The sequence below is a fragment of the Geotrypetes seraphini genome, chromosome 3 (genome assembly GCF_902459505.1).
Source record: "Geotrypetes seraphini chromosome 3, aGeoSer1.1, whole genome shotgun sequence".
Taxonomy (NCBI): Eukaryota; Metazoa; Chordata; class Amphibia; order Gymnophiona; family Dermophiidae; genus Geotrypetes; species Geotrypetes seraphini.
In genome coordinates, this window is record NC_047086.1 from 153,296,689 (window position 1) to 153,410,294 (window position 113,606).

General features: G+C 43.0%; 1 protein-coding gene across 1 annotated transcript; it reads left to right on the plus strand.

Annotated features, from left to right (window-relative positions):
- Positions 1-29,627: 29,627 nt before the first annotated feature.
- On the plus strand, positions 29,628-91,203 carry GPRC6A (G protein-coupled receptor class C group 6 member A). The gene is made up of 6 exons (XM_033938405.1): positions 29,628-29,827; positions 40,841-41,144; positions 48,396-49,217; positions 62,083-62,298; positions 67,588-67,711; positions 89,837-91,203. Exons 1-6 carry the CDS (start codon positions 29,628-29,630, stop codon positions 90,958-90,960), a joined length of 2,790 nt encoding a protein of 929 aa, XP_033794296.1. The 3' UTR covers positions 90,961-91,203.
- The last annotated feature ends 22,403 nt before the right edge of the window (positions 91,204-113,606 follow it).

Consider the following 113,606-nt stretch of genomic DNA (forward strand, 5'->3'; position numbering starts at 1 on the left):
TAGGGGTAGTACCATGACCTTGAGAAACATCAAATAGCACACATGTATCACAATACAAAGACACCAGGCGAGTGGGGTCTACAATAAGAGTCTAGTTGATAAGTGGACCCTCAACATCATCAATGCAGATTTCCGCCCACTTTTAAACTTCATCACCAGTAGGTTGGAAACAGAAAATACCCTCAAATGTTTGACATTTTCTGTACTTAACTCCTTCATGCAAACAAACATCAGGCAAAGGGGCTGCACTTGTTAAGTACAAAATACAGAAGAAAGAAACATAAGTGAGGGCAACACAAATATCATATATATATATATACTAACATAGGAAACTCATTTTTCTTTCAGGCACAACTTAGAAAACTTCAAACAGTTATACTCAAGACACTTGCTAAAGGCAGTGTGAACCACAGGCAGTCAATTAAACTCAAACACTTATAAAGAATTATATTCAGAACACCTGCTAAGTACAGTGGTAAATATTCAGAACTTTTGAGGTCTTAGAAAGCTTCAGCTGAAGATCCGTGTTGTAGTGGAACCAAGTTTCATGTCCGGACACCTTGACAACTGTAAGAGAAGAAATTATTACAGTAAAAGGACCTATCCACCTAAGTTTCAGGGGGTCTGACTTCCAAGTTTTAGCCATACTGTATTTACAGAGACATACCCATGAACTTGTGTAGCTATCGATAGTGGAGCTCTTAAAGGGCTTTAGCTAAAGACTGGACCTGACTCTGGAGGATATCTGATCCCAGAGTAGCAAAGGAACCAGGATCTGGGTTCACAATGGGTGGTGGCCGGCCGGACATGAGCTCAAATGGGGCTTAGATGGGATGCATCTAATCTGAAAAGAACAGAAGGCAGCAGGACAGGCCAGGACAGATTAGTTTCTTCAATTCATTTTGTGAGAAGGGTCTTAAGAGTTCTGTTTATTCTTTCGACCTGACCAGAGCTCTCAGGATAGTAAGCAGCATATAATTTCTATTCAATTTGGAGGGCCTGAGCAATTTGTTGGACAACATTGACAATGAAAGCAGGGCCATTGTCACTGCCTATAAAAACAGGGAGACCAAGGCACGGAATTATTCAGAAGGTGTTTGGTTACGTCTCTGGCGCGTTCAGTGCAAGTAAGGAAGGCTTTGACCCATCTAGTCAGGGTGTCTGTGAAGACTAGGAAGTGACTGAGGGAACGGGAAATGGGCATGTGGGTAAAATCTACAGACAGAACCTGCATCGGATATGTTCCAATAGGTTGGTATCCAAGAGGTGGCAGTCATCTGATTGGGAATTTTATTCTAGAACCAACAACACACTGTCGGACAATATTCCGGACTAGCTGATCAAGGTGATTGATAAAGAAATGTCTCTTGAGAGTCAATTTTCATAGCGGGTTCTCCAGAGTGTGCCAGATCATGGCATCTTTTGACAATCGTGAGGGCCAGGTGTTGAGGAATAACTATGAGGGTGTTGTGCTTGCGTTTGAAGTATCAGTGTGTGGGTCTGGATTGGCACTTGAATTGGTGCATTTTGTATCCACCCCCCTTTCAGGACAGACTGGCCCAAAATAATGCATGCCCAAGTCTGTTCCTGAGAAGCGTACTGGGGTGTAAGGGAATCCAGAAAAGGAATGATTGTATACAGAGGGGCCGAAAGAGGGGGCAGAGACTGGCAGCTCGGGCTGTGCGGTCGGCAAGGGCATTGCCACGAGAGACAAGGTCCATCACGCGTCTGTAAGCATGGCAGAGCATAACAGAAACACGTGAGGGTAGTTGTACGTGGATCAGGCGGCCGGAGGCTGTAATGAAACCTCGATATTTCCAGATGGCCCTACGGGAATGCAAGTTAAGGAAAGCATATTTGGAGTCAGTATATATATTTCAAGACTGAGAGGCAGAGTGGCGCAGGGCAGAAGTGAGGGCATAAAGCTCAGCTTCTTGGGCAGAAGGGCCAGAAGGCAGGGGCCTGAGTCAGAAGTTTTTGGAGGCAGCGAAAAGACGCTCCTGAAGTTGGGTCCAGACAAAAGGGGCTGAGTCAGCGCCTTTGGTGGAATCATACAGAGGACGAGCAATAGTAGAGAAATCAGGGATCCAGATGGGACAGTATCCTGCAATACTGAGAAAGGTGCTCAGAGCCTTGCAGTTATCAGGGACAGGGAGACTACAGACAGCCTAGACCTCGGTGTAGGAAGGGACCTGGTACCCTTGGAGATTTTAAAGCCAAGGTAGGTGACACGAGGAAGGCATACTTGAAATCAATGTAAATATGGCCACAGTGGTTTACAAAAGCTTAGAGAAGGTACAAAATAATTGAACTTAAGATGTGCACTAACACATAAGAATTGTTCTCAATCCCTATTCTATATCAGGTTCCTACCCCAAAGAGCTGACTTGTAAAAATTAAGTAAAATGCAGTTCTGGATCCACCCACTAAGCAGGGTAGTCTGACACAAGCACTCTCTAAAGCAGCAGTCCCTTCACTATCAGCTGACTGGCAAAAATATTTACTTCAATACAAAAGCATTCCTAAAAATTACATTGTTATACCTAAACTTACATTTTTTATATACAGAAATACAAAACAAAGATTGGAATATACAGTAAAACTTTGGATTGCAAATAACTTGGTTTGCAAGTGTTCTATAAGACAAGCAATGATTAAATTTTAACTTGCTATACCAGCAACGTCTTGCAATACACGTACATACAGTATAGAAGCATCACATTTTCACAAGTGAGCCAATGGTTCCTCTCTATATGACGCTGCAGGAATGCAGTGACTGTTCCAAACGAGCAAGGGCTTGCAATACAAGTATGTATATTTTTGTACACTAGTGCCCTGGAATACAAGCATACTTCTGGAACAAATTATGCTCCCAAACCAAGGTTTTACTGTACTCACAAGTTTAAACATTGTTCATTTTTATTTTTTTTTTGTTACAATCAACATGGGTCTCAGTAGAGACTTACTCCCCCTTCCTACAGAATTTCACAAAGGAGAGAGAGTTGCTTAAAGATCAAAGAGATCAAATTACAGATGTAGTCCTTTTCAGAACTTTTAAATTTAGACAAATAACTACTAAATTTGGACAAAGAACTTCTTTTTAGCATGGAATATAAGTTCCAGAAATCATATTTTTCATTTATAAGCATTTCTAAATATATATAAACATTTTATAACATAGCCAAAAACTTTAAATCTAAAACTACTTATCTGTTTCAGGAGAAACCGCATTTGAAGTGCTAAACACTTCATGGCCCTTATCAGCACAAAAGGAAAAGTACTCTCCTCTCATGCTGTGAACAACTGACAGTTTAAACTTCACTGAAACATTTGAACAGACAGAAGTCATAAAGAACCCGGGATATTGCAGGACTTGGGAATCAGATGAAGGGAAGAATTTGGCAAGGTCTGAAGCAAGGGCAGTGCTGAATAGAGAGGGGCTAATTTTAAAGCCCTGGGGTAGACGGGTCCAGGTTACTTAGGAGGTTTGTCCAGTGGAAGGGTTTTCCCATTGGAATGCAAAAATTGGCTGACTGGAAGAGGAACTGACAGCAAACGAATGCATAAAAACCTGACGAGTTATGTCCTCTTCCAGGGAGCCAAAGGGGGCCAGCCCACACCAAATATCGGCCATTCTAACTGGCACAGACAAATAAGGGTTGATTTGTTAAGTATAATCAAAGACAAATTCCTTTTTTAAAATTAGCTAACATATCAAGGGATCCCCACAGGTAGACAGACATCCCCCCATTGTGCAATGGAGGACAAAAACACTTCCCTGAATTCCTGGCCCCGCCCATCTCTGGACTAGGGAAACGCAGTACTAACAGGTCCACACTCGCTTCGTCCTCAAGGACGTCTCAGACACTCTCAAACACACAAAACACAACAGATTTCAGTTCAGTTACTCAACCAGAAAATAACAGTTCCTAGAATCCCTTTCCCACAACTTTTCAGCGACAGATCACGTGGCTTACTAGGCAGGAGACGAGAGACAGGATAGGGATGATCAATCCCCACTTACCAGATAGTGGCCACTCCAGGTACAGATACAGATACAGATACAGATTCTTGTACTTTAAACTGAGACTAGATAAGTCAGTTGAAGCGGTCCAACGTCCTGAGGTCTGCCAACCCCCCAAAAGGAAGGCAGCCGGCTAAGCAGACATATCAGCCGTAGGACCAGAAACAAGTGACCAATCGAGTAACCAGTGGTCAAGAGACCTTCAAGTCCCTGTTCGGGCGCCAAATGAAAGGTCACTTGGACACACAAAGTCAGAGGCGTGAAGAAAGTAAAAGAAATTTATTCACAGCATGCATGTTGGACCCCTGAGCTTCAAGCTGGCTCAGAAGTGCCGAAACCAGGAAGTTACAGAGATATTTATTCATTTTTCTGGCTATACAACTGAATTCTAGAAAAAGCTTTTCACGTGTTACTTTTCTTAACACTCATTGGTTCTAAGCTCACACTAGCAGGTCACTAGCAGGACACTTATCTAACTCTTGCAGGTAAATGTACAGAAGGGCAGGGTACATCATGGCTCAAACTCTTATCTATTCAGCTTACAATGTGGTAAGGTAGGGACATACATTTTAGGCAGATGCAGTCAATAGATTATACACTGTTTTCAGCTATGTAGGCCAGAGCAATATTTTAAACAACAGTTAACTATTTCATGACCCTACAGAACCACAAAAGACCAGAACCACTCAGGTTGTGCTTTGCAGGAACTGCTTGAGCTACAGTTTTAATTCCTGTTATGAGGAAGCTACTGGTATTTCAGTCTAACAGGCCTAATCTAACCTCAGCTGGGAAGTACCAATTCTAGATGGACACATTAAGAGGAAGGACAGTCCTTTTTTATTTATTTGGATCTTGGATAAAAATGTGTCTTGGATAAAAGTGAATTTGTTTTCTTCTACAAAATAACTGTTTTGCACCATTGCATTTTAGTGACAGATTGGAGCCTGTATTTTTTTTTCTTAAACATTTTTTTTTGGTCATAAATACATAGGACAGTTGAAGCTCTGGCTTTGGGAGCCCCCAACTTTATTGAAACAAACTTACCCCCTCTTTTACTAAGGTGTGTTATGCTTTTTAGCACATGGTAAATATTAGCACGCCCTAAACTCTAATGTGTGCATGTTATCCTATGGACGCGTTAGCGCACGTGTTGATTTAGCACGCGCTAAACGTGCACTAAAACATTTAGCGCACCTTAGTAAAAGAGGGCCTTAGTCAATTAAAATATACCTTGGCCTCCTTTTGCACCTATGGAACTACTTCTGTTGCTGCAGTGCTGATAGTGGAAGAAAAGGGGAAAAGCATAAACAGAGTTAAACATAGACAATAGCTCTACCTGCTGGACATATTTGAAAACATTTTTAGCAGCTGATTTAATGACAACGTTGGGCGTACTGTACACAGACTTCTTTTCTGCATCATGAGTGTGAATTTGAGCAAGGGTTATGTATTTGAGATATTGCCTTTCTGTGGTACAATCAAAGCCGTTTACATATTATATGAGGGGGTGGGGCAAGGGCTGCTCGTACTGAGTCAACTTGATTACTGTAACATCGCCTATTTAGCAATTTCTCAAAAGAATATGCAACGATTACAATTAATGCAAAATGCAGCGGTCAAACCGATTTTCGGGCACATGACACCTACCGACAGCTGCATTGGCTACCGATGGAGGCACGCGTAAAGTTTAAGTTTGCCTGTCTCTGCTTTAAAGTACTATACGGTCTAGCCCCTAAATACATAACTGACCTTTTCTCCTCAGCCAACAGACATAAGAGAAGCTCACATTTGAACTTCGTTTCTCCCCCAGTTAGAGGATGTAAACTCAAAAGACACCATCAACACCTTTTCTCACATCAAGCAGCATTATGGGGTAAAGATCTAGAACAATTGCTTACGCCTTCTACTTATGGGGAATTTAGGAAACACCTAAAAACATGTCTGTTCCTGAAGTATCTAGACAACTGTCCTGTACAACTCTTTCTCTTCAATAACGGTTCCCTTGAGCTGTTAACCACTATCTTTCACCTCTGTTAAGTTCAATCAATTTGTACCATCTTTTAATCTTTGTAAACCGCATAGAACTTCACGGTCCTGCGGTATATAAACTGTTATTATTATTATTACCCCCATATTTCCCCCTCTACCAAATCTCCCTCTCTTTATACCCCATTTTCCCTCTCCACCAAGTTCCTTTCACTCTCTCCCCATTTCCCCATCCACCAAGTCCATATCTCTCTCCCCATTTCCCCCTCCACCAAATCCATCTCTCTCTTTCTCACCTATATTTCCCCCTCTATCACGTCTCCCTCTCTCTCCCCATTTTCCTTCTCCACCAAGTCCATGTCTTTCTCTCCCCATTTTTCTCCCTCCACCGTCCATCTCTCTCTCTCCCCATTTCCCCCTCCACCAAGTCCCTCTCTGTTGCCATTTTCCCCCTCCACCAAGTCCATCTCTCTCCCCATTTCCCCCTTTCATGATGCCCATCTCCCCCTTTTCCCCCTCTACCATCTCTCCCTGACTGCCTTTTACCCAATTTGTCATCTCTACCTTTCCTGTCCCATGTGTCCTTTCCCAAGGCCATCTCTCCCTCTCCTGCCCCTTCCATCCTCCCCAAAGTCTGTCTCTCCTTATCCCCCTTGTACCCCTCTCTGCTATCTCTCTTTGTCCCCCCCTTCTAGCCCCTCTGTCCTCTTCATCCATCTCCCAAATCTGACATCTCTCCCTCCCTCTCTTACCCCATGCCTGAGTCTATCTTCCCCTCCTTGCCTCACTTGAGTCCAACATTTCTCCCTTCTCCCACTCCCTCCCCCAAGTCCAATATGAATCTTCAGGTGGTACTGTTGAGGCAGTGACATCTTGCCACTGGCCCTCTCTCCACTCCTCTTCCCAGTATCTAAGGCTTTCACCCTTCTCCTCACAATCGGCATTTTCCCATTCTACCTTCCCCTCCCCACCGTCACCGTAGCATCTACTCTTAGTTTTCTGTAAAAGTTGTCGGGTGGGGGTAGAAATTCCCTATCCTCAATCCCTGCATCTTCTCTCCACTGCAGCCCACCCCAGCAGAAACAGGAAGTAGTAAGAGAGGTCAGGCTTCAGTGGAGAGAAGATGCTGGGACCAGTATCAGAGAATCTCTAGCACCGCATGGCAACTTTTACAGAAAACTAAAGATAGTCATCGACCAAACTCCCCCTTAAAAGGTGAGGAGCCAACAGCACGCAGCCGTTCGGTGCGCAGCGAAGGTGAGCGGCAAAGGTGCTCGCCTTAGCAAGAGCGCCTTTGCGAAGGGCCTCAAGAAGGGCCAAGTCACTACACTTGAGGACACCAGAGAAGGACAGCAAGGTAAGGACGCGGCAGACTCACAAGAGCACACACAAATAAAGGTAAGGTAAGAACACCACACAAAAGCAAAAGTAAGGTAAGAACATCACACAAAAGCAAAAGACAGCAAGGTAAGGAGGCGACAGGCACAGTAGGTAAGGAAGAGGCAGGCACAGAAGAGAACACACACACAACCAAAAAGGTACCAGTACAATAATACTCCAAAAAGGCAGGACAATAATGGAAGCAGAGGAAACCCAGAGGACGAGCTTCCCAGTGTACTGCACGGACTGCCATATGTACGATTACCTCCCCTCGGGGAGGCAGTCGTATGTATGCGGTCGATGTCAGGAGCTGAAAAGCTTGAAGAAGGAAGTCAGTCGACTGACGTACAGGATTCAGGAACTGGAGGGACTTTACATCACAGAAGACCCATTCAGGACAGCTTTGAGAGAGAGGCACATCGAGGAACAAATCAGGGAACTCGAGGAGTTCATCAAGGAGGCCTACAGGAGGGTGGAAGAACAAGAACAAGAATGTCGTAGGAAGGATGAAGATACACCCACATGGAATGGAGGACAAGAGCAATCTGACTCCAAAGAAGAAGAAGCCCATAGAGGAATCCCGCAGGAAGAGGAAGCAAGTAAAGCACACCAAGGTCACAGATCTCCAACCAGAGCGCAAATTGAAAAAGGGAAAGTCTGCAATCCTAGTGGGAGACTCAATCCTAAGGCAAGTGGATAGCCACATAGCAGGAGGGAGAGAGGATCAGCTCGTGACCTGCCTCCCAGGAGCAAGAACAAAAGACATCGTTGACAAAATTAAAAGGAACCTAGAAGGAGCAGAGACGGAAGAGACTGCAGTGATGATCCACATTGGGACAAATGATGTCAGCAGGAGAGACTACAACAGGAACGCACTGATTGAACAGTTCAAGATTCTGGGAAGGAAGTTGAAGATGAGGACTCAGAAGATAGCGTTTTCAAAGATCCTTCCAGTAACGAGGGCAGACATGAAGAGGCAGACGGAACTACAATCAATAAATGCATGGATGAGGAGATAGTGTGAGGAAGAGGGGTTCCACTTCGTGAGAAACTGGGCAACGTTTTGGGGCAAGAACAAGCTTTTCAAGAGAGAAGGACTACACCTGAGTACAGCGGGAACTAGACTTCTAGCAAACAACGTCAGAAGAGGAATAGAGCAGGGTTTAAACTAAGAAGAAGGGGGAAGCCGACAGTCAACCAGGTGTCGATGATTCGGAAGAAGGTATCCCGAGAAGATACTGACTGGGAAAAATGTTTGGAAGACACAACGGGCAAACAACAGGAGTTGATGGAACAAGAGGATGATAGTGCAGCGCAGGGGGAAGACAAAATGGGCAATAAACATGAGTTGACAGGACAAGAAAAGGATGAGTTGACAGGACAAGAAAAGGATGATAAAAAGAACGTAGCACAGAAAAAGAAAATGAAGACAAGAAAATACCAGGATTTAAATTGCATGTATACTAATGCAAGGAGTCTAAGGAACAAAATGGGAGAATTAGAAGTCATGGCCAAAAAAGAGAACCTAGACATCATTGGGGTCTCTGAAACATGGTGGAATGAAGAAAACATATGGGACACAATACTACCGGGATACAAACTCTATCGCAAAGACAGGTCAGATCAGAAAGGAGGAGGAATAGCCCTATACATAAAGGATGACATACACTTGACCAGAGTAGACACAGCGGCGACGACCGACAAATTGGAATCACTATGGGTTAAAATACCAGTAAGAAATGGTCCCGAGATAAAGTTGGACCTGTACTATCGTCCACTAGGGCAAACCGAAGTAATCGATGAAGAAATGGAAGCCGAGATGAGGCAGGAATGCAAAAACGGTAACACCATTGTTATGGGAGACTTCAACTATCCAGGGATAGACTGGAGTCTTGGAAATTCAAAATGCGCTAGGGAAACCGGATTCCTGGAGGCTATACAAGACTGCTTCATGGAGCAGCTTGTCAGAGAACCGACGAGAGGAAATGCCACTCTGGACCTAATCCTCAATGGGCTAAGAGGACCTGCAAAGGAAGTGGAAGTAGTGGAACCGTTGGGAAACAGCGATCACAATATGATCAAGTTCAAAGTTAAAGTAGGAATATCAAAGTGGAAGAGAACCATAGCGACAACTTTTAACTTCAAGAAAGGAAACTACGAAGAAATGAGAGTAATGATAAGAAAGAAACTTAGAAACAGCTCAAAGAAATCGCAGACTGTGGAACAAGCCTGGTCTTTATTTAAGGACACGGTGAGCGAAGCGCAAAATCAGTATATCTCCAGATTTAGAAAAGGATGCAAAAAGAACCAAACAAAAGACCCAGCGTGGATAACTAAAGAAGTGAAGAAAGCGATAGGAGATAAGAAAAAATCATTCTGGATGTGGAAAAAGGACAAAACCGTGAGAACTGTAAAGAGCACAGGAAGCATCAAATAGAATGTCACAGAGTGGTTAGAAGAGCACAAAGAGAATATGAAGAGAGGCTAGCCAGGGAAGCACATAATTGCAAACTGTTCTTCAGATATGTTAAAGGGAAGCAGCCGGCAAGGGAGAGGTGGGACCGCTGGATGAGGGAGATAGGAAGGGAATGGTGAAGGAGGAAAAAGAAGTGGCGGATGCACTAAACATGTTCTTTTTGTCAGTATTTACAAGAGAGGACACATCCAACGTGCCGGAACCTGAACAAATCTTCAAAAGAGATCAAGCAGAAAAATTAACATCCATAGAGGTAAGCCTCGAAGATGTACTCAAGTAGATAGATTGATTAAAAACTGACAAATTTCCGGGCCCGGACGGAATCCAACCTAGGGTAGTGAAAGAACTAAAGGAGGAAATAGCGGAACTACTACAGCAGGTTTGTAATCTATCCCTGAAAACAGGCATGATCCCGGAGAACTGGAAGATAGCAAATGTTACACCCATCTTTAAAAAAGGATCGAGAGGTGACCTGGGGAACTACAGTTTGACTTCGGTTCTGGGGAAGATGGCGGAAGCACTGATAAAAGCATCGACGAGCATCTAGAAAGGAATAAACTGATGAAAACAAGCCAACATGGCTTCTGCAAGGGAAGATCGTGCCTAACAAACTTACTGCACTTCTTCGAAGGAATTAACAAACAAATGGACAAAGGGGCCCCCATAGACATCTTATACTTGGATTTCCAAAAAGCCTTTGATAAGGTACCCCATGAACGCCTACTACGGAAACTGAAGAACCATAAGGTGGAAGGAGATGTACATAGATGGATCAAAAATTGGTTGGCGGGTAGGAAGCAAAGGGTAGGAGTGAAGGGACACTACTCGGACTGGAGAAGGGTCACGAATGGTGTACCACAGGGGTCGGTACTCCGACCGCTGTTGTTCAATGTATTTATCAATGACCTAGAAACAGGGACGAAGTGTGAAGTTATAAAATTTGCAGATGACACAAAACTTTTTAGTGGGGTTAGGACTACAAAGGACTGTGAAGATCTACAAAGGGACTTGAACAAACTGGGAGAGTGGGCAAAAAAATGGCAGATGAATTTTAATGTAGAGAAATGTAAAGTTTTGCATGTAGAAAACAGAAACCCGATGTACAGCTATACAATGGGAGGGCTGGTAATGGGTGAAAGTAGCCTAGAGAAGGACTTGGGGGTACTGGTTGATAAAACAATGAAACCATCAGCATAGTGCACAGCGGCCTCAAAGAAGGCGAACAGAATGCTAGTTATTATCAAGAAAGGTATAACAACCAGAACTAAGGATGTTATCCTGCCATTGTATCGGGCGATGGTGCGCCCGCATCTGGAGTACTGCGTCCAGTACTGGTCTCTGTACCTAAAGAAGGATATGGCAATACTCGAGAGGGTGCAAAGGAGAGCGACACAACTGATAAAGGGTATGGAAAACCTTTCATATGCTGAAAGATTAGAGAGATTGGGGCTCTTCTCCCTGGAGAAACGTTGGCTTAGAAGGGATATGATAGAGACTTACAAAATCATGAAGGGCATAGAGAAAGTGGAGAGGGACAGATTCTTCAAACTTTCGAAAACTACAAGAACAAGAGGGCATTCGGAAAACTTAAGAGGGGACAGATTTAGAACAAATTCTAGGAAGTTCTTTTTCACCCAAAGGGTGGTGGACACCTGGAACGCGCTTCCAGAGGGTGTGATAGGACAGAGTACGGAATTGGGTTTCAAGAAGGGATTGGATGATTTTCTGAAGGAAAAGGGGATTAAAGGGTATAGATAGAGAACTACTATACAGGTCCTGGACCTGATGGGCTGCTGCATGAGCAGACTGCTGGGCGCGATGGACCTCTGGTCTGACCCAGCAGAGGCATTGCTTATGTTCTTATGTTCTTACAGAGGTGGTAACAGGGGTTGGAGGAGTAGAATGGGAAAATGCCAATTGTGGGGAAAAGGGTGAAAGCCTTAGATGCCAGGAAGGGGAGCGGCAGAGAGGGCCAGCAGCAAGATGCCGTTCTTTCAACAGTGCCGCCTGAGGCTGCCACCTTAGTTGACCTCATTATAGGGCCGCCCCTGATCTTATGTTTCATCATACAATGCTCGTCATGTTACTAAAACTAAACTAAACTAAACCTTAGGTTTGTATACCGCGCCATCTCCGCAAGTGCAGAGCTCGGCACGGTTTACAGAAGTTAAGAGGAAAGGAACTACAATGAAGGGATATAGGAGAGGGACTAAGAAGATAGAGAGGGACCGGGTGCTACAGAACGGGAGGTGATTAGATTTTTGAAAAGAGCCAAATTTTCAAGTGTTTGCGGAAGGATTGGAAGGATCTTGAATTTCTGAGCAGGGATGAGAGGTTGTTCCAGAGTTCTGTGGTTCTAAAGGGGAGGGATGTTCCAAGTTTTCCTGCGCGTGATATACCTTTTATAGAGGGGAAAGATAGTTTCAGTTTTTGGGAGGGTCTAGTGGGGTGTGGGTTTGAGGAGTTCCAAAAGAGTGGGATAATGGGAGGAAGGACGCCATGTAGGATCTTGAAGGCTAAGCAGGCACATTTATAGAGGACTCTGGAGTATACTGGGAGCCAGTGAAGCTTGGAGAGGAGTGGGGAGACGTGATCGAACTTGCCTTTTGCGAAAATAAGCTTTGTCATCTTTGTCATGTTATGTTTTACTGTTCTTTGTTATGTATGTAAACTTTTAACCCATTCTGAGCTCTCCTGAGAGAACAGGATATAAAACCAAATAAATAAATAAATAAATGAATGAATGAATAAATTAAAAAATGTTCCATCATCATCCTGATCTCATAATTAGCTCAAAACATCAGCAAAGGCTTGCTGAAACACAAAGACTTTAAATATTTTGGGGGGGAAATCTCAAGGCTCTTAATTTATCTTAATAAAGCTGGCCAAGAGTTCCACAACTCAGAAAAACCTAAACTTACCCCCTGTTTTACTAAGGTGCCCTATGCGTTTTAGTGCGCGCTAAATCTACACACGCACTAACCACTAATGTGTCCATAGACTAACAAGCACGTGTTAGCATTTAGCGTGTGGTTAGCGCACCTTAGTAAAAGGAGCCCTTAGTCTATACTGGTGACCAGGGAAAGTGAATGAGAACAGAGATGCTACACCCTATATCTTTGTTATGTATCAGAAAAGTCCTTCTTTGAAGCATGACAAAAATGATTACCTTCAACAACATGAATGAAAAACTGGTGCTACAGACAGTGTAATTCCCTTCATTTGTATGGTAGATTCTAAAGGTAAGTTTTGGGCAAATATTGCAGGCTCAAGTGAACATAAACAACTCTTGCTCTCCCACATTTATCGAAAGCGAGATATCCTAGTGCATGACTCACGAGCTGTAGTATGTGTTGTCCTTTCCAGCTAAATCCGGTTCATTCTTCCTGGCTGACCACTTAAAACAATCACCTGTGCAGAATGCAAAGTATTTTGAAAACAGTGAGGATGGGATTTTATATTGTGTCTCCTATCAACACAGATTTTGCATATGATAAATATGTTGATAATACTGCTCCTCAAACATTGTGAAAACCTTGTTGACTTTAAACTGCTACTTTAATCTTAAAATGTTGAGTCAGTCAATACAATCTTAAAATGTTGAGTCAGTCAATACAGTTCAAACTACACTTTTACACAGTAATTAGCAGGAGGAAATAGGTATATCATTTCTGCATATCATCCTGCAAGTCAATGATCTTTGTTAGTCTAGGACCATTTTCACTTGGTTTCTGCCACTTTTATAAAGTCAGCAGCAGTTAGGGTGGAAGTTATTGAGGTCCAGTAAAAATCATGCTTTACCAGACCTTGATTTATCACGGGATTCAGCAACCTACAGTATAACAGACCCACAAGCTTCTGATTCCTGTGGCGAATGAATAACCCTGCTTGTGAACCACCTTGCAAGCAGCATTATTTCAGAAACCCAGAAGCACTGGGTCTCAAAGCCACAGCTTGATGATTCCAGGTCAGAGCTTAAAGGAGCCATGGAGCCAGTTCCAGACCATCTCCATCCCCTGATCCAACTCTCAATCTCCCAGATCCACTTTCAACCCAACCCCCAAAAACCAGACCTCCCCATCCTAAGGCACCCCTCTCTATCATTGAAGGCCTATGTGTCCTGTATCTGATGGTTCAGGGTTCAAGGGTAGGAGTGATTCCCAGTTACTTCTGCCCTGCAATGCTGTCTCCTAAATGGCACCCCCCTCATGATAGTCTCATTCTATTATCTCTAGAGGGTCAACTTTCTAGAAAAGGAGTGGGAGATCTGGATTAGTGGGAGTGAGAGCTGGATGGGGAGATGGGAGTTGGATTGGGAGGATAAGATGAGGGTCTGTGCCCCTTTAAGTTCTGTGGCTGGGGTTATTTTACCATGATTATATAGCTATAATGAAATTTGTGGTATGCACCCTATGTTCATTGCAAGTCATGTTATAGTTTTTACATTGGAAAGAGCTGCTTTATATGCATTTCATTACTATTGTCACAGTCTGGAACTAGTTTATGGTCTTGGTCCTCTCTGAGGCAAGATATTCTCAATTTACTTTTTGATCCTCCTCCATCCTGGACCTCTCAGGAGTGATATTGTCCTTGTCTCCATGCCTCTAAACTAAGATCTGCCTGTCCTGGTCTTCACAGGATCCAGAGGGTCCTAAACAAACAGTACTATAAGAAAATATCATAGGCTTTGTGCATTCATTCCATCACCTTATTGTCCAACCTTATTGCTCTAATGGCCTTTGGATTTGTCCCCCAGGATCTCAGTCTCTCACTTTAAGTCCACTAATAAGACATACTTGACTGAAGAATATGCAAATTAGTCCCCTTGCAAATTCAGTCTGCAAGTTACCCTGTCATACAGGGCTTTGAGAAGTCTAAAGAAATACCTCTTTCAAAGGGATTCCAAGTTACTCTCATAGGGTGTCTTCAGGAGTTAATTGTCTACTTGCATACTTTCTTCCTGGCCCCATACTCTCCCTAGCTCTATAGAGAAATTCTCCTCCACTGTCTGGGTTTCCCAAATCATTTCCTTTTCCCCTTGGGTGGTTTTCCATAACTCAATCCCAGGGTCTTATCCTTTAAGGGCATTTTCTTAGGCTTCCCCTTAGACCCCTTGCTTCCTTGTGACACATACATCTGGATTGGGATGACATTTCCCAGTGGCTAAGAACCTTCCAGTGGTTCTTCTGGCTTAAGTGTGGCAACTGAGGAGGGCCCTTAGGAACTGCAGGGCTTCTTGGTAGTCTTCAACTAAAGGGTTGGATCTAACTTCCCCCATCCTAACCTTCATCACACTCTGTAACCCGCGGTGACCTAAATATTGCTTTGTTAATGCGAGACAAGCTGCATTAGTGCCCTTAGAATCACATTAAGGGGTTAATAACACAACTTAAAATCCTGATGCAACTTGACAACTCCCCCCTTTCTCTTTATTATATATTCAGGATTTTCCATTTGGGAGATGTCCCTATGTATCCCTGTTTCTCAGATACAACTTTTCATTTTTGACTGTAATTTCAAATCTATCAGCAGTCCTGATTTCTTCTGTCTTCTGTTTTGTGGCTTTTGTTCTCTTCTGTAAATAAACAAGCTTCTATTAGACAAGTCTCTTTCAACTGAAAGGAAGCTCCGGAATGAGAGGGCATAGGATGGTGATAGGCTCAGGAGTAATCTAGGGAAATACTTTTTTTTTACAGAAAGAGTGGTAGAAGCTTGGCATAGTCTCCTGGTAGAGGTGTCTGAATTCATTGAATTCATGAAAGTTTGGGACAGGCACGTGGGATTTCTTATGGAGAGGAGGAGAAAGTGGATGGCCATTTGGCCTTTATCTGCCATCATGTTTCAAAGTTTCCAGGAGTTCAAAAGCAAGTATGACAGCCAGATTTAAATGAATCTGTGAATCACTTTGCTATGTTTACACAAGTAACCAAAAAAATATGAAGTGCAGATGGCCATTGGACCTAAAGCAATGATGAGAATTTTATCAAAGACAAAATCTCTTTTTTTATTTTAATTCCAAAAACTCATGTTTCCAAAGACCTTCTCCTACTTTGAAGACATAGGAAACATATTTGAAAACAAAATTTAAGGGAGTCCAGTGGCTCAGCAGCAAATGCTGTATAGTTTTTAACGATCAAATCATATGAGGCACTAGGAAAAAGTCAAAAATAGCCAAATATGAAATAATACTTCTTTAGCCACAAATTCTTATTTCATATATCATATAGCAATTTTCTCACACCGAAGGTCCTCAGAACACCACACTAAAGCATTTAGATAATGTAGCTAGTGTGCTAACACTCCTCACTGGAACCTTTGAATCGGCGTGTGTTATTTTAAAATTTTTATATATCTTTTATAGCTTTGTTTTCTTTTAAAGTGACTGTACTTACACCTAAAACATTTGAATACTTTGATAATAATTTAAATAATTTCATTTAAAGTGAAACTTAGGGCTCCTTTTACTAAGCTGCGGTAGCGTTTTTAGTGCGCGCTGCAGATTAGCGCGGGCTAACCCCCGTGCTACGTGGAAAAACTAACGTCAGCTCAATGGAGGCATTAGTATCTAGCGCGTGCAGCATTGTAGCGTGTACTAAGCATGCGCTAAAACCACTAGCGCAGCTTAGTAAAAGGAGCCCTTAGCTTCAAAACATTATTGCATCAATCCCCTGGAGCAAATGACCAGTATGGAACATATAATAGGGCAAGAGCATCACGGTGACACTATAATTTAATATAGCTCATTTGCTGAGACTCTGGTAGCCGCCATTGTTCAAAATCTCCTACAGAGAAATTTGCCGTGTCTATAGTCATTATATCCCCCATGAGAAGATCTTTTGCTTGTTGATAATACGTGAAAAAGAAGACAAGAAGCAGACCATATGGAGAAAAGTTGGTTTTAATCAATGCTCTCAGGAGACAGTGACCAACGTGGTCACATTTCACCAACAAGGCTGCGTCAGGGGTATACAACCAACAGGTGACAAGCAACAGCTTCCACCAATGCTGGAAAAAAGATCCTATTACAACTGATAATCCTTGTTGACGAATAAGGCCACATTGGGCAGTATGTCCAGGGAGCATTAATTATAAACAACTTTTCTCCATATGGTCTGTTTCTTGTCTTCTTTTCCATGATGGATCTAGTAAACCGGCTGCCTTGTTGTTTCCTTTTGCTTATAGATAATATACATGATCATACTTAGGGGTCCTTATACTAAGGCACGCTAAAAATTAGCCCACATTAAATGCAAACGCGTGCTAACACGTCCATATAATATAATGGACGCGTTAGCACACGTTAGCATTTAATACATGCTAATTTTTAGCGCGCGCTAAGACACACTAGCATGCCTTAGTAAAAGGACCCCTTAGAGATTCATCTTCTATATCCTTGTGGCTTTCCCACCTAGAAATGGGCACCATGACATTCAATCCTATTTAACCAGTAAGAAATGACCCAGAGTTTTGCTTCTTCCCCAGCCCTCATGCCACACTCACACCCTCTTCCCCCTTCCTCCCCCCCCCCCCGTACCTCTTCAAATCTTAGCCAGTGCGAGCAGTTTTCTGGTCTGCTGCTTGTGCCGGCATTGGCTTTCTCTCTGACATCACTTCCTGGCCCCATGGCCTGTTAGTAATTTCAGAGGGGAGCCATGCCAGTGTGAGCAGCAGACCAGAGACAGCGCCTGGGGTGGTCCCTCCCCCCACCTCTCCACCTTACTATGCCACTGGGTGCTGAATAAATTTAGCATTTAAGTCTGATCACATAAATAGCTGTCCTATCTTTAACCGCTAATAACTTAATTGATCAGTACTGAATATCAGCTTAACCAGTTAACTTTCTAGCAGCCAAAAAAATAATAGATATGGCCTGGTATTGAACATTTGGGTTTAATACCAGTAGTGAAGAGCAAAAGTGTTGCCAGCTGAATATCAGGCCCAGAGACTAATCTATCTCCATTGAATTAAGTGTGCACCATAAAACCTTAATCACTGACTCTCGAGATACAGTATGCTTCTACATAGTGATTCCATGTCAAAAGTATTTAAAAAATTTGACAACAAAAATTGTTCCTGGTAAAACTTCAAGTTAAATGGAGTCTGCAATTATAGGAAAACAAGCTAAGGGGAAAGGGTCATAGATTTTTGTCAATACAAATAGAGAAATATTTCATTTATGCATGCATGTAAAAGCATTGCCCACCAAGTCACAAAGTTCATGGCAAGTACAGTAAAAATATACAATCAAATAAAACAAGCATCACACCAGAACAATAAGAAGGTCAGGGTCTTATATGAAAGACCTGCACAAGACCTTCAACTGTCACTTATAGAACAATAAATTATCAACCATTCAAATCTCAATTGGCTGTGAATTCCAAAGTGCAGGAACAATAAAGGATCAATACTGTAGCTGGGTGTTCCAAATGCTTCTTGGTGAGAGTGATTTCTGTAACATCATTTGAGTGCCCAGATTCCATAACAGAATAGACTGAAAGCCCTGAATACGTATACCTTAGAGCAGGGGTGCCCAACGCGTCGATCGCGATCGACCAGTAGCTCAGGAAGGCAACGCGAGTCGATCGTGGAGCCTATCCCGGGCTCTGTGATAGACTCGTGTTGCCGTCCTGATCTACGGGCCGATCAGCCTTCCTCTCCAGTTTTCTTTCTCCCTAGGGCCTTTTAGCTGGGCGATCCGCCCAGCTGTCATCTGCCGCTGCTGAACAAAAAACCGGGTCCTGCCTTCGCGGAAACAGAAAGTAGGCAGGACCCGGCAGGAAGAAGAACAAATGCTTGTCTCCCGCATTAGCCCGTAGCGAACGCTTGCTTCAGGGCTCTCAACATGTGCGCGCCGGCTTCCCTTCCCCCCCCCCCCCCCGGACATAACTTCCGGTTTCGGAGGGAAGAGAAGAGAAGCCGGCGCGCACATGTTGAGAGCCCTGAAGCAAGCGTTCGCTACGGGCTAATGCGGGAGACAAGCATTTGTTTTTCTTCCTGCCGGGTCCTGCCTACTTTCTGTTTCCGCGAAGGCAGGACCCGGCAGCATTTCCCCCATTAGGTTGATCGCGATCTTGGGCTGATCAGCCTTCCTCTTCCCGATGGCAGAATTGACGTCAGGGAGAGGAATGCTGGTTGGCCGAAGCAGGGAGAGCTTGGGGCCTGTTATTGGTGGCGTTTGGGTCCTGGTCTCCGATGGCAATGGCAGTGGCAGTGGCTTGGGGGAGGGCAGGGAGAAAGAAAGAAAAAGGGCAGGCAGGGAGACAGAAGGAAAGAAGAGAAACAGAAAAAAATGAAAGGGAGGCAGAGAGAAAGAAAGGGCAGGGAAGAGGAAGGAAAAGTTGGGGGGAAGAAATGAGGTCTGGAGGAGAAGAAGCATACAGGCTAAAAGAAGGGAAGAAAGATTGGATGCACAGTCAGAAGAAGAAAGTGCAACCAGAGACTCATGAAATCACCAGACAAGGTAGGGAAAATGATTTTATTTTAAATTTTGTGATCAAAATGTGTCTGAATTTATATCTGCTGTCTATATTTTACACTATGGTCCCCTTTTACTAAACCACAATAGAGGTTTTTAGCGCAGGGAGCCTAGGAGTGTCGAGAGCAGCGCTGGGCATTCAGCGCAGCTCCCTGCACTAAAAACTGCTAACGTGGTTTAGTAAAAAGGGAGGGGGTGGGTATTTGTCTACTTTTGTATGGTTGTTACTGAGGTGACAGTGCATAGAGTCATCTGCTTTGACCTCTTTGAAAACCCTGGAATAGGAATGATGATTAACATTTTCTATGCGTACAGTGTGCGTTGTGTTTTTTAAAAATTTTATTGTTGGTAGATCATTGTGACTTGGTCATTTAAAAAGTAGCTCGCAAGCCCAAAAAGTGTGGGCACCCCTGCCTTAGAGGAAAAGAGGGACAGGGGAGATTGATTCAGATGTTCAAATACTTGAAAGGTATTAACGTAGAAGAAAATCTTTTCCAGAGAAAGGAAAATCGTAAAACCAGAGTGCATAATTTGAGGTTGAGGGGTGGTAGACTCAAGAGCAATGTAAGGAAGTTCTTTACGGAGAGAGTGGTGAATGCCTGGAATGTGCTCCCGAGAGAGGTGGTGGAGAGGAAAACAGTGACGGAATTCAAAAAGCATAGGATGAACACAGAAGATCTAGAATCAGAAAAGTATAGTAAATATTGAAGAACTAAGGCCAGTACTGGGCAAACTTGCACGGTCTTTGTCTGTATATGGCCGTTTGGTGGAGGATGGGCTGGGGAGGACTTCAATGGCGGGGAGGATATAGATGGACTGGAGTGAGCTTTGACGGAGACTTCAGTAGTTGGAACCTAAGAACAGTACCGGGCAGAGCTTTGGATTCTTTCCCAGAAATAGCTAAGAAGAAGTAGAAAAAAACCAAAAAAATTTTAGATTGAATTAGGTTGAGCAGACTAGATGGACCATTCGGGTCTTTATCTGCCGTCATCTACTATGTTACTATGTAACTCTGCTTTGATGCATCTGACACTTATGTGCCTACAATCATATCACAAAACACTACAAACTTCAAATGGTACTTTATTTATAAAATATACACATATTAAAGACCATTTGTAAAAGATCAAAAATGAGCCCTGATTAGTAAATTCCCGATAAAAATCTCAACTTTTCATTAAATTTATTAATTGGACTGTTTAGATTGAATTGTGCTTAATTTAATACTAATAGGGACAAGCCTCAGACTTAGGAGTGTATGTTTCCCAAATTGGGATTACTCCAAGAGAGAAATAACATCACCGGCTGTTGCCCCACCTCTCTACCAATATAGATTAGTTTGATCAGTATTTAATTATCTTCTTATGAAACTTAAACTACATTATATTTTTTCTTACAATCCTTAAGAACTTATTAAATTAAACTACAAGATCCTATTTTGGTATGGAGTACACAAACACCATACTATGAACCAATCAGCAAGCCATTTTTGAAACTCAGAACCAACTCATGTCAGATCTTGTGCATTCATCTTGATCACACTCAATCAGAATTATCTCCTCCAAAATCCTTTTCCATTTCATTTCCTCATATTTCAATTTCATTCCATTCCATTTTTCCTCATGTTTCAGTTTCATTCCATTTCATTTACTCAATTTATATATTTTACATATTTTTCATTTCATCAACGAATAAAAATGTTAATAGTGCTTTTGATACTTAAAGTGCATAGTGTAAAGTGCTCAGTGAAATATTTTGAGTACTGTAAAAAAAAAACTATCTAAGTACTCAAAAGCTTACAAAAGTTCATTTCTTCAATTCAAAATCAGTTCATTTAAAGGCATTCAATTCATTTCCACTTCTGTGCCTCCGAAAACTCTTGCACAAATGAAACTGAGCTGTAGCCTTCATCACTAATTTAGTTAAGCTTGGGGTTCTTATCATGAATCTTTGGCATACTCACAGTTGCTCTATATATATATAAAAAAAGTGTTTGAAAAAAAGTGACTATGAATGAATGAAAATCCTATTTATATAATTGTATACGGAGTTTTTTTATAAACCCGTGATGATGTGTTGAGGGCTGGGTACTTGTGTAGTCCCAACCTCTCACAATTGAGGTTTATTTTTCTCCGTGTTATTGTTATTATTATTATTGTTTTGATTTTCTATATGTTCTAAGTGACGTCAATGCTTCTGTTGGATGCAGCTTGAATGAGTCCCTGCTAATAACTATATTTAACAATACGTAGAAAATCCACATATATCACTTATAGCCTTCAACATATTTTTCATCACTGTTTGTACATTTAAAAAAAATGTTAAATTCATTTAAACTTATGGCTTTTCCAATCAATGTTTCAGACACTTCTTCAATAATTCATTTTGAAAAAAGACGTTGAATTCATTTTGACTTATGACTTCCATTTGATCCAATCATTAATATATAGTTTTCCAGATACTTAGCTCGAGTAGCCCAAAGTCAAATCAGCGTCATTGCTTCTTATTAATATCCGACCAGGCTTTAGTTTTGTGGGGCAAACTTAAAGCACCCGCTGCTTCAGGGAAATGGCTTGAGCAACACTGAAATGAGAGCTTTAAATTAAAATCCATAACACTACAGACAATATAACATTGATACAAGCACTCGTTCTATGCAATTCCCTTATTCTATCTTCGTATCAGCCATAGAACTGACATACTTGTGGTAGCTTAAGGCCCTCTTTTACAAAGGCACGCTTTGCGTTTTAGCATGGGTTTAGCACACGCTAAATCAACGCATGTGCTAACCGCTAAAATATCCTTAGGATAATATGCACGCGTTAGCGTTTAGCGCACGGAAGTGCAGAACTTGCAACGTTCTCTAACTGAGCATGTACTACTACTACTACTACTATTTATTACTATCTAGCACTGAAAGGCTTATGCAGCACTGTACATTTTGGAACTGTGTGGAGCTAGATGCAGGGGGGTCAAATGTCAGTCCTCGAGTGCCGCAATCCAGTCGGGTTTTCAGGATTTCCCCAGTGAATACGCATGAGATCTATTAGCAGACAATGAAAGCAGTGCATGCAAATAGATCTCATGCGTATTCATTGGGGAAATCCTGAAAACCCGACTGGACCGTGGCTCTTGAGTCTTGACATTTGACACCCCTGAGCTAGAGGAACAATGGGACATATCTGGTGGGCCTGTCTGAAAAGTATCCATTTTTAGATTTTGTGGACTACAGGATTGAAAACACCTTGGGACCCTGGCATTTTTCTTTTGAATAGGGACAAGCCTGGATTCTGTAAGTGGTAATCCCATCTGGCTCGTCATCACTTCATGCTGCTAAATTTACTTTGGCTTTGGCTTGGAAGAGCTCAGGTGTTCCTATGTTTCTTAAATGGAAACTTAGATTGTATCACATGTATAAAATGGAAAAACTCATTGCCATTAGGCATAATACTCTTGCTGGCTGGCAGAAGATCTGGGGTCAGTTCACAATCAAAGCTTTTTATATACATACGTAAACTGTTTAGGTTTTTGTAAATGGTTTTAAAAAGTTTTAAATAAATATTGTAAAATAAAAGGGAGGAAGGGGTAACACAATATATATATAAGCCTGGGTGAAACAGGTCCTCAGTATTCACAACTTAATCAGATTCCACTATTTAGAGTTGAGAGCTTATAAAAACCCAACAGGGTAATAAAGGAGCAGTACTTATCTCCATTGCGTGAAATGTCCATAGTAAAAGTGTCTTTGTGGTCCGTGCTGGATATTAGGCTCTACAGAGCTCAATTACGGAGGGCAGGCCTCCGTCTCAGGAGCAAAGCACTGGATAGCAATACTTGACGGGGGTCATCACGTGTTTTCTTGATCTGCAGGATTGTCAGTGGGCGTCTCCACGCTGATGCGCCATCTTGCCAGAGTCAACTGGAGTTTCCCTCTTTCTCCCGGCGTCAAGTATTGCTATCCAGTGCATTGCTCCTGAGGAAGGAGGCCTGCCCTCTGTAACGGAGCTCTGTGGAGCCTAATGTCCAGCACGGACCACCAAGGCTCTTTTACTATGGACATTTCACGGCAATGGAGATAAGTACCGTATTTTCATGTAGATAACGCGCACCCGTGTAAAATGCGCACACGGGTATAGCGCGCGGAAAACACAAATCTATGTACAGAAATTTTTATATACCGCGCACACCCGTATACCGCGCATGCTGCCCGACTCTCCCATCGCCGCCCGACTCTCCTTTTGCCCGCCCCGACTCTCCTCTGGCCTCCCCGACTCTCCTTTCGCCCGCCCCGACTCTCCTCTCCCCCTTGAAGTCCTGTCCCCACCCTGAAAACCTGATCCCCCCCACCGACGTCTGATTCACCCCAACGCAGGACCGCTCGCACCCCCACCCCGAAGGACCGCTCGCACGCACTCCCGTCCTCTTGCCCCAGCCAACCGCGGCACCCCTGACACGATCGGGGCAAGAGGGAGCTCAAGCCCTCTTGCCCCAGCCAACCGCGGCACCCCCGACACGATCAGGGCAAGAGGGAGCTCAAGCCCTCTTGCCCCCCCCGACACAATCGCGGCAAAAGGGAGCCCAAGCCCTCTTGCCCCGCCGACTCCCCAACTCCCCGACAATATCGGGCCAGGAGGGAGCCCAAACCCTCCTGGCCACAGCGACCCCCTACCCCCACCCCGCACTACATTACGGGCAGGAGGGATCCCAGGCCCTCCTGCCCTCGACGCAAACCCCCCTCCCCCCAATGACCGCCCCCCCCAAGAACCTCCGACCGCCCCCCCAACCGACCCGCGACCCCCCTGGCCGACCCCCACGACACCCCCACCCGCCTTCCCCGTACCTTTGTGTAGTTGGCCGGACAGACGGGAGCCAAACCCGCCTGTCCGGCAGGCAGCCAACGACGGAATGAGGCCGGATTGGCCCATCCGTCCCAAAGCTCCGCCTACTGGTGGGGCCTAAGGCGCCTCGGCCAATCAGAATAGGCCCGGGAGCCTTAGGTCCCTCCTGGGGGCGGGGCCTGAGGCACATGGGCCCAACCCGACCATGTGCCCAAGGCCCCGCCCCCAGGAGGGACCTAAGGCTCCCGGGCCTATTCTGATTGGCTCAGGTGCCTTAGGCCCCACCAGTAGGCGGAGCTTTGGGACGGATGGGCCACTCCGGCCTCATTCCGTCGTTTGCTGCCTGCTGGACAGGCGGGTTTGGCTCCCGTCTGTCCGGCCAACTACATAAAGGTACGGGGAAGGCGGGTGGGGGTGTCGTGGGGGTCGGCCAGGGGGGTCGAGGGTCGGCGGGGGGGGGCGGTCGGAGGTTCTTGGGGGAGGGCGGGCGTTGGGGGGGAGGGGGGTATGCGTCGAGGGCAGGAGGGCCTGGGTTCCCTCCTGCCCGTAATGTAGTGCGGGGTGGGGGTAGGGGGTCGCCGTGGCCAGAAGGGTTTGGGCTCCCTCCTGGCCCGATATTGTCGGGGAGTTGGGGAGTCGGCGGGGCAAGAGGGCTTGGGCTCCCTTTTGCCCCGATCGTGTTGGGGGAGGCAAGAGGGCTTGAGCTCCCTCTTGCCCCGATCGTGTCGGGGGTGCCGCGGTTGGCTGGGGCAAGAGGGCTTGAGCTCCCTCTTGCCCCGATCGTGTCAGGGGTGCCGCGGTTGGCTGGGGCAAGAGGACGGGAGTGCGTGCGAGCGGTCCTTCAGGATGGGGGTGCGGGTGCGGGTGGGAGTGCGTGCGAGCGGTCCTTCAGGGTGGGGATGCGGGTGCGGGTGGGAGCGCGTGCGAGCGGTCCTTTGGGGTGGGGGTGCGGGTGCGTGCGAGCGGTCCTTCGGGGTGGGGGTGCGAGCGGTCCTGCGGGGGGGGGGGGGTGAATCGGACGTCGGGGGGGGAACTATGTAAAAAAAATTTTGTACAACGCGCTCACGCGTATACCGCGCAAGGTTATGCACGGTTTGTAAAAACACGTATAACGTGCGCGTTATATGCGTGAAAATACGGTACTGCTCCTTTTCTGATGTATTACTAATCTCTTCCCTTCTGTTTTATATGAAATAATTTTTTTTGTATATATTGTAGAGATTAAGGCATGATTCCACCTTAATTCCCCAGGTATATCAAATAAATGTGGTATATCAAGTAAAAGGAAATAAATAAAGAGATAAACCTAGATTTGAATAGATTGAGAGCTAGAAAGAGAAATCGGGGGGGGGGGGGGGTGTGAAGGAAGAAGATTAGAAAAGAGAGAGAAGACTGAATTAAAGAAGGAAAGTGAAAAACTTAAAAGTGGAAATAGAGGACCATGAGATGTGGGAGGCAAACTGGACCTGAAGTTGGAAGAAGAAGTATAAGAAAAGGAAAGAGGGAATTATAGGAGGAAGAGATATTTGAAAGTAGAACTTGTGAACAGAGAAGGAAGATAAATAAAGGGAAGCAGGAAGAGGAGAGGGGAAAAGAAGGCTATCCTAGATATAATGGAGGTATGGGCATGAGAGGAAGCAGGAAAGGAAACAGATTAGCAGGCTAAAAAAAGATGAGTTTACACACCTTTTTTCACAAGAACATAAGCATCGCCTCTGCCGAGTCAGACATAAGTCCATCGTGCCCAGCAGCCCGCTCCCGCGGCGGCCCTCCAAGTCAAAAACCTGTTAGTAATCTTTTACTTATAACATTTTGCCTTGTATAGTATCCCTCTAACCAAACCCGTCCAATCCCTTTTTGAACCCCAAAATCGTACTCTGCTCTACCACCTCCTCTGGAAGCGCGTTCCAGGTGTCCACCACCCTCTGAGTGAAGAAGAACTTCCTAGCATTTGTTCTGAATCTGTCTCCCTTTAATTTCCTTGAGTGCCCTCTTGTTATTGTTGCCCCCGCAAGTTTGAAGAATCTGTCCCTCTCTACCTTGTCTATACCCTTCATGATCTTGTAAGTTTCTATCATGTCCTCTCTAAGTCTCCGTTTTTCCAAGGAAAAAAGCCCCAGCCTCTCCAGCCTCTCAGCATATGAAAGGTTTTCCATGCCTTTTTTCATTTTTGTTGCTCTTCTCTGAACCCTCTCGAGTATCGCCATATCCTTCTTAAGGTACGGCGACCAGTATTGATGACATCATAGGGCTCCTTTAACTAAGGTGCGTTAGGGCCTTAATGCACGGAATAGCACGCGCTAAATTGCTCCGCGCGCCAGACCTTAACACCAGCACTGAGCTGGCGTTATTCTAGAAGCGTACCATATGGTTTAGGGCATGGTAATTTTGTGCGTGCGCTAAAAACGCTAGCACACCTTAGTAAAAGGAGCCCATAGTGTGAGCATGTGCAGTGTGCTTCCTCTACCCAAGCCAAGAGGTTGACGATATAATAATAATAATAACTTTATTTTTTCTATACCGCCATAATCTTGCGACTTCTAGGTGGTTCACAGTGAAGAGGGCTGTACAATCAGCGAATTACAGGGTGAAAATTAGGTAAGAAGTTACTGAACGGTCAGTGATTACAGGGTACAAATGGTTACAGAAATAATCTTAACAAATTACATCGAAACGGATGGAATGTCAGCGATTTACAGAATACAGAAGGTGAGGAAGACATCGAATTATCTGTGAAAAAACAGAAAAACGTTAGAGATGGTGAGTAGTATCAGCATGACGAGTAAGGTCTTAAAAAGGGGGGAGTTGACTGGCTAGGAAATAAATCTATTGAACAGAGCGGTCTTGATTTCTTTCCGAAAGGCGCCGTAGGTCAACCTGGCTTGATCAATGAAGTTGCCTAACCAGGTCTGCTGTCTGCCGGCTTGAAACTTAAAAGATCTATCCAGGAAGGTTCTGAATTTGCAACCTATGATCTTCGGGTAGGCAAAGAGGTTGCGATTTCTGGTTGGCCTTGTGGGGGTGTAAAGCTCGAAATGAGGTAATAGATAGTTTGGGGCCATTCTCACGGTTTTTTGGGGTATACCCACATAAATGATGTTGCAGTATCAAAGACTGCCCTGTTTATCAGAAAATTGGTAATGAGGATCAGGTGGGATAATGTGGGACACAAGTCCAAGTCCAAAATATGCAGGGTATCAGATGTATGTTTGTTTAACACAATGGAATGCTATTTTTATTTGACAATGGCAGCAAATAACTGTTCTAACCAGACGTGTTCCCTAAGTCTCAAATCTTGGCCAAAATGAGAACATAGTAACATCATTGTTGTCAGGGATTAGGACTTGTACACTGCTTTTTTGTAGTTATACAACCACACTCTCAGTGGTTTACATATATACAGATACTTATTTTGTATCTGGAACAATGGAGGATTAAGTGACTTGCCCCTATCCCACAACCACTAGGCTACTCCTTACCTCAGCTAATGAGAATTATGAATGCTAATTTTCTGGTAATGGGAACTGGATCCCATTACCATCCAGCCATCTGCACCTAAGAAATAGCTTGAAATTAAAATCCACAGCTTCCCAGTGAAGATTTTATATCAGTGCCAAAACAAATGTATTACCACTACCCCAGGTGAAAGCAATTCTGGTATTTTGGAGAAATATAGGGTGCCCACAAAAACACTCCTTGATTTTAAATGGTTACAAAAATCAAAACTTATTGGAATATGTTTATAAATAAGATGACAGCAAATACAAGTCCCCAAAAGCACGGTTAGCAAGATCTTACACAATTGCTTGCACTTTCACCCTTATAAGCTGCATTTGGTGCAGAAGTTAACCTTCAGACAATGCAACACGACAAAATGACCAGGTGTTCCTCAGGTGGCCCCCGAGATCACCGGACATTATTGTTTGTGACTTTTTCTTTGGGGGGTATGTGAAAGACAGTGCACGTACCTCCACTACCCGCAACTATGGATGATCTGCAAGAATGCATCACTGAAGCTATAAACGCGATCGCGTCGGACACGCTTTGGAGAGTCTGATCCGAGCTCGATTATTATTGCATCGATGTTTGCCAAGTCACAGGTGGGGTGCACATCAAGTGTATGTAATCAACAGATCAAAAGAACAATATTCAAAATCACAAATCTATAATCTCAAGTATAAACGCTGGAAAAAAAGCTCATAGCTTGCATCCTGCCATGAAGGTTTCATGTTGAGTTTGGAAATTCAAAGCTAAGTGATGCTTGCATTTTTTGAATTATAATCATATTTATCTATCTTAAACTTGAGTCACTGTAATGGGGTTTTTAGCCTATGATATAATTTTTTTGGGGGGGAGCTAATGAGCTATTTAGGCTCCCCTTCATAGCTCTGGAGCATTGATTGCCCCACAGTTTCTGAGGCATTTCCCCGATAAGAACATATCTATATATTTAATTGCACTGAATATACAGCACAAAAAGGGGGTTAAGCTATGAGCTTTTTTCCAGCGTTTATACTGGAGATTATAGATTTGTGATTTTGTAATCAACAGATACCATATGAAACTTTATGAGCTGATAAAACTGTAGCCTCAAAGGTGAAAGAATATTCCAATAAATTTTGGATTTATAACCATTTAAAATCAAGGAGTGTCTATGTGGGCACCCTGTATAAAACATAGAAACATGAAGGCAGATAAAGGCCAAATGGCCCATCTAGTCTGCCCATCCGCAGTAACCATTATCTCTTTCTCTCTCCGAGAGATCCCACATGCCTATCCCAGGCCCTTTTGGATTCAGACACAGTCTCTGTCTCCACCACCTCTTCTGGGAGACTGTTCCATGCATCTACCACCCTTTCTGTAAAAAAGTATTTCTTTGGATTACTACGGAGCCTATCACCTCTTAACTTCATCCTATGCCCTCTCATTGCAGAGATTCCTTTCAAATGGAAGAGACTCGACTCATGCGCATTTACATTATGCAGGTATTTAAATGTCTCTATCATATCTCTCCTCTCCTGCCTTTCCTCCAAAGTATACAGATTGAGATCTTTAAGACTGTCCCCATACGCTTTATGACGAAGACCACATACCATTTTAGTAGCCTTCCTCTGGAACGACTCCATCCTTTTTATATCTTTTTGAAGGTGTGGCCTCCATGCTGACAAAACAGGTAGCACTTTGTTGTTAAGTACCTGTTAAGAATTATGATCAGTTACTAAAGTGTGCCCCTGCCAATTACATAAGGGGTTGGCTGATCATCCTAGCAAAATCGCAGCAACATTGCGCATAGGTGCACCTGGCTGTTAGTAACAGCAAGGTGTGTCTGACTTTCACTTCAGCCTTTCTCCTTGTCCTGTGTTAGTAGGTGATACAAGGAACACTTTCCACTTGGCAGCTGGTAAAACTGACTTCACATGAAGTGCTGCAGCAGTGTGAAACAGAAGCATGGCCTTCGTTGCCTGTTTGCTCATTCCTTGCTTTGTGGTCGCTTCGGGTGTAGTGCAATCCTGTCGCACTCCTGACGATTTCATAGGAGTCAGTTCTCCCGGAGATATTGTTATCGGAGGCTTATTTGCCGTTCATGGAAAAATGGTGAGCTCAGGGCCAGGAACGCCACAGAGACCAGAAATTCCATACTGTGCTGGGTGAGTAATATGAAAATTAACAACTACAGTGCGTTATAGTGAGCTATAAGTCATATACAAACAACAGTTTCTATCATTAGGGGCTGGTGATTGATACACTTTATACTTGTTGGGCATGCACTGTATATAAATGTATTTGAATTGATTTTTTATTTTTTTTTGCTGAGAAACAAGTGTGACCTTTTTTCTTCACATTTTTTCAGTGGGTATGCTCTAAAACATTTTTAATTAAGAACGGGGAAAACAGTTCTTACTGAATTCAAGACCCATCCAATTCTAGGGAGTGTATTTATTTTAAAAAATTTATATGCCGTCTAAAGTCTAGGCACTGTACAAAACAACATACAAAATAAATAATGACAATACGACACAGACTCATAGACTCTCCTACGTCCTCCACTACGAACATACTCATTTCGTTCACATACATGCATCATCCTATAACTAAATCTTCATAAGTTTTAAAAAGTATTACAGAAGTACTGTATTTTTGTTCACAATAATACATTGACAAATAACTGTGGGCTCCTTTTACTAAGCTGTGATAGCGTTTTTAGCGCACGCAAAATTTTAAACCCGCGCAACGCAGCTAGAACTAACGCCAGCTCAATGCTGGCGCTAGCGTCTAGTGCGCGTGGCAATTTAGCGCGTGCTAAGCATGCGCTGAAACCGCTAGCGCAGCTTTGTAAAAGGAGCCCTGTGTCTTCAAAAGCATCTTAAAAGTATCCCTGGGTTTACCGGTACATAGTCGTAACTGACCTGTCAATGACTTCCAAAATTTTACCCCTACTATTAAAAACTGAGAATTCCCAACCCTACATTATCTCCATTTTTTACAAAACCGCAAACACGGTTTTTAGCGCAAGCTGGCACACTGAAGGGCAAATTTTATAAGAAGCGCCCAAAAGGTGGGCACCTAATTAGGCACTGTTCAGTGCAATTCAAGTAAAATCAGGTGCTGTTTAATGAATCACATTGAGCAGAACCTATTTTGGAGGCGCCCAAGGAATAGGCCAACTAAAAGTTAAGCACCTATCTGCAAGGCGCCAAACATGTAGCCATGCCCACGCCTAAAGTGCAGAGCACCTATTTTTTTTTTTAAGGCCGCCTAAATTTTTAGAGGCGCCTTCAGAATCACGCTTTCTTGATAGGCGCCTATGTTTCAATCAGTGCTGATTAAAAAGCTTAATTAGGCTTGTTATTCGATTTAGATAGGCGCCTATCTAGGTTGGCGCCTAACTTTAGGCACTGGTTACAGAAATTTGGTCTGAATGCTCTGCGCCGCTCCCGACCTTCATAGAGTTCCTAAGAGTGTTGGGAGCGGCGCAGAGCATTCAGTGCACCGGCATGCACTTAAAACCACTTCTGCAGTTTTGTAAAAAGAGGGGGGATATATTTGAAAAACAGGTGCAAGGTGAGGTGTGATTGAAAAATAAATTGAATGCTGCTGTCGAGTGCCATCCAATGGAAAGGCAAGAATCGTCAGTACAGGAAGCTGAACCACAAACTGCAAATGCTGAGTCTAGTGCACTGTGAGCTTTACAATTATCTTTGAATACATTTATTTCACATCTGCTTGATAAACATTTCCATGCTCACAACTGGGGCAATCCGATAAGCTGGCATCTCACTTTAGGCTCCCAAATGCCACATACAAAGCCCTAGATTCTATAAAGGTCACCCAACTTTGGGAACAATCCTAAGGTGCATGCATAACTAAATTAGTTAATGAGTTATTAATATTCAATAATTGGCTGCTAACAATCCATTGTTGGCGTTAATTGGTAACTGCCACAGGGGAGAATTCATGAATGGACACTAACCACATTAGCTGCCAAGACTCCATTCTAGAATACTAGTGTTATGTTATCATTGGCGCTCCCATGTTTAGACCAGCTCTCTTACACTATGCCAGTGATTCCCAAACTTTCTCGGGTCATGATGCTCCTAGGATACACATTCTCTCTTAGGTCTCCTCCCCTCCCCCAATGGCGGTGAGTCCTACCTTTATTGGTAGGGATGCCCATGCTTCACCAGCTGAAGAGATCTACTGTCCAAGCCCAAGCTCCATGCTGCCTGCGCAGCAAGCACTTAGGTGGCAAGTTTCAGCCACCAAATCAGCCATTCCCATGCATTCCCTCCTTCTCTTCCCCTTCTACCTAACTTCTGCCCTCCTCTCCTCCTTCCACCCAACCACTGTCCTCCTTCTTTCTCCACTTTCACCTAGCCTAAGCCCCTCTTCTTTCCCCTTCCCCTCCCATCCAGCCCCTCCACCTTCCACCCTCTCTTTCTCCCCTCTTCCATCCAGCCTAGGACCTTTTCTCTGTTCCCCCTCAAAGGGCCTCAATCCAGAGTCTGCCTCCTCCACACACACCCTTTGCCGCTGCTGCTTCTATCTAGACCAGCATCAGCAGCACAAAAAAAGCTGAAGCCACCAGAGGACCAGCCTCTTTATCTACCCAACTGCTGTTTGTGCCTCAGAACAGGAAATGATATCCAAGGGAAACAGGACTGTCATCTCTGCGGATAGAAAATCCAGCTACGCAGTGACTGTATCTTGTTTTGACACTGCTGCTGCTCATCTAGAAAAGTGAGGTGGGGGAAATATGCTATGACACTCCTGTGAGTTCACCACAGTGCTCCAGGGCACTGCAACCCACAGTTTGAGAACTGCTGAACTATGCACATTCATTTATCAATTCAATTTTTTATACTGTTCTCCCAGGGGAGCTCAGAATAGTTTACATAAGATGACCATACGTTCCGTTTTGAACGGGACTGTCCCTTTTTCAGATCCCCTGTCCTGTTGTCCCCATGCACAGCTTTGGGACACCGAAATGTCCCGTTTTGAGAGACGGCGGTCCGAAGCTGTGTGTGGGGACAATGGGACAGGCGCTCGTGGGAGAATGGGCTCTCTCCCAGGTTCCCAGCCCACTGGAGCAACAACCGCAAGAAAGGAAGGTCCAGGCGCCAGCCCAGAAGCCTTCTCCCCGACATCAATTCTGACATTGGAGAGGAAGTTCCGGGCCAGCCAATCGCTGTCTGGCTGGCCTGGAACTTCCTCTCTGATGTCAGAATTGACATCAGGGAGAAGGCTTCTGGGCCTGCGCCTGGACCTTCCTTTCTTGCAGTTGTTGCGGCGGTGGCAGGCAGGAAGCAGCAGCGGGCTGCAGCAACGGATCTGGTTGGGGGGAGCGTAAAATTAGTGGTAGAGATTTGAAGAAGGATGAAACTGTAAGTGCAGGCTTCGGAGGCCAGGCTTCAGAGGGAGGAAGGTAGACAGACAGGCAAGCTAGCTGGCTGGCTTTGGCGTGGCAGGGATGGAGGGAGGTAGGCTTGCTGACTGGCTTCGGGGGAAGGAAGTGGGACAAAGGCTGGAAGGTAGTGAGGGGGGACATAGGAAGGAGGGAGGAAGGAAGGAGAGAAAGAGGCAGAGAAAGGGGGGCAGGGTTGTAAGCAGATTAGAAAGGCTAGAGAGAGAAAGGCCTGTACCATAGGGGAAAGACAGGAGGCAGATGCAGGACTATGGGAGGTTCAGAAAGAGAGGGAGAGACCCTGAGGAAGAACAAGGAGATGCAAGATCATAATAGAGGAGGGAGACCTGGAACAAAGGTACAAAGGAGAACTGACACTGGATCTGGGGAGGGTAAACGAGGGAAAAGAGAGAGAGACCTGGACCCAAAAGGGATGGGGCTAAAGAAAGAAAATATTGGATACACAGTCAGAAGGAAGTGGAACCAGAGACTCATGAAATCACCAGACAACAAAGGTAGGAAAAATTATTTTATTTTCAATTTAGTGATCAAAATGTGTCAGTTTTGAGAACTTATATCTGCTGATTCCAGTGTTGTGAGTTTATGGGGTCCTTTTATTAAGGTACGCTAAAGATTAGCACGTGCTAAATGCTAATAAGATGCCCATAGGATACAATGGATATTAGCATTTAGTGCGTGCTAATCTTTAGCGTGCGCTAAATCAGTTAGCGCACCTTAATAAGAGGCGCTAAAACCCACACTATGTGTTAGTTAAGGAAGGGGTAAGTAAACAAAATAACCGAGCATAGGGAACTGAATTCTTCAAATGGTGACACAAGTAATTGTCTCTTCTCTCTATTTTCTCATCTCTGTTTTCTTCTCTTTTCTCTGTCACTGTTTCCCCCCATTATATCTTTCTCCTAATATTTTTTTATTTTCTTTTAATCTCATGTGTTGTAAACTTCCTTACTATGGTGTGATTGGCTGGATATCAGAGGCTGTCAACCCAGTCCTCTGGAAACATCTACCCCCTCTTTTACTAAGGTGCGCTAATCGGATTAGTGCACGCTAAATGCTAAAACGTCCATAGACTAACATGCATGCATTAGCGTTTAGCATGCGCTAAATCGATTAGCGTGCGCTAATTGATTAGCGCACCTTAGTAAAAGAGGGCCCTAGTCTTTCAGGTTTTCAGGATACACTCAGCCAATTTCTGTATCTAGCACTTAAAGTTGTGTGTGTGTACATTGACACACAAAGCCAATGTTGCATGCAGAATTTAATTGATTAATGGGCCTAATCGGAGCCGATAATTGCAATTGACACCTCATAATGGGTGCTAATTGAGCAGCCAGAAAAATGTTATATGACACATGATTTTCCATGTTTACACGTATGTTCATTTTTTGTTTTCTGGGAGGGGTTTGTTCCAGGATAAATGTCATCAAGGGTGTGTGATTTTTGGAAACAATGTGCTGTGTTCCTTAGAGAGCACACTTTGTGATAATGTGTGAATGCATGAAACACTGGGAAAAGAGCACACAATGTTATTGATGAACCAGAAAAACACAAAATGATGTATGTGAATATACAGTATGTGTGTGTGTTGGGGGGGGGTTCCTGCTTGTTTTCGTTTGTTGATTACATTCAAAAACATGGGAAATGACAGTCTACAAAATCCTGAGTGGAGTAGAACGGGTTCAAGTGAATCGATTTTTCACTCTGTCAAAAATGACAAAGACTAGGAGGCACTCGATGAAGTTACAGGGAAATACTTTTAAAACCAATAAGAGGAAATATTTTTTCACTCAGAGAATAGATAAGCTCTGGAACGCTTTGCCAGAGATTGTGATGAGAGAGGATAACGTAGCTGGTTTTAAGAAAGGTTTGGACAATTTCCTGGAGGAAAATTCCATAGTCTGTTATTGACAAAAGACATGAGGGAAGCCACTTTTGCCCTGGATCGGTACATCAGAGGTTCTTCAGTTAAACGTACATTGTGCAAAAGGACTATTTGATTCATTCCCCTTCCTTTGGAAGGAAGAGAGAACAAAATATTTAGGTATTTGGATTCAAAAAATGCTGGAAGATACAATGAGAGTAAATGAAAAATCTTTATTGCTGAAGGTCATAGAATTGTGTGAGCAATGGAACCCATTACATCTTTCTTGGTGGGGGAGAGTTAAAACTGTCAAGATGATGATTTTGCATGTAATTTGCTACCAAATGAGTATGTTGCCAGTTTATTTTCAAGGGTCCTTTTATAAGAAATTAAATAATATTCTTGCTAAATTTATTTGGCTGGGTAAAACTGCCAGAATAGCTTTAGTATCTTTACAAAAAACAATTATGGCAGGTGGGGTAAATTTCCCGAATTTTTATAGGTACCATCAGGCCTATATATTGCGTCAGGGTATGTATTGGATCTTTCCTGAGCTCATGGAACATCTCCCTGATTGGCTTTACTTAGAATGGCAACTTATGTCCCCATTAAGATTATGTCATATGGTGAGTATCAAATTGCCCAGAATTTATAAGGACAATAGTATCTTATTTGCTACATGGAGCACCTTAAAATTTATTAACAACTTAACAGAGATTCCAGTAGAAAAATCCATGTGTCAGTCCTTATGATTGAACTCCAAGATTCAAATTGGCGAGTCTAAGATCCTCTGGAAGCATTGGTTGCAGGCAGGTATACATACGTTAGATGATGTGATATCTAATGGGAAAATGCTTGATTTTTCATGACTGCAACAATCATTCAGTATTTCAAAATCTCAAATATATTTAGTGGTTGCAGTTGAAGCAAGCCGTTCAGAAGGGGTTCCCTGATTGGCAAAATCTAAAAAAATCTGTATAGTTTGCTGGGCCTATGCTTCCAGATAGATTTGCTGGGGCATCAGGCAGCCAAGTGGTATAAATTAATATCTGTCTATATGAATAAGAACCCAAAAACAAGTTTGAGAGATATTTGGAGCATTGAGATTAAGCAGCAGATTTCTGCTACTCAATGGCCACGGATTTGGTCTTGGAGGATGAGGTGTACAGCGTCAGCATCTATGAGACAAACCTGGTTTATTTTTGTTACATAGAAGTTTTTGGACCCCTGTTCATTTGCAAAAATTAGATAGTTCTAAGTCAAATAGATGCTGGCATTGTCATCTCGATATAGGGACACTGGATCATTTATTGTTCTATTGCCCTTTGATACTCAGTTTTTGAAGATCTATATGGGGGCATATTACTCTGATTCTGGAGACTGTGGTTCCGCTGTCATATGAAGCGGTATTATGTGGGACGCTGTTATGTCCTACATCTCCAGTAGACAGGCATAAAAATAGGTTATTGGGTATAATGACGGGGGTAGCCATCCAAATGATTATGAAAAACTGGAAGAATTGTGACCACTTAAATTTCACTTCGATATGCTTGTGTTATCGTTACGAGAAAATGATGTCTGAACAAAAAGGTGATATTAAGTGGTTTAATCTGACGTGAAGTCCATTGACCAATTTTATTGATTCTAATTGAATGGTTTTTTCCTTTACTTTTGGTTATACTTTTTACATCCAGGGAAGGGGAGTGGGTGGGAGGGAGAAGGATAAGGTATAGGGACTGGTTTATTTATGAGTTGTTAGTACTATTGTATGGGTATCTTGAATATATTGAAATCAGGGGGGAGGGGGTGAAAATTATTCAATGAATGAAGCCAACGGCACAGTGCGCAGCGGCCGCCAAGAGAGCGAATAGAATGCTAGGTATAAGCAAGAAGGGTATTACTACCAGAACGAAAGAAGTTATCCTGCTGTTGTATCGGGCAATGGTGCATCCGCATCTGGAATACTGCGGCCAATATTGGTCACCGTACCTTAAGAAGGATGTGGCGTTACTCGAGAAGGTTCAGAGGAGAGTAAAAGGGATGGTAAAAGGGATGGAAAACCTCTCATACGCTGAGAGATTGGGTCTCTTTTCCCTGGAGAAGAGGAGACTTAGAGGGGATATGATAGAGACTTACAAGATCATGAAGGGCATAGAGAGAGTAGAGAGGGACAGATTCTTCAAACTTTCAAAAAATAAAAGAACAATAGGGCATTCGGAAAAATTGAAAGGGGACAGATTCAGAATGAATGCTAGGAGGTTGTTCTTTACCCAACGTGTGGTGGACACCTGGAATGCGCTTCCAGAGGGCGTAATAGGGCAGAGTACAGTACTGGGGTTCGTGAAAGGATTGGACAATTTCCTGCTGGAAAAGGGGATAGAGGGGTATAGATAGAGGATTACTGCACAGGTCCTGGACCTGTTGGGCCGCCGCGTGAGCATACTGCTGGGCACGATGGATCTCAGGTCTGACCCAGCGGAGGCATTGCTTATGTTCTTATATTTCACTAATAGATATAAGTGCTGTTTTTTCAGGCAACTTGTTATGCAATTTTAGTATGCACTGTTTTTAGATTGAAAATGAATAAAGATATATATAAAAATAAAATAAAACAATAGGAGGAAATTTTTTTCACTCAGAGAATAGTTAAGCTATGGAATGCGTTGCCAGAGGATGTGATAAGAGCGGATAGCATAGCTGGTTTTAAGAAAGGTTTGGACAAGTTCCTGGAGGAAAAGTCCATAGTCTGTTATTGAGAAAGACATGGGAGAAGCCACTGCTTGCCCTGTATCGGTAGCATGGAATATTGCTACATCTTGGGTTTTGGCCAGGTACTAGTGACCTGGATTGGCCACTGTGAGAACAGACTACTGGGCTTGATGGACCATTGGTCTGACCCAGTAAGGCTATTCTTATGCTCTTATACCTAGCTGCCTTACAGAGCGGAGGTTCGCATATGTAGAGTCATTCAGGAGGCTGACTCATAGAGGTCATTTTTCATAATGGGAGGTAACTGGGGAGGGGTTGATTGTTGGGTGGGGATTGTTGGGTGGGGAGAGCTGACATATAGGTGGAAGTTTCTTATAGTCAGTGGCGTAGCGAGGGTGAGAGGTACCCGGAGTGATGCTACCCCTCTCCTGCGCTCTTCTCTGCCACCTCCCACTCGTTCCCTGCCCCCCTGCCACCTGCATGAGCCCCTTCTCTTCTCCCGTACCTCTTTAGCTTTTCCATCATGAGCAACATTACCAACTTGCTGCCCGCATCGACATCAGCTCTTCCTCTGATGTCACTTCCTAGATGCGGGACTCAGACGTGACATCAGAAGGAGAACCGACGCTGGCGCAAGCAGCGGGTTGGAGTTGTTGCTCATGCCAGCAAAGAGCAAAATGTGCCACATCCCCCCAAAACTCTTCAAGAAATGCAATTCAAACTTGCACCATAATATAACCTACATTTCGAATTTAGAGTACAGAATTACGTATTCGGCCATTAACCTTGAGCCAATCTCAACAACACTAGGGGTAAGTATCAATCATTAACTGTGTCCCATCAGCCTAAACTGCAACGGCTGCATCAATGGCCATTCAACATCAACATCATGGATTACAGAAAATTCAACTGAAGATGGTCTAAACCACACTAGAAAGTAACTCAGTCTACTATAAACTGTTAAATATGGTACATTTACCTTTGCTGCAAGTTGCACACAATGGCCTGGATCCTATAACGGCATCCTGATTGTAGGCAGTGGTAGACGTCCTACCATTGTCTAGCCAATCGGGACGCACGTTTTGTTTTTTTTTTTAAACCCTCCCTAGGTAGGCCGCCTACATTGGAGGCACCTCCAGAAGCCAAGCTCGCCTAAGGCTCGTGGGTGTGGTTTGGCCCGGAAGTAGCCTTAGGAAGTCCTAGGCAGCCGTACGCATCTCCCTAGGCCAGTGGGAGACGCATACAATGTAGGGACTGTCTCTTGCATATTTAATGTACAGTATTGTGTGCATCTGGTAATGCTATAGAAATGATAAATAGTAGTAGTAGTAGTATATGGTTGGGTTTGCCTGGAGCATGCACACAAAGGCTGCTTTTACCACAAAACTCTTCTGCACCTGTGCCAAGAACATTCTTCCCTTTTGCTTTTAATTTTACAGTGTACATATACTTTCAACCTACAGCCTGGCTGCCCTGGATAGGCCTTGCTATTGGAAGCTCAGCAGCATCAGGCCTGGTTAGTAGCTAGACGGGGGACTGCTGGGGAATACTGGCTGCTGCAGGGCCCTATATTGGGCAACAGCAACATAGTGAAACTGCACAGGAGGAGATGGTGAACCACTCCTGTACTCTGCCTTGACATATCACAGGGAGGATTCCTCACTGCGCAGGCAGCCATGGGTTGGTGGTCAACTCAAAGGCACACACACATATAATTTCAATATCATTTTCTTTCAGCAGTGGCATAACAAGGGTGAGAGGCACCCCATCTAAAGAATGACACAGGAACTCATTTTCCTGTCCCAGCGAGTTCTTTTCCTGTCCCTGCCCCATTCCTGCAAGAACTGTCCTCATCTGCACAAGCCTCAAACACTTTAAAATGTCCAAGGCTTGTGCAGTTAAGGCTGAGCTTACAGTGACAAAACTTGCAGAGACAAGACAGAGAAATTGAGTTCCTGCAGGGAAGGGGAAAGATTTGTGTCATTCTCTAACCCTCTCTCTGCCTCCCTGCTCCTTCTCTGCTCCTGACTTGCCGCGTGTGCGCCCTCCTTCCCTTCCCCTATAACCTCTCGTTGAAGTTGTTGATCATGGCAGTCAATAACATGCTCCTCATGACCCCATCAGCTCTCCCTCTGACATCACTTCCTATGCATGGCACCTGGAAGTGATGTCAGCGGGAGAGTGCCAACGGGGTCGCGACGAGCACATTGTTGACCGCCGCAAACAACAACTTCAACTAGAGGAAGGGGAGGGAAGGGGGGCATGCGTGTGGAGGGGAGGAATGGGAAGAGGCAGGGAGGCGGAGAGGAGGGGGGGCCCCACAACATGGCACCCGGGGCAGATCACCCTCTTCCCCCCCCCCCTTTACTACGCCACTGAATGGGAGAGCAATTTTCCTGTGCTGTTCTGGTGATATGGGGTGTTCACTGTTGGTTTACCAAAGAAGCTCTGAAAATCGGCCTGCTGGAATGGAAGCACCTCTGGATTTACAAAGAGACCTTTTTTTTTTTTTCTTTTTTTTTTTTAAATCAAAGAAGTCAAAACATGTAACTGTGGCCAGTGCTTTGAAAAAACAAAACATAAAAAGTAGTTTAAGGAGTGGAGGGGAAATGCAAATGCTGAACTGTGACTTTTAGATTATTTTAGGGCTCCTTTTACTAAAGTGCGCTAGCGTTTTTAGTGCACGCACAAAACACCAGCTCAATGCTGGCATTAAGGTCTAGCGCGCACAGCAATTTAGCACGTGCTATTCCGCGTGTTAAGGCCCTAACACACCTTTGTAAAAGGAGCCCCTAGTCATGTGTTGAACGGGAATTCCTGTTTTTCTAACTTTTCTAATAGGTTGTACTGAACTATAGATTGAATATTACCACTTGTGTCGCAACATGTTTTGATTTAAGACAAAGGAATAGTGGGCTGAACTTACCATGTGTTACCCAAAACAAAGACAAGTGCTGAGGTTATTAACCTCTTAATGGCAGCAGGTTTTCAGCTCCCAGTTAATGCACTTTTCAACTGAAAGCTGCCTATCCAAGTGCTAGAACTTTCTATGTCATCGTGCAGGAAACTACAGAATTTTGGAATTACATATTGCTTTCAATCAGGTGCATGCGCCTTTAAATCGATGAAATTCAGCACGTTTGATTTTTGCTCTCTTTCATTTAACAGATTTGAACTGCAAGGGTTTCTTCAGTCCATGTGCATGATCTATGCTGTTGAATCCATAAACAATTCTACACTGTTACAAGGAATTAAATTAGGTTTTGAGATATACGATACGTGTGCGGAGGTCACAGTGGCTTTGGCTGCAGCTATGCGATTTCTCTCCAAATTCAACACTTCTGAAAATTTTGTGGAATTCCGGTGTAACTACACGGACTACATTCCAAGGGTGAAGGCTGTGGTAGGAGGTAGTTACTCAGAAGAGACTATGGCAATTTCCAGGTTGCTGAATTTAGACCTCATACCACTGGTAAGATTTAGCATATTAGTGGGATTGCCTCGTTCCAAGGTGATTTAATTAAGTATTTAACTGATATAAGATCTTGAACTAAATATATGGTCGAGATGAATGTCAGTGAGTAAAATGGTGATGAATCTTGGTAAAGCAGGAAGCAAAACGTGTTGGCTTACTCCCTGTTTTTCATGACCATAAAAAGCTAAGTGTTAATTCATTAATGTTTTACTCTAGCTAAATATGCTGTTGAATATTGGATGAGATTTATGTGAACCAGTGAGAAGATGGCATGTGAAGCTTAAGACAATGAATATTATGAGTCCTGTATGGTGTCTCTGAGGTTCTCAAGTATGTTATAGAAATGTATGAACTTGAGGATATAGTGAAATTGATATACTTTTTTCCTCAAGAGAATAATATTTGGAGCCTGGTTGAATTAGTTACTCTGAATATATATCTTACTCTATCAGGTCAATCTGCAGACAGCCACTGGACCTCCAAGCCCATTTGCACAAAATGAAACCGAATACAGTGTTTCTCTTTGAAAACAATGCCAGCCAAAGGAACAGTGCTTTCTTCTCCCTGGATTTGTCACATTAACCCACAGGAAAGTGCAAGGGTGGCTTGGAAAATGATCAAAACCCAGCACCTGTTCTCCCTCCCTTAACATGACTCCATTCCTTCTTGGATGTGCAATATCCACATTTGGATTAGCATACTGAAGAGTGGGGGGGGGGGGGAGTAGAAGTATTTGTATGTGCCTTAGCATTATGATATATATGGTAATAAAAAAATAAAGCTTAGTAATGGCTGTACCCTCAGGAGGCCATAGGAACTTAGATCTGCAAGGTCTGAATCCCAATCCCACTTCATCCCCACCCCCAAAAGAATCACCTTTTGAGCTCCATTCTTCAGAGCTTCAACACTCAAGAGGTTTATAGGTCTAATTTGAGCCATGGGGGTGGGGGGAAATTATCAATGTGTGATAACACTCACCACTTATCATAACACAACAGCAAATGAACCCTCTGCCCTCTGCCGAGGCACTCGGTGACCACTTGAGAAAAAGCTCATTGACATGCACAACAAACTCCCTACACCCCTGAATCCTTTCAGCCAGGACTCACAAACTCCTACTATCTTCCATCAAAGCTTACTTACTGCCTGCAACATCCCATCCTCCCGGGAACTCTCGTAGAACAATTTGTTCTATGAAATCCTGCACATTGGCGCTTGATCCTATCCCTGCTGGCCTTCTCAAATGTTCTCTCACACTCCTTAATCCTTTTCTTCTCTCCATGATTACCTCTAGCTTAACTGCCGGCCATGTGCTTGCAAAATGGCAACCATTCACCCTAAAATCAAGGATTCTTCAATCACATCTATATGCACCAATTACCAACCTAAAACTAACCTCTTATTTGTGGCAAAAATAGCAGAGATTCTAGTTCACAACCAATTGCAAAACTATCTTGATAAATCCATGTTCTGCATTACAATCAAACAGGTTTTCGCCGTCACAGCACTGAAACTACTCTGTTAGATATCACAACTTACATCCACTATCACCTAGATCAATCTAAATCAGTTCTTCTTCTTAAACTAGATCTATCTACCGCCTTTGATCTAGACAATCATTCCATTTTACTCATCCAGCTTCAAGAAATTGGCCTTAGAGAAGCAGCTTTAAGTTGGTTCTCTTCCTACCTTGCTTATCGCTCTTATACTGTCACCTCCAGATATAAAACATCACGCCCATTCGCTCCCTCTTCAAGGCTCCATCTTGGCCCCCATTTTTTTCAATATCTACCTATCCCCTTTACTTACCATTCTCCAGGCTTCTGACTTCACAACATATATCTACGCAGATGATATTCAAATTCTGTGTACCCTAGATCCCACAGATCAAACTCACTTTACATCAATCAATCCTAAACTTCAACACTTATCAACATAGCTGGCTAACAATAGGTTACTACTCAATCCGGGCAAGTGCAAATCCCTACTTTTCAACAAGCATCACAACATTATCCTTTCCTCACTCATTCTTATTTGTAATCTACCAGTCCCCCAGGTTACCACTACCAAGGTACTCAGAGTCACCCTTGACCCCATTCTCTCATTCACACCTCAGATTTTAACTGTTATGCAAAAAGCCTTTCACAAACTATGCATGATTTGCAGTATTTACCACATCTTACTCTCTCCTGCTCTTAATGTACTCATTCACACGTTAAGTCATCAGTCACTAATGTAATTCTCTCTACAAAGGCGTTTGGGTAAAGGACCACAAATGGCTCCAGCTTATACAGAGCACTGCTATCAAGCTCATTATTGGACACATCACTCCTCTACTATAATCCTCACACTGGCTTTCCATATCACACTGCATTACATACAAACTATTATAGCTTGTCTTCAAAACTCGCAATGTATAGCTTGGCTGAAATACTCCTTTATCTTTACAGAAACCTGACAACCTAAACTTCTAGATCGCTCTGATCCTACAACCAGAATGGAATGATTGTTCATTCCTTCCAAGAAATCATTTCTGACACTACTTAAGAACATAAGAACATAAGAAGCGCCATCTCCGGATCAGACCTTCGGTCCATCAAGTCCGGCGATCCGCACACGCGGAGGCCCTGCTAGGTATTCACCTGGCTTATTTTATAGCCAACCATATCTTTATATGCCTCTCTCAAGGAGATATGCATCTAGTTTGCTTTTGAAGCCTAGGACTGTCGATTCCGCAATAATCTCCCCTGGGAGAGTATTCCAGATGTCAACCACTCTCTGTGTGAAGCAGAACTTCCTGACATTAGTCCTGAACTTGCCCCCCCTTAGCTTCATTTCATGTCCTCTTGTCCGTGTCAAATTGGACATTGTAAATAATCTTCTCTGCTCTATTTTGTCAATTCCTTTCAGTATTTTGAAGGTCTCGATCATATCCCCACGCAGTCTCCTTTTCTCAAGGGAGAACAATCCCAGTGTTTTAAGTCGATCCTCATATTCCAGTTTCTCCATACCCTTCACTAGTTTAGTTGCTCGTCTCTGCACCCTCTCCAGCAGTTTTATATCCTTCTTTAGGTAGGGAGACCAATGTTGGACGCAGTATTCCAAGTGGGGTCTGACCATTGCCCTATAAAGCGGCATTATAACTTTCTCCGATCTACTCGAGATTCCTTTCTTTATCATGCCCAACATTCTATTTGCCTTATTTGCCGCTGCCGCGCATTGTGCCGACGGCTTCAGGGTCCTATCTATCAGTACACCCAGATCCCTTTCTTGTTCACTTTTCCCCAGAGTTTGCAATTGTTTCTGTCCAGGCCCCATCACTGGAATCTACTCCCCTCTCATCTCAGACTATAGCCATCCCTTGTCAATTTCAAAGCCGATCTCAAGACATTTCTCTTTGCCGATGCATATAATATACCCCTCTCTCCTCTCTTTCTGTTACAGGGCAGAGTTCATCTGGATCAACTGAATATGGATGTCATATCTTGTGTTTTATACACACATATACACACTATCCTATAAATATTGTAGCTGGTTTTAATATGCTATAGCCATTAGCGTGGGTCTATGCTAATGTGTACCATGTAGTAAAACTATTGCCACTTATTGCAGTTTAGTAAGAGGACCTCCTGGAGCCCATTTAACATATTTTATTTAAAATTAATGTGTGAAATAAATCAGAGTCTGAAAATCTGGAAAAGAGTCCAAATGAACCAAAAGTGAAACAACATCTTTAGCCATGTGCATGCCCTTCCTGATGCAGTGCCTCTCTCCTTCCTTCCTTACCCTGAGTCCAGTACTTCTTTCCCTCTTCTTACCCCTCTCCTGCATCAGATCTCTCTCTCCTTGCCACCTCAACGTAGCAACTCTCTCCCTCCTTGCCCTGAATTAGGCATTTTTCTCTCTCCTTGCATTCCCCCCTCCCTTCCGCCGATGTAACAACTCTCTCCCTCCTTGCTCCCAGAGATGACCTAGTCTGCATTGGGACCCACTGTTTCTCCAAGTTTGAAAGAGGCCACGGTATCAGCATTGTACTGCCGCTGACTCTGGCTGACCCAGACACAGGAAGTTACTTCAGAGCTTGATATAACTTCCTGTTTCTGTGTCAGACTGAGCCTGAGGCCACATGGAGACACTGATGCTAAAACTGAAGCAGGTCCCAACACAGGACCAAGTAATTGCATTAATCGTGATTGCATTTTTAAAATTGACTTTAAAGACAGGCCCTTTTTTTTACTAAGCCACAGTAGAGGTTTCTACCGTGGCCCAGGGCACATAAAGCTTCAACACTGCTCCAACGCAATAGGAATTCTATGAGCATCAAAGCAGCATTGGAGCATTGTAGTGCTCTGGGCCACTTCTATCACAGATTAGTAAAAGGAGGGTTAGTGCACTAATCGTGTTATTAATGCGTTAAATCTTCAGCCCTAAATTTATTTATTTATTTTACACAAACAGACAAAGCAATATCCAACATATTTTGAAGCATTCTCCACATCCTCAGGGATTTGAATGCTAGAAATCTATAAAAAGATTAAGAATGATTATTTGATTATTTTAGCACATTTCATAAAGGAAATTCAAACTGTATTAGATTCATATGCATTGATCATACCAATTAAAGAAGAAGTTATTCTGTAAACTACCGCAAAAAAGGACCTATTGATTTTTAAATTGGATTTAGAGTAAACTTCTGGTATTCATGACTTTAATACTCTTTTCTAACAAATTGATGTAAAGTATGCCATTTTACTAATCTCTCTGGTAAACCTTCCTTGTGACACACAAGGAAGGTTTACCAGAAAGATTAGTAAAATGGCATACTTTACATCAATTTGAGGTGAATTCAATTGAGGTGTTTTGAAAACATACGAGTATAGGAACATTTTTCCCCCTCTTTTACTAAGGTGCGCTAATCGAATTAGCACATGCTAAATGCTAACGCGTCCATAGACTAACATGACGCATTAGCGTTTAGCGCGCGCTGATCGTTTAGCGCACCTTAGTAAAAGAGGGAGTTTCTGATTAAACAGAGAAACACAAACGGAGAAAATAATAGCAGAGAGAGACCACCTACATACCAACTACCAAGTGCCACAATCCCTTTCTGTCTCTCAGGGATTATCTGTGCTTGTCCCATGCTTTCTGAAATTCAGTAACAGTCTCTCTTTCTTCCACCATCCACTACCCTTTCTGAAATGAAGTATTTCTTTAGATTATTGCTGAGTCCATCCCATTTCACCTTTGACCATGCATATTTCAATTAAAAGTGGTCCATCTCCTGTTTACTAATGCTACAGTTATTTAAATGTCTCTATCATATCTCCCCTCTCCCACCTCTTCTCCAAAGTATACATACTGAGATCTTTTAGGCCGATATTCAAAGCAGTTTAATCGGGCAGAATAGACTCTTGCCTGCTTTAAATTACTTACCAATATTTTGTGGCACTAAAGCAAGTCATTACCCTGGGGGGGGGGGGGTGGAGAGTGTGGCACAGTGGTTAAAGCCACAGTCTCAGCACCCTGAGGTTGTGGGTTCAAACCCACACTGCCTATTGTGACCCTGAGTAAGTCAAACAGCCACTCTTACCCAAATGCCTCCCGCTAAATATCTTCCTCAAAGTAAATAAAGGCTTAACATAAGAACATAAGAAGCGCCATCTCCGGATCAGACCTTCGATCTATCAAGTCCAGCGATCCGCACATGCGGAGGCCCAGCCAGGTGTACACCTGGCGTAATTTTTAGTCACCCATATCCCTCTATGCCTCTAGTAAGGAGATGTGCATCTAGTTTGCTTTGAAATCCTAGAACGGTGGATTCCGCAATAACCACCATTCATTGCGTGAAGCAGAACTTCTTGATATTTGTCCTGGACTTGTCCCCCTTTAGCTTCATTCCGTGTCCTCTTGTCCATGTCAAATTGGGCATTGTAAATAATTTTTTTTCCTGCTCTATTTTGTCGATTCGTTTCATTATTTTGAAGGTCTCGATCATATCCCCTTGCAGTCTCCTTTTCTCAAGGGAGAACAATCCCAGTCTCTTAAGTCGTTCCTCGTGTTCCAGTATCTCCATACCTTTTACTAGCTTCGTTGCTCGTCTCTGCACCCTCTCCAGCAGTTTTATATCCTTCTTAAGGTTGGGAGACCAATGTTGGACACAATATTCCAAGTGTGGTCTGACCATTGCTCTATAAAGCGGCATTATAACCCTCTCCGAACTACTCGTGATTCCTTTCTTTATCATGCCTAACATTCTATTTGCTTTCTTTGCTGCCGCCACGCATTGTGCCGACGGTTTCAGGGTCCTATCTATCAGGTCCTTTTCTTGTTCGCTCTTACTCAGAGTTGCTCCTGACATTCTATACTCGTGTTCCTTGTTCTTTCTGCTTTGGGATGGATTCTGTAATAGGGTACCTAAAGAGATAGGCACCTATTCTGTGTCAGTCACACTTAGGCACCCATTACAAAATCGTGCTTAACTTCAACTTAGGTGCCTAGGTGCCTACAATATAGGCCAGGGTTTTAAAAGCTTATATTATAGGCGCCTAAATACTAGAGAATGACACGGGGACAAATTTTTCTCCATCCCCGCAGGAACTCAATTTCCCCATCCCATCCCCGTGAGTTTTGTCCCTGTCTCTGCCCCATTACTGTAAGCTCTGCCTTAACCACACCAGCCTTGAACACCTAGGATTTTAAAGTGTTTGAGGCTTGTGCAGATGAGGACAGAGCTTGTAAGAATGGGGCAGGGACAGGAAAAGAACTAGCGGGGACGGGACGGGAAAATGAGGTCCCGTGGGGATGGGGGAAAATTTGTACCTGTGTCATTCTCTACTATGTACTTTAGAGAATCACACCTAATGGTGCCTATGTCTTTCTCCTCCCTTAAACATGCCTACTTTGGGGTTAGGCACCATAAGAAAGGTGTCTATCTTATGTAACACCGTGCCTAAGAAGATAGGCACCTGTTACCCAATTATTATTATTATTTTTTTTCAATTATGAGCTTATCAAAGCTCATAATTGAAGCCAATATACTAATTAAGTTAGGTGTCTAACATAGGCACCTATTTAACATCTATCTTTAGTCATCTTTTATAGAATTTCCCTTTGTGATCATTGGCTTTTGGTTGCAATACACTTGTGCAATAATCATTACTGTTCTACATGATTTGGGATTGAAATGAGTTGAAGCCTTTTCAGATTCTGTATCCGGATTGTTTTTTTGGCTTTTTTTTTGCTTCCTAGGTCAGTCATTCAGCATCTGCAGAGATTCTAAGTAATAAAATTCGCTTTCCATCCTTTTTAAGAACTATACCCAACGATTCCTTTCAGACAAAGGCTATGGCCCAGCTGATCCATGGATTTGGCTGGAACTGGATTGGAATATTAGCCACAGATGATGACTATGGTCGTCTAGCTCTGGAGAGCTTTGGGAATCAAGCTATGGCATTCAATGTCTGCATTGCGTTTAGAGAAATTTTGCCATCCCATCTTTCTGACAGCACCATTAACACTAAAATAAATCAAGTGCTGAAGATCATCGTGAGGGAGTCGCGAGTCAATGTCATTGTTGCCTTTTTGAAGCCCTACCTGGTTATCAAACTGTTTGAGAAAGCACTTGTGAGGAAGATACAGAGAACCTGGATTGCAAGTGACTCTTGGTCTGCTTCAAGCAGGGTCAGCTCCATTCTAAATTTCAACAAGATTGGGAACGTGATTGGGTTTACATTTAAAAATGGAAATGCCTCTGCATTTCTAAACTTCTTAACAAATCTGGGCAAAAAACAATTCAGAAACAGCAAACTCTTAAAACAGTATGCAGCGATTTTAAGGGACTGTTCAGAGGACATCGATTTAAACCAGTGCATTGCAAATTATTCCAAAGAAAGCTGGATGTACAATACCTCAACGGACAACCAGACCCTCAGAACGGATTTCCTAGGTGATATTGTGCAACCAGGATTTGTACACAGTACGTACTTGGCAGTGAGTGCCATTGCATATGCTATTCGAAACCTGTGCAAGGACCGAAACTGCAAGGACCCAAATGCTTTTGCTCCTTGGGAGGTAATACTTTTATTTATACAACCACTGTCTGCAGTAAATTGAAAATTACACTCCTTGTTCTAAGTAGTTCCGTGCTTCTTTTTCACTACCTTTCTTATTGTTGTTCTCCTCCATGTATGAATGCAAACTTTCTGCTGAAATTTAATGCTAAGAAATGCATGGTCATGCTTTTGGGCTGCAAAAACCCGAGGGAAATTTACAGTTTAGAGGGTGAAGAACTTATGTACACGACAGAAGAGCGGGACTTGGGTGTGATTGTACGTGATGATCTTAAGGTGACCAAACAGGTTGAAAAGGTGACGGCAAAAGCTAGAAGGATGCTATGGTGCATAGGGAGAGGTATGGTCAGTAGTAACATAGTAGATGACGGCAGATAAAGACCCAAATGGTCCATCCAGTCTGCCCAACCTGATTCAATTTAAATTTTTAATTTTTTCTTCTTAGCTATTTCTGGGCAATAATCCAAAGCTTTATCCTGTACTGTGCTTGGGTTCCAACTGCCAAAATCTCTGTTAAGACTTACTCCAGCCCATCTACACCTTCCCAGCCATTGAAGCCCTCTCAGCCCATCCTCCACCAAACGACCATTTACAGACACAGACCGTGCAAGTCTGCCCAGTACTGGCCTTAGTTCAATATTTAATATTATTTTCTGATTCTAAATCCTCTGTGTTCATCCCACGCTTCTTTGAACTCAGTCACAGTTTTACTCTCCACCACCTCTCTCGGGAGCGCATTCCAGGCATCCACTACCCTCTCCGTAAAGTAGAATTTCCTAACATTTCCTTTGAATCTACCACCCCTCAACCTCAAATTATGTCCTCTGGTTTTACCATTTTCCTTTCTCTGAAAAAGATTTTGTTCTACGTTAATACCCTTCAAGTATTTGAACGTCTGAATCATATCTCCCCTGTCTCTCCTTTCCTCTAGGGTATACATATTCAGGGCTTCCAGTCTCTCCTCATACGTCTTCTGGCACAAGCCGCCTATCATTTTCGTCGCCCTCCTCTGGACCGCCTCAAGTCTTCTTACGTCCTTCGCCAGATACGGTCTCCAAAATTGAACTCAATACTCCAAGTGGGGGCCTTACCAATGACCTGTACAGGGGCATCAACACCTTCTTCCTTCTACTGACTATGCCTCTCTTTATATAGCCCAGCATCCTTCTGGCAGCAGCCACTGCCTTATCACACTGTTTTTTCACCTTTAGATCTTCGGACACTATCACCCCAAGGTCCCTCTCCCCGTCCGTGCATATCAACTTCTCTCCTCCCAGCATATACGGTTCCTTCCTATTATTAATCCCCAAATGCAATACTCTGCATTTCTTTGCATTGAATTTTAGTTGCCAGGCATTAGACCATTCCTCTAACTTTTGCAGATCCTTTTTCATATTTTCCACTCCCTCTTCGGTGTCTACTCTGTTACAAATCTTGGTATCATCTGCAAAAAGGCACACTTTTCCTTCTAACCCTTCAGCAATGTCACTCACAAACATATTGAACAGGATTGGCCCCAGCACCGATCCCTGAGGGACTCCACTACTCACCTTTCCTTCCTTCGAGCGACTTCCATTAACCACCACCCTCTGGCGTCTGTCCGACAGCCAGTTTCTGACCCAGTTCACCACTTTGGGTCCTAACTTCAGCCCTTCAAGTTTGTTCAACAGCCTCCTATGAGGAACTGTATCAAAGGCTTTGCTGAAATCCAAGTAAATTACATCTAGTATATGTCCTCGATCCAGCTCTCTGGTCACCCAATCAAAAAATTCAATCAGGTTCGTTTGGCCCGATTTACCTTTTGTAAAGCCATGTTGCCTCGGATCCTGTAACCCATTAGATTCAAGGAAGTACACTATCCTTTCTTTCAGCAAAACTTCCATTATTTTTCCAACATAAATAATGAAGTAAGAAAAAGGAAGTATTTATGCCCCTGTATAAGACTTTGTTGAGAACTCATTTAGAATATTGTGTACAATTCTGGAGGCCGCACCTTCAAAAAGATATAAAAAGGATTGAGTCTGTCCAGAGGAAGGCTACTAAAATGGTATGTGGTCTTCATCATAAGGCGTATGGGGACAGACTTAAAGATCTCAATCTGTATACTTTGGAGGAAAGGCGGGAAAGGTGAGATATGATAGAGACGTTTAAATACCTACATAATGTAAATGTGCATGAGTCGAGTCTCTTTCATTTGAAAGGAAGCTCTGCAATGAGAAGGCATAGGATGAAGTTAAGAGGTGATTGGCTCTGGAGTAATCTAAGGAAATATTTTGTTACAGAAAGGGTGGTAGATGCATGGAACAGTCTCCCAGAAGAGGTGGTGGAGACAGAGACTGTGTCTGAATCGAAAAGTGCCTGGGATAGGGATCTGTCAGAGAGAGAAAGAGTTAATGGTTACAGTGGATGAGCAGACTAGATGGGTCATTTTGCCTTTATCTGCCATCATGTTTCTATGTTTCTATAATTTCCACAGATGTGGAGAAGCAGAGGAGTGGCCTAGTGGTTGGTGCAATGGGGTCCTGGGTTTGATTCCCAATGCAGTTCCCTGTGACTCTGGGCAAGTCACTCAGCCCTCTGTTGCCCCAGCAAGTGCAAAATAAGTATCTGTATATAATATGTAAACTGCTTTGATTGTAACCACAGAAATATCACATACAATGCCCCATTCACAGAAAAACTGTCCAAAGTAATATGCTATATTGTGGTGAAATGTACATGAAATAATTGGGATTTGCATAGTATGTATGTATGTTTAATTTATTTGATGTACCGCTTTACTTTACAATAACTGTCAGATCAAGGTATTGTTACAAGATGTCTGGATTTACCCAGATATGTCCTCTTTTTGGAGGACTGTCTGGGTGTCCCTATGGATTTTTAAAAAGTAGCAGTTTGTCCAGGTTTTCAAGTTTGGGGCTGCGTTTGGAAGGCCTCTAAGCATGCGCAGGTGTGACACGATGACATCATATGCATGTGCTCATGTGTGTGACATCAATGCATCACATTTGCACATACTCGGAGGCCCTCCAGATGCGGTTCCAAGAAAAGGTTTGGGGGGCAGGGCCACGAGTCCGGATTTTAGCTTTACAAAATCTGGTAAGCCTAGATTTGCATCTTTGTTCTACTAATCAATGAAGCTTTCAGTGTGGTACAATACATAAGAACATAAGAAATGCCTCTGCTGGGTCAGACCCGAGGTCCATCGTGTGGCTCACGCGGTGGCCCAGCAGGTCTAGGACCTGTGCAGTAATCTTCTATCTATACCCCTCTATCCTCTTTTCCAGTAGGAATTTGTCTAATCCTTTCTTGAACCCCAGTACCGTACTCTGCCCAATCACGACCTCTGGAAGCGCATTCCAGGTGTCCACCACACGTTGGGTAAAAAAGAACTTCCTAGTATTTGTTTTGAATCTGTCTCCTATCAACTTTTCCGAGTGCCCTCTTGTTCTTTTATTATTCGAAAGTTTGAAGAATCTGTCCCTCTCTACTCTCTCTATGCCCTTCATGATCTTATAAGTCTCTATCATATCCCCTCTAAGTCTCCTCTTCTCCAGGGAAAAGAGACCCAGCTTCTCTAGTCTCTCTGCATATGACAGGTTTTCCATACCTTTTATCAGACGCGTCGCTCTCCTCTGAACCCTCTCGACTAACGCCATATCCTTCTTAAGGTACGGCGACCAATATTGGACGCAGTACTCCAAATGCGGGCGCACCATTGCCCGATACAACGGCAGAATAACCTCTTTCGTTCTGGCTGTAATACCCTTTTTGATTATACCAAGCATTCTATTCTCTCTCTTAGCGGCCGCTGCACACTGTGCCGTCGGCTTCATTGTCATGTCCACCAATACCCCCAAGTCCCTTTCCTGGGTACTCTTATTCAATAATATCCCTCCCATTGTATAGTTGTACCTCGAGTTTCTGCTCCCCACATGTAATACCTTACATTTCTCAATGTTGAACTTCTTCTGCCATCTCGTCGCCCAATCTTCTAGTTTGTTCAAGTCCCTTTGCAATTCTTCGCATTCCTCTGTAGTCCAAGCTCCATTAAATAGTTTAGTGTCGTCCGCAAATTTTATTATCTCGCACTTCGTCCCTGTTTCTAGATCATTTATGAAGATATTAAATAGTAGCGGCCCGAGCACCAAGCCCTGCGGGACACCACTCGTGACCCTCCTCCAGTCGGCGTAGTGGCCCTTCACTCTACCCTTTGTTTTCTACCCTCCAACCAGTTTCTGATCCATCTATGTACGTCTCCTTCCACCCCATGGTTCTTCAGTTTCCGGAGTAGACGTTCATGGGGCACCTTATCAAAGGCTTTTTGGAAATCTAGATATATGATGTCAATGGGGTCTCCTTTGTCTGATACAGATCTGAACAGGTAGAAAGTGCTAAAATAGCCTGATCCACTTCAAGTTGTATCTGATACACTTCAATTATGTGTTTTGCCAGATACACCTAAGAGCTACTACACAGTATCTCAATTTTTGTTTAATTCAGATATAAAATGTATTGAGACTTGTCAATAACTTTTAGGAAGGGCAATTACAAAAGTCATATGTCCTGGTAGATAGGCTGTGTGAAAAGTGTAGCCAATGTGTGAGTATAACTTGATTAATTGGCCTAATTGGTGCTGTTGAGGCTTATCCCGGACAATCTCAGACAGATAAACTGATTGAACCTTTAGCCCATAATATTACCAGGCTGGAGTCTGTTATTCCTTGAGCAAATTTCTTTAATAAAACTTAAACAAACTTACAGTTCAGAAGATCTTCAGGATTTCCTCTCACTCACAGAATCCACACTTCAACCAGCACCTCCTCTGGTCACTACAGCCAGAATGGCATCCAGGAGGACATCAACTTCAGGGGCCAGTCCACATGCCTAGAAGTCGTGCAGTGACCCTGCAGCCAATTCCACTCCCCCCCCCTACACACACACACACACCAGCCAATGGGTCCCTAACTGCCATGGAAGCATGACAACATGGAGAACATATGTTGCAGGGGCCATTCTTCAGGCCTGAAGATTGTGGGGTGCCCCTGCAGGCAGTGCTCCCTCAGTGATGTTGCTGCAGCTGAGGGTATTACTCGTACATGGGAACAGCCAGTAAGATGTTGCATTGAACTCTTGAGCTGTGACCATCAGTGCATGGCACAGCTGTTGGAGCAAAGGGAGCAGAAGCTTACACTGCAGGAAAGACTGTTTAAAATCATGGAGCAGCAGCTAGCAATTAGTAGACAGAATATGGAGCTGACCTGTGAAATGATGGGTATCATGCGTGGGCTTTCTTGCAAGGTGCAAACACTGTATACCCCACCACTTACCCAAGGAAGGGTAGGGGAGCCAGACTGCCTCCATGAAACCTCTAATTGACACATGCCCAGGGTCTTTGCCAAGGATTCCAGGGGTCAGCATGCCAAACCAGCATCAAGGGAGCACACATTGCCTCAGCAATTGGCAACGAGATCCCCCTGCAGTACTCAATATTTGCTGCAGCTACCTGGGAGGCAAACATGCATACAAGAGAAACACACTTACAAGGGAATTTTCATGTGCTTCACTCTGACCAGCATGGTGGACATGATGAAGACCATCCAGAAAGTACCTGCTAATCCTAGAAGGGGAAAGGAAAGGGAACGGGGTGGGGAAAGGACAAGATGCAATTGGAAGTGGTGAAAAAGAGTAGTGATGTGTTGGGAAGGGGGAAGGAAGAGCATAGGATTTTTGTGGGGTTCTTAAGGTACATGAAGGGGTAGAGGGGAGTGCTGGGGAGCATGTGATGGTGGAGGGGTCGTAGTAGATACATTAAGATGTTGAAAGGGAATACAAGATGGGCACAAAATTTTGAGGACAGTCATATGTTATACAGTAGATTGTTCATTGAAATTAAAAATTACCTTAATAGAATTGCTCTATGTATGTTCTCCGAACACCCCAAAAGATCAAAAAGGAGAAATGAACAATGTACAAGAATTACAGACTAGTAGCTTCAATTCCACTTCATGTCAAGCTATTAGAAAGCATGGCAACAAATAAAATCACAAAATACCCGGAACACCATAAACTACTACATGCCATACAATCGGGTTTCAGAAAACACAATAGCACTGAAATACTACTCAGTGCTCTGACATCTGAGATTAGAACATGCATGAGCACTGGACAAGTCCTTGTACTACAATTCGACTTAGTTAGTGCATTTGATGTGGTGGACAAGAGAGTTACGCAGGGACAGAAATCCCACCCGTCCCTGACAAAATCCCCTCCGTCCCCACGAGGAATCCCCTCCGTCCCCATAAAAATTACCTGTCCCCATAAAAAGCAGCAATTACTTCAGAAAGTTTTGATTTTTTTTAAGTCTTAGTTTATCTAAGCCAACAGTAAAATACAATCATTTTTTAACACCCCCTCCTCTCTATAAAAAAATATTTTTAGTAATAATCCATGAGTCACACAGCAAGGGTGCACCTAGGAAAAGGCAGCATCATCAACACTGCAGTGAGCATTAGAACATCAATATACCCATTGTTAAACTGAATCCAGATCAATCCTGCACAGTCAACGCTAAAAGAAAACAGTCCTTTTCATACATACAGAACACAACCTCCCTACCCCTCACACTGGCCTATTTTCTTCCTTGTCACCATCACCACACTCTCCCTACCCCTGATCCTGTCACCATCATCTCTTTACCCCCTTATGCCTGTTACTGTCACCAGATTCTCTCCCTTCCTCGTCACCCCATCAAGCCTGCCACTTCACTCTCCCTACCTCTCTCTGCCCAAGGTGGAAGGCTATCACCTTGGCTGGCCTATCTGCCACCTTATTCTCTAGCCACCTGTCATCCCTTGCTCATATCACCATTGCCTCATTCCACCATTGCTCTAGCCATGTTGTAAATGCAGCTAGTGCACTATGCTACATTACCACTGAGTGCGGTCATATGTGCCGTGCTGGGAGCATGTCTGGGGGATGGAGAGTAAGTGTGTTTTGCGCTGATTGGTTAGCACAGCTACGTTGCTGCATGCTAAGTGTGTGGTTAGCGTGTAAGCCATACTACCTAGAAAAAGTGTCGGTAAGTGCTCATGTGCTAATGGGGAAATTAATGTGTGACCATTATTGGGAAAAAAATGGAAAATGGGGCCATTTTACAACTGTGCTAAAAGAGGCCTAAGCACGTGGGAAAGTCCCATGCTGCGGATAGTGCTTTTAAGTGGGGAAGGGTATCCGCATGTAGCAACAGTCCCCTCCCTTCCACAGGTGCAGCACTACTCCAGCATCTCTCTCTCTCTTTGCTTCATTTCCAGTACCCCCCACCCCACCCCGCCCCAGGGTCCAGCACATCTTTCCCTTCCATTCAACTCCAGCCCCCTCTTGCAGGTCTGGCAGCTCTCTCCCTTCCCTTCAGTGCCATTTCTCTCCACTCCAAGGGGAGGAGTGACCTACTGGTTATAGCAGCTGTCTCAGAACCCTGAAGTTGTGAGTTTGATTCCCACTGCAACTCTTTGTGACACTGGGTAAGTCACGTAGCACTTCATTACCCCATGTAAACTGCTTTGATTGTGTAAACCACACAGAAAAAGCCGTACAGTATATCAAGTCCAATCCTCCAGCACCAGTCCCCTCCCCATGCCCTTCTCTCCATTTCCAGCCCCTCCCCCCTTCCACCCTGTAGTGCCTTCCAAAGGCAGAGCATGTTTTCTTGCTGTATGAGTGAAGTTGACTTTCAAACAACTGTAATCCACCTCCTGAAAAACCTTGGCATTCGCGACCACGTTACCCCTGCATTAGCTTCCATGCACTGGCTATCCATTCAAAAGTGCTGCGCCTTCAAAGTCCCTGATGCTCGCGTTCAAAACCTTCCATGAAACGATTCCACACTACATGACAACTAAACCACAAATCTACTTCCCAAAGCAACCACTGAGGTCCCAAGGAGAAAAACAACTGACCATATCTCCTGGCCACTCCCTCAAAACTGAAAAAGCCTGTAAACGCTCCTACTCATATTTCATACCCACAGTGGCGTACCAAGGGGGGGGGGGCGGGAGGGGCGGTCCGCCCCGGGTGCGAGCCCTGAGGGGGTGCTCCGGCGTCCGTTTCCCCCCCCCACCCCCCGACGTCTGGTTCTTCCTCTCTGGCCTCCCCGCACCATTAAGAGTACCGAAGCAGCCTGCAGCAAGATCGCGATGTCAGCGATCTTGCGCTGCTTCATGCTGTCCTCCGCCATGGTCCCGTCCCCTCCACTGACGTCAGAGGAGGGGGGCGGGTCCGCGGTGGAGGACAGCACAAGCAGCTCAAGATCGCTAACATCGCGATCTTGCTGCAGGCTGCTTCTACTCTAAATGGTGCGGGGAGGCCAGAGGGGAAGAACCGGACGTCTGGATGTGGGGTGGGAGGGGGGGGCGAGCGGTCCTTCGGTGTGGGGCGGGCAGGCAGGCCTTCAGGGGGAGATGCAGGCCTTAAAGGGGGGGGAACAAGCCTTCATGGGGGGAGACAGGCTTTTGGGGGGGACGACAGGCAGGCAGGCCTTCAAGGGGGGACAGGCAGGCAGGCCTTTAAGGGGGGGGACAGGGGGTGGGACAGGCCTTCAAGGGGGGGACAGGCCTTCAAGGAGGTGCAGGCCTTCGGGGGGGTGCAGGCCTTCTGGGGGGGTGCAGCCTTCGGGGGGGGTGCAGGCCTTCAAGGGGAGGGACAAGCCTTCAGGGGGAGATGCAGGCCTTAAAGGGGGGGGGACAAGCCTTCATGGAGGGAGACAGGCCTTCAAGGGGGGGACAGGCAGGCAGGCCTTCAAGGGGGTACAGGCAGGCAGGCCTTTAAGGGGGGGGACAGGGGGGGTGGGACAGGCCTTCAAGGGGGGGGGGACAGGCCTTCAAGGGGGTGCAGGCCTTCAAGGGGGGGGACAGGCCTTTGGGGGGGACCCTGGTATAGAAGTACACAGAGGGAAGGGGGTGTTCAAAAATGTGCATATGCCAGACTTCGGGGGGGGAAGAAATAATGGGTCTGAAAATAGAGGAGAGGGAGAGAGATGATGGACCATGGGATTTAGGGAGGGAAGGAACAGAAAGGGAGAGAAATTGGACACAAGGGATGGTTTGGAGGAGGGATAGAGATACTGGATAGGAGGGTAATTGGGAACAGAAAGGGAGAGATGGTGGGCCCTGGGGTGGTGGGGAAGGAGGGAGAGATGTTGGATGAAAGGGTAGTTAAGAAAAGGTGGATCTGTGGAGGGAGATGAAAAAAAGGAAAGATACCAGACTTCCTGGGGAGGGAAGGTAAATGGAAAGGGAGGACAGAGATGGCAGATGGATGGTTAGCATGAAGAAAGAAGGAGACCCTGGCAAGCAAGTTATCAGAAGACAACCAGAGCATGAAAAATAACCAGACAACAAAAGGTAGAAAAATTAATTTTATTTTCTGTTTTGTGATTACAATATGTCAGATTTGAAATGTGTATCCTGCCAGAGCTGGTGTTAGACCGCAAGCTAGGATTTAACAGAGAGAGGAAAAGTCCTTTTTGTTTCTTTATTTTATTTACACCACAGTGCCAGTGTGGTTAGGAGAAGCCAAAGGAGGTGAAAAAGCTATAAAACCCACCAGGATTTTTGAAAAAAATCACCCAACTAGGCAGAAAAATCGAATCGAAAAACTAATTAAATAGGCTGAATCGAAATTTTTCTTCCTGAATCGGGCAGTTTGCACTACTGTCTCAGACTTTAGGATCTGGGATTTGGGAGAGATGGCATCCTCAGTACTTTATAATGCAAGTGAAATGAGGATTTGGTCAGAATTTTGAAGAGTCTGCAGAAGAAAAATATTGTATAGGCCGGGGACATGAGACAGCAGGAAATGGGAACTTTTCTTCCTTCTATTTTTGTGAATGGAAAGGCTGAGGATGTCAGAGAGTTCAGTTAAAATATGTGCTTTATAAAAAAAATATAATAATGTGTTTTATAAAGTTTATAAGCATTGCTGGCCTAACCAGTGAGGTGTTCCTAGTGGTGGTGGTGGTGGTGGCAGTGTGTCAATGTGTTGAGAGGAAAAGGTGGTCTGGAAAATTCTCCTGAGCAAACTCCGGGCCCATTTCCACCCCCCAGTTAGTCCACTCCACTCAACTGGTTCACACACTGAGTGGGTCTTTGGGTATTGTGCCTAGGTAGTTGTTTTGGGATCTCTTCCAGTGGTTTGTCAGTATTTCCTTGTGGTCCAAGGAAGGAAACTTTGTTAACCTTAGCATTGACCTTTTGTAACAGTGCTGCTTGTGTGGCATTAGGCTATCTAGTGATCGAAAGAAAAAAAACAGACCTTTGCACATTTTTTCACTATAGGTGGGTGTATGAGGAGATTCACATTTCCTGCACAGCTAAGTCTGTGTGAAGTTCCCTTGTGTTGTATTTGACATCTAGCAAGGTCTCTGTTTGGAAGGAAAGATCTAAGCTTAAAAATGAAGTGGCCAGAAGTTATGGTAAAAGCAGATAGCTTAGCTGGTTTTAAGAAAGATTTGGACAAATTCCCGGAGGAAAAGTCCATAGTCTGTTATTAAGACATGGGGAAGTGTCTGCTTGCCCTGGATTGGTAGCATGGAATGTTGCTAATCTTTGGGTTTTGACCAGGTACTAGTGACCTGGATTGGCTACCATGAGAATGGGCTACTGGGCATGATGGACCATTGGTCTGACCCAGTTAGGCTATTCTTATGTTATGTTCTCATCTGTAGGGGCCTTTGGTTTCACTTCTTATTTTAATGTATTTTTTTTTTCTGGGAACTTATCAGTGTTTTTTATAATGGGAACAAAAATGGAAGAGAATTAATGTGTGAGGAATGGAGGGGGGGGGTAACTAATTTCTTCAGCTAAATAATTAAATCCACCTCAACCAGACATAGGAGAACTCGCACACCATTCACACACCCTCCAACCAAAAACGTCAAAAGAAAAAAACTGTTCGACAACCTCCTAACTCTCAACCCCCAACTCTACAACCTATTGACCTCGACCACAGACTACAAAACCTTCAAAAAAGAAATAAAATCCCTTCTATTCAAAAAACACATAAAACCGAACTAACACAATCAGAACTGTCCCAAGCATCACCTGCAACTACTCCATACGTACTTCTGATGTCATGACAATTCAGACATAATTTATGTTATGTTATGTTTGGAATAATGGTTACATATATGAGGTTCAATAAAATAATATTTTCACTCCCTGTTTCTATTCTGACCATTTATACCGTTTCATGGTTATTACAAAAAATATTTTTTACATGGAGGGTGGGTGGGGGGGTGTGTCAAAAAATGATGGGCCCCGGGTGCCACATACCCTAGGTACACCACTGCATACCCATCTCCCCATCTGTTAGAACACTAGATGGACTCTGGAGCTTCAGGAAGACTGTGAAAACCTTCCTCTTCACAAACCCAGCGCCTTAAGGACATGCACCCAGAAATGCCATTCAAAGTCAACGCACCTACGCCACCTACTCTCACCAGAGCTGCTTAGTGAATATGTTTTTTGTCATGTCTATATTGTAAATTATATTGTGGATGTACTTTGTAATCCATTCTGGGCTCCTTTGGGAGGACGGGCTAAATAATTGAGCAAATAAATAAATAAAAAGAATGCAGAAAGAGGCAGCTTGAGGAAAAGAGAATCATGACAAAGGCAAGGTATGAGGAAAGTCAGATCAAAACAGTTACCCATCCCATATAACATTTGAATTTTCTTCAACATCATCATCAATGTCGACTCTCAACAGAAATATGAATGCAACTGTTGCAAACAAGGTGCTTTCAGACATTTCCAGACATCTATGGCTTCTGTCCGAGCACCTAGCAGAACTTGCCTTTTTGGATGACAGAATCACACCAGAAACAAAGCTGGGGAGATCTTACATGACTTGTGGTACCGAGAGAGCGGATGCTGCAGGGCAGATAGAGAGAAGAGAGCTTGGATGACTGGGGTGAGGGAGGGAAGGGGGGGAGAGAGGAAATCTTGCATGGCGGGGGCAGAGGAAGAAGAGATGCTACATGGAAAGCACAGAAAGAGACAGGAGATTATGGATGGGAAGGTGAGAGGAGATGCTGCATAACTGGGGAGAGGGAAGAGAAATACAGAGGATATGCTGCATGGATGAGAGAAGAGAGAGAGAGAGACCAAACAGAAGATGCTGTATGCCTGGGGAGAAGAGAGAGACACAAAGAGAAGGTGCTGCATGTATGGGGTAAAGAAACAGAGACGCAGACAGGAGATGCTGTATGGCTGGGGGAAGAGAGAAACATGGATAAGAGATGTTGTGTGGCAGGGGGAAGAGATTAGGAAATAAGAGAAGCAGAATGGGAGGGCATGAGTGAGGGAAAGAGGTGGAAAGCAGTAAAAAAAAAACAAAAAAAACCAGTGTTTGAAAACTGGCCTATCTAGGTTACTGGATATCCACAGTAAATACATGAAAGGGTTACATGCATCACCTTTGTTATTTTCAAGCCTCTCATGTACATCGATGATGATGATGATGATGATGGATATCCTGAAAACCAGAATGCCTTGGGATTGGGTTGAGAAACACATGTTTAAATTATTGAATTGTATTTGATTCCAAGACAGGAGGCAGAACTTATGGGAGGTGGGGCAGGGATGGGGCAGGTGGGGGGGCATGGTGGTGAGGGGGCACAAAAACAAATGTTGGTCCAGGATGCCACACCCTCTTGATGCCCTGATGCTATCAAACCAAAAATAGCACTGACCATCACACGACACTGTTCTGTTATCACCCTGACTTCATACCTTCTATATTAATGACAGAATTGTTTTGAAAATAGGGTCCACTGCAAAGGTAATGCCTTTCATTTTCATTTGCAGTTACTCCAAGCGCTCAAGAAAGTGACCTTTATTGATGAAGGGAGAAGGATTAAGTTTAATTCAACTGGAGACATCAACATTGGATATAATGTGCTGGTATGGAAACAGACCCAGAACGGAGTGCTGAATATTACCACTGTGGCAGAATATAATTTGCAAAGTGAGGAATTTCTTTTCGTGGATGAGAAAGAAGAAGAGTATTTTTATGATTTTCAGGTACAGAACTTATAGCCAACGCGTCTTGCAAGCTAACTTATCACTTCTGGATTTTTGCTAGGACTTCTGGTTATAATACAAATATTAAGAGCATATGGACTATAGGTTATATTAGGGATGGACAGCCCAAACATGTTCATTTCATTTCCCATGTCATTGGCAGCACTGTGTGTTTTGTTTTGGTTAGCACTGGCATAGTAAGGGAGGAGGGGGTTGAGGGGGCATCCTGCCCTGGATGCCACCTTGGCGGAGGCATCAGCACAGGCACATCTCATCTTCCCCTGGTATCTCTTCAAACCTTTACCGGCTGCGAGCAGCATCTCTTACCTGCTGCTTGTGTTGGCTTCATCCCTCCCTGTGACATCACTTCCTGTTCGTGATATCAGAGGGAAGGAAAAGGGCCAGTGTGAACAGCGGGTAGGAGATGCTGCTCGAGGCCGGTGAAGATTTGAAGAGGTATGTGGGTAGGGTCATGAGAAAAGATGCATGGGGGGCACATGGTGCTGGGGGGAGGAGCCAAGGGGAGCATGGCATGATGATGCCAGGTGCCTCCTTCCTGTGTGCAAATATCTCTCGCTATGCCACTGTTGGTTAGTCTTCATTTGGGAGGTCATTTTTAGGAGTGCTAACCTTTTGAAATAGTGTACCCTATTTGTAAAGAATAGGCAGTGGTTGCAAAAAGAGTGCACTCTTTCAAAAAGAGTTCAAATTCTTTTCCAATGGTTTATACAAACATGATAGTTTGCGCATGTTTGTACTATCAGCAATGAGTGCACATTCTTTCTAAATGAGTACTATATTATACTATACTATACAGGTCTTATATCCCACAGTTTTTCAACAAGGTTTCAATGCAGCTAACAAAAGTCTTTGTACAGCATTTAACATTAGAAATAATGAATGAGGCAAGAGATCAGTAAAGGTAGATATACTGGTTAGGGGTCTTCTCATCTTATGTGGAGAAGAGATATGTCTTAAGTGGATGCAGAAGTAAGAGAAGACCTGTCGTAGAGATGTTGGGAGTTTGTTCCAACTGCACGGAGCTTGGAATTCGAAAGTGGACTTGAACATCTTTTTCTGGTGGATTTGTTGAGGAGACAGGAAGTGGAAGGGAGTTGAGGAAGGAGGAACTTTGTGGATCACGCATGCCATCTTGAACTGTATTCATTTCTTAATCAATAACCAATGTAGTTCTCTTAGAAGTGGGGTGGCCTTGTCCATTTTGTTGGCTCTGAGTATCAGTATGGCCGTTGTATTCTGAAGTATCTGTAATCTTTTGTGTTCCTTTTCTGTGGTACCAGTGTATAGAAAAAGTGGGCTCCTTTCATTAAGGTGCGCTAAAGGATTTAGCACACACTAAATGCTAAAAAGCCCATTTTATACTTATAGTACAGCATTTAGCATCCATCAATCACTAGCACACACAATCCATTAGCACATCTTGTAAAAGGACCCCAGTTTGCACTCCTTGCAAAGACAGCACACCATTATCAGTAAATGAAACAAACCACAGAATATTGTGTTTTCTTCTGCTTTCCTTTATTAGTTAATGACATGAGATATGTTTTTAATACTTCCTATGTAAATCAATGAACAGGATGGATCACCTAATTGTTACATATAATGTATGTTTAAAACAGAGGAGAAAAGACCTCAAAAAACATACATTATATGTAACAATTAGGTGATCCATCCTGTTCATTGATTTACATATCGTTTTTTTGGACACTCCATTACGTTTCCATTCAATATTTCAGTTAATACTTCCTATGTCACAGGAAATAACAGCCTATTCCTAGATTATGTGCCCCACACAAACCCTTCAACAGCTCCCCCCCCCCCCCCATTAGGGTTACCATATTTGTGAAGTGAAAAAAAGAGAACACATGACCTCACTCTCACTCAAACCAGCCCCATCTTTGCCCTACCTCAGTTCTGCCCCACCATGTCCTTACCCCAACCCCAGCCTCCCACCGGCCTTGCCCTTGCCCTGCCCTTCACCTTTTACCTCTTAGTCCCACTTGCCATCCTTTGTACTCTTTTAGTGTTTCTCTCTCCTTCCAAGTCACTTCCAAGTGGGTGATTTCTCGTTCTACCTGCATGTAATCTCCCCTCCGTGGGTGCTACTCTCTCTCTTCTTCCCTCCAACCTTCCCCTCCCCTCCTCCATAGCTACTTCTCTCTCTCTCTCTCTCAATCTACCCCACCCCCCACCCCAAAGGTGCTTCTCTGTCCCTTCCTTCAAATCCCCAGCCCACGAGTGCTTCTCTATCTCTCCTTCTCTTTCTTCTTTCTTTCCTCCCCCAGCAGGATCCAGTGGCATGGGCTCCCTGCCTCTCCAGCCCTGGCCCAGCCCAGAATCAAGTGCCTCTCCCTTGTTCCCCACCTACCTCCTCTGTCGAATATTTAATTTTCGGGCAGGCCGGCAGCATCAGCGAGGTGATCCTGCTGCTGTAAGCCTGCACCAGAAGCCTTCATTCTGCAGCGACTTCTTGTTCCCGCGTAGGCGGGACAGCTGCAGCTCCACTCCCTACTCCTTCCATGCCACATTCTTGCCCTCCCTTCCCACCCCGTACCTCTTAAAATCTTTGCCTGCATGAGCAGCTTCCCCAGCTGGCTTTTCCTCTGACGCCATCCAGAAGTAATTTCAGAGGAAGCCAGGCCGGTGTGAGCAGCCAGCTAGAGTAGTTGCTCGCGCTGGTGAAGATTTTAAAGAGGTACGAAGGGGGAGGGGAAGGGGCGGTGAAGGGAGTATGGCATCAGGGGGCGGAGAGGTTCTGGCACCCCCACCAAGATGGTGTTTGGAATAGTCCCCCCCCCCTTACTATGCCACCGCACATGAGGCAGCCCAGTTACCTCCTGCAGTTGGTGGTGAACCTGGATATTCAATGCTGGGGCCATATCCAGCCTTCAGTATTGAATTGCCGGGCTAAGTGCAGCCGCTGGATGGCTAAGGCATAGCAGCCAAAGATAGACCTGCTTTTTAGGAGGGTCTATCTGGCCACTAGATTTAGCAGATCTAATCTAATCTAATCTTCAGTTTATATACCGGATCATTTCCCGAAGGAACTCGACTCGGTTTACAATTAATTAAATATAAAATAACATAGTAATAGACCATATGGAGAGAGTGCTATTAGAATAACAATTCCTGAAACAGTACTATTTGTTAAGATTAAAATAGAAATTTATTTACAGTTTGTCAGCTGGTGATCTTAAAATCTATTGCGTAAACAGCCAAGTTTTTAAATCTTTCCGAAATTGCTGTAACTGACAGTCTTAAGGAATCTGGGAATTTGTTCCAGATCTCTACCAATTTAAATGCCATAGATTTACTAAGCTTCCCGGAACATTTAAGTCCTCTAGAGGATGGAAATGATAATTTATAAATTGTTGTAATCCTTGAGTGGCAAGATCTAATAGCATTCCAACATAGAGGAATTGAAGGATCGAATATTCCATAGAGGAATTTAAAAACGACACACGCGCACTTAAACTGTATCCTATGACGAACTGGAAGCCAGTGAAGCTTTCTCAATAATAGGGAAACATGGTCGTATTTTCTCTTTCCAAAGATAAGTTTAGCCGCTGTATTCTGTATCAGTTGAAGTCGGTCTAGACTACCCTGTTTGATACCCAAATAAATAGAGTTACAATAGTCCAATTGAGCAAGCATAGTGGACTGTACCAATAATGAGTAGTGTTCATGATAAAATAATGACCTAACTTTTCTCAGCATTTGCAAATTGAAGAAACATTTATTTGCCAAAGAGTTTATCTGGTCATTAAAAGTAAGAGAAGAATCCAGAATAATACCAAAGACTCTGGAAGTGAAATCAAGTTGTAATAAGATACCTGACTTCATTACAACATTAGCAGGGATAATTTCCAGTCTAGGCCCGATCCAAAGCAATTTCATTTGGATGGAATTTGCCCACCTCTGAAGCTTAGAGATGCAGTTGTCTATTCCTATAATCGCTAAGATCGTGACTAACTTCTAGTAGGATGAAAATATCATCCGCATAAGTAAATATAGTCGCAACAGATGAAAGGCAAAAATTTTTCAATGAGGTCATGTAGATGTTAAACAGAATTGGTGACAAAGGGGAGCCCTGTGGTGCCCCACATTTGGGTGTCCATGAAGATGAAATCTCACCCTCTACATCAGGGGTCTCAAAGTCCCTCCTTGGGGGCCGCAATCCAGTCGGGTTTTCAGGATTTCCCCAATGAATATGCATTGAAAGCAGTGCATGCACATAGATCTCATGCATATTCATTGGGGAAATCCTGAAAACCCGACTGGATTGCGGCCCTCAAGGAGGGACTTTGAGATCCCTGCTCTACACATACTTCATAGGAGCATTGCAAAAGAAATTTACTAAACCAATTAATATTTACTAAACCAATTAATATTTACTAAACCATTGAATATTGGCACTGAACCACTATGTTGTGCAGCATAGCCAGTTACCGGCCAATCTGCTGACTGGGATATTTAATGGGAGATGACCAGCTATTTCCCACTGAATATCAGCTGTTAGTCAGCTTAGTGGTATTTAACTGGCTGGGAGCCATTCCTGGCCAGGTAAATATGGCTAAATATTTGGGAGTGTGTGATTCCAAGTTTTCTAATATGTAATACTGGAAACAATAGGTTGCCAGATTTCCTCTATAAAAAAAGAGGACATCTGGCTCTGCCCCAGCTCCACCCCACTCCACCCCACATGAACCTCCCCGAGCTCAGGAACGCAACTGTACATGTGCAGATGTCAAAGCAATGACATCACGCACAAATGCACATGCGAATGACATCATCACATCGACATCTGCTCATGCACAGACATCCTCCAGATGTGGCCCTGAAGTCGAGGACTTCTGAAACCCGGATAAACTGCCGGGATTTGTAAATTCCGCCAGGCACCCAGACAGTCCTCTAAAAAGAGGACATGTCAGGGTTTTCCCGGATGTCTGGCACCCTAGGAAACTATTTTTTTATGGTGTGGAGACAACAATATTTTGCCTGTATTATTCCTTCCTTCTAAGCTCCTTCTGTCACAAATCCAGCTTGTTGAACCAGTATATGTTAAGTCATTCATGTTTTTCTATTGCAAAGCACATAACATCATAATTATACTCATGAGATAACAGTGGCTTCTCCATTTTAGCAATATTTTGCTCATTGCTTATACATAATGCTTAATTGGGAACAACACATCTTAGATAATTACAGGATAAGCAGATGTGTTGGCAGCAAGGAAGATAATCCTGTTTGTTTCCAATGATAATGTAGGAGATTCAGTCCAAGTGCTCCGATGAATGCCAACCAGGACAAATGAAGAAGACATCAACCAGTCCACACACATGCTGCTATGATTGCGTGATTTGCCCAGAAAACCATTACACTAATGAGACAGGTAGGCAAAGGAAAAATTTTTTATGTCCAGAATCTTTAGCAGAAAGGCTGCTCTGTTTTCTACACTTTTGTCAATGGTGATCAATAGGTGAAGTTCAGGAGTTAATAGGTTTAGTAAATTGACTTATCTTCCAATTACCCTGGTGGATTTCAAAGAAGCATGAGTTTTCTTTCACAATGAAAAAAGATAGCATATTGCAAGGTCTTTATAGCAGAAGAAGAGAAAGGACTTAGGTACTTGTTTTCTTTTCATTTGAGGAAGGTTCTAAGTTAGGAACTAGGGCCTCCGATGCTCTAAAATTGCCGTTAAAATCCTGTGGGTTACTGTGGTGTGGTAAATTGTTTAATTTGAAAATGATGATCGATGTTCAAACAACGTAAAATCTGGTAGCCCTAATTTTGGAGAAACAAAATTCTGAAGATGGCATATGTAGGATTGCTTGAAATATTTAAAATATGATATTATATTGAAAAAAGATGGACTGATGATGAGCTCTCATCAAAATCATATTCTGAGAAGTGCACCTCTGATGGCATGTGTGGTCAGAGTGAACTATCATTGATTGTGGTGTCAGTTTGTAATCAGGCATGTCCTCTTCTGATATTTCAAACTGCTGCTCTGTTAATGTCTCTTCTCCCCCCTCACACCCTTTCATCAGCTTTTCCTCTTCCATTTCCTGTTACTACTATTTATGATTTCTATAACAGGCTTTTGGTTGCTAGTTACTGCTACTTTCCTGATTAAAGCTCTAGACGTTAACTCAAATGAAGACCCAGAATGGGAAATTATTACGGATGGGCACCCACAAAGCTTTTCTTTCATCTTTTATTATGTTTGTAAATGAATATTGTTGAGAGCATACACTTGAGCACTTAGGGCCTGATTCTATACGTGGCGCAATTGTCAATCATCTGCTAGGCACCATTTATAGAATAGCACCTAGAGGCACCTAAGAGGTCTTAGGTGCTGGAAGGCGTTGAAACCTTAGGTGCACATCCATTTATGCCAGGGTTTTTTTGGCCTAATTGAGTGCCTAAATCAAACCTTGCTCAAAATCTGCCGATATCAGCCCCTAGCCATGCATACTTGTTGGTAGGCACCTGGGGGTAGACGCCTACCAGATAACTAATTTTTAAAATGATTTTAAATTGTTTTTAATGATGCTTTCAATTTTCTGCACCGATTAAGCCTAATTAGATAATTAAGTTAGGCACCTAGATTGGCTAGACATGTCGATCTAAGCACCTAACTTTAGGTATGTTTTATACAATCAGGGCCATAGTGCACACTCTTAACAGTAGATATTAGTTTCAAATGAGAACCTATCCTGGAGTGGCAAAATGACCTGTACAGGACAATAATGAAGCATGAAAGTTATACATATACCCCCCACCTCTTTTATCAAGCTACACCATCTAGAGTTACCATACATCCTATTTACCTGGACATGTCCGTTTTTTAGAGGGCATGTCCGGGCGTCCGGATGGCTTTTCAAAACCTGGCACTTTGTCCGGGTTCTAAAAACTCAGATTGCTTCGGAAGGGGCATCTGGACATGCATGGAAGCCCTCCCAACCGAAACAAGCAGGCTGAGGGGACGGGGCTAGAGGCAGGGCTAGGGGCGAGGCTGGGGCATGGCGTGGGCGTAACGGGTGGGGATGGGGTGTGCCTGGGCTAGCCTGTGGGGTGGGTCTATGGGTCCAGATTTTGCATCCGTAAAATCTGGTAATATTAGAGCCGTCCATTCTGTTCCTATGAGCGGTTCAGCATTTAGCTTGTGCTGCTCGACAGCGCAGCTTGATAAAAGGAGGGGGGGGAATAGTTTGCAAAATCTTCCACTTACATGGGTATATAATAATAATAATAATAACTTTATTCTTGTATACCACCATACCCAGTGAGTTCTAGGCGGTTCACATTAATTAGACATGGTTACATGCAGTTAAGTATTAATTGAACAGATTTACATTAATTAAACATAGTTACGTGCATAGTTACATGCGGTACACATAATTTAAACATAGTTACATGCAGTTAAGTATTAATTGAACAGTTTTACGTTGAGTTATATGCCAGCATTACACATGAAGAACCCCACGTGATGTCATTCATTTTGAAAAATTCCCAGTGTTAATGCCACAAAAAAAAAAAAAAATTATTTCCCATGGTCTTACAGTGTTTTTATAATAGCCTCTGCATTCAGAGAACCTTTTGTAAAATACACATCAAACTGTGGGCATCCAGATGGTTATGTGAACAATGTAAAATCTGGCACAGAAATTTAGGCAAACAAGCACAGGGAGGCTTTCGCCCTCAAGTTGTTACATTACTACAGTCAACATACAGATCAGCCACTGCTAAACTGTACTATCGCTTAGACCCAGTCAGACGCAGCATGGAAGTTTCATGATGGGAGTTTTAGGTTGGCAATCAGGAAACTGAATAGACCACAAAACAGTGTACCTGAATATTATCTGACTCAAACAGCGGTGCTAACTTAAAAAGATAACCACTCTCTTTAGGTTTAGAACTACAAAGTTAGCAGTCCTACTTAGAGAATTTGGCAGAACATTCTTTAAAGATAAATCGATAAGTAATTCTCTTGTCTTTAAATAGCAGCTGTTCTACTGAATATTGATCAATTGCTTTTAACTTGGGGAACTCTGATTTTGTGAGGCTTTTTTTTTAAGTAATCTTTTAACTCTAATGTATTTTTATTAGAAGTATTTGTCTGAGAGCCTTACTAAGTATCGAGGCTGGTCTAGAATATATATATAGATAGATAGATATAAATAAGTCATAGCTACTCACAGTATAGAAAATATATTATGACATTAAATTAGAATATTTATTTACAGTGTTTAAAACACATCCATTTGTGCCCTTGAGTGGAACTGTCTCCTAGCAACCATATAGTGAGGGACCCCCACAACCTTATAGTTTTCCTGGCATGATATAGGAGTGATTTGCCATGTATTTCTCCTGTGCAGTGTATTACTGCTGCCAGATCGTGCCCAGCATTAGGCCCAGTCACAAAGATCTGCGGCTCTACTTATTAAGCTATTCCTCAGCTACATAAAGATGCATGTTGTTGTTGTTATGTCAACTCAAAAAAACAAAACCCTGCAAACTAATATAGCCAATATTGTCTAAACAAATCGCGACCTTAGAATTACTTGGTTCTAACTGTACCGAAAGTCATTCTCAGGAATTTGAAGTGGAGGTTTGTGGGGCAATTTGGTGTTCAATGACATGGGTGGATTTATTTATTAATTTAACACCAGAACAGAGTTTCTCCACATACTACATGATGATAATATAAAGATGATGTCAGATAGAACCCAGAAGTCATTACTGAAAATTGTCACTTAGAACCCTGTAATTCTAAGGTCGAGAAATCTAAATAAAAGTTGGCTAACAGTCTTCGTCCCTTGAGGGGAATGTGAAGGATAGAAACCAAGCTGATGATGATGATGATTTTTTCTATTTTTTTCTTTATTATTTTTCATTTTGCCTTCTCCCTTGATGCTAATGTTAAAAAGGTATTTATTCGATATTTATATTACACTGGTTATAGTGGTTATATTGAAAAGGACTAAATGATGTATGGGGCAATTCTTATTTAGACTTATGTCTAGTGCTGGTCACCTATAAGTTATTGCCCGAGCCCATAATCCCTTGTTTACTTTCGAAGGGCTCATACTGATGTCCATTATTTAATAGATTGGTTTGGGTTTTTTTTTTTTTTTGTTTTTAATTCTTTATTCATTTACAAACTTACAATAAGTGTGACATTTGTTCAAACAAATTAACAATAAATACATCACTTAATAATCATCATTGGTACAAAACATAAACTCTTATCACCTCCCCCCTTCCCACCCTTTCCTACCATATAATCAAATATCTTATAGAATATGTAATAGTAAAATAACCCCCCTTCCCCCCTCACTATTGAACTTGTAAATTTAAGGGAAACAATTTCATCTAAACAGTAAAATATTTTGTTAATGGCTCCCACACATCTTGAAATTTCCTGAAACAACCCCGCTGAATTGCAATAAATCTCTCCATTTTATAAACATGACATAAAGAATTCCACCCAAAATTATAATTTAATCTACTCCAATCTTTCTAATTATACGTAATTTGTTGAATGGCAACACCAGTCATTATGAGTAATAATTTATTATTGTTTGTAGAAATCTGACTAGATTGGTTTCTATCCTTCACATTCCCCTCAAGGAACGAAGACTATTAGCAAACTTTTATTTAGAGTTGTTGTTATGTGCCATCAACTCATGCTCGAGTCCTAGCGACTTGATGAGCTGCAGATCTGAAAAAGAAATCGGTTTTGTGCTAGTCCGTAAAGGTCCTTCAGCGTCATTCTTATGGTTGTTTTCAACGTGTCCAGCCATCCAATTGCAGGTAGGGTTACCAGTTGTCCGGATTTCCCCAGACATGTTCTCCTTTTGAGAACATGTCTGGGGATCCGGACGGCTTTTCAAAACCCAGCACTTTGTCCGGGTTTTGCAAAGCTTCCCTCTGAAATTTTGTCAGACAAGAGGACATCCGCACATTCATGGATGCCCTCCTGCCCTGACCAGAGCAAGCAGCGAGAGCAGGGCTAGGGCGGGATTAGAGGCTAGACTGGGGCATAACGGGGCGGGGATGGGTAGGCCTGGGGGTGGGTCTAGGGGTGTGGATTTTACAAATGTAAAATCTGGAAACCCTACTTGCAGGTCACCCTCTTCGCCTGCTTCCTGTGATCTACCCAAACATGAAGTCCTTCTCCAGTGATCTATCTCTTCTGATGGTGTGACCAAAATAAGACAGTCGTAACATCATCATTTGGGCTTCAAGGGACATAGTCAGTTTGATCTCTTCCAGAAATGATTTGTTAGATCTTCTGGCAGTCAACGGCACACCTAAAATCCTTCTCCAGCACCAAAGCTCAAATGAGTCAATCTTCTTTCTGTTTTGTTTCTGTAGTGTCCAGCTTTCGCATCCATAACTGACCACTATGAAAATGAGTGCGTGGACAAGTCTGATCTTCATTTGGAGTGTTACCTCCTTGCCTTTGAATACTTTGTCGAGAATCTTCATTGAAGAGCAACCAAGTGCTATTCTGCGGAGTATTTCCTCCTTGCTAGTTGCTTCTTAGTTTACAAAATTGCCCAGGAGATTGAAATCCTTTACAACTTCTATTCTATCGCCTTCAAGCTCAAAATCTTCATCATTTTCCATGTTCATAATTTTTGTCTTGTTTATGTTCAGTTCTAATCCCATGTTATGATTTTTGGCTTTGACTTTTCTCAGCAGATACAGCATGTCTTCTTTGCTGCTAGTGATGAGCGGTGTTTTATTTGCATAGCGCAGGTTGTTTATATTTTGGCCATCAACTTTGAAATCGACACTCTCTTCTTCCAAATTTGCTTTTCTGAAGATGGTTTCATTGTACAGGTTGAATAGATGAGGTGACAAGATGCATCCTTGCCTGACACCATGTTTTATTGCTGTATTCAGTTCACACTGCAGCTTCTTGATTTTCATATATGCTCTCTGTCAGCTGAGTTATGTGTTTGGATATTCCCATTTGTACTAAAGTTCTCCTTAGTTTATTGTGATCCTCACAGTCAAAAGCTTTATTGTAGTTTTTGGTATTCTTTGTTCTTCTCCAATTTCCATCTAACATTGGCAATAAGGTCTCTTGTTCCTTGACCTTTTCTAAAACCAGCCTGAACTTCGGGTAGTTCTTGCTCAACGTATGATTGGAGTCTTTGTTGCATTATTTTAAGCAGGAAAAAAAAAAAAGACAAACTCATCTGCTTTCACTTCTACTGTATTGCAAATATAAGTGTAGTGTTCTGTATGACCACTAGAGGTCACCGCAGCACAGAAAAGAGAAAGATGAATTGACTAGTAGCTACCCAATTGCCAGAGGTAAAAGTAAAAGTGGTAAAGGAAAGCCATTAGTGGTCAGGTCTGAGAAAGAACTAAGGCCTAGATTCACTAAGCGTACCGATCGTGTCCCGATCACTGCGACCTTGACCCGATTCACTAACCTTCCTCCGTATCCGATCCGTACATGCAAATGAGGGGAAATGGCATGCAACGTAGGAAGGCAGCGATTCACTAAAAAGAAGAAGGAACACTGGCTGGACTGGCCAATCAAAAAAGAAGCGACTGCTGAGGACAAGTCGCTCATGTCCTTTCTGACTGTCCTGCTTTCTGCCGCCCTGAAATCTCAGTCCTGCAGCCCTGAAATAAAACATCTCTCTTGAGCAAAAGTGCCCTGCTCTCTGCCACCCTGCCTCTCTGCCGCCCTTCGAGCCCGTGATTTTAACCCGCGGGTTTAAAGCGTGTTCTAATCTGGCTGCAGCGTGCTCTGTTCTGTTAGCAAAGCGTGTTCTTTTCCAGCAAACACCCCCCCCCCCATCCCCCCATTTTGAACTCGCTTGTTGTGTGGAGAGCCAGCACATGCCCGGACCGCATCTACAGGCAAAGAAGATGGTCTGTGCATGCATCTGGATCGCTCTGCAGTGATCCATGGGGTTGCTGTGGGGCGTGCCTCCGATCGCTGCAATTTGCATGAGGACGCGTTGTGAATCGGTCGCCTGGGAAGACTCGGCCACGGATCGCCCACGGATCGGATCGCTTCACTTAGGTGAGTTTAGTGAATCCAGCCCTAAGAATTCAATCTGTCTCCTACCCTATCTGCTTAATCAGTCCTTTTGTAAATCCCTACTTGAGCAATATGCATAGATTCACCTTTGTCCTGTATATCTATCTTAATTAGATTGTAAGATCTTTCGAGTAGAGACCGTCTCTTGATTGTTTAATGTGTAGCACTGCGTGCATCTGATAGCGCTATAGCAATAATAAATAGCAGTAGTATGAAAAAGAGCCCTTCTGTTATGTAGGTTCCCGCTGGTGATTATCGCTCAGGCAGGCTGCTGTGGTGCTCAGTGATATAAATATTTCCAATTACTACACATTGCTGTTCAAAGAATTCCTCTATTAAACATAGAACCTGAGTTTGAGAATCCCCTATGGAATCGGGATTTATCCCGATTAAACTTAGATTTTACACTCAGGTGTCAGAAATCTGACCCATAGCGGGGCATTGTATCATCCCTTCTGAAACAATATTTACTTCTCTGTGCTGTAAATTTTCCTTATGTTGCTACATGGGTCTCTTAGCCTGTAAATCGCCTTGAACCTGTACAGGAAAAGTGTGATTAATAATTCCTGATTAGATTAGATTAGATCTACCCCAGAGGGGGAAGCTATCAGGGTATGATCAGCACTAGTAGCCCAACAGAGGGACTAGGCTAAGGGAATGTGAATGGCACTATAGTTACCAGGGTACAATCGGCACCAGTAGCCCAATGAGGGAGAAGGCTCCATGGGAGCAGTCAGCTAAGAGGGAGAGTAGCGACTTTCAGAGCTCCAAGGAGACTACAGTAGGAGCAGGCTCAGCCAGCCTGGTAGGACAGCAGCCACCTACCCCTGAGAGCTTCCACAAATGAGTGAGACCTAGGGGATTGGGTGAGGGTGGGTTGGAAAGGAGAGGAGAGGAGGAATTTAGGCACACAGCCACACTCACCTATGTGTCTAAACTGAGAAATTTGGGAGGAGCTGCAGTTACAGTGTTGGCAGTCAGAAATGGAAGAGGTGTAAAGATTCAAGAGACTAAATAAGGGAACAAAGGAGCCCAGGGAAGGACTGAGAGTGCTGGGCTAATCAGGGGCCCAGCAGAAGAAAGTGGCAGTGCTGAGGGAGGAGAAGAACCCTGGGGACACTGGGAAGAAGAAGGGACCAGGAGGCAGGACAATGAGAAGCCATGCTGCAGGAGTGAGGAAGAAGCAGGCTGACCGGAAGAGGAAACACAGACAAGCCTGGGCCAGAGCAGAGCTGCAAGCTGCAGGAGGAGGTAGGGTTGCCAGATTTTACAATTGTAAAATCCGGACACCCTAGGTTTGCCCCCAGGTCCACCCATCTCTGCCCCAGTCCCGCCCTAGCAATGCCCCCCCCTCCCCCTCCCCCACTGCCTGCTTTGGTTGGACAGGAAGCAATCCGTGCATGCACGTATATCACACGATGACGTTACACGTATGTGTGCATGAGCATGACATCATTACGTGACAGCCGCGCATGCTCGGATTGCCTCCTGCCTGATGCGATTGAAAGGAGGCTTTTAGAAACCCTTACAAAGTTTTGAAAAGCTGTCTGGACCCCCGGACATGCCCTCAAAAGGAGGACATGTCCGGGGAATTCCGGACATCTGGTAACCCGAGGAGGAGTGGAACTGCTGAGAGATTGACCAGTTACAGGGAGCTTCTTAGAAGAGATGAGCCCTAGGGGACACTGGAGAGGGAGAGCCTGGTTAGGAGCTGGAGAAGAGACCTGCATGAGAGTAGGAAAAGAGAGAGAGAGCTGCCTATAGAAAGATCTGCATTAGAGGGGGAGGACCTGGCCACAGAAGCCCCACACTTCAGGAGAGACAGAGCGTGAGATGCTGGGAGCAGAGAGAAGAGCCACATAAGGGATCCATGTGAGAAGGAGTAAAGAAGGCCCAAGTGAGCCCCAAACAGCCTCACCCCTCTCCCCAGAGAAATTTAACTGGCGGAGTGTGCCCCTGGAAACTGCATGTAACCCTACCCTCCAAGAACTGTACTGGAGCCTGAGACCTGTCTCAGAGTCTGCCTTTGGGGGCTAGTGGTAGTCAGTCAGTGATAACAGTAGGCCTAGGATGGGTGGGAAGAGTCTGCCTGAATGTGAGCACAGAAGCCATTGTTGTTGGGGAGGGATAGATAGCAAACCCCTGTTTGTTTTTTCTTTGCATCTAGTTAGCCCCCTTTTTTTTTTTTTTTTAGATTAGGGTTTTCTCTTATTGGTTTGTTTTCAACTAGCGTAGTAGGTGATTCAGAGTTCCTGAGCTGACGAGCTGACTAGAGGGCCAGTGAGAACGTGGATGCCAAGGATCATGGTACCCAACGCAAGCAGCTGCAACATTTCCAGATACTTTCTTAGACTGGTAAGTTGAGTTGAGTATACAAAGTAGTGGTAAGCGTGTCAAACCGATTGCAGATTATAGAAGTTAATCAGGCCATTGAACAGTTGCCAATTCAGAGGGGTAACCTGTAACATTCATTTGCCTCTGTAATTTACCCTATAGTATTAACATCTTGCATTATCTAATTTTACCGATTAGTACCTATTTAAAGAGCTTACCCTCTTTTCTCCCATTGCTATCTAATAAATCTTATAATTCCTCTTCTTGTTGAATCCCTTGGTTTTGTTGGAGTTATTTGGGAACCCTGCTAGGTACCGTTACACTTGCACCAACTTGTAACCCCATGTTGGTGCCCACAAGACTAAAATAGACCTGAGAGTTAAAAGGTTGAAAAGACTGAGTTAATGAATTTGGATATCTGAAATATAGGCTAATGCTGTTGGTTTAACTGCATATTGCTTAAGTGTGTGATCACTGAAACTATTGAAAGTGTTTGACAAAAGGTTTTATGACTAGGCTTATGTATATAGTTCAAATAAGTCTGTTTAGTTTATTAGCCAACCTTGTTTACAGAACTCGTTTTAGATTTTTCCTAAAGGGAGAAGAGGGTGAACCCACCCAATAATACTGTAGCAGTGAAGGAAGTGTTCAGAGACAAGAAGACTTCATTTAAGGAATGGAAAAGGCTTCAGCAAAGGAAGATCTTGCATAACGAACTTGCTACACTTCTTCAAGGGAGTAAACAGGCAGATAGACAAAGGTGACCCAGTCGACATTGTATATCTGGATTTTCAGAAGGCGTTAGACAAGGTTCCGCATAAATGACTAATTCGAAAAATTGCAAGCCATGGAATCGAGGGCGATATACTCATGTGGATTAAAAACTGGTTGGCAGATAGGAAACAGAGAGTGGGGGTAAATGGACAATACTCGGACTGGAAAAGCATCACAAGTGGAGTGCCACAGGTTTCGGTGCTCTTCAACATATTTATAACTGACCTGGAAATTGGTACGACGAGTGAGGTGATAAATTTGCAGATGATATGAAGTTATTCAAAGTAGTGAAGATGCAGGAGAATTGTGAAGACCTGCAACGCGACATAAACACACTCGAGAAATGGGCCACAACATGGCAAATGAGGTTTAACGTGGATAAGTGTAAGGTGATGCATGTCAGTAACAAAAATCTTATACACGAATACAGGATGTCCGGTGCAGTACTTGAAGAGACTCCCCAGGAAAAAGATTTGAAAGTACTGGTCGATAAGCCAACGAAGCAGTCCGCGCAATGTGCGGCGGCAGCGAAAAGGGCGAACAGAATGCTAGGAATGATTAAGAAGGGGATCACGAACAGATTGGAGAAGGTTAGCATGCCGCTTTACCGAGCCATGGTACGTCCTCACCTGGAATACTGCAACCAGCACTGGTCACCATACATAAAGAAGGACATAGTACTACTCGAAAGGGTCCAGAGAAGAGTGAAATTGTATATCTGGATTTTCAGAAGGCGTTTGACAAGGTTCCACATGAACAACATGCTTGGACCCATGCTCTTCAACATCTTTATAAACGATCTGGACATTGGTACGACGAGTGAGGTGATTAAATTTGCAGACGATACGAAGTTATTCAGAGTAGTAAAGAAACATGGGGATTACGAAGATCTGCAACGTGACATAATCAAGCTCTAGAACTGGGCATCGACATGGCAAATGAGGTTCAACATGGATAAGTGTAAAGTGATGTATGTCGGTAACGAAAATCTCATGCACGAATACAGGATGTCCGGGGCGGTAATTGGAGAGACCTCCCAGGAAAGAGATTTGGAAGTTCTGATTGACAAGTCGATGAAGCCATCCGCGCAATGCATGGTGGTTTGGAAAAGGGCAAACAGAATGCTAGGAATGATAAAGAAAGGGAACACAAACAGATTGGAGAAGGTTATCATACCACTGTATCGGACCATGGTGCGCTCTCACCTGGAGTACTGCGTCCAGCACTGGTCACCGTACATGAAGAAGGACACAGTACTACTCAAAAGGGTCCAGAGAAGAGCGACTAAAATGGTTAAAGGGCTGGAGGAGTTGCCGTACAGTGAGAGATTGGAGAAACTGGGCCTCTTCTCCCTTGAAAAGAGAAAACTGAGAGGGGACATGATCGAAACATTCAAGATAATGAAGGGAATAGACTTAGTAGATAAAGGCAGATTGTTCACCCTCTCCAAGGTAGGGAGAAGGAGAGGGCACTCCCTAAAGCTGAAAGGGGATAGATTCCGTACAAATGTAAGGAAGTTCTTCTTCATCCAGAGAGTGGTAGACAACTAGAACGCTCTTCCGAAGTCTGTTATAGGGGAAAACACCCTCCAGGGATTCAAGACAAATTAAGACAAGTTCCTGCTGAACCAGAATGTACGCAGGTAAGACTTGTCTCAGTTAGGGCACTGGTTTTTGACCTAAGGGCCGCTGCGTGAGCGGACTGCTGGGCACGATGGACCACTGGTCTGACCCAGCAATGGCATTTCTTATGTTCTTATGTTCTTTTCCCAGGTGGAAGCACTAAGCACTAACCATGTGAGGGACCAATGGAGGCTGCCTTCAGGGGACTCCAACCACATTGGGCCCCGGATTAGAGCTGCCAGATTCGCCTATTTGAATCAATTCAAATTGATTTGCTGTCCGCAAAAATTTGACTCTCCGATTCAGTGACCAACACCCCCACCCCCAACTCCCCGGTGAGACCTGACATACCTCCAGGCCCTCTAAAGCAGCAGCGGTGGTGGTGGACAGTTAACAGAGGCAGAGCTCTGATCGGGTGGGAGGGTGGGATGAAAAGCTGCTGCACAGGGGGATGGGTGGGAGGGAGGAAATATACTGCACATGGGTGGAGAGAGGAGAAAGGAAGAATTGTTGTGGTGGAGAAGAGGAAAGGAGAGATGAAAGGGAGAGTAGAAAGGGGTGAGAGGGATAAATCCTGCATATGGTGGAGGGAAGGGAGACATGCATGGAGAAGAGAGAGGGAGAAATGTTGGACATAGGGTGAAGGGCATGGAAAGATGGTGCATGGGGAGAAAGAAAGAAATGTTGCACATGATAATAGAGGGGAGAAAGGGAGAGATGCTGCATGGAAGGGAATAGAGTGGTTTGACCCAGGGCACAAGGCAGGGAGAGAGAGAAATGGTAGACAGTGAGAAAGAAATAAATGTTGGATATGGCAGTGAAAGGTAGAAAGAAATAATTTTATTTTCTATTTTGTGATTATAATATGTCAGATTTGAAATGTGTATGCTGCCTGAGTTAGTGTTAGACTGCGAGCATAAGCTAGGACCAGCGCTGGCGTGGGGATGGAGAGGGCAAAAGGGGGTAGGATGAGTGAAAAGGCTACAAAATAAACCCTCCAGGATGTTTGAACATAAACACCCAATTGGGCAGGAAAAGCAAATAAAATTGAAAAATTGATTCAATAGGCCAAATCGAATGGAATTGAAAGATTTTCCCTGAACCCAGAACCACCCTGAAGCAGGCGTTACAAAAAGTACTAGATGGAGGTTAGGGGATAATAGGCCCCCTACTTTTGTAGGCCCTCAGGCTCTACTGTCCCAATGCTCAGACAATGGAGAAGAGAGGCAAATCCACTCGTGCTGAACCCATAGCTGACTCTCGGTTTAACTACAATAAGTGACAGGGTTGTGAGGAGGAGAGTTAAATGTTTAAGTTCCACATCAGGGCTAGGAGGTAGTGTTTTATCTGCACATACACACAGGTCAAGAACCCTGCCTGCACACACAAGAAAAGGTACTGAAACAAATTTTAATTAGGTGTTATAGCACAGCAAAGAGCAACTGAACTATTTGCATTGACCTGATCTCATCTTATTTTGTACTTTTTACTTGTGTTATTTCAGTTTGGTGTTACCCACACTAAATGGCATAATAATACTTCTGCTTTACTCCGAAAACAGGCATATGTTTATCTATAAAAATGTGAAGTCGGGTTGGATTTGAAGTTTTCTAATTATTCTAACAAGTGATATGGCAGAATAAATTAATGTAGAATTTCTTTCATTATATGGTGCAAATGTTTATTGCTTCTTTTTCAAAATTTGCATAATCCTTAATTAAATAACAGATATAACAATAATTGTAGCAGCAAAATCATAGGCTGTAACTTGATTTGATAAACTGTAACATTGGCATTCTCATCATTCCTCACATGATCACTCTACTCTCTCTCTCATCCAAAATAACTGAATAGACACAGAACAGTATGTATGAGGGGGTGCGGAAAAGTTCTCAGCCCAACCAAGAAGAGAATGATGTGGACATGGTTCAATCAATGATCTGAAACGATGATAACAAAAACCATAGAATTTCGTTTCTGCAAATTGGCACCTAAAGAAATAAGATAACACTCATTTCAGCTCCAGTTACAAAATAACGCTCAGAATTTAGGAAGTTGTTTGGTTGGGCTGAGAACTTTTCAGCACCTCTTCATTAGACAGAGTATGAGCCTCCCATGAACCATGAATCATGAACCAAGTGCTAGCTTCAGTTTTTCGTTGGATTGCATACTTGTTTACAGCTATACATGCATAAATAAATGTCTGAACTCTGAATGCAGAGGAAATAAATGCAGTCTGTTTGGGAAACAAGAATAATTTATTGAGTGTTATTCATAGGGCTATTTATGTTAAAAGCCGAGCCCATCAGACATAAATAAACAATCCCATAGGCAGCGTCAACAAAAACCTCAGATTTTTTCTCTCAGTTTTCATTTTTTCTCTCAGTGTTGTAATTTGGAGAGGGGGGGGGGTGCATGATGACTAATCAAAATCAAGTCTGAACTTGCAAACAGGACCAGAGCAGAATCTAGGAAGTGAGCGCAGCTATTTCCAGGCAAACTGAAGTTCAGCTTCTAGGCATCACTCAGCTTCACCAACAGGTCTTCTTGTGATACTAGGGTGATTCACCAAGTGCGGCACCAGCAGGTCCGGAGGTGTCGGTATAGTTAAAAGTGTGTCTCAGGCTTGTGTTCTAGCTGTGGCTCATAATAATTTTTTTTTTTAATATACCATTCACATCCTCTGTAATAAAACCCATACCCGCGCATGCGCAGTTGAAATGGAGTGATCCCTGCTGTTGTGATTTGGGCTTCCTTGTTTCATTTGCAGCGTGTGGCGGCTTGCGGCGCGTGTGGCATGCGGTGGCTTACGGTGCATATGGCGGTGAGAGCAACGGCAGGAGGGTGTCCTTCGAAGTGCTGCAAGGTTGTCTGGCTGCTACTGCTGCACAGGGAAGTGGAGGGGGAGAGGGAAAAGGGGCTTCTTTGGGGGGAGGGGTGTGCTGGAGGGCAGGCAGCAATCTTGGTATGCTCAGGGGGGGGGGCAGAGAGAGATAGGCAGGGGGCCAGGGTGAGAGACAGACAGAAAGAAAGACAGACACAGGGCCAGGGAGAGACACAGACAGAAAGAATGATAAACAGACAGGGGGCCAGAGAGACAGACAGACAGACAAACAGCGGCCAAGGAGCGAGAAAGAAAGAAAGACAGACAGACACGTCTATTCTAGCACCCGTTAATGTAACGGGCTTAAAGACTAGTAAATTATATTAGTATAGTTGTATAATAGTTATGGGGGAAAAATCTCCAAAAGCACATGTCTAGGATGTGTGTACTAAAGGCATGTCTTATGTGCCCTTGTTGAAAGTTGCCGCTTGCACCTCCCCTCTATCCAATAGTGCATATATTGCGCTCCAATAAGGCACACCCATGATATGTGTGCCTATGGTGTAGCTTTTTCCTGGCACTTACACACATTTACGCCTCTTGCCTCCGCTTCATAGCTCCAGAAAGGGGAAGGGAGAAGCCAACAATCATTCCCTCCTTCTTCCACTGATCCTCACTGCAGCACCCCTCGCCTAGCGTGGTCCCGCTCACTGGATGCACCAGCTCCTCTTCGGCCCAATAAAAGGGCCATTGATGAAGAAAGGACGCTGGACCCAGCTCCAGGAAGGGGATGGAGGAAGCCAACCATCATTCCCTCCTTCTTCTACCTATCCTTGCTGCAGCACCCCCTCACTAGCATGGTCCCGCCCACCGGATGCACCAGCTCCTCTTTGGCCCAATAAAAGGGCCTATGACTAGGCGGGCTTTTCTGCCAGCGGGCCCCGCTGAATGACCACGGCCTTTTATGCGGCCCTTCATGAATGTGACCACAGAGCCATAAAAGCAGGTACAATTAAATTAACACCAAGCTAATTCCAGTCCTTAAGTCCAAAAGAGTGGATAAATCAAGATGAACTGGTTCTTGTTCTTGAGCGCACTACTCACAAACCTGTATCCCATTAAAGAAAGAGCTTCACACCATGCACAAGATCGCCTCTCAATCCTTGACCACTCAGCTTATGCCTGTACTTTGACAATTCCCACTGAAGTCAGCCCTCAACCATTGGCAACACCTCATACCCAGCGCTTGAAGTAATCATAGGCAACAGGAACAAGATGACTTTCCCATCTAGTTAGCATAACAGGAGGAAAGCTAGAACTTTGAAGCAAGTAAAGCTCCTTGCAGCAGAGACCCGCCCAGCCCCCAAAGAAGACTACAGACCAATAGAGTGCCAATACCTTAATGCAAGCTCTCTTTGCAACAAGACCCTAATTATAAATGATCTTGCAGCTAACAGCCAAGCCGACATAATCTGCAACACAGAAACATGGATTCCAGATGAAAACTCGCAAACCCTGATGGATCTATGTCCTCCAGGATACAAGATAAAATACTCACCAAGAACACACAAAAGAGGTGGAGGCCTCCTACTAATATATAAGTCATTTCTCACCATAAACATCCTTGATAAACAGGCAGACTCAGACCTGGCATACCTGATCTGCACCCAGAAGAATCACATGGAAGGTAAAGATGTAAGCCTGCTGCTACTATACCGGCCACCTGGCAGCTGGAACACAGTGGAGGACAAGCCCCTCAAATTGATCTCTCACTGTGCCACACTCATCCCTAACTTGGTGATGCTGGGAGACCTCAACCTCCACCAAAATCCGCACCTTCAAAGAACTACTTGAACAACTAAATATCCATAGTCCACCTCGAGTCCCTACACACAGAGATGACCACAGCCTTGACTTTATCACCTAATCATCCTATCTTTCGCTCTGCTCCTCTCCTATCTCTTCTTTGTGTAAGTCATCTTGAGCCTGCATAGGTATGTGCGACGCACAAATAGAAGATTAGATTAGATAATCCAGAGGATTAAACTTTCCATTAGTAGACCATATCATATGGGAACAGCTAATATGATCTACCTGAAACTGCCTAAAACATCTGTACACAAAGCTAATGAGACAAAGAACTGGCAGCAGAACTGGGGAAACTGGAAGGAACACAGAAAATGCCAAAGAGAATGTCATCGAGTGGTTAAGAGAGTGAAAAGGGAATATGAAGAGAGGCTAGCCAGGGAGGCAAAAAATTTCAAATCGTTCTTCAGATATGTTAAAGGGAAGCAACCGGCGAGGGAGGAAGTAGGATCGTTGGATGATTGAGACAGGAAGGGAGTAATAAAGGAGGAAAAAGAGGTAGCCGATAGGTTAAATAAGTTCTTCTCGTCAGTCTTCACAAGCGAGGACACATCCAATGTACCAGAACCCGATGAGATCTTCCATGGAGACCAAGAAGAAAAACTGTCGAAAATAGAGGTGAGCCATGAGGATGTCCTCCAACAGATAGATAGATTGAAAAATGACAAATCACCAGGCCCGGGGAAAACTGGAAGGAACACAGGAAATGCCAAAAAGAATGTCATCGAGTGGTTAAGAGAGCGAAAAGGGAATACGAAGAGAGGCTAGCCACGGAGGGTCACGAGCGGAGTTCCACAGGGGTCAATACTCGGACCGCTGCTGTTCAATGTATTTATTAATGACCTGGAAATGGGGACGAAGTGTGAAGTTATAAAATTTGCGGATGACACTAAACTCTGTAGCAGGGTTAGAACTGCGGAAGAATGCGAGGACCTACAAAGGGACCTGAACAGACTGCAGGAGTGGGCGAATAAATGGCAGATGAACTTCAATGTAGGGAAATGCAAGGTCATGCATATAGGGAAAAAGAACCCGATGTTCAGCTACCAAATGGGGGGATCAGTACTAGAGGGAAGTAACCTTGAAAGAGACATGGGTGTACTGGTGGACACAACAATGAAGTCAACGGCACAATGCGCAGCAACCTCGAAGAGGGCAAACAGAATGCTGGGTATTATTTAAAAGGGTATTACAACCAGAACGAAGGAAGTCATCATGCCGCTATACCGCGCGATGGTACGACCGCATCTGGAGTACTGTGTCCAATATTGGTCGCCGTACCTAAAGAAGGACATAGAGATACTTGAGAGGGTTCAGAGAAGAGCGACAAGAATGATAAAAGGTATGGAAAACCTTTCATATGGAGAGAGGCTGGAAAGGCTGGGGCTCTTTACCCTGGAGAAGCGAAGACTCAGAGGAGACATGATAGAGACTTACAAGATCATGAAGGGCATAGAGAAGGTAGAAAGGGACAGATTCTTCAGCCTATTGGGAACTACAAGAACAAGGGGGGCACTTGTAGAAATTGAAAGGGGACAGGTTTAGAACCAATGCTAGAAAATTTTTCTTCACTCAGAGGGTGGTGGACACCTGAAATGCACTACCGGAGGATGTGATAGGACAGAGTACATTAAGGGGATTTAAAGAGGGATTGGACAAGTTCCTGTAGGATACTGGGATTGAGGGATATAGACAGAGGTAGATATAGGATCATGAAAGGGTATAGATAGAAGAAAGATGGGGATTAAAGGGTTTTAGACAAAGAATCACTTACAGGTCATGAACCTGATGGGCCGCCGCAGGAGCGGACTGCTGGGCGAGATGGACCCCTGGTCTGACCCGGCAGAAGCAACTTCTTATGTTCTAATGATGAAGCGAGGCAAGATTCCAGCAGAGGAATTCTGGGAGAAAACCATGGACCATCTCTCCCCTGTGAGTAATAATGTGGATGAGGCCCTCGAATTCTGGCACTGCACAGTCACGACAACCTTAGACAAGATAGCACCTCTTAAGACCAAGGTCCCTAAGCAGAAAAATAGGCCACAGTTCTCAGACAGACTACTTACCTTAAGAACTGAAGCCAGGCAACTAGAAAGGGCCTCGAAGAAGAACCAGACGCAGGACCAACACATCCAATGGAGAAGAAAAATAAAACAATATCAACAGGCCACATCTGAGGCCAAAAAGGCATACTACGAGAACCTCATAAGTCAATCAGAAAACTCTACCTAAAGCCTCAAATCAACCGGACATAGCACAGCTGGCACACTACTTCCAGGAAAAAAACGGGACCATGAGGGAATCCTTCACACGCTCCTTAGAAGAAAGTGTCAGACAGGACCAATCATGCCACACTGCTAAGGAATAATCAATCACTATTATAGGACTTGTGCATATCACCACTCTCCTTTATCATTTAAAGAACGCCTCAGCCCCACCACTCCACCGCTGTATTAATTCTTGTTAGCAGGAAGAATTACGTGGCACTTCATCATTGGCCTTTAAAATTTTTTCATTTTTAGTATTGTGTTTTTATATCTTTATGTTTCACTTAATGATAAATAAATTTCTTTAAACAATTATCTGTGTACTTAGCTTTTCCATCAGCCAACGCCTGGGAGTCTGACCCGACATGGCATGTTTTGCACCCAAAGTGCTGTATCAAGGGTCTCCCGAGAGCGTGCGTGTCATCCGACTCTACATTATCCCATTGTCCCCAAAAAGCTCAGAACGGGTTAAAGGTTAAACATACATAATTTCAGTACAAGTTTTTATCCTAATCTAACACATACTAGGGGTCTAATGTTAATATTATACATAATATACAGTTTACCAGTTACAATTTTCCATAGTTATCTTTACAGTGTAAAGTTTTCAGTACAAGTTTTATCACAATTTTACCCACAGATAGTTTACATGTTAGATTTGGCATAGTTACAGAGCAAGATTTTACAATATAAATTTTCCTTAAGTGGCACATATTGGTTCTGGTACCAATATACATTTCTATGTAGTCAAGGGCAGGGGTTTAGATGAAGAGGTATATTTTTATTGCTTTTCTATAGCTGAAGAATCCTTCAAGGGATCTGATCTGCGGGAGCAGTCGATTCCAGTGGCTCGGTATGAAGTGGGAGTCAGACCGCCGGTTGGCAGTTTGTAGCTGAAGGGCTCAACTGGGGGATATTTTAAAGCATATTTCCGGGAGCGGAAGGACTAGTTCAGCACTACGGAGGAAGCTTAGCCGTCACATAGCCTGGCGCCATGTCATATAAGGATTTGAACACTAGCATCAGGCCCTTGAAGACACAACGTTTGACTACAGGCAGCCAGTGAGATGACACTAGAGCCTGGGAGACAGGGTCATGAGCTCTGAGGTGTTTTAGAAGCCTGATCACTGCATTTTGAACACGCTGGAGACATCATATATTCTTCGCCATTAGACCACTGAATAGTGCATTGCAATAATCCATGCGGGAGAGGGTTTTTTTTTACTGCAAAGTTTCGAGAATCTAACCCAAGCATTTCTAGATTGGTTGTGAGTTTGTGCAGAGAGTGGTGGGCCACTCTACTCAATTCCATCTAGTTTACCTATTTAGGTAGGTACCAGAACTAGACCTGGATATAACTGCCTCTCCTCCCCCACATTCCCCAAATTGATCTGGATTTCAGGATATAAACAGCAAATATTCCTCGGACACATTGTCCAGCATCTAAGCACTATGGATAAGTTGCATTGAGTACACTGGAAAACCATTGAGGGGTGAGGGAGTGGAGTGGAAAGTTGAGGACCATGTTGGAGAACCATCTGTGTGTCTCAGTCCAGGGAGAGGAATCAGGAAACCAAACATCCCTGTGCTCCATCTTTGCAAGTCATTTTTCAGTGATACAGGGTGGTTATTGAGAGATTGCAGAGACAGTCCCTGAATTTGTTTGCAGATGAGTTGATGATTACCCACGCATTGCCTGTTCAGGAAAAGATTAAAGACATATCTCTTCCCCCAGTTCACTCAGCTCTTCCCAGCCCTGTTTATCCCACAGATTGCCATCCTAAACTAACCTGGCAATATTAAACTCGCTTATCAATAACACTATATCACAAATGTAACTCATCTTGCTGTAAGCCGCAATGATTCCCTGTCAAAAATTGTGGGATATAAGAAGTTGTATTATTGTATTGGCTATTCTGCGCATGTGTCAATTGCTATTACTAGCGACTCAGCTCATGTAAATTTGGCAACCCTCCGCAAACCTCATTTGCATGCACGGTTCTTCGAAAATGACTTGGGTGAAATAGTTATATTTACAGCCGCGATAGCAGCCCATCAGATTTTACTGGTGATATTAGAGAATCTAGAAACATAGAAACATAGAAATTGACGGCAGAAAAGGGCCACAGCCCATCAAGTCTGCCCATACCAATGACCCACTCCCTGACTTTTACTCCCCTAGAGATCCCACATGGATATCCCATTTTCTCTTAAAATCTGACACGCTGTTGGCCTCAATCACCTGCTGAGGTAGCTCGTTCCAATGATCGACCACCCTTTCGGTGAAGAAATACTTCCTGGCATCACCATGAAATTTCCCTCCCCTGACTTTCAGCGAGTGCCCTCTGGTGACCGAGGGCCCTGTAAGACAGAAGATATCTTCTTTCACCTCTATATGTCCCGTAATATACTTAAAGGTCTCAATCATGTCTCCCCTCTCTCTTCGTTCCTCCAGTGAGTACATCCGCAGTTTTTTTAGCCTTTCTTCATACTTGAGATCCCTGAGCCCCAAGACCATCCTGCCCTAAGCTATGAGGAATATAACATCCCCTTTCTCTGTATGAGCATCATTCTCTCTCAGGCCTTGAGGACCACCATCAGGTAAGGTAATCAGGAAGACCTTGCATATTATCTCTCTTGTATCCAAATCTCTCTCATGCATACATTTATCCTGTAAACTTGACCCATTAGTGGTCTTCAAGAAAAAAAATGTAGAATAATTAGAGGTGATTAAATAGGGGCCCTTTTGCAAAGCTATGCTAAAAAGTGGCCTCTGCTGGTTTTAGCGTATGGGTTTCCTGCACACTAAAGCACTTTTTAGCACAGCTCTAAAAATGGTCAGTTTGTTTGTTTTTTTTCTATTAATGACCACATGCTCATTTTGAAATTAGCATGTGACTATTAGCACATGAGTCATTGCCGCCACCTATTTTATAGGCGGTATGGGCTACCATGCTAATTCTGCGCACATCAATGTCAACATGCTAACCAATTAGCACAGGGCATGCCTATTCTTCACCCCCAAACACAGCTCCACACTAAAAATTAAAAATCTGTTTTTAGAGTGTGGAAAGCACACACCAATTCCAAAAATACCATGGACGCCTGACCACATCCCGTGGTAGTACCTTTTTAACCTGAAGTAAGCACTCACTAGGGCTAACCACAGCTTAGTAAAAAGGACCCCTTAATTAGCCAGTATATATATATATATTTTTTTTTTTATTAGGATTTTAAATACCACCTATCAAGGTTATCTAAGCGGTTTTACAATCAGGTACTCAAGCATTTTCCCTCTCTGTCCTGGTGGGCTCACAATCTAGCTAATGTACCTGGGGCTATGGAGGACTGAGTGACTTGCCCAGGATCACAAGGAGCAGCGCGGGGTTTGAACCCACAACCCCAGGGTGCTGAGGCTGTAGATCCAACCACTGCGCCACACTGCTCCATGCGACCCTGGGCAAGTCACCTAATCCCCTCATTGTCCCAGGTACATTAGATAGATTGTGAGGGGGCAGAAAGGGAAAATGCTTGAGTACCTGAATGAATTCATGTAATCTGTTCTGAGCTCCTTGGGAGAATGGTATAGAAAATTGAATAAATAAATAAATTATATATATGTATACGTATATAAAACATTATGAATATGCAGATTTTATACCCAATAATCTAGAGTACTTTTGGTATTAATATGACTTAGCATACAACATTCTTTAAAAGTAATATTTTAAAAGTATGATTCTTTTATTTTTAGATATGGGGTATTGCCTGCTCTGTGACAACATAACTCACTGGTCTCCTGCAAACAGCTCCGAATGCTACAGAAAGGCTGTAGACTATTTCGACTGGGATGATGGGCTTGCTATTGTCCTAGTAATTCTGTCCGGTATTGGGATCTTCTTCATTCTTATAACTTGCATCATCTTTACAAAGCATCTGAACACTCCCGTCGTGAAGGCCTCTGGTGGACTTCTCTGTCACATTATCCTTCTCAGCCTTTTCTTCAGTTTTCTAAGCACTGGCTTTTTTATTGGCAAACCAGAAGATTTCAAATGCAAGACCAGACAAATGATGTTCGGCATCAGTTTTACCATTTGCGTCTCTTGCATTTTGCTGAAGTCCCTGAAAATTTTGCTAGCCTTCAGCTTTGATCCCCAGTTACAGGATTTCTTGAAGTGCCTCTACAAGCCATTCACCATGGTCTTCACATGCACAGGCATTCAAGTCATCATTTGTGCTTTCTGGCTGGTATTCAGGGCTCCTTATGTCGTAGAAAATCTCACCATTTCAAAAATGATTATACTGGAATGTGAAGAAGGATCCATCATTGCGTTTGGTGTCATGTTGGGATACATAGCCATCTTGGCTTTTGTTTGCTTTATATTTGCGTTCAAAGGCAGAAAGTTACCTGAAAATTACAATGAAGCAAAATTCATAACTTTTGGCATGCTTATTTACTTCATAGTCTGGATCACCTTCATTCCTGTGTATGTAACTACTTTTGGAAAATTCTTGCCAGCTGTCGAAGTGATTGTCATTCTAATATCAAATTATGGAATTCTTGTCTGTACTTTTTTCCCTAAGTGCTATGTAATACTATACAAGCAGGAGTCAAACACAAAATCTGCCTTTCTTAAGATGATTTATAATTATTCTTCCAAAAGTGTAAGTAGCCATACAATTAGTCAGATGTCAATGGAGTCTAGAATTACAGAGCACAGGTCTTCTATTACAGACTGCTGCTGTAGGTCTTCAATCAATTGTGTAAGCGATAGTTATTTTTATTTTCAGAAGCCTGAGCAGAGATTTACATCAGTACAAGGACCCCTCAGCAGTTCAGCTCAACTTCTCCAAAGAAAGAGAACATCCAGCATATGATAAAGGTTTCAGTTCCTATACCAGAGCTGCCAAGTGGGTTGACCCGCTCTTTGAGAGATTCTCTCATGGTCTCTTCAGTCTTTGCTACACCGTAACAGCTGATGTAACTTCCTGTTCTGGTGCAGCAGGAACCGAAGAGACCACGGGAGACGGAAGCCACCTAGCCTGCAGGCAGTGCTCTACTTTAATTGCTAGATATGCCAGCGGCTATGAAATGTTAGAAAGAGGGAAGGAAGAGAGAAAGCCAACCACGGGGGGGGGAAGGGGGAGGAAAGGAAGAGAGAGACCCGACATGACTGAACTGGATCATGGTGGGGAGAGAGGAAGGGAAGAGAGAGAGAGGGGGGGAATATAATGGACCACGTCAGTTGGTGGGTCACAGGTGAAGGCAAGTGGTGTCGGCGGCAAGGCAGCTAATCAAGGAGGGCAGCGGCAGCAAGGGCAGCTCTCTGGGGTGGGGGTGGGGGGCAGTGACAGCAAGGGCGACTATCTGGGTGGGGCAGTGCAGCAAGGCAGCTGTTTTAGGGAGACAAAACAGCACAATTTAGAATGTGAGGTGGGGGAAAGAGCAATTCTGGATGGGCGCAGGGAAGGAGAAACAATTATGTTTAACCTTTTTACAGTTAACCATTTAGGGCCTCTTCTATTACGGTAAACTGCGCTAGCAGTTTCTAGCATGGGGAGCCACACTGAATGTCTCGCGCTGCTTTTGACGCTCATAGAGTTCCTATGAGCGTCGGGAGCAGCGCAGGCCATTCAGCGTAGCTCTGCGCTAAAAACGGCTAGCGCAGTTTAATAGAAGAGGGGGTTAATGCATTAATCACATTATTAATGCATTAAATGTACAGCCCTAATCTATGCATATACAGTAGCTGTCTCAAGATAGATAGATATGAAAATTGTTTGCAGTGCTTGTTTACAGTCTTCCTCTCTTGGTTCAGTTTAGGGGGTGCCAATCACACTTCACCCAATAAAAGGATTTATCCTGAGGGACAACTTTCAAACAAAGGATCAGTGAGGGGGGGGGGATACATTATTCAGCTGGTGGCAATCAGTGTTTTGCTGACCACTGCTGGCATTAAACCATGAAATTCAATGCTGGCACTGGCACGGAATTTCCTGGTTTGTGGAGTCAGCTAATACAGACCCGGTTAAGTGCAATATTCAGCACTTAGGGCTAGATTCACCGATCGGTTTGCGACCCCTTTGCAACCAGATTTCCCTCAGGCTCCATTCACTAACCTCTCCTGCGATCCGCTTCGAATCCGTGCATGCAGATGAGGGGAAACGCATGCAAAGTAGACAGGGACATGATTCACCAAACAAATTTTAGAAACCGACTGGGCTGGCCAATGAATCGAAGAAGCGACTGTTGGAGACCACTCGCAAACGACTTTCTGACTCTCCAGCAACATTGAAGCCCTGCTCTCTGCTGCCACAAATATCTCCTGCCTGCCGCCCCAATGCTCTTCCTCTATCTCTCATGCCTGCTCTGCCCCAAATCACCGCCCTGCTTGTCCTCATTTCTCCTGCCTGTTCTGTCCTGAATCGCCACCATGTTCATGGAGTAGCCTAATGTTTAGAGCAGTGGCATGAAAGCCAGGGTTCAAATCCCACTGTTGCTTCTTCTGATCTTGTGCTTTCAGCTACCACTGAAAAAAGGGAAAGGGATTGGGACTTGTGTACTGCCTTTTTGTAGTTATACAACCGGTACTTCAATGATTTTCCCTATCTGTCCTGGTGGGCTCACAGTCTATTTAATGTACCTGGGACAGTGGAGGATTATACTGTTCACAAAATACACCAGTCCCTGGACACAGGACTTTAAAATGCAAATACTTTATTCCAAATTGTAAAAACAAAACAAACAAGCACTGTAACCGAGATCCAACACGGGCTGTGTTTCGGCAAAATTAGCCTTCCTCAGGGGTCCTTATGGAAGGTAAAAAATCCAATGTACAAAATAAGAAAATAAAATAACATGAAATTAATGAAAAACATAACATCGATGATATAAATAAAACAACAAATAAACAGAACAGCCCGGGTGTCCTATACAGAATCGGGCCTACACCCACCTAAACTAAATCCAATTCTGTAACTGACGTCCATGTTACAGACGCCAGTTACAGAACCAGATTACTTTAGATGCAGCTGCTATACTTAATCACGACAAGGGATCTCCCTGCTGCGATTATTATAACGGCCACGGCTGCAGCCGCCAGTCTCCTCCTCCCCTTAAATGAATGAGGCAGGAGGGATGCCCAATCCCTTCTGCTGAAAGACACCCCCCACCCGCCCCCGATGATCACCGGCAGGAGGGTGCCCAACCCATCCTGCCGGTAGGCCCACCACCACAACCCCGACGATCTCAGCAGCAGGGTGCCCAACCCCTCCTGCCAGTAGGCCCTCCCTTCCTGAAGATCACCAGCATGAGGGTGCCCAATCCCTCATGCCGGCCCCCCCCAATGACCCCCATCCCCAAACCCACCAACAAAATGCCCCAACTACCCTCCTTGGACCCCTCCAATGAAACCCCCCACCACAGAACCCCCCAGCTCACCAGCAAGTTGGCCGGACCGATAGGTCTTTGCATTGGCCAGCTGGCAGGCCGCCTCCGTCCAAATGAGGCAGGCCCGCCCCTCCCCTGCCCAACCTACAGGAGCCTAGGGCCTGATTGGCCCAGGTGCCTAAGGCCCTTCCTATGAGCCTACATTGTAAGCGTCTCCCGCTCTACTAGGGAGACGCATATGGCTGCAATTTTTCACAATCTGCATGCATTTTAAGAACTTTGAACAGTGTAGTGTCATCTGCAAATTTAATCACCTCACTCATCATTCCAATTTCCAGATCATTTATAACTTAGCTAAATAGCACTAGTCCCTGTAGCACTCAACTATTTACCCTTCTCCATTGAGAAAAATGGCAGTTTAACTCTACCCTCTGTTTTCTATCTGATAACCAATTCCTAAACCACAACTGAACATTGCCTTCTATCCCAACTCAGGAGCCTCTCATGAGGAACTTTGTCAAAAGCTTTCTGGAAATCTAGATAAACTACATCAACCGGCTCGCCTTTATTCATGTTTATTCACACTTTCAAAGAAGTCTAGGAAATTGGTGAGGCAAGACCTCCCGTGGTTGAACCTGGAGGTGCCTAGGGAGCATTTTTTTAGAAAACGTGCGTCCCGATTGGCTGATTAGACAGCTGTAGGACGCCTATAGCTGCCTACAATCGGGATGCAGTTTACAGAATCCGGGCCAACATGACTAAATTAACATATCTAAAAATGAATATGAAATGTAAAATTACCACTGGTAATGTATAACATTTACAATGATAGAGAAATAATGATAAGGCAACACATGAAAGTAAGGCATTAAAAAAGAAAATCTGGAAACAATCTCGGCGTGAAATGTATTGTGAGTTAAGACCAACCGGATAAAAGGAGAAAAGAGCAGGAAAAATAAAACGGAACATCCGAGATAAACTAATAGCCAAGTTGTGGCACACCAATGTGGACGTAGGAGCACAAATTTAATATACCGTATTTGCCGGCGTATAGGACGACAGGGCGTATAAGACGACCCCCCAACTTTTAGTTAAAAAATAGAGTTTTGTGTTATACTCGCCGTATAAGACGACCCCTTCTTCCTTCTCCACCCCTTTGTATTCCCCCATGTGCTTTCAGCGTTCTTCTCCCTCCTCTGTCTTCAAGTGCTTTCAGAGTCCTTCCCCCCCCCCCTTCTCTACCGCCCCGGGTGCAGCACAGCCGGCCAGGTCCCCTTACTTTTGTGGCACTTCCCCGACCGACCGACAACAGCCCGGGTCCGACAAACTTCCCTGCCCTTAACCGCGAATCTAAATTACCTTCTTACAGCTGCTGTAAGAAGGTAATTTAGATTCGCGGTTAAGGGCAGGGAAGTTTGTCGGACCCGGGCTGTTGTCGGTCGGTCGGGGAAGTGCCACAAAAGTAAGGGGACCTGGCCGGCTGTGCTGCAACCGGGGCGGGGCGGCCGCCCCTCTCTCTTGGTACTCTCTCTCTCCTTACCTGCCATACCTGCAGCAGAGCCGAACGGAAGTCTTCCCGACGTCAGCGCTGACGTCGGAGGGAGGGAGGGCTTTGTTTAAGCTTTGTTTAAGCCCTCCCTCCCCTCCGACGTCAGCGCTGACGTCGGGAAGACTTCCGTTCGGCTCTGTGCTGCAAGCAGAGAAGGTAGGGAGAAGAAGAGCCGCGCGACTGAGTACATCCAGCCCCGCAAGTAAGGGCATGTAAACTGTACCCGGCGTATAAGACGACCCCCGACTTTGGGGAGGATTTTAAGGTACTAAAAAGTCGTCTTATACGCCGGCAAATACGGTACTTGCTTATGATACCCCAGCATTATGATCTGACTTAAAAAAAACAACTAATAGAGAGTATTTCAAAAGAAAACAGGGGACGGACAACCGCATGAAACCTTATTTACAAAATATTACGGGTGCCTGACAAGTGCTTAAAACCTCATTTCAAAAGTGAATGCATAAACATGTAAATTCAAAAATGGATGCATAAAGTATTTGCATTTTAAACTCCTGTGTCCAGAGACTGGCTGCACGTGGTGTGTTTTGTGGACGTTCCTTATTCTTTTGTGGAAGCCTGGTCTTTTGCCTCTGTCTTTGGGATCGCTGGTTCTACAGCACGCCCTCTCAGTGGCTTTGTGGATTGTTCAATTATACTGGGCCATGAAAAATGTTTGTTCAGTTTAGTGTGCCACAAAAAAACATTTGCTTCGTTTAGGGCTCCTTTTACGAAGCCGCGTTAGCGGCTTTATCGCACGCACATTTTTAGCACGCGCTAACCCCTGCGCTAGCAGGAAAACTACCTCCTGCTCAAGAGGAGGCGGTAGTGGCTAGGGTGGCCGGCAAATTAGTGTACACTATTACATGTGTTAAACCGCTAACGCGGCTTTGTAAAAGGAGCCCTTAGTGTGCCAGAGCTAAAAAAAAGTTTGAGAGACACTGCAATATGGGCTGTCCTAAAACCTGACTGGCTAGGTATGTCCTGAGAACTAGATTGAAAACCACTGATTTAAACTTCCTATACATGCTTCCTATATGCTAACATATATATATATATATATATATATATATTTACTACTAATTATTTTCACAAAGAATTCCAGATTTATCTTGTTTTTTTCTTCCAGAATGATAACACATTCTGGAGAGTAACCATTTTTCCTATTTGTGTACATGCTTGTATAAAACTAATGTATGTAACATTTGATACTGTGTATAAGGGAATATATGTTAAATAACTTATTACATATAAACTTGTGTTTTTAGTAATAGATATCTGTCTGAAAAATAGACCAAAACTACTTCACCAGACTGCTATGTGTAGACTGCACTAGTAGTTATTTCATTTTGGTTTAATATTTAAATAAAATTGTAGCCTGACCTGATTAGATACTTAAAATATAAATATCTGGAGCTCCCGATTCAAACTCTCTATTATGTTAGAAAGCCTGAATCAGCTGATCCAATATATACAGTATGTAGGATAAATAAAAGTACTTTTTATATTTTCATAAAATTTGCAGTCCTGTCTAATTTCTGTGTATCATGGGCACGTCTGTTGCATATCAAAGTCTTTACGACACATCATTAAGCTTTAAACATTTTTCAGTATATTTTTTTGCCATGTACTTGTGAACTAGATTGGCCACTGTGGAAACAGGATACTGGGTAAGATGGACCATTAGTCTGATCCAATATTCTTATGTTCTTTTAAGAAATGCTGTCATGTGCAATGCCATTAACATGAGTATGAAGGAGTGACCTGCTGGATAGATCCAGAATTCCAATTCCACATCTTCTTTTCATCTTAGGTACAAACTTTGGGGCCCATTATTTTCTCCAATTTTGTGTCTTTGGGAACATAAGAATAGCCTTACTGGGTCAGACCAATGGTCCGTCTAGTCCAGTATCCTGTCTTCACGGTGGCTAATCCAGGTCACAAGTACCTGGCAAAAAACCAAATAGTAGCAACACCCATGCTACTGATCCATGATAAGCAGTCGTTTCCCTCATGTCTGTCTCAATAGCAGACTATGGATTTTTCTTCCAGGAACTTCTCCAAACTTGTATTAAACCCAGCTACATTAGCCATTATTAACACATTCTCTAGCAATGAGCTCCAGAGCTGAACTATTCTTTGAGTGAAAAAAAATATTTCCTCCTATTGGTTTTAAAAGTATTTCCATGTAACTTTATTGGGTTTCCCCTAGTCTTTGCACTTTTGATAAGAGTAAAAAAATCAATTCACTATACCACTCAGGATTTTGTAGACCTCAATAATATGTATCTCCTCTCAGCCATCTCTTTCCCATACTGAAGAGCCCTAACCTTTTTAGCCTTTGGTTCATACTAGAGAAGTTCCATCCCATTTATCATGGTCACTCTTTTTTTAACCTTTTCTAATTCCGCTATGGGGCTCATTTTCACACACAAAAAAATCCAAAACACAACAGGGGGATGAACGGCTATCTATCCACACATAAGGGCATAATCAAAAAATAAGTCTAAATCCAATTTGGACATAAGGTGCTATTCGCCCAAAGTCGGCAGCGGCAAAATGTCCATTTTCGAAAAGTATGTCTAAAATTTTTTTTTTTTTTTAGAAAATCTGTAATGCCCAGGCGTTTGACCGTCCAGACAATGTCTATCTTTATACCACATTCTCAACCAAAAATTTGTCCTAGTCCCAAATGCTCAGAACAAAACCTTTTGGATGTGGGAGGGTCCAGCATTGTGATGGACTGGCCACCCAGATATTTCAACAGAGCAGGGGGGCACCTTACAGGACACTGCTGCGAACTTCACAAAAAGTGTGCCACATAAACATCTCACCAGAACTCCTTTATAGGTTATGGTGAGCCCCCCTCCAATCATCCCCCCCACTATACCCACCTGCCTACAACCCCAATAGCCCTTATGGTTGTAGGTGGCACCTATATGACAGAAGAGTGGGGTTTGAGGGGGCTCAGATTTTCCACCATGAATGTATTGGTTAGAGCAGCTTATAGGTCTGGGTCCTCCTCTCTATGGTTCACTAGCCCAGTGTTCTTCAACCTTTTTACACCCGTGGACCGGCAGAAATAAAATAATTATTTTGTGGACCGGCAAACTACTAAGACTGAAATAAAAAACACATTTTCGCCCCGTCTCCGCAAGCTCGGTCCCCGCAAACCATCTGATCCCATCTGCACAAGCCTCAGTTATGATTTTATATTGAACGTATTTTATTAAAGTATAAAAAGAAACAATATTCTGTACAATTGTCATTTTATAAATATAAATATTCAGAGCAAGGACCAACAAAACCCCTGTCTCCCCTCCCCTTCACATATATCCCCTCTACTATCAAGAAAACTGAACAAGCCAATTATTACAGAATGCTACACAGAAATATCATAACAGAATACTGCAGTCACACATGATAGGAATAGTGTTAGGCTTTGCAGTCCCCAGTTATGTCTCTAGCAGGATATATATTTCAAATCTGATATATTGTAATGACAAAATAGAAATACAATTATTTTTTTCTACCTTTTGTGGTCTCTGCTTTCATCTTCTTTCCACTCTTCCTTCCAGCGTCTGCCCGTTCCATCCACTGTCTGGCCTCTCCTCCTTCCATATGTATCTGACTTCTTTCGATGCCCCTTTCTCCTTTCCATCCAGCCTGTGCCTCCTCTCTCCTTTTTACATCATTCATTCCAGCTTCACTGCTTTCTTCATTTTTATCTCTCCTACACCAGATCTAGCATATTTATCCCTCTCTCATTTCTCTGCTGACCCCCTTTCCAGCATCAATCTCTCTCTACTTTCTCATTCTTGTCTCTCCCCTTTCCCTCCTCTAATCTCCCTGCCAGCTGTTTCCTTCCTTTTTACCTTCTCCCTTCCCTCCTATCCAACAGTAGCTCTCTTCCCATCCCTTTCCCTCTTCCCCTCCCAGCAGCATCTCTCCTTCTACCTCCCTCCAGGTCCAGTAGTAGCTCTCCCTTTATCCATCAGCTTCCCAGCCTCCAACAGTGGCTTCCTCTCCTTCCAGCAGCTCTCAGTACTTGCCTGCAGCAGTGATTTCCTTAGGCAGCCTTGGGTCGTTGCTGCCTCTGAGGAAGGGGAAGTTGCCAAAGTGAATCACTGCCCTGGTAAGTACAAAACTGCTAGGAGAGGAGACAGCCACTGTTGAAGGGTCCCTGCACATTCGCGACCCCCCCTCCCAAGCCGGCAAAAACAGCTTTGCATCGCAGGCCCTGCCGCCCAAGACGAGCCGGAGGCCCCTATCCGCCGCATCCTGCATGTGGGCAGACTCTCAGCACAGACGCTGCTGATGGCCCCAATCCACACGCTGCCCCCCACCGCGCACGCTGACCATCTCCCTTCTACTTGCCGCTTCCCCGCGGCCCTCTTCGGCGACTCGGCAGGGGCCGCGATCAAGACAGGCTGCTGACGTCGGGACCTTCCCTCTCTGAGTCCCGCCTATTTTGTTTCAACTTCCTGTTTCCGCATAGGCAAGACTCAGAGGGAATGCCCAACGTCAGCAGCCTGTCTTGATTGCCCGAGGCTGGGAGGAACAGAAGATTTCCCCGAACACCACCAGGGCAGGAAATTTAACAGCGTCCATCTCGCCGGCCCTGCGCGGACCGGCAGGAATTTTCAGCGGACCGGCACCGGTCCGCGGACCGGCGGTTGAAGAACTGTGCACTAGCCCACCCTAAGACTACTTAAGCCACCTCTGTGCAGCTCTACTAAGAAGTGACATCAGAAGAAGAGCCGACGCTTGGGGGTTGCTGCTCGTGCCAGGAACATTACAAATCTCTCCTTCTCTTCTTTCTCCCCCCAATAGTTTGGCATTTGTTTCTTCTCCTTTCCTCTCTCTCAAATTTGGTATATCAGTCTTCCCTTTCATTTGTCCCTCCCACCCCACGGTCAGGTATCTCTATCTCTTTCCCTATCCTTCCAATCCATCTCTCCTCCCCATGCTATGGCATCTCTCTCCTCTCCAACTCACATCCTTCATCTGGCATCTCTCTCTCCTCTCCCTTCTTTCCCTTTTCTTTTCTTCCCTGCTCATCCTTCTCCCTCCCTCTCCCTCCCCCTCCCTCCCCTAATTTGCAGCTTTCTCCCTTACCCCTCCTTTCTCCACAGACGGGGTACCTCTTTCTCTATGTTCATGATGAGTTAGCTAAATTAAAGGTAGACAAAGCATTGGGGCCAGATGGTGTACATCTGAAGGTACTGAAGGAACTTAGGGAAGTTCTGGTCACTCCAATGACTGACCTTTTCAATACGTCAATACTTTTCTAGAGTCAGGATTGGTACCAAAGGACTGGAAAAGGGTGGATGTGGTCCCTCTATACAAAAGTGGAAGTAAGGAAGAAGTAGGGAATTACAAGCCAGTAAGTCTGACTTCTGTGGTAAGCAAATTAATGGAAACGTTTTTAAAACAGAGAATGGTGAAGTTTCTGGAATCTGGTGAATTACAGGACCAGAGGCAACATGAATTCACTAGAGGTAGGTCTTATCAGACAAATCTGATCAATTTCTTTGACTGGGTGACCAGAGAATTGGCTATAGTGTGCTAGATTTGGTGTATTTAGATTTTAGCAAAGCCTTTGACAGGGTTCCACAAAGATGTCTAATAAATAAACTGATTGCCCTCGGGATAGGCCCCAAAGTTACGGGCTAGGTTGAGAGGAAGACGACAGACGGTAGTGATCAATGGAGATCGCTCTGAAGGAAGGGATGTTAACAGTGATGTGCCTCAAGGTTCTGTTCTTGGGCCTATTCTTTTTAACATATTTATAAATGATATTGCTGAAGGGCTGCCAAGTAAGATTTGCCTCTTTGCAAATGATATCAAAATCTGCAGTAGAGTAGACACCCCTGATGGTAAAAGCTTGAAGAATGGTCTGAAATTTGGCAGCTAAAATGTAATGCTAAGAAATGCAAGGCATGCATTTGGACTGCAAAAACCAGAGGGAACAGTACAGTACAGTTTAGGGGGTGAAGAACTTATGTGCTCAACAAAAGAGCAGGACTTGGGTATGATTGTATGTGATGATCTTATAGTGGCCAAACAGATTGAAAAGGTGACGGCGAAAGCTAGAAGGATGCTAGGTTGCATAGGGAGAGGTATGGCCAGTAGGAAAAAGGAGGTACTGATGCCTCTGTATAAGTTTCCAAGTTTATTATACGATTTGATTAATCGCCTAATCTATATTCTAGGCGATGTACAAAATAGTACAAATATATAAAAACATAGGTAAATTATTACATAGACAAAAAAATATTTCAATATTTCAAACACAAACAATATAGAAACAATAGGAAAGTTCTTTAAAGGTTATAATCTGTATCAAATTCAAGATATAAGGATAACTACATTAGGAGGGGAGACGAACATAAGACTCTGATGAGACCTCATTTAAAATACTGTGTACAATTTTGGAGGCTACACCTTCAAAAAGATATAAAAAGGATGGAATCAGTCCAGAGGAAGGTTACTAAAATGGTGCATGGTCTTCATTATAAGGCATATGGGAACAGACTTAAAGATCTCAATATGTATACTTTGGAGGAAAAGTGGGAGAGAGGAGATAAAATAGAAACATTTAAATACCTACGTGGCTTAAATGCGCATGTGTCAAGTCTCTTTCATTTGAAAGGAAGCTCTGAAATGAAAGGGCATAGGATGAAGTTAAGGTGATAGACTCAGGAGATAAACTGGAAACTGGCAATGTCAATCTGCGGCAGGGAGATAAAATTCCTGGAAACGATAGGAGATTGCTTCCTTGAACAAATGGTGGGAGAACCGACAAGAGGAAACGTAATCCTGGACTTGGTCATTAATGGCATTACTGGAAGGACAACAGATGTAGAAGTTGTGGCCCCTCTGGGGACAAGTGATCAATTTTTCCATTGGCATCGGAAAAGGGAAACCAATCAAAACTAAAGCCACAACCTTTAACTTCAAAAAGGGAATTATGATAGCATGAGAACCATGGTTAGAAAACGGCTCAAGAAGGGGAAGGCACAAATCCAAACAGTTGATCAAGCATGGTCTCTTCTGAAAAACACCATCATAGAAGCACAGAATCTTTACATACCGAAGATATCCAAAGGAAGGCGAAAAAAGGTCAAAGGAGAACCAGCTTGGTTATCCAAAGAGGTGAAGGATGCAGTGCGGGAAAAGAGGAAATCGTTTAAAAGATGGAAACGATAAAAACGACGGAGGCCTGGAACTGTCACAAGATCGACCAGAAAAAGTGTCATATAGTGGTAAGAGACGCCAAAAAAGTCTATGAAGAAAAGATAGCGAAAGAAGCCAAAAACTTTAAGCCCTTTTTTAGATATATAAAAGGAAAGAAACCAGCAAGAGAGGCAGTGGGCCCTCTCGATGACCAAGGAAGGAAAGGGTCAATTAAAGAAGACAAACAGGTTGCTGATAGGTTAAATTCATTTTTTGCCTCTGTCTTCACATATGAGGACACTGCAACAATGCCAGAAACAGGGAGGATATTCACCGGAGGCATAGAGGAAAGCCTCGTAACAGTAAATGTGGAGTTGGACATGATATACTTTCAGATTGACAAACTAAAGAATGACAAATCCCCTGGACCGGACGGAATTCACCCGAGAGTATTAAAGAAATTTAAGGTGTAAATTGGGGAACTATTACAATCCTTAGCTAACATGTCAATTAGAACCGGGCAAATACCAGATGACTGGAGGACAGCAAATGTCATCCCAAGTTTCAAGAAAGGATCAAGAGGTGAACCGGGAAACTACAGACCTGTGAGTCTCACATCGGTCCCTGGGAAGTTAATTGAATCAATAATTAAAGATAACATTGTACAACATCTGGAAGATCACAACCTAATAAGAGCTAGTCAACACGGCTTCAGGAAAGGGAAGTCATGTTTGACAAATTTACTTCAATTCTTTGAGAAGGTGAACAAACACATGGATAGTGGACATCCAGTGGACATAATTTACTTGGACTTCCAGAAAGCATTTGACAAGGTCCCGCACGCAAGGCTTATGAGTAAATTACTAAGTCATGGAATAGGAGGAGAAGTGCACAGATGGATCGGCAAATGGTTAGAGAACAGAAGGCAGAGAGTAAGCATAAATGGGAAATTTTCGGACTGGGAGAAGGTGACTAGCGGCGTGCCCCAGGGCTCTGTTCTTGGGCCCATCTTGTTCAATATTTTTATAAATGACCTGGAAGAGGAGACAACATGCAATATAATCAAGTTTGCAGATGATACAAAACTATGTCGGGTGGTTGGCTCTCAAAGGGACTGCGAGGATCTTCAGAAGGATCTGAACCAGCTGGAAAAGTGGCAGATGAATTTTAACGCTGACAAATGCAAGGTAATGCATCTAGGAAAGAAAAACAAAGAACATGAATATAGGATATTGGGTGTGACATTAGCCAAATGCGAACAAGAAAGGGATTTGGGGGTACTGATAGATAGAACCCTAAAACCATCGGCTCAATGCGCGGCGGCGGCGAGGAAAGCAAACAGGATGTTGGGCATGATTAAGAAGGGGATCATGAGTAGATCGGAAGACGTCATAATGCCACTTTACAGAACAATGGTCAGACCACACTTAGAATACTGTGTCCAACACTGGTCTCCATACCTAAAGAAGGATATAACTCTGCTGGAGAATGTGCAGAGGCAAGCCACGAAACTTGTCAGAGGTATGGAGAATTTGAGCTACAAAGAACGCCTCAGAAAACTGGGACTGTTCACCCTCGAAAAGAGAAGACTGCGAGGAGATTTGATAGAGACTTTTAAAATATTAAAAGGATTTGATAAAATTGACCAGGAAGCAGCTTTACTGACATTTTCAGATGTGACACGGACAAGAGGTCATAGCCTGAAACTGAGCGGCAGCAGGTTCAGGACAAATGTAGGAAAGTTCTGTTTCACACAACGAGTGGTGGGTGCATGGAATGCTCTCCCAGAGGAGGTTGTGGCAGAGACTACTGTTCTGGGTTTCAAGCGCAAGTTGGATTCACACCTTCTTGCAAATCACATCGGGGGATACGGGAAATCCGGGTCTTCAATAAGGAGCACCTAACTGGGCCTCCGCGTGTGCGGATCGCCGGACTAGATGGACCTGGGTCTGATCCGGCGAAGGCGTTTCTTATGTTCTTATGTTCTAATCTAAGGAAATACATTTTTACAGAAACGGTGATAGATGCATGGAACAGTCTCCCAGAAGAGGTGGTGAAGACAGAGACTGTGTCTGAATTCAAGAAAGCCTGGGATAGGCATGTGGGATCTCTTAGAGAGAGGAAGAGATAATGGTTACTGCAGATGGGCCATTTGGCCGTTATCTGCCATCATATTTCTATGTTTCTCTGTTTTTCTTCCCTGCAGGCTGAGACTGCTGCGTATAATCTTTGGGCTGCCAGCAGCATCAGTGGGCTGAATGTGCTAATAAGAAGACGTGTTCGGGGAAACCCAGGTGAATTGTAACCCTACTTATAAAGTCATTTTCACAAATAGGTGACCACAAACGTGCCTAAATGGCCTGTTGTAAAATTCAAACTGATATAAAAATATGCACAACATGATGGCATGTACTTCACTGATAGTGGGTAATGCATGGGTGATGTTCACAAGTGAACACATACATTGTAAGAAGCATTCATCTACATGCAGACCTGTACATTTTACATTTGAACATTGACACCTGCTTGAAAGCAAGTGTAAATAGCTGTCACTGTCAAAGCATGATTTCTGATATTTATGCTAGCATTTTTTTTAAAGACAAAGAAACATCATCCCCCAGATCCTATAAACAGTACACAAAATTGTGCTTTCAAATTTGGGCATGTGCCCAATTTACATAAACAAGTTGAGTAATGAATCAACCAGCGCCAATAATTTGGGCATTAATAATCAATATCAGCCCTAACGTTACTGGCCAGACCTTACGGTAGATATCTTGCAAACAACGGGATGGATAGATAGGCTGGAGGGAGCTTTAGATGGCAACTTCAGCAGTTGGAACCTAGACAATACCAGGTGGACTTTAATCTATGGCTCAGAAATATCAAAGAAGAGACAAGTTAATTTAATCATGTATTTTTAATGAGAATAACTAATGGGCAGACTGGATGTCTCGTTCAGGTCTATATCTGCCGTCATTTACTACATTACCACATTACTATGTTAATTAGCAATAATTAGAATTGGCTTTGCGCCTCTTGCTACATGCTATTCTTAAAAAGATGTGCACCTAATTTCTTGTGCGTAGATCTTAAAATGGGAGGGGAGACGAGGCTATGAGAAGGACATGGGTGGGTCATGAGCTTTCCAGGGATATGTGCACAATGTTTTAGGATATGCTAGACCCAGGTTTTGGTTGGTGTAAATCCTTGTGCCTAAAAATTAGGTGCGGAGCCCAGCGCTAGGTGCACCCAGCTTGGAGTGTCATTTATAGCACGGGGGGGGAGGGGGTTTGTCGCCATTTATAGAATTTGGTCCTATGCTACTTTATAAAATAGTGCCTATGTAGACATCTCCTCGAGAAGAGTGTGGTATACTAGTTAGAGCTACAGTCTCAGCATCCTGAGGTTGTGGGTTCAAACCCCACGCTGCTCCTTGTGACCTTGGGCAAGTCACTCAATCCCCCCATTGCCCCAGGTACGTTAGATAGATTATGAGCCCACCGAGATAGATAAGGAAAATGCTTGGAGTACCTGTGTGTAAACCACTTTAAGTGTGGTTGTAAAACTACAAAAAGGTGGTATACAAGGCCCCATCCCTTTCCCCTCTGTTAAACCAGACACTCTTTTTTTTTTTTTTTTTTATCTTTATTCCTTTTTATTTCTTTCAACAAGTGTACAATATTATTACAATTAATTCACATAACTCACTTGACATTCTTAAACAATATTATTATACATGTTTTAATATCCCCCATCCACCTCCCATCCCTTCCCATATCAACAAAATATTTCATCCAAACTTATACATACTTGTACATCCCTCTTTCATAATACAATTAATCTTACATTAAATCTGTCCCTCCCCCCACCCTTTCTTCCTCAAACTCTTTATTCATTTTATTATACAAAGTAATGCACAACAATATATATCTCATCATAGTACATATATCCCCTTATATTTCATAACAACATATTTCCAATAAATTTACCCTCTTTCCTTTTCTATTCATACCTATATACCATGTTTCTTATATCCATTAATCAGTTGAAATATACCGCTAGCTAACTAAATTATCCTATCCCCCCCACCCCACCCCATTTCTATAAATTATCCCCTAAGGAAAAAGAATAAATCTTAATCATTATAATAATCAATTAATGGCCTCCACACCTCTTGAAACCTTTTAAAATACCCCCTTTGTACTGCAAGAAATCTTTCCATCTTGTACATATGACAAACTGAGTTCCACCAGAAACTACAATTCAGTCTAGAACAGTCTTTCCAATTAGTTGTTATTTGCTGAATTCCCACACCAGTAAGAATCATCAATAATTTATTGTTTGCTGCAGATATTTGGCATTTGGCCCTCATACACATTCCAAAAACCACTGTGTCATAGGATAATGCCACATGACTCTCCATCAATATGTTGACTTGATCCCAGATTGATATCCAAAATGCCTGAATACGTGGACAATAAAATAAAAGATGGTCTAAAGTTCCAACTTCAATTTTACAATGCCAGCATCTATTAGACTTAGAGCAATCTAATTTTTGTAATCTAGTAGGGGTCCAGAATGCTCTATGCAACAAAAAGAACCATGTTTGCCTAATAGATGCTGACATCGTACCTTTAATTCTCCAAGACCAAATACGTGGCCATTGAGATGCATTAATCTGATGCTTAATCTCAATGCTCCAAATATCTCTTAATCCATTTTTAGGCTTCTTATTCAAATAATTAGATATAATTTTATACCACTTTGCGGCCTGATGACCCAGAAAATCTGCCTGGAAACATAAGAATTCTAAGCTGTAATGATCATTTAAAGATTTCCATTCAGGGAACCCCACCTGAATAGCCTGCTTCAATTGCAACCACTTAAAACTTTGTTTTTTATTCAGACCATATTTATGTTGCAATTGTGAAAATTCAAGCATCTTACCATTATCAATTACTTCCGTTAATGATCTTATACCTGCTTTAATCCAATCTTTCCAGACAACCTTAAACCCGCCTATTTGTATCTTGGAGTTTACCCAAATAGTCTGTTGTTTCGATTTTAAAATAGAATCAGTAGTTAATTTGTCTATAAACCTTAATGTTTTCCAAGTATCCATTAATACTCTATTGTCCTTACGTATTCTAGGCACCTTTATACCAAGCAAAAGATCAAGCCTAAGTGGAAAGATAAGTGATCTCTCCACCTTTAACCACTCTGGTAATTGTTCCAAAAGCTCTGGGAGGACCCAATACATACCTTGGTGCATGATATAGGCCTGATGATACCTATAAAAATTGGGAAAATTTACCCCACCCTCCTCAATTGGTCTTTGCAAAGACACTAAAGCCACTCTTGCAATTTTACCCAGCCAAATAAATTTAACCAGAATACTATTTAATTTTTTATAGAAAGACCCCTGAAAAAACACTGGTATCATTCCCAATTGATAGCAAACCACAGGCAAAATCATCATTTTAACAGTTTGAACTCTTCCCCACCAGGACAAATGTAAAGGATTCCATTGCTCACACATCTCTGTTACTTTTTGTAATAAAATTTTTTGATTTATTCTCATTGTCTCTTCGAGTGTTTTATTCAACCAAATACCTAAGTACTTTATTCCATCCTCTTTCCATATAAAAGGGAAAGAATCAAATATACCTTTTGTACAATGCACATTTAAAGGTAAAATCTCTGATTTAGTCCAATTTATTTTGTATCCTGAGAATTTTCCAAATGTATCTATTACCTTCAGTAGACATGGAATTGTTGTTTCCGGATTTCTCAAATGAAGCAAAATATCATCTGCATAAGCGGATACTTTATAATCCACTCCAGCACATGGAATACCCTGTATGTCCTTTGCCTGTCGAATAGCTAATAATAAGGGTTCAAGAACTATATCAAAGAGCAAAGGAGATAATGGACAACCTTGTCTAACTCCCCTCTGCAACTTAAAAGCATCTGAAATATTATTATTTATATATAAGCGAGCAGTTGGGGAGCTATACAGTGTTTGAATCATTTGTATAAATCCGGATCCAATACCAAACCAATCCATAGCTTGATACATGAAATTCCATTCTACACGATCAAAAGCCTTTTCAGCATCTAGTGATACCGAAAAAGCCGGATCATTAATTTGTTTTGTTAAATAATACATCTGAAATGCCAGTCTAGTATTATTAGAAGAGTGTCTCTGAGCAACAAATCCAGTTTGATTCATTCCTATTATATGCGGAAGAGCTTTAGCCAATCTTAATGCTAAAATCTTAGCTAATAATTTACCATCTACATTTATTAAAGATATAGGCCTGTAATTTGACACCAATGTTGGATCTTTATTTGGCTTTGGCAAAACAATAGTTAAAGATTCTGCCATAGTGCCTGATATACAACCTTTATTCAGTTGATCCTGATATAATTTTAATAAATATGGTAATAGGGAAATTTGAAATTCTTTATAAAACTCTACTGTAAATCCATCTCCACCTGGAGCGGTCCCAACTCTAAGGGATTTCAATGCCATTTGTAACTCTTTTAATGATATAGGTTTATCTAAACTTCCTTTTATATGATCAGGAACCTTAGGACCTTCAATTAAACTCAAAAAATCCAACCCATCTTTCTCTTTATTTAAATAAGACTCCGAAGAATACAGTGACTTATAATATTTTAAAAATTGTTTTAATATATTTCCAATTTGAGAATGTGAATTGCCTAACTCATCTTTAATTATGTTTATTTTTTCCTTCCTTTTCTTTGCTTTTAAATAATTTGCCAATAATCTTCCAGCCTTATTTGCAGTACCATAATATACCGCTTGTTGAGTAAAAATATCTTTCCTTACTAACCCAGAGGAAATTTCATTATATTCACATTTTTTTTTTAACAATATTTGAAATGTCTCCTGTTCCCATTTATTAACCAATTTTAATTCCAAATTTTTAATTTCTTTTTCCAAATTTACATATTGCTTTCTTAGCTGTTTCTTTTTATATGCAGAATATGATATAATTTGTCCTCTCATAGTTGCTTTGAAAGCATCCCATAAAATTCCAATCGACATTTCCTCTAAATCATTAAGTAAAAAATATTCATTAATTTTAGTCTGAAATTCTGTGCAAAATTTAGAATCAGCAAGCAATGCATTATCAAATCTCCATACCGGTTTAGAATTATCTTGATCTACTAAATTAACTTCTATCCACACACCACCATGATCAGATATTATTATTGGTTCTATGTCAGCTTTTACAACTTTCTGTACTATCTGATCTGAAACAAAAATATAATCAATTCTTGAAAATGATTGATGAACATGTGAACAAAATGTAAATTCCAGATCATTAAAATGAAGAATACGCCATATATCTTTTAAATTACATGATTGTATCAAATTATCTAACCCCATTGATTTTATAATTCTACTTGGTTTTTTATCCATTATTGGATCTATAACAGCATTGAAGTCCCCAGCCACCACTAAATTAGTAGTAGCCAGTGGTAAAATTAATTGTTGTAGAGACTTAAAGAATTCACTTTGATTCGAATTAGGGGCATATACATTTAACAACGCCATGGTATTATTGCCCATGCTCATGTCAACAAGTACCCACCTTCCTAGAGGATCTGCCTTAATCATATTAAATGTTGCTGGACATTTTTTATTTATCAATATTGCTACTCCTGCCTTCTTTTTTATCGCTGGTGCAAATAAACATTGTTTTATCCAATTATCTGACAGCTTCATAGACTCTATCCCAGACAAATGTGTCTCCTGCAGAAAACATATATCTATATTCTGTTGTTTGATATATGACATTACCTTTTTCCTTTTTACTGGGTGATTCAGGCCATTAACATTTAAAGAAAATATTTTGAAAGTCATTACACAAATAAAAATTTAATATCTAAGAATCTCCACTTCAATATCATATTATACTCCTTTTCCTTATATCCATACTGTAAATTATCTCGGTCCCCTTCCCCCCAACACCTCCCTATCTCTCTATCAACATATTTCCCCCAATTCACAAAATCTTTAATAAATACTATACCAACATCTTTTCCTCCCATTCCCCTCCCTACTCCCTCCCTTCCCCCCCCCCCCAATTAATAATGCAAACTTGGAAACGCTCATATATAATCAGGTGACAAAAAGCTCCCTTCAGGCTCTGCCATATACATCATTTATCACTCCTAATAAGCTACATTATATAATATAATATCTTTCAAATAATCTACTAAGTTCAAATTTCCTTTTTTTTTTTTTAATTTTTTTTTTTTTATTTTTCTTTCTTCCCCTCCTTCCCCTTTTTTTTTTTTTTTTTTCCCCTTATTCCACCTTTTTTCCTCCATTCCCTTTTCTTCTTCCACCCTCACTCCCCTCCCCACTTATCCTTAAATTATAAAACATCTATAAATTCAGAATCTTTCCCTCACATGCCCAACAAACTCATTTTCTTATACCAATATCTTTTAATATTAAATTGAATTTACTACAAATAAATAAATCAATATTATTGTATTCCTGTGAAAACAATTACATATTAATAAATTATTCAATTTTCTAATTGCATACCCCCTTTAATTAATCTAAAATCACCTTCTTAACCTTAAACATTAAAGTGATATTAAAATATATCATTATATATCATAAATAAACAATTTCATCAATCTTCCGCTTTGTGTAGAAAAACTCTCCAAGCATATTCAGCTTCTCCCCATCTCTTCAATTCTTCATGTCTTTATATCAGCTGCTTTTTTTAACTAATTCATCACTATTATGCATCCATTTTTATCGTTCATTCCTTTTTTTTTTTTCATAAAATCCCTAAACAGTTTCAGTTCCTTTAATATATTATAGTCATATAAAAGTCTGAATAAATCCAACCACACTTTCCAGTTTCATTATATTTAAATTGTCATCTATGTTTCTACAGAGTCATTCATACACTGAAGAGTCAATCCAAAAGAAATCTGATGTTCTTTGCTTTACAGTCAATTCATAGTGAAATTATTCTTAAATCCTGTTCAGATACTGCTTTATCCTTTACATCTCATACTTTCCTTGATCTTTCTTTCACTTCTTTCAAGTCACTTCTTCTTCCAAACAACTTGCATTTTTTTTATAATAAGTTTATATTCTCTTTAAAATTTAGGATTTATCTGCAATCAGGCTTCTGTCTCCTTCATATTTCCAAATTCTTTTCCTTTTTTAGCGCAGTTCAAGTAATCATCCAATACAATTCTTTTTCTGTTTAAACCACCTCTTTTCCTGTAAAGTGTCCTATGCACTTAAGGAAATCTCCATCATCTACCGCCCTTTCCTTAATCTTTGAAATCGTGAGTGTTTCCATTAATATAAAGTGCTCTTTGACCTCAGCTAGACTATATTCAATTCTAAAGTGTCAAGAATGTTATAAAGCTGACATCAATATATTCCAGCACTTCAAAAAGAGTCTATAGCAGGATCCTATAAATTGCTGTTTATTGCCTGGAACATCAATATCAGATAAAGGGCTGGAAATGTTACTTAAAACTGCCCTAACTTCTGTAGGGAGCCCAATTTCAACAATTAGAGCCAGTCATTCTTAGTTTATATTTAACTTTTAATATCCACCTCAATCAGAGACATCAGAATGTTCATTCACATTAATATCCCTGAGATTCATAGCATGTGGAATGATGTCATCATAGAATCCTTGCATCCACATCCTTCCATTCAGTTCCATCAGCAATTCAAATCTGTTCCATTTTTAACTGTAACTCCCAAAGTCCAATTCTCCATAAAATATTCTATATCAGAAACCAATCAAAACAAATAAAAAATCAAATGAAGAGAGGAAAAAAAAAAAAAAAAACATCTCAGAATCAAAGTATTTCTTACTCCAATCCTTCTGTTAAATTCTAGTCTCAGTTTATGTATTCATAGGCTGTTCACATTGCTCTAAGAATTCTTTTAATTTCAAAGGATCATCAAAGTTTGAAGTTTTATTTGCAAAAGTGACCCTCATAATAGCTGGGTACATTAAACCGTACCTTGCTCCAATCGCTCTAAGCTGTGGTCTCAATTCAAGCAATTTTTTCCTTTTTTGAGCTGTTGCTTTTGCAAAATCTGGCACTATATATATTTTAGAATCCTGGCACTTCAAGGTCTTATTTTCTTTTGCCAGTCTTATAATTTCCTCCACATGCTGATAACGGAGCAGCTTACAAATTAAAGGATGCGGACCCTTTTGATTATCATATCTTTTAGTCGGGACCCTGTGCGCCCTCTCTATTTCCAGAGGAAATTTAACTGTCAGAGGTAGAATTTTTGGTAAAAATTGCTCAAGAAAGGCAATAGGATTATTTTTTTCTACCCCTTCCGGGATCCCAATCAGCCTTAAATTATTTCTTCTTTCGCGATTAGAAACATCCTCAAGATCCCTCTTTAATATTTCTATTTCTTTACAGTCTCTCTTGCAATGAGCTATTTCTTTTTCTGTTTTTTCCACTCTCTTATCTAATTGCTCCACTTTAACATCCACCACTTTCAAACTTAATTTAAGCCCTGCCAGCTCTTCTTTAACTTCCTGTATATTCTTTGCATTTTGTAAAACTATTTCCTTTATCTGCCGCAGTTCCTTAACAATGTCAATATCTTCTGCCTCATCCGTTGGCAATGGAACTTTAGAGGGGGCTATCGGCTCTATTTTTGATCTTTTATTACTTCCTCCTACTGAGTTAGCTTTTGTCAGCTTACCCGATGCCATTATGCTGTTGATCCTCGTCTTTTTAATGAATTTCAACTGTTTTTCTGTAGCTATATTTTATTTATTTGAGCCTTTTTCACAGAGCAGTTCAGTCACCCGACCATTCTCCTTCGTCTCCAAGCCACGCCCCCCACTCTTTTTTTTTTTTAAAAAAATTACCCCTCAGAGCAGTGGTCTCAAACTCAAACCCTTTGCAGGGCCACATTTTGGATTTGTAGGTACTTGGAGGGCCGCAGAAAAAAATAGTTAATGTCTTATTAAAGAAATGACAATTTTGCATGAGGTAGAACTCTTTATAGTTTATAAATCTTTCCTTTTGGCCAAGTCTTAATAATAATATTGTCATTTATAGCTAAAGAGACATATGATCAAGAAACTGTTTTAGTTTACTTTTGTGATTATGATAAACATACTGAGGGCCTCAAAATAGTACCTGGCGGGCCGCATGTGGCCCCCGGGCCGCAAGTTTGAAACCACTGCCTCAGAGGATACAAGGTAATGATTTCTCAGGGGATGAAAGTTCTAAAAATAATTAGGGTCAATAAGGGTGTGGACAAAAGAAACGTTTGTGCTGAGAAATCTGGATAGAAGTTGAAAAGTGGTAGAAGCATAGGTATGAGAGAGTGCATGACTGAGG

What these genes read in the sequence shown, in the direction of transcription:
- GPRC6A (XM_033938405.1), top strand. Translation starts at nt 29,628, where the DNA reads ATGGCCTTCGTTGCCTGTTTGCTCATTCCTTGCTTTGTGGTCGCTTCG. An exon ending in GAAATTCCATACTGTGCTGG is followed by an intron (nt 29,828 to 40,840) that starts GTGAGTAATATG and finishes TTCATTTAACAG; the next exon opens with ATTTGAACTGCAAGGGTTTC. An exon ending in CCATTACACTAATGAGACAG is followed by an intron (nt 67,712 to 89,836) that starts GTAGGCAAAGGA and finishes TTTTATTTTTAG; the next exon opens with ATATGGGGTATTGCCTGCTC.